The following is a 144,179-nucleotide window of genomic DNA, read 5'->3' on the forward strand; positions in this document are numbered from 1 at the left end:
AATCCCAGTACTCAGGAGCTAGAAGGTCTGTGGATTGGAAGCCAGCCTGGGTTGCATAAAGAGGCTCTGCCCCCAAGAAAAGACAAAACCCAAAGTTAAGCTTCCAAATTGAACTTGGCTCTCACTTTATCCACACAAAGTTACGATAGAATTGGCCTGACACACTTGAGACAATGGTCTGACTTTTGCTAACATGTCCCTGCTCAACCCTGGACACTTTGCTAGGCATGTCCCCAAACGACCTGGGTTCGTCTACAGTCTGGGTTCCCACTTGGACCAAGGCTTAACTCAAGCTCCCCCAGATTCTGATGCTCAGAGGTGCCTTACAAAATCTTGATGCTCCACAGAACTGTGCAGGGACAGGCTAACTAACTTTGATCTTCACATACACTGGCTATACTGCTCCTTCGGACACAGCCAAGCCAAGCGCTAAAATGCAAAATGAACTAAAGCTTTTTTGGCCCTGCGTGCACACGGTGCCCTCTGCTGGTAGAGTGGAGCCATTCCCAGAAAGAGCAGAGAGCTGCCAGCTGAGCATTCACTGTAGCAGATGCTTGCAACAGCAAATATTTTCCTCATAGCGTTTCTCTGTTTGTTTCTTATAAGGGTTACTTGAATTATAGGTAGAAAATGGTATACTTTCATCTACTGTTTAATGATGAAAGTTCCCATGGCAATACGAAATACAGTAATTCCCTTTTGGGCATTTTAATATGTGACGAATAAAGTTCAATCGTTTATAAATTTAACGATAACCACACAATTTTTTTTCAGAAGAATTTTCCTAGTGTGTTGATTATGTAAAGCTCATGATATGCAAGACATTATTATTATTGGGAATGAACCCACGTCATTAAATAAACCTACTATTTTGTGTTCAGCTAAATAGAAGTAAACCAACTCTCAAATGCTTCCCAGATTAGCACCTCTCTCAACTTCCATCAGAGAAGCTTCATTTGAGGTAGACAGTGACTAATACAGAGACGCAAAACTGGTCAGTGTGCGCACAGTAAGAGGCTTCACAGCGCTCAGCCTCCACGAGACAGCTGTATCCCATGCACCTGTCCCAACGCTGAAGGTTCATCCAGGAGGAGGGTGTGAAAAGATTTCAGGAGCCAGAGGCAGTGGCTCTGTCCAAAACAGTGATTTTTGGACACAATGAGGCAGTCATATGTGCAAACTCACATTGGCCGTGACTGCACGCACAAGATCCAGCTAGGTGAAAACACAGCATGGATGGGGGACGTGGTTAGGAAGTCCCAAGCCTCGCCAAGGTGCTATTGGCATCTGACGGCTGTTGTGTGAGGAAGAGAGAGTCCGGTTTCTGCAGAGATGCGGCCTCTGAGGGTTATGCATGCTCCAGCAGATGGCCCTACACCCAAGCATATACAGGCAGCACTAAGTGGACTTAGTGGGTAAAAAACCCAAAAACCAAAACAGAGGAAATTGGGAGGGAATAACAGGAGGGAGGGATAGGGGAGATATTGGAGGGGAGGGCATGAGGGGGAAAGGAGGAATTTGATGAAAACATTAAATGCACTATGAAATTCTCAACGAATAACAGGGTATTTGTAAAAGAGAAGTGTCGTAGAAGGTACGCAAACATGCTCTTATATGTACATAACCTCCCCTGAGTCTTGAACTTGGCTTCTTTTGCCTTGTTCTGTTTTCTTGAAGGTGTGTCATACTCTCTAGCTTTGGCTTTCTGGCCTGGAGCTTGCTCAACAGCTCAAGCTGAACTTCAGTTTATAGTTTTCCTGCCTCAGTCTCCTGGGGGTTAGGGTTATACCACAGCTGGTTTTGACTAAAAATCTGGAATGATATTTGACTATGTAGCTCAGGTTCTTTCTCTCTCTCTCCTTCTTTTCTTTTTTTTGAGATGGAGTTTCTTGAAACTCACACTGTAGACCAGGTTGGCCTCAAACTCAGAGAACTGCCTGCCTCTGCCTCCTGAGTGTGGAAATTAAAGGCATGTACCACCGTGCCTGGCTCAGGGTTTCACTTTACATATTTTATCTGCGTGTCTCTCTGTCTATCTAGCTATTTAGATATCTGCTTATCTATCTTTTTTAAATGACTTATTTTTATTTCATATTCATTGGTGTTTTGTCTGCATTCATGTTTGTGTGATGGTTTCAGGTCCCCTGGTACTGGAGTTACAGACAGTTGTGAGCTGCCATGTGGTTTTGTGGGAATTGAACCCAGGTGCTCTGGAAGAGCAGCCAGTCCTCTTAACCACTGAGACTTCTCTCCAGGCCTTTTATCTGTTTCTGTGGTGCTGAGGAACAAACTCTGGCAATTGCACACACTAGACAGGTCCTTTCCTATTCAGCCACGCCCGCATCCACTCTTATTATTATTTTTAACCACAGGCAGTATTTATTTTAAAATTATTTCCAGTTAAATTTACATTCAACAGATTAAGGTTCAAATCAACCATAAAATACCTGCTATCAAGATCGCATAACCAACCATAACAGAACAAGAGCTTTTTCAAGAGACTGAAAGAAAAAACTTTCCCCCCCCCCTCTCCCATCTTCTCCTCTTTCAGCAGAGTTAGAGTTTATAAAGATGAGAATTTACTCAGATTTAAGCTCAGGTGTTAGAACCAGAAGCATACTGGGAAGGGGTAGGACAGACCTATGTGTGGGTTTTGAAGGAGATTCTGTGTTACCAGTTTTTAAATATAAATTTACTATTCATGTGTATTTTTAGGATGTCCTTGAACCCCATAAGAAGACATATACAAGATAGACGAGAGGGTAAAATTAGTTTTTAGTTGACACATTCAACTTTCGTGTTTGAAGCTTTTCGCTTCTTTGTTTGTTTGTTTGTTTGTTTGTTTCTCGAGAGGGGAGGACTCATGAAGTCCAGGCTGGCCTCTAAGTCACTATGTGGTTGAGGATGTCTTTAAACCTTTTCCTCCTCAGTGCTGTATTATGTATGTGCACTACGAGGCCGTGTTTTCTGCTTGGCTGGGGTTTACACAAGGCCTCCTGTAAATGAAGTATGGAGTCTATCAACTTAGTTTTCTAGCCTCTGAAACAAGCTCTTAATTAGTGAAAATGCAATTACAGGCTTTGTAAATCTCTATGATTGTTCCCTCTGTTTTATTGTATCAGTGAAACTATTTGAATTAAGGCATTTTTTTATTCAATTGTAATAAAACTTAAAAAAAATAGGCCAATTAGCCAACAGCTATTTTTTTGAGAAGGTACCTAATTCAAAAACAAAACAAACCAAAACGGTATATTCTATCAAGAACACAGAAATGCAAGAGCATGAGGAAAGCTGGAAAACCCTGGGAAGTACTTCGAGAGGCAGGTGTCAATTAATGTCAATCAGTGTCAATCAGACTACTGCGAATAACTGGCTACAACTGAGTATCTTTAGTAAGTTATGTCTGAGAGTGAACTCTCTGCTACACTGACGTACCATGATGTCTTTACATTTCTACTGGTGATTACATATTACTGGTTGCTATTTAAAATCAGGGATTTAAAGTGACCTTTGATACCGAAACAACATACTTCCTGATTGATATCACCTTACTTCAAGTGTCACCACAGCTTAGAGAAGCTTAGAGAAGGCCGTGCCATCTTAGTGACTCAGACAGGATTTTCCTTTTTCTCCTTTCAGATTCGCCTGCCTCTGCCTCCTGAGGGCTGGGATTAAAGGTGTGTGCCACCATGCCCCGAAGTAGCTTGCAATTTTTAAACAGCCAGATAATTTATATTTATTTTATTTGTAAATACGACATTGATTGGTGAGCCAACAACTTGTCCTGAGCCTTGACGCAAAATGGACACGTCCTAAATGCTTACTGCTCAGCACATAATCATGGAATTTACAAAAGGCTATCTCCGAAATTCCTCAATGATTTTCTCATTTAAAAAGCACTATATGTGCATTGGGTATTTTGCCAGCACTTATGTCTATGTGTCACTTGCATGTCTAGTGCTGGGGAGGCCAGAAGAATGCACCCTATCCTCTGGAACTGAAATGATTGACAGTTGTGAGCCACGATGGGGCTGCTGGGAATCAAACCTGCATCCTCTCCAAGAGCAGGCTGCGCTCTTCACTGATGAGTCATCTCTCCGGGCCCAGAATTCTCCATGTTTTAAAGAACATGTGGCTGTGACTTCACCTACTACTTATAAAATGAGTCCTGTTTCTTCAAGGAGAATTTTACACCAACCTTCTTCCACATCCTTCTATCATGTGTTAAAGTGGACCCATAAATTCATTGTGCACATACTTTAAGCATTTAAGGTATCTCACATTTGTAACCTTGTTTCTAAAGCAGCATCTTCACACCTTCAAAAAGAGTTCAGGGATACTGCCGGGAAGCAGAAATGGCCGATGCCATGAGCCCCTCCTCTACTGCTCTGTGCAGAGCAAATGCGTTGAGTGAGTCTGTTGCAAGGATCAGAACTTTCAAGAGCATCTCTTCCTGTTTCCTCTCTTTTTGAATTGATGATTCTTTAAAACACATAGCATTTCCATGGATATAAGCATGATTAGGATTCATCTCAGTATAACTGAAATGTTTCTTACCGAGGCTAGAGGGAGGGTTCAGTTGACAGAATGCTCACAAATCCTCAAGTTGATCCCCATCAGCTCATAACACTGACTATGGTAGCACCTGCCTAGAGGCAGGAGGATCAGAAGTCCATGGTACCCTCCCCACCCAAAGTTATTTCCTGTTGAAAAACAGTAGCTCCTGGGAAGATTTCTGGGTAGCCAAGCTATTTATTCACGTCAAATGTCTTCACGGGTTTAAAAGCTGACTCTTATAATGGTCTTTTAGATGTAATAGTCTGAAGGGTTTGTGCTAAGTGGTAGCTTGAAAAAAATCTGCAGTCACCTGGGAGATGGCCTCCGGGCATGCCTTTGGGGGATTATTTAGACATATAATATAGGATAATCACACTAAAATCTGTACACCTAAGGAAGCCAATCAAGAAGGAGGACCCTGGGTAAGATGCTCAATCTTCACTTAGAAAGGCAAATGAGACAGACATTGGAAGAGGGAGAAAACAGTGAACAGGACAGGCGCCTATCACAGCGGGCCTTTGAAAGACTCTACTCAGCAATGTATAAAAACACATGCTGAGACTCATAGCCAAATTTTGGGCAGAGGGCAGGGAATCTTATGAAAGAAGGGGGAGATAGAAAGACCTAGAAGGAACAGGAGCTCCACAAGGAGAGCAATAGAACCAAAAAATCTGGGAAGAAGGATCTTTTCTGAGACTGATACTCCAGCCAAGGACCATGCATGGAGATAACCTAGAACCCGTGCACAGACATAGCCTATGACAGTTCAGTGTCTAAGAGGGTTCCCCAGTAATAGGAACAAGGGTTGTCTCTGACATGAACTCATGGGCTGGCTCTTTGATCACCTCCCTCTGAGGGGGTGAATCCTTACCAGTCCACAGAGGAAGACAATGAAGCCAGTTGTGATGAGACCTGATAGTGTAGGGTCAGATGGAAGGGGAGGAGGAACTCCCCCATCATTGGACTGGGGGAGGGGCACAGGAGAAGAAAAGGGAGGGAGGATGGGATTGCGAAGGGTTGGGAGAGGGGGCTGCAGCTGGGATACAAAATGAATACACTGTAATTAATATAAAAAATAAAAATGAGAAAAAAAGAAAGAAAAAATTCTAGGCCAAAAGCCTAAACCTCACACACAGTGAAAGACCTAGAATTCAGGTTGAGTTTCAAACATTTGAAACCGGGGCACAGGGCCCTCATTCACAACCCCTTTGTGCCCCTGCCAACTTCTTTAAAACACTATATTGACTTTCCTTGGAGCAAGGGAAAACAAAAGCCTTTTATATTGCTCTGTATTTTTTAACCCAATAGTTTTCTTTGCATAGTTCTATTTATTGCATAATTAAGATGAAAGACTATTCATGTTGAGAGGAAATTTTCTTTTTAAAATGTTGAAAACCTTGTTAAGCACAAATATCATGACTATTTTATCTTTCCATAGGGAAGAATAATTTTAAAATGATTAAAGCTTGGTGTATGTAATAATAATGTTAGGACAAATGTTCTATGCAGAAATCAATGTTTTAAATTTCCGTAGAATAAAAAAAATACTCATACTTTAAAATTCATTCATGTTTCTTACAAAAGAATTGGCATTGTTGCTCATAGAACAGATAGAAAATAAGAACATATGTTTAAAAAGAGATCTTTCATAAAACTATGATGATCTGATACACTGATAGCTTGCTCTGCTGTTACCAAGGGGTTCAAGCCAATTATGTACCGTGTGTATCAAAATAAATATTGTAAGAGAAAAAATCTGAAAGTATTAACTAGATTTGCTTTATACCAAAGTCCAACTAAGTTTCCATCGAGGCAGCTTGCCTCAATGAATTAAAAGGAGAGAAATCAAGAAAAACTCCTGATATCAACTCTCGGTCTTTATATGCACACCTACACACGCGTGTGTGCTCACCTATGTGTGAACATGCATATGCACACATGCACACCACACTCACATCCACATACAACACAAAGATGGAACATGAAGAAGTAAGACTTTTAAGACACTGACAATTACAGTGAATAATGAATAAATGAATAAAAATAAAAATCAAGGCACTGGTAGATTGCACAGTGGTTAAGAGCAGTTATTACTCTATTTTTAACCCTCTAAACTAATTTGGATTCTCTCCCCTCCCCCCCCCCCCCAGCGTATACCCCAGAGATACTTGCACTTTGTGGCTTTCCTTTCTGAGCTCTCCTAGACATCTGCCCATAGTTCAGTCCTCTCCTTCCTCCTCTAACTCCTCCACTCCTGGCTGGCAGGAAGTCCAACTCTGTTCTCTCTCCTGCTCTTCAGTAGGCTGTCAGCTGTTTCATTAGAATATCAGGGGACAATTGAGGAGCAGTGTTTACACAGCACTGAGACCGGAAATTCTTAGAACAAGGATTGCAGCCAGATATGGTAAATAAATCAGCGTTTCAATTACACAATAACCTCATGCCTACATTTTTCTCTTTATTTTTAATAATCGCATACATATGTATAATGAAATCTGAACATGTCTAATCTCCATTTCCCATCTCCATCTTTCCCTATGTACTCCTTAACATGGTCTCTCCCAATTTCATGTCTTAAAAAAATTACCCAGTTAAGTCCAGTCAGTGCTGCTCATACGTCCATGGGTATGGGACCATGCACTGCATCATGAGATGCCTACCAGTGGTGCCATCCTCAGAAGAACGAGTCTTCTTTTCCCCAGCAACGATCCACTGTTAACAGCTCTTGAGTGAAGGGTGGAGACTGGATTTCATCCATGCTCTCATTTTGGCTGGCTTGGATCCTGAGCAGGTAAGCACAGCTGCTATGAATTCATGATTGCCTTAGCGTGTCACATTCAAAAGATACCACCTCACAGGTCTTCTCCATACCCTCTGGCCTTTACATTCTTTCTGTCTTTAATCCAATTCTCAGTTAGTTCATTCTTAGACACAGAAAGCAACACTCCCCTAAGGGTTGTGTATCATTTCAATCTAAGGCTCACTTAGTATGAAGTATCATCACTAAGTATGAAATGCTCATGTACCATGTATAAAATGCTTCCATATATTGAAATCATTACATGTATGAAATGTACATGTACCATGTATAAAAGGTTTTCATATTGAAATGTTATGGAATATTTGTTCATGAAATATATTTGAGTCTCAGAAAAACCTTACACTGGAAGAACAAATTCTGTCTTGTCTCACAAAGTTTAGAGAGAACTTGACACATCTGAGGACACAAAACTCATCAGTGGTAGAGCAAGATTTGAAGTCCAAGTGTTTGTAACTCTGAATTTCAAATGCCTTTTTACATACTCTTGCTGCTATGATAATGTCCCAACTCTCACAACACACTTTTACTTGTTCTACACAGTGGCCTTCCCGAGTCATTAGGAAATATTGGGAATAAAGACCCCTGCAAATTCTGTATATCAGGAAATACAGGAAAGATAGAAAATGATGGAAACTACTTAATAGATAAGTGCTTCTCAACCTTCCTAATATCGTGACCCTTTAATACTATTCCTCATTTAGTGGTGACTCCCAATTGTAAAATTATTTTTGTTGTTATTTCATAACCGTGATTTTGCTACTGTTATAATTGTGATGTAAACATATAATTTGCAGGGTATCTGATATGTGACCCCTGTGAAAGGGTTATTTGAACCCCAAAGGAGTCTCAACTCACAGGTTGGGAACTGGTGTCCTAGATCATAAAGTAGCAAATTCCTTTCTGCATCTTAAGGAAATACAGTAAAGACAAGCCAATCAAACTCTTGATACTCACTAGTTTCTTCAGAGACAGCTTAATACCATCACAGTTCTGCCTCAAAGAAATAAATCTCTAGCAAAATGCATTAGGGCCGTCTGTTACTCACCTCTTTCCCATCATTTTATCACCACAGCAACCCGCATGCCAACTCAGCAAGCTTTTATCACGAAACTTTACTGGAAAGCACCGGTAAAACTCAGCCTCCATGCCCAGCTCCAAGGTTCTCACCAAGGTTTCAGCTGGCAGTCAGCTTTCCTGTTTCCTGGCATGTTGTTTCATTCTAGAGAGACCCATGTGCTTTCAACATGTGTCACCTGGGTTTTTACATGGCTTTCCCATTACCACATCCTCATAGGTAAGAACAATGCCCACAATGAATAAATGCTTTTTCTCAGAAGGGAGGGAACAGATTTCTGTTCATTTTAGATTTGTTTTACTTTATTTTACGTGTGTGAGTGTTTCTTCTGTGCATAGGTCTGTGCGCCCCATGTGTGCCTGGTGCCTGTGGGGTCAGAAGAGGTTGTTGGATTTCCTGGAACTCTAGCTAAGGATAGTTGTAAATCACCTTGTAGGGGCTGGGAACCAAATCCAGGCCCTCTCCAAGTGCGATTAACCTCTGAGCTCTGGATTTCTGTTTCTAGAAGATAATAGAGTGTTTTCAAAATGAATTATCCATTACCACTGAATTTATAATAGTAGTAATGAAAACATTTATTAGGCATCTAACTTATGCCTGTGTATGGAGTGATTCAATCACTGTATCATTTAAACTTAATAGGAAGAAGTCACAAGCTTTGATGGGTTACACCATCATTTTTTCACATCATTGGTCAAAGTGAAAACAAACTGTTATGCAAAGAAACTGACGAAAAGCACACAACCAAAATGCCTTACTTTTTGATCATACACGTTTTAGCAATGAGCAATACTGAGATTCCTTGCTGAGGATGTAGTTTATCAGTACAGTTCTTGATCTGAACGCCTGAAATAAATCCACGGGCCATCCCACAAACAAAGCCTTATTCCTTTTCTTCTCTCTACCTATGTCTATGGGTAGAGATAACTATGGGCAGACATAACTATCAGTGAAAGAGTTCATTCATAGAAATATCTAAAAGTGAACTCCACGTGGTGGCACACATCTGTAATCCAGTCCCTGGAAGGGCAAGCAGAAGGATTGCTTTGAAGTCAAGGTTAGACAGGGCTATATAGCAAGACCCCATGTCAAACCAACAAACCAACAAAGGGCTGGGGATGTAGCTTAGTTGGTAGAGTGCTTACCTACTGCCCTAGTTACTTTTTATTGCCATGATAAGACACCATAACCAAGGCAACTTACAGACTAGTTTATTGGGGTTTACAGTTCAGGCAGTGAGTCTCAGACCATCATGGCAGGGAGCAAGACATGGAGGCGTGGCACTGGAGCAGCAGCTGAGAGCTTACACATTTTGCCACAAGTGTGAGGCAGAAAGAACTAAAACCTCCATCTCCACCACCAGTAACACATCTCTTTCAACAAGGCCACACCTCTCAATCCTTCCCTAACAGTTCCACCAACTGGAGACCAAGAGTCTATGGGAGCCAGTCTCATTAAAACCACACACCTACCATGCACAAAAACATGGGTTGATCTTCAACACAACATAAACTTACACCTATAATCCTAGCATTCAGAAGGGAGAGGCAGCTGGATCAAGACTTTGGATCCTGTTGAAAGTATTTGAATTGATACTGGTTTTAAAATACTTTGACTTGGGGAAGGTTACCACTATTCTCTGATAAGGGTGCCACAGGCCACCTAAAAAACATGGCTTATGTTGAACATCTGATTTCCTCCTGAGAGTCTGCACTTGGGGTTTGTGTGGCTAGTTCCCCAATGAAAATGCTGGCACTGAGACTGTAGTAAGCTTAAAAGATAGAAGACATCTCAAATATGGTGTTACCACTCCTTGCCCATACTTATCTTGTGGGAGAGTACTCTTGGAAGCCTGCCTGACTACCTCTGGTTTTCAGCCATGGAACCTTTTTCTTTGCTGATTTTTCTTCAAATCTGTTCACTGAAATAAGTCACAGCTGTGATTATCACTATGCTAAGAACACTCTTAGCAAATCATCACACCTGGGAATGGCCTGGTAGGTTTCGTTTCTTTTCTTTTCTTTTCTTTTCTTTTCTTTTCTTTTCTTTTCTTTTCTTTTCTTTTCTTTTCTTTTCTTTTCTTTTCTTTTCTTTTCTTTTTTTCTTTCCTTTTCTTTCCTTTCCTTCCTTCCTTTCTTTCTTTCTTTTTTTTTTTTTCAAGACAGGGGTTCTCTGTGTAGCCTTGACTCTCCTGGACTCACTCTGTATACCAAGCTGGCCTGGAACTCAAAGAGATCCATCTGCCTCTGCCTCCCAAGTGCTGGGATTACAGGTGTGTGCCACTTCACCTGGCTTTATTGGGATTTTCTAAGTAATTATAGTTTGAATTATGTTATGGTAATAAATAACAATAAAACAAATATAGCAGTCTCACTTATGTTGTAATAACGTGATAAATTGGAGTTACTTGCTAAAAGTCTGAACATAAAAATAGCATTACACTGATACTGCGATGATGATAAAGATGCTGATGCTGTGATCAGTTTAGGTCATATGATAAAACATAGGAGGCAGAAAAACAGTATTATCTAACCTTGAACTTTTCTGAACATTTTTCCAACATGAATACCCTTAGTAGGTATAAGATGGCCTGGAACCCCTGCACGGAGGTAGCCTATGGCAGTTCAGTACCAAAGTGTCCTCCATAGTAGTGGGGACAGGGACTGTCTCTGACATGAACTGATTGGCCTCCTCTTTAATCACCTCCTCCTGAGGGGGAAGCAGCCTTAGCAGGCCACAGAAGAAGACAGTGCAGCCACTCCTGATGAGACTTGATAAACTAGGGTCAGAGGGAAGGGGAGGAGGACCTCCCTTTACAGTGGACTGGGAGAAGGACACGGTGGGGAAGAGGAAGATGGGTTTGGGAAGGGAGGAAGGAGGGAGGTATAGGGGGGATACAAAGTGAATAAACTGTAATTAATAAAAATAATAAAAAATGAAAAACAAACAAGCAAACAAACACAAACAACAAAAAGAATCAATAAAACAAAACCAAAAAAAGATTTTATATACAATAGAAGAGTTAGGATAGAATATGAATGCTCAGACCCTTCTTCTGCTCAGTTTGCATCAATGAAAACCTTATGCAACTAGTCAGATATATTCTCAGATAGCTTCTGAGTGTGGAGAGGGTGGAGCACTGTGCTGTTCTTAGCCTTTGAGAAAAGAGACTTCAGCTACTTCCTGTGTTTAAAGATATGCAATGTATTAATATCCTCAAGAGCTCATTTGAAGGCAAGGCAGGAGGACAGCAGAATGTATTTCCCTCTTGTCAAGGTTAAGTGCTCTTTCCTGGCTGATCAACTAGAAAGTCTGTTTTTTTGTGAACAGAAAAAAAAAAAAGTGGTCCAAGTTGGTTTTGAGGGGGTTATTTCATCTTCTTGCTTACCTAGGCCAAAGCTGTACGTATCTATCAGACTGTTCTAACAGGGCCCTTCAGTTTTCAGTCACTTTCACTCCTGCCTTCATATAAAATAGATAATGTAATGTAACATAAAGCCTTGTGAATATTTTGGTGAGGTTAAAGGCTCACATGTGTGGGGAGTCAAGTGCAGAGAAAGCCTCTGTACTATGTCTAGCTCTTGTTACTCGGTGCGTGTGTTCCTGCAGATGCTGTTGGTGGCATCAGTGGTGAGGTGGCCTATGGATTTTGTGATGTCCTAAGGATATTAGAGTGCTTCAGAGCCCTGGGAGTTGTCAGGAAGGACACTTTATCTCTAATGGAGAATCACACCTTAAAAAAAAAAAAGACTCCTTCTGTGATTCAGACTCCGACAGAGACAGAGAACCCTGTCGATGTTTTTCAAACTGTGAAACTTTTTGTTCTGAGCTAAAGCTTATTGACAAAAATCATGAAATAAGAGGAACACAGTAGTAATTTGCCAGAAATGAAGGTGACACGTGCAGGCTTGAGCATTAGGAGGACCAGAGATTCAAGGGAACATTGCATCAGTAATCCTCCCCAACTTGTGCATGCTCTTGGCTGCAAAGGAATTCTGCATGACCAATTGGAAGGAGGGAAAAAGCCTTGCCTCTGTAGGTGAGGGTGAGCTGGAAATAAATGGTAGTTTGTCTGTGAAGCATCCAGAGGTGGTTGAGGGAGGCTGGCCAAGGAAAAGCCTCCCGGGCGGTAAGACTTTTAGTCGTGCACCTGGGCATCCATTTTGTGTGGAAACACAAGTAGTTTGAGGTTAAAATACACATAAATCCATGGGCAAATGTCTTGATGAGTTAGCCAGGAGCCTGGAAAGAAAAATGTTTTGTGGCTTAGAGTGGAGGCAAGTGGGTAGAAATGTTAAGCTATACCAGAGAACACATGGCATGGAAAAGGCATGGGAAGCCCACAAGGCAAAATTACCTAGATAATTGGCTGGCAGCTAGCCTGTGTCATATTCTACTGCTGGCATGAAGAATGTGTGAATCTAGTGGCCAGGGTAGTAGAAATAAAGAGGGAGAATGTGAGGAAGAATCTTTGTGAGTTTGAACCTATTAGGAGTGTCTATCTGCCAGCAGCAGAGAGCGTTGGACTCCATTTTTCTTGAAGAGTAGCTGTTTTTGTCAGCAATAGATAAGTGTGCTGAGAATGGGTTTTCCTTTTCCTGAATTCTGGGCCTCTAAAAGGACTCCTTTCTAAGAATTTGAGAAGGGCTTCCTGAATTCTGGGCCTCCAGAAGGACTCCTTTCTAAGAACTTGAGAAGGGCTTCCTGAATTCTGGGCCTCCAGAAGGACTCCTTTCTAAGGACTTGAGAAGGGCTTAATTCACTAGCCGGGAGCCTATGTACTAGACAAGGTTATCACAAAAGAGATTTAGGAGTGAAGCCCATCATAGGCCAGCTAGCTTCCACATATTGGGACAGCCCATTGAAGGCTCAGCTCAAAGACCAGATCACAAACAGTACGTGGAAACGTTAGGACTCCACACCGGGGTGGGGGGCAAACTCCACATGGGCCTTTCGAGAAACAACATGGTGGCTTCCATTACAGATTAGACTTGGTCTGCAGTTTTGTTTTTCTTCTTTGGGCCCCATTCAAAGCTGGGAGCTTTTGGGGACACTAAATGTATGGGCCCCAATTATGCTTGTAGGCATTGAATATTTTACCTTTGGGGACTGGCCCAGGAGGCATTGTGTTTCCTTGCACTGGGAGAGATGCAAAATGCAGTCATTAACCCTTACCTTGGAAACATACTCCAGCATCCACCTTACTCTTGGGATCTTTGAAATTTTATGACTTTAAAAGTCCTGACTTTATCTGTTATGGTAAACTTTAGCATCCTAGCCCCTTCTCACTCACACAATGCCACCAACATGTTTTGTGAGATATTTAGATGGATCTCACTGGACTGTGTTACAGCAAAGGGTTACAAGTCCATATAACCCTGAGGTGAAAGTGTAATGGTATATCATTATCTACCACACATTTAAATTCCAACAGTTTCTGGTTCTTGTTTTCTAACCAGGGTAGAAAAGAACACGTTTGCAAAATCAGCAGTTGCCTAACATTTGTCTGAAACCATGTTACTATTTGCTGTCAAAGATATCAGAGTCAGCATAGCTGCTCTCAGCCTACTGAAGGGTTAGGCTTGCCTGTCTGCTTCCTGGCACAGGACCTCACCATTGCTCTCTCTTCTTTACTGTTTTTCTTTTGGGCACATATTATACTATGGCATTATGTCACATAACATTTGTTTATTGTTCCACTCCTTTACTTCAGTGAGAATGTAGGTTCCACATGGCAGGCACTTTGTCTGTGTTGTTCTTTGTCATGTCTTCAGCTCTTGGAACAAGGCTTGGCATACACTGGAAATTCAATATAGACTTGTTACTAAATGAATACAGTTTTCTTTGTTTGTTTGTAAGGGATCATGAACTCCTGTCCTTCATTCATTGCTTGGAACTATGGTGAATTATTTATTCTGAAAGGCATTGTTTTACCTCAAAATATCAACCAGAAAAGTATACTGGCTTCTAACGTCTTTCTTCTAATTTTTGTTTTGCTTGAAGAAGAGTTTCACTCTGTAGCTAAGGCTGGCCAGGAACTTAAAATCTTCATGCCTTAGCCTCCCAGTTGCTGAGATTACAGATTATACCAAACTGCTTAACTCCTTTCTCTCTACAGTGTCTAGTTACCTCAGCTAAATTAAATTTGCCAGAACCTTTGCTGGAACAGAATACAAAGGTACGGTCTCAAAATTTTCCCTGGCTAATTCTGCCTCTCAGTACCAGCACCAGTCACCTCTTGCTATGGTTTAATCCAATTACATTCTTTATTCTTCTTTGATACATTACATCACAACCATGCCCTCTCCTCCCTCCACTTCTTTCAGTGCCCTCCCCTCCTCCCCTCTCCCCAGATCCACTCCTCCTCTATATCCCTTCAAAAAAAAGCAGGCCTCCTTCCAGGGATATCAACCAAACATGACAGAACAGGTTACAGGAAGACTAGGCACAAACCCTTATATCAAGGCCAGATAAGGTAAGCGAAAGGGTCTCAAGAGCAGGCAAAGCAGTCAAGGACACCCGTATTCCCACTGTTAGGAGTCCCACAAGACCACCGCCCTACACAACCATGACATATATGCAGAGGACCTAGCCCGGGCCCACAGAGGTTCCATGATTGTCGCTTCAGGGTTTGTGAGCCACTGTGACTCCTGCTTAGTTGATTCTGTGTAATCCAGACTTTCTTAATCTGGAGCTGGTGAACCTCAGTGGCATCTATGGGTAGGTTTGGAAAGTTATTTTAGAACTACGCCAGAATAAAGTGCTTTTTTTTTTAAAAAAAAAAAAAAGTTCATTTTATTTTGAAGGAACGGATTGTAGATTTCTGTAGATTTTTTTAAAGGAGGCCCACCACTTTCCAAAGAGATAACAGATTCTTCAAATGGCAAGGCCTGGTGGTACCTGTATGTGGGAGGGAGAGACAGGTGGAGCTCTGTGAGTTCCAAGTCAGCCTGGTCTAATATGGAGTTCTAAACCATCTAGAGCAAAGTAATCAGACTCTGTCCTAAAACAATTAATTCCTTAGTTGTATGGTAGTGATGAACACCTTTAATCCCAGCACTCAAGAGGCAGAGGCAGGCAGATCTCTGAGTTCAAGACCAGCCAGGTCTACAGAGAGAGTTCCAGGACAGCTAGGGCTACACAGAGAAACGTTGGTCTTGGAAAAAAAAAAATCCTTAAATGGTTGGTTGCCACCAGTTTCTAGTTTTCTGTCTACTCTTTTAGGCCCCAAAGGTGAATTCAGGACACAGGATAATTGATTAGACAAAAGTTCAGGACATGTAGAACCCTGATGTTTCCTGGATCTCCCCACAAGGGCCTTAACAACTCTGAAGAAATGTGTTTTCTATGAATGCTGCCTTGAATATTAAAACATAAAAAGTTGGGTTTTTGTTTTTTTTTTTAGTCATCTATTATGCACCTTCCATCCACCTCCAATCCTTTGGACTGTAATCCACCATACCTGTTACATAGATTTAAGCACATCTATGCAGCCATTTATCCACCTACCATCCATTTTTCTGTTCCTCTTCACATCAGCTCTCCTCAGTACAAACCACAATCCATGCAAAGAAAACCTTTCTCAAATGATGGAGGTCCATTCTGCTTATCTTCCTATTCCCATGCCTTTTAGGTAACACCATTTTTTGTTTGTTTTGCTTTGTTGTGTTTTTTATTATTTAAAACAATTTCTAACTTTAAATATATTTTGTTATAGTCTTCCCCTCCTCCAAGTCCTTCTGTATACTCTCCAATTCCCTACGCACCCAACTTTAAGTTCTTTGTCAATGAACAAACAAAAGTATATGACAACAAACCCTTAAAACCAAGAAACAAAATAAAACACCACACACACACACACCAACAACAACAAACGGTAATAAAAGTATGTACACGCACACACAGAAAACAACTGCCTGGAGTGGTTGATATATCCAGTGTCATTGTTTTTGGAAAAACTGATTTTCCTTCTCCAAGCAAGTATAAATGATAATTTGATTGTTAACCTTTATTCTAGTGGCTAGGTTTTCATTCATTCATTTGTATAAAAAAATAACAAAATAAAATACAACATGAAGCAAAAACTATCACATTGAAGTTGGACAAGACAAACCAAGAGAAGAAAAAGAGCTCAAGAGAAGGCACAAGGATTAGAATTCCATGTGTTCACACACTGGGGAATCCCATAAAAACAGTAAACTGGAAGCCATCTACACGGAGGACCTGGTGCAGACCTGTGCAGGCCCTGTGCGTGTTAGCTCATTCTCTGTGAGTTCACAGGAGCTTTGCTCTGTTGACTAGCCGGCCTTGTTTTCTTGTTGCTGGCTCTTATATTCTTTCTGCCTCTTCTTTTATGAGGTTCCCTGAGAGCTGAGGGGAGGGATTTTATGGCAACATTCCGTTGTAGGCTGAGTGTTTCAAGGTCTCTCACCCTCTGCGCAATGCCTGGCTCTGGGTCTCTACATGTGCCCCCATAAGCTGCAGGTGGAAGCATCTCTGATGATGTCTGAACCATGATTAAATTCTCCGTTGATCTGTTGACCTCACTTTCTTTTTCTTTTTCTTTTTCCTGATTTTTCTTTGTTTTTCAAGACAGTGTTTCTCTGTGTAGCCTTGACTGTCCTGGACTGGCTTTGTAGACCAGGCTGTCCTCAAACTCACAGAGACCCTCCTGCCTCTGCTTCCCTGAATGCTGGGACATGCGCCAGACTGAGCTCACTTTCTTCCATATTGTTTATGCAGTGCTGGCCCACACTGGGTGTTGAGAAGAGTGCTTCCAGCAACAGCTTCAAACATTGTTTCACATGCTTTTGATGTTGATTGATATTCACTGGGGGAAGCAAAAAGAAAACAGTTTGTGTTTTCTATTAAAATTTCCTGTTTAGTGAAATAATATTGATACAATAATCCTGCGGCTCAGAAGCTGGAAACAACCCAGATGCCCCTCAACTGAGGAATGGATACAGAAATTTGTGGTACGTCTACACAATGGAATATTACTCCGAAATAAAAAACAAGGAAATCATGACATTTGCAGGTAAATGGTGGGAACTGGAAAAGATCATCCTGAGTGAAGTATCCCAGAAGCAGAAAGACACACAGGATATATGCTCACTCAGAAGTATATATCAGACATACAATATAGGATAAACCTTCTAAAATCTGTATACCTAAAGAAACTAATCAAGAAGGAGGACTCTGGCTAAAATGCTTTATCCCCATTCAGAAAAGCAAAGAGGATGGACATCAGAAGGAGAAAACATAGAACAGGATAAGAGCCTGCCACAGAGAGCCTCTGAAAGGCTCTACCCTGCAGGGTATCAAAGTTGATACTGAGACTTATGGGCAACCTTTGGGCAGAGTGCGGGGACTCTTATGAAAGAAGTGGGAAATAGTAAGACCTGGAGAGGACAGGAGTTCCATCAAGGAGAGCAGCAGAGCCAAAAAATCTGGGCACAGAGGTCTTTTCTGAGACCTCTGTGATACTTCAACCAAGGACCATTGATGGAGATAACCTAGAACCCGTGCACAGATATAGCCCATGGCAGTTCAGTGTCTAAGAGGGTTCCCTAGTAATAGGAACAAGGGCTGTCTCTGACATGAACTCATGGGCTGGCTCTTTGATCACCTCCCCCTGTGGGGGGAGCAGCCTTACCAGGCCACAGAGGAAGACAATGCAGCCAGTCCTGATGAGACATGACAGACTAGGATCAGAAGGAAGGAGAGGAAGACCTCCCCTATCAGTGGATCAGTGGACTTGGGGAAAGGCATGTGTGGAGAAGGGAAAGGGAGGGTAGGATTGGGAGGGAAGGAGGGAGGGGCTTATGGAGGGATACAAAGTGAATAAAGATAATTAATAAAAATGAAAATAAAAAATATTCAAAAAAGAAAAAAATTGGAGGCTGTAAAACAATTGATGAAACAGATGAATAAATCTAAACTTTAAATTTACCAAAAGAAAAAAGAAAAAAATCCTGAGGCTCCATGTGCAAGCATTTAAAAAAAACCAAGGAGACTCAAGAGATGGGCTACATAGGAAGTTCCATGCCTGTCCAAGCTACTTACTGTCCCTAAACAAAACAAAACTGTAAAATAGGGGAAAAAATAAGCAGCAACAACTCCAACTCAACAAAACAAAACCCAAACAAACAAAACCAAACCCCTCCATATTTCCCATTTTCATTGTACTAAGATTAAACATTCAGTCAGTGGTTGCATGTGTAGCTCAGTGTGAAATACTTGCCTGGCATTTTGAAGGCCTTAGTTTCCATCTTAGTCACACACACACACACACACACACACACACACACACACGTCAGTGCAAATCAATTCTAGTTTTGCCTAGAGGTAATCATTAGTGACATTTGGGTGTATTTATCTCGAAACTCTACTCTACACCCACACACAACCATCTGCACTTGATTTTCTAAAAATGAGATTTTATTGTGCATGCTGTTTTAGAATCTGACTTTCTACTTAATATCTCTTGGGTGTCTCACTAAATGTGCATTTACCCCGCGAGTCAATGACAACAGAAAAATCTGTATGGAGGTTGGGAGGTCTTCTCAACTCCAAAAAGTGCTGAGAGAGCTGCTTTGAAGACATATCCATGAGGACTCTTTTGATATTGTCTAGATATAGGTCTGGCTTCCTGAAACAAACCAAACAAACAACAAACCAGAAAGCCAACAGATGAGTGGGGTAATCTCTAAGTTTCCCTCTGTCTAAGAATCTAATTATGGTAGATATCCCTAAGTTATAACATGGTTTTCTTGCTTTTGCATAAATATATCTTGCACAGATTAGATAAAAAATACTCATAACTTCAAGGTTCAAAATAACTGGAATGAACAGAAGTGAGGCTCAAACCTTTAGAAATCTGTAAAGATTCATTTGATAGCATGTTTTAATACTAAGTTATTTTAGCTGTTATATTTTACCTAGCTTAAAGCTAATACTGTCAGAAAAAATTTATTCAATTAATATTTTCCATTAGCAAAGCTTATCTGAACCCTCTTGAGAATAATGCTTCTCATGAACAATTTGCAGGTTTAACAATTCATTTTATCTTTGTTAAAAAAATGAAACAATGAGAGCTGTTCTTACAGAAAAATCTTGATAATAAACAGTCATTTGCTTTTCTGCCCATACTAAGGGACATTATTCAAAACAATGCCTGTGCTATATAAAACTCATGTCAGGGAAGACAGAGAAGTCCTGACAAGCTAGTCTAGACTAAAAGGAATGAAGGGACATGACAAATGTCACACACAACTCTTGGTTGGATCCTGAGTTCTGGAGTGGGGCATGGCTGAGGCCATTGATGAAGTCTGAATGTGGATTTGTGTGCTGAATTTGGTACTGTGTTAGGCTGTGTCATAAAGTCCCTGTTCCCAGGAGATGTACACTAAGGTATTTAGGTACTAAAGGGAATGGCATCTGTCATTTATTTTACCGTGATTCAGGCAAAATGTATCTAAATCTATAAAAAAAAGAAAAAAAGTAAAACATACAAAAATGTGGCAAAGCATTGACAGTTGATGCATGGGTAAAGGGTTGTTAACTCTATTCTTAGAATACCTGTAGGCTTAAAATGATGCCAAAGTGAAAAAGGAAATCTTTGTCTAATGGCACAGGCCTCTAATGGCTGCTGACTACTCCCTGGAAACTGAGGCACAAGTCCCAGCCTCAAGGCCATCCTGGGCAACTTAATGAAACTCTCTCACAATTGAAGTGACTATGACTAAATAAAGAGCCTGGGGATACAGATGAGAGATAGCTCAGTGATCTCAGGCATAGAGTGCTTGTCTTGTACTCACTCCAATAGTGCAAAAAAAAAAAAAAATGAGACACACAGAGAAAGAGAGGGAGAGAGAAAGAGAGAGAGAACAAAGAAAGGAATGAAAATGAAAAAAGGTCTTAGTAATTTTTTTCAAGTGGTACATGATGGTACTATATCAAAGATACACCTCTAAAATGTCAATCAAATATGACCTCAGGCCTAGTCTTCGAATTATGTCTCTTGTATATCAAATTTTCTTCAAAAGAGAATGAAGCAAAAGATAAAAATGCAAAATAAAAAAGAATGTTCAAGAGAAAAAGAAGTAACTTGTAACAGCTTTAAATGTGGAAAATTTAACATATAGAAAGATACATATAGTGAATGCTAGTATCAAGGCTCATCCATTCACAACCTGGAGTCAGCAAATGTCAGCGAACTGCTACAGATGTTTCCTTTATTGTTTTGTGCTGATGTTCTTTACAATAAGGCCACCAGGACACCCTTAATTATTGTACCATGGCAAAGCCTGACTAGGTTAACAGTGATCCCCTACTGGCACCTAATTCTTGGTCCAGGTTCAACTATTCTCACTTGATCCCAAATGTGTCATTCATTGAGGGGTTGGAATCAGGAAGCAAAGAGCACTTTTCGTTTTTATTCTTTCTCATTATTCCTGCAGCCCCTTCCGCTCTCTTCCCTCCTTCTTGCTCTTAACGGAGGATAATCTGGAGTGGGTTGAGACAGTTAACAAGAAATAAGTCTTTGCCATATAGGTTAATTATACCAAAATACACTTAATTAAAAAACTAAGGATGGTTTTCTCCTCAGGAATAAGCTGAATGAAGTTTTGGATAGTGTTACTGATAAATGTGCTTGATGTGGTGATATGAGCTCTTTCAAGGCACGTTAAAGTGTATAAATGCAGGTTTGTTGGCTGCCATTCAGGGGGAGGGGCAGAGAGAGAGAAGGAAGAGAGAAGGGAACCAAAATGTCTGGCTTATATAGTGAAAAGTCTCCGGGGAAGGAGAAGCCCCGCCCCTGGGTTGGGGAGTACAGGGTTTGCCAGCCACACCCTGAAGCTCTTAGCGACTGAGGGATGCTGGGAGAACCTGCAGGTCAGGTCCACCTTGGCTGAATAGGCACTTCAGCAGCCTGTCTGGGACTGAAGCCCAATAGTTAGCTATCACCAGGGTCCTCATTGCTCTCACCGTGCGACAGTATGGATGGTCCTTCCATAAATTCCACAAAGTGCCTGGCTTGTGTGGGCATTCTTTTTACTAACACAAACACACAGTTACGCGGGCGCTTAAATTAGCACTATTATTTTTTGTTTGGCAGAAGGAATGACCGAACTTGAGAGTTAGCACAAGATATTACATCTAAATAATCCTAAAAGTAAGAGAGCAAGCATCCTGTTGAGAGCCGCTTCACTCTTGTCTTCCTGTTCCCTCCTTAAAATTCAAGCATCAAATGGAAACTAGTTCTAAAACTTTAAAAACCTGAGCTCGGGGAAGGAGGGGGGACTAGAGAGATGGTTCAGCCGTTAAAGGCTAGGCTCACAACTAAAAAAGCCAAGATAAGCAGAGAGAGTCAATCCTCTGAGCTGTGTGTGCTGCTGCCCACTGTGGAACGGGGGCACGGAACAGGCCCTCAGCAGGCAACCTCTTGGCGCAAAGAACCCAGTCTCCAACCTCTAATCCCCACCTCTGTGCGTCAGCAGCCCTGCAGCGCTCACAGTGAGCAACTGTGTTGATGACAGAGTAATTTCCTGTGTAAATGAAAGTACGTCAGGGTCCCACGTCACACGACGACCCCAAGAGGCCCCAGTCCGTGGCTCTGTCTGAGCAGCATGGTCTAGGAGAAATGACCGTTCGGCAGGATTCCCCTCCTCAGCATAAGGTCCAGCTTTTTGTTTTGTACGGTCTGTCAGTCTTGAATCTCTCAGCTGCCCACACCTCACTGAGACCTCTGTGCTTCCCGGAAAGGAAATCAAGGTCAGAGACACCAACATCGGCCTCACAACAGTCAAATGTCCTTTGCACTGGAGATCGTGTGCAGTTTGTTTGTTTGCTGGGTTTTTGAATTTTGTTGTGTTTTCTCTTGTTGTGCAGGAAGTGGTGAACAGGCAAGACTCCCTGGGTTCATGTTGCTGACTGTACACTCTTCCAGACATAAAACAGCTCTTTTGTCTTAGTTCTCTCAGTGACACCTACTTCCTAAGGATGGTGTGCGAACCAACAGACTCTGTATCTACTGTGAGACACACACACACACACACATACACACACACACAGAGAGAGAGAGAGAGAGGGAGAGGGAGAGAACGAACAGTGCCTGGCTTGTAGTGGCAACATGTGTGCCACTATTTATTTTCAGGTTTTGTGCTCAGCGGGAGTGTGAGGCCCCAAGACAACAAGGGCAAGCAATCACCTCTTGAGGTGAAGAGTCTCTAGCTCCTGAAGTGAGGCATTTAATCTTTGTTCAACTCCAGGTGTCACATGTGGCTTTTGCTATTGTGTGATTGGGAGAGGGAGCAGAGTGTGGTACCAGGACTACACTGGGTAGCTTGGTAGGGTATCTATCTATCTATCTATCTATCTATCTATCTATCTATCTATCTATCATCTATGTATATATCTATGTATTTATGTATCTATCATCTTTGTATCTATGTATCTATGTATCTATCATCTATCTGACTATGCCTATCTGTCTGTGTCTGTCTGTCTGTCTATCTGCATGTAGATGCCTTGGGGAATGATTTGCTTTCATTCTATTGATTTACGTATGCCAAAACTGAAGCATGAAGGAATTGTTAACTTTATCTAAACTGAAGGAATGAGTTAATAGATGCCTCGCGATTTGAACTTGAACTTCTTAGGCTTCATTCCTTTGTTCAATAGACAACCAGAGATGGTACCTGTGTCATCAGTGGTGCAGATCTGTAGAAAACATAGCAAGTAAATGACACAGAACCAAGTTTTGCATCCCTTTGTCTCCTAGTTTGTGTCACTTCTGCAATCAGCTGCAGAAATCAAGGTTGATAACTGGTAGTTGCAATGACTCTTCATATACTTGAAGATCCTTTTCCAGCTGCTAGTGTGATGAAGCCTTCTCACAATCCTGGCTATCCTTGCAAAGACAGTTGTTTCTTTAACATTGCGGACAACCTAAAGTTGATGAGGAAAATGAGTCTTACTTTCTCTGCGTTTCAGTTTATCTGTGAAATGAGGATAGGTACCCCCAACAGGTGATTAAGAATTTAGATATCATGCTATTTGTTAGAGACAGAGTAGTCATGGTATGTCTTTTAGTGTGCATAAATATATTAGCTAGCTTTAACTGGTAACTTCTCTTTGTCATGTTGATTACCAATTTTCTGCTCTGTGGGCTGAGAGTCATTATTTGCGTTTTCCAGAGATTAGTTTGGAGACATGCAAGAGGTTGAGCAGCTCCTCCAGGGTCACATAGCTAGTCCTCAGTGGAGTCAATACGGGACCTGAGCCATGGGATGGATGGTGGCTATTTTTCTATTAAAGTGGGGCTGAAAAAGAGAGAGGAGTCACACGGGCCAGAAAGTTAAGGGTACTCAGGAGACTAAACTTGAGTATGACCTTTGCCAAGTCTCACTATGCTTTTAAGTAGTTACTTGCATTTTGAAATCTAATTTCCCAGCTCCTCAGCGAGCCTGACCTCACAGGGGCTTCCTTGTGGCCTCTTTGCTGGACACAATCCATCAGCCCCTACTCACATGAGCTGGCTCTTTGCACCTCACTCTATAGTTCTTGGCAGCAAAAATGAGTCTTTTCTTCTCCAACACATCCACTGTTGGTTTCTTCCCTGGGTTCAAGTTACAGCATGCAAACATATTTTTTCACTTATGTGTACTTTTGTTGGTATAGTTTAGTTTCTAGCTATTCATCACTTTAAGTCAGTGTGCTAAACAGGCAAAGCATAGTTTCAACTCAAATAAAAAACAAAGGAACACATCTAAAGCTTTAGCAAATCAACATGAAGGGACAACAATATAGCTGAGTGACTGTGTTTGCCTGGGTTCAATCCTCAACACCGCGTGAAACAAAACAAAACAAAAAACCCGAAAAGAATAGCCACAGAGAAAGAGAGCAAGGGGATATGGACAGAGAGTAAGCATAAGGGAACTACAGCTGACTTGTGGGAAAATACACTCAACCACTCTACTAAAAAGCTGTGTCTTGAGAGTACGATATCGATTGCTTCCATTGAAACATAGAAATATACTCTATACTTACTGATATATTTTTGTGTGTCTGATGAAGGGATGGAACATAGGATTTTTATTTAATTCCCTTGGTAAAATACACTGGCATGGCATCTGTGAGGGACTGTGTGACAATGGCCTTTTCAAAAACCATAAGGAATTGCTTTGTTTAGGTCAGAGTTTCTTAACATAGATATTACTGGAAGTTTGTCATAAGTGGCATTTTTCTTGTCTTTCCTTTCCTTTTCTTTCTTTCTTCTTTTGGAATAGGGAACATTTGACAGTTTTGTTAGTTTGTTGATATTATTTAAGTAATTTGTTACTTAAATAATTTTATTATTTAAAATTTATTTGGATTTATTGAGGCATAACTGAAATATAAAAATAGTGTATATTGAAAACACATATGAGACGGATTGATACACATGGACCTCAAGTGAGTGCTACCATCAGCACATCCTTTAACACAAATAGTAGACTAGTGACCTTGACTGTCTTTTAAAACAGTTTCATGTTATTTTTTTTTTTCAGAGAAAAATGCAGAAAAGTAATTTAAAGTTGTGGAATTTAATAGAATGGTAACTTATAATTTTTTGTTAACTGTGATTTTTCAAGTCAAGGTGAGTTTACAATTCCTGGAGAACTCTTTTCCCTCCCAAAGGGCTTGGTCAGGTTGAGGGAATCCAATATGACTTTTGCATTTAAATTGGTTTTCGGTAATAACTTTGGGAAACATGGAGAACCTTTGTGTAATACATTTTGAGGTAATTTTGATAGTGACACATTACTGGAAATTACATGTTTCCCTTCTAATTATGCAGGATTCTTAACCTTTCTAGGCAGAGTGGATTTATTATTTTATTTATTTATTTATTTATTTTTCTGGGTGCCTGGAAGGAAGGAAGAAATAAAATGATAACACATGATTCAGGTTATTGGCTTTATTCCAGGTTGAGATTTATGGGCTGGGTTACTTTTCTTTTGGTTGCTAACTCCTGGGGTTACTGGTAAAGAAAGGGAGTCACAGTTTTGGAAGCTGCTGAAGGGCTTGGTGGAGGAGGCAACATAAGGCAGGAACTCTTGCTGGGGGTCACAGGATGAGACAGGAAACCCCAGACTTGGAGGCACTAGTCTTAGTTCCTAACCTTTATAAAGACCCGTTCCCTAGAGGAGCTAACCTCAGTCTGGATGGGAAAGAACTACATTAAATAAACTAATTTAGATTCTCCACTGCTACTATAGCATATGTGTGAGTATATATATACATATATATATATATACACATATATATGTAGATGTGTGTATATACATACACACGTTTCTCTATATACAAATATGTATGTACATATAACTCAATTCTTACACAAATTCATTGTTTTATTAGAAATTTCTCAGTATATTGTATATATATATATATATATATATATATATGAGAGCATATTAAAGAGATGCCATAGTTCTTAGGTCTTTTTTTCTCTTTACAGATATCATTAAATTACATAGCAAACGGGAATGATGAAGTTGTATGCATTTTAGGTATCTCTGGTGGAAAAGCTCAATCCAAATTAAGCTACAGAAGCAACTTCATTCAGGTGGAGTGACCTGAAACAACCCATAACCATCCTCAAGGGCAGTCCTCAACTGTGAAATGAGGGTCAGTGAGAGATGTCCTTTTCCGATGCTTAGGTCTGTGTGCCAGCAGCAAAGAATAACACTCCCCTAAAAGTGACCGTGTAAGTCATGCAAGAGAAAAGAAACTAGAGAAAAGAAAGGAAAATCTAGTCATTTGAAAAGGTTTTATGGGGGTTGGAGACATACTTGCTGCACAGCCGGAGGACCTGCCTTCTGATCCCCAGCACTCAGGTCAGGAACCAGGTGCGGTTGTGTGGCTCTAACACCAGTGCTGGGAGGCGGAGACTCGAGGAACACAGGGGCTTGCTGGCCGGCCAGTCTAGCCAATCAGCGAGCTCCAGGTTCAGTGAGAGATCCAGAGATCCCTTCTGGACTCCAAGTGTGCACATTTGCATACACCCAGATCCATTTGATACAGCATGCCCTCTCTGACTACCACAACCACAGCAAAATATTTTGTGTGCCGTGTTTTTACATGCTGTGTGAGGTTGAGTTTTCCTCAGAGTAGGAAATCCTGTTTGTTTGCCTGCTTTTTGTCTTTTTTTTTTTTTATGGTAAATAGATTTAATTTAATTCCTATTCGTCAAATAGAATTTGGAGGTTTGAAATGAATACATACATGTTTTTCCTTTTTGTGGAAAGACTGTGTCAGAGTTTTAATCACTCTAGAGATTTCTTACATCATAAGTTAGGGCAAATGGCCAGCAAGCTCGACAGGAAGCAAGCAGCCTTCATGAGGAGCCAATAAACTGTGAGAATGTAGTTGGCTGGACACAAGGAAATACCTAAAGAAAAGATGGTCTGTAGGCACACAGTTGGGCCATGGTGGGGAAAGGTCACACTAACATTCTGTAATGTTATTGCATGCAGTAAATGGGGAGGGGGGATGCTTCTAAAACTTTTAATTAAGGTGTGGATGGGAAATGGCCTATCAACACCTTTCTTATGAGTCATTTCCACACCCATGTACTGGCGGTAACAGGAACAAGGATGACCAGGACAACACAACTTTAGAACGCTCATTCTGACCTTCATGGTGAAAGTTGTTCGAAGGAACTAAGTTCTAACAGGCTGGAGGAAAGGTGCAAAAGGGTGGATGAAAGTGAAGTGGTGGTCTGTCTTCAAGGTTTAAAGCTGGGAACTGCAAGATGGTGGCAGTGATAGACATGCCGAACACAGGTGCCCAAATATGCTCCCTGTCTCGACATAAGGTACCCTCCTTTCTTTCAGGGGCAACTCCATTTTCAACCACCTGGCAGGCAGCATCACTCGTTGAGCTCTGTAATCGGAGGCTGTAGAAATGAATAAAGGTCAGTCATGATTCTTGGAGGCTTTAGGTGTCCAGCCCACCAACTGTGGGCAGTGGGCAGGATGGGACCATTTGGGTTGAGACTTATGAGGCATCAAAGCAGGAAGATAAGGGCCATAGGAAGCATGTGAGCGAGTCATTGGCACTGAGGGGAAGCCAAAGCTAACCCTTGTATGGTTCACCTTAAGAAGGTGACATTTGCTAGTCATCAGGAGAAGAAATGGCAACTGTGGTAGTGATCAGGGCTATCGAGTTATGGAAGATGAGGGTTGCTATTTCAGAGAGCTAAGGGAAGAGTTACACACACACACACACACACACACACACAGAGAGAGAGAGAGAGAGAGAGAGAGAGAGAGAGAGAGAGAGGCCAGAAACTTGAGAAATGAAGCATGTTTAGAGAGTGGGTGCCACTTCTTAATATTAGAATACTCTAACTTCATGTGGGCAGTGTTTTTTATTTATCTGTGCCCTTCAGGTATGGCCTGGGTTCCAAGAGCAGCCGGTTTTCTGTACCCCATCCCTAAAAAGTCACAGTGAAAGTGATCTGATTTAATATTCCAGTTTAGCCTAATCATGGGGAGCCAAAGAAGAGAAAATCATAGATACCAGTAGCAGAAATTGATGGGACTTTATGAGTGACATAGTTACGCTGTTTACAGTATCACCGTGTTTAGTTCTTACAATGACTCTGCCAGCTAGGTACCATTACTGTTATAAATGCAAATATGCAACCCACAGAGGTTGGGCCTCTTGTCCAGAGTTATAGTAGTGAGCTGTGGGCATTGATTCTAACCCAGGCAATCTGAATAGAGAATCTTAACTCTCAGACAACGGTCTTTCCTGCCTGAAGATGGTGAAGGCATAGTCATGACAGCTATGGGAGTAGGGACATGCTCTGAGCATCTCTTCCCGATGCTTTGAACATAGCAGGGAGGACATCAAATATCAGAATGGGCCAGGTCCAACGGCTGTTCCAGAAGAGTGTCCAAACTCCTGCCTATTTAGACCCAGTCATTTTGCTGGGCCATGCTAGCCAGGAAGCTTCCAATGGTGTTTGTGGTGGGCATGGGGAGCTCCTCCTTTCCCACATGCTTCTGGGCCCCTCCAACTACAGGTGCCTCCTGGTGGACAGGCCTAAAGGACATCCCGCCACTCTGTCTCACAGCCTCCTTCCCTAGGAACCACTACTGACATTGCTGCTGTGTGCTCCCACTCTGTTTCCTTTGTAGCTTCTTTCTTATCAGTTTCTTTTGGTTTTCCATGTTCCAGATGAACATCTAAAGCAAAGTATATAAAATTCTCAAAGGTAGCCGATGGGGGAAAAAAAGTCCAAACACCCCTTGTTAATAGACTTTAGTTTTTAAGTGTAGTTTTATTTTCACATGAAAACTGAGAGGAGTTCCGTCTCCCTAGCCTCCTCCACTCTTAGCATCCATTTCCCTCTGTTGGCAAGGAATACAGATGGAGGAAGAGCTCTATATGATGAAAACCTCTATTAAAATAGTTTATGTGGATTCGTGTTGACTATTTTTAGCTGCGGAGTAGTTGGCTGGCTTAATTCTACTACACTTCTGCACAAGCTATTTAAAAATTCCGGGTTCACCATCACATCTCTAAAACTGGCGCAATAACTTTCAGGAGGATTTATATAACATTATCTGACCTCCAAGTAAAGTGCCTGGTGATTAATAAGGATTCAGAAGAGAGTCATTTTGTATGAATTTGGCACAAGTCAGGATGCAGGGTGCATCAGAGCTGCATTGCCACAAACTGGTAGAGCAGAACAACAAATGGAGTCCTCTAGTTCTAGAGATCTGACATTCGAACTCAATTTCACTGATTTAGTCAGCTTCTAGTGAGATTTCTTCCTGGACCCTTCCTAGACACCATTTCCACACCCAGTAGGTTCCAGGATTAGAATCTTGAAACAGAGGGGTCCTTACATGTGTGGGATATGTTGGGGTGGCCTGCCTCTCCTCTTTTTTAAAACTTATTTTTATTATTTTATGTGCATGGGTACTTTGCCTGCATGTATGACTGCGTACCTACCACTGAGGTCAGAGGAGGGCATTGATGCCCTGGAAGTGAAGTGAGAGACAGTTAGGAGCTGCCTTGTAGATTGCTGGGAATCTGGATTCTGTGGAAGAGGAGCGAAGGGGTGGGGGGGGGGGCAGGAGAGGGCGGATGGCTGTGATATCTCAGAGGTAGGTAGGGGCTGGGTCTTTCCAAAGTTTTAGTTAACTGTGGATTCGTTCTCGGAGCGTTTCCAGAATCTGCATTTTTCAGACACCCCTGACTCAGTTCATAGAGCTTTGTTGGGTGGGGGTGGGGAGGGAGTGGAATCCAAGTTTTTCAGGATTCTTATCTGTCCCAGTCTGGAAACACTGACTCAGTTCTTCTACAAAGTCCTGAACCAGACCTTGGAAATAGGGTATTCCTCTTCCCGTCTGCTGGTGTGTCATGGTCCCATGGTTGAATTGTTACTGGAAGGGGGAGGAAACAAACAAACAAAAAAAAAAGCGACCCTGAAAAAATGAAAAATCCTTTCTGTAGAGTATTCACTGAGACAGTTCCCCAGAGGGGACACTGCCAACTCTGAATTAAATGGGTGATGACTGTCCGGGTTTGGCAATCTTGCAGCTGTTACTAGCTCCGGACCTCGTGGGTCTGACGATCAGGCTAGGTCGTGCCCTTTGCTGCAGGCAAGGCTTTTTCCTCGGGGAGAGCAACCTCCTAGAGCGGCCCGGCACCCTGCCAGTGTATTTTGGTGTAGGGTGGGCTGAGGATTGGCTTTCAGGATTGCGTCCCCGCCCCCTGAAAGCTTCAGGCACTCTAGAGTAGCGTGGGCAGAAGGCGTGGCCAGACCTAGGTATATTTATTCTGGCCCAGAATACATTTGTTCTGGCTGCTCCAAGCTCCCAACGGAACAGTCTGAAGGCAAGAGCACGCTCGCTGTCTCAGCGGGGAAGGGCTATGAACCCAGCTGACCAGGTGGGGGCAGTCGAGGAGCCGCGACCCGAGGGACAGAAGTTTGGGGTGGGAGGCAGTGCGAGTTATTATTGGGGGTTGATGCGGTACCGAGTCAGCTTCATTCGGGAGCGACGAAAGATAATCTCTAACTCAGCTATTGGGTGAGGAGGGAAGAGAATAGAGCTCACTCCTGGGGCTGGGGCGGGGGTGGTAATGGGGGTTCAACACCTTGGCCAGATCGGAGAAGATGCAGGCTCAGTTTTGAGTGATGGGGGCCCGCAGGCTCAAGTCGTCCTCGTCAAGAGTTGACAGGAAAGCAGTATCAGACTCAGCTAGGGGTGATGAGGGCAGAAGATCCCGTTTAACCATGCTGGTGATGGGTGCCCAGCAGCGCGGTCAGATGGCTACTGGCGATGGGCCCGCAGGCTCAGGTCTGTGGGAGACCACAGGGCGCCGATTCAGGCTCAGCTAGGGTTCCTGAGGAGCACTTAGGCTCAGCCCAGCCCGGTCCCGCGACTCCCAGGTAGTCTTCAGCAGCCGAAGCCTGGGGCGCCTCTTGGGAGCCGCGGCAGAGTTGGCGGGCGCGCTTCGCGCTGAAGGCTGCTGGAGGCGCTGAGCCCTCATCAGCAGCTCGCGGTGGGAGGAGCCTCCGCGGTTCCCGGCCCTCCGACGACAAGCCCCGCCCACCACCGTGGTCCCGCCCCCGAGCCCGCCCCCTTAGCTCGAGGCCGCCTGCCCAATCGCCAACACTCTCGGCCCAGCCGAGCCGGCGCTTGTGTGGCCGGTGGCTGCCGAGGGAGACCCCAGCGAGCCGCGGCGCCCTGGGATCGGGGACCTGTGCGGCTCGGGAACGCGCCCTGTCGCTATTGTGTCGGCGGCCGCACGGGCTCGCGCCGTCCAGACGGCGATTCCCCTCCTCTTCCTCCGGGAGGGAAGGCTCCTACAGTGCCGAGCTGGGCTGGCTGGAGGAGGTGTCCGCTGAGGCGGAGGGAGGAGCGTTACTCCCCGGCAGCTCTGCTTCTCCTCCGGCGGTGGTTGCGGCTGCCTTGGGTTCAGAGCAGCATCGGGACGCGGGTTTCTGGCCATGGAGAGGAGATCTGCTCGCGGGGACGCCAGGAGCTCCGCTCCCGCTCCTCGGGCCACCGCGTAGACACCTGAGTGTCTACCGACGCCAGGAGGGGGAGGGGAAGGTAAGGTTCCCCTGGTTGCGGGTCCCGAACCCCGCCTCCTTGGCGGTCCTGGGAGCCGGGAAGGCGCGGACCCGGCTTGCGCACCTTGGCGTCCTGGAGGCCCGGCCGTCCCCGCGCTGGCGTTGTTGCCGGGAAGCACAACATCCTGTGGGTCGCAGCGTCCGCCTTCGCCGGGGTTCCCCTAGCGCGCTCTGAGACTCAGCCTTCTTCCACGTAAAAGGATCCTTGGGAATAAGGGTTTGGCCCCCAATTCGACCACTTTGCGTTCCCGGGGAGGGTAACAATGGACCTTTTAAAGTCGGTGTGAACAGCCCTAAACTTTCTGGAAAGGCTGCGTGGGGGACGCGGACCGCAGTGAAAGATTGATGGAATGTGCATTGTGGAGCCTTGGCGTCTGCGAGCGCGCGCTTGGGTAAAGTTTTGTGGGGGGTGCAAATCTTTGTCTCCCTGAGTCAGTGTGAACCTGGTCCCTGTGGTAAGGCTTCAGAAGCTGGGCATCTTTAAAGCTGGGGACCCTATACCCAGCGTTTCCCCCGCAGAGTTGGGAGGTCTTGGCAAAGAATGGGGTTCTCACTGCGAGTGCCCTGAGGTGCTGCACTCAATACTGCTTATTACCCTCCAGCAATAAAACCAAGGTCCTGACTTGCCTGCGGACCCTCTGCTGAGGGTTGATGTTTGTCACCAGACCTCTCTCTGTCTCTCAGGGGCGGAAACACCTCACTTAAATCCTCCGCTGAAGGTTAGGAAAACAGACTTTGATATACGTCTCCTTTCATCAGCAGTTGGGGTTAAAGACCGAGTGCCTAGCGATTTAGGAATTGCTGGCTCCTGAACCTCGCACTGTCTCGGACTCCCTTGTGCTCGTGACTTACTGTGATGCTGCACGGTTGCACAGGCTGAAGGTGTGCAGAAGTTCTGAGAGCCCTTGCCAGAAAAAAAGAGAATTTAAAGGAGGAGGGGGCGGGAGAAGCCCAGGAAAGCCCGAGTTCCCTCTGCAACCAGGCCTATCTATCTGTTGGAAATGTCCGCTAAACCCAAATACATACACATTTTATACATCCCTAAAGATTAAGAAGGCCTGAACCTTTAGCCCTGGTCTGGGAGTCCTACTTTGGTGTATCCCTCATCATCTGTGAAAGGATCCTTTTGAGTTAGCATTTCTGGGCAGAGCAGGATGTGCACCAGGCATGTTCATTTAGTAAACTTAGGACAGCTCATGATGGGGTCTTCTGTCTTTGAATGACTCTCCTTATTTATGGGTAGGATGGTGGGTTGGAGCTGAAAATATATCTTCTGACTTTAAATTCACTCTATCCCATACTGTTTATCTACCTTTTGTCCTTACAGGACAGAAACTTAAGGTTAGAAGTGAATTCTGAGCCATCACCTGCCCTTTGTCAGCCTGTGGATGAGAGTAAGCTGAGAAGTGGTGAGTGTGTGTACCTGTGTGTGTTAGTGTGCAGACAACACGTTGGGATCTAAAGACTCCCTCGGGCCCCTGTGAAGTTCTGTGGAATTGCAGTAGCAGTTCCATGACTAATTGTTTGAGGACGGGCTCGTCTCTCTTCATCTAGCCTGTAGCCAGTGGATTTCCCGAAGTGTTAAATCATGGGAGAGCCGAGTGTGGCAGCGACCCAGTTATGCTCTAGGGGACACGGTGAAGCCTGCGCTCACAGTTACCAAGAATATGGGCAAAGAAGACTGGGCTTGTCAGCCGCTATGAAATCAAAAGGTTTCCACTTACTAGCTGTGTGCCTCTGAGCAAGCTTCTGAAATTGAGATAGATGAGCCGCATTTCAGAAAGAGAGGGCCATAGTCACTACTGAATGTACAGCCCGAGTCCCACATTTGTAAATGTCTATGCGTTACAAAGTGCCCTGAAATATTTATTAGCAATGCACCCATCAATCCGTCTGCCGTGGGTCCATTCACGGAATACTTGTAAATCACTCAGCATGTGCCAGGCATTCTGGAAGGACTCAGCACTCTCGGAGACACTTTGTGTTAGTGGGAGAGGGAAGTGAAGGAGTGGCTGCAGATAGGGAAGCCAGAGGGCGGGATATCCCTGTGTAAGTTTTCCATCGACAAAGATGAGTAAGGCTGCAGCTAAGGAAATGAGTGTTGCGGGGGTCTCAAGCAAACTAACAATACCAATCTTATCAGTGTATGAATGAGAGATCCATTGTGCCTTTGCTTCTTTAGGAGGGCAGCCTCACTGGAGGTTGGGCAGTCGAACAGTTTCTGATACTATTTGTTAAATCAGACAAAATAGTAGAGACTGAAATGTGGCATAAGAAGTATCACTCTATCTATCTATCTATCTATCTATCTATCTATCTATCTATCTATCTATCTATCTATCTTTGGAGACAGGTCTCCCTGTGTAGGCTAGGCTGGCCTCGTATTGCTACAACCACCATGACTGTTGGGGTTACTGGCCTGCTACTTCACCCAGCAAAACTGAAGGTGGGAAGTCAGGCATGGATTTGAAAGAAGGTTTTGGCAGTTGAAAAGGGTTTATTTACTACTGGACAAATCACTAAATCTTTTCATCTGTGAGATAGGTTTTAAAATGCTGGTTGAATATACTGAGGTCAATTAAGTTTGCTACGGATATGCAGCTTATTGAATTGACACTGGCAATCCAAAGGTATTTTATACTGTAGTTTAAAACAAGCTATAAATAGGTAAAAATGATAGCTTAATCAGACTGCCGTCAGCCATAGATTTGCGTTTGTTGGCCTTTTTCAGAAGGAAAGCAGGTGTTCTGGACTGCAGCCTGGTCAATGCGTGTGATATATCTCCCTTGTCAGGGCATCTACCCTTTCCACTGGTTTTGGCCTGTGAGCATTGACTAGAGGGATGGGCTGTCTGGTACAGGGCATCACTCAGGAGGGCGGTGTCTGGGTTTGTCTCCAAAGCCCAACAAAGTCAGCATAAGGATAGGGTGGGGGCGGAGCAGCTGCACAGCTGAGACTATGTAAAATCACTCATCTTCTCCATTTGTGAAGAAGTATATTTCCAATGAGACTGTTAATGCGCTCTCACAACGGCAGCTGTTGTAGGGGTGAAACGTGAACCTGTAAGCACCACTTGCAGTGGACACGGGGTCAGCTGACATTTTACAAATTGCCTTTGAGGGAAATCCAGACTCGGATATTTAAAGCTATAAAGTTAACTCTGGCTCTTGTGGGTAAGGTGAATGTGAGTCAGGGTGTTGGGCACCGCTTACATGTCCTGGCCTGTAGCTCCAAGGGATCCTAAAAATACTGATAAAGCGAGGAAGTGGAGACCTGGAGAGGCTCACTAATTAGCTAAGGTCATGTAGTAAATTAATGGCTGAGCAGGGACAAGAACCTCTTTGTCCTTATTTCCAGACGGTAATTACCCCCTCCTTCCCTATTTATTCTTTTATTCCACTTTGCTTTCGTTGGCAGTTATTTAAGTGTTTAAATAGTTTTCACTTGAGCTTAGAAGCCTACTGTACTGAATTTTATTAGGGAGACTTCTGTCTTTTCATCTCCCATATTCATTTGTCCAAGATATGGTGTGCTCAGTAGTATTTGTGATAAATTTCTGCCAAATAAGGAACTCTGGGTAAAAAAATGTTAGCTTTACTTGCATTTTCTTCAAACAGGATGCAGATTTGCAATATTGTAGAAGTGCACTTTTTTTTTTTTTTTTTTCCCTAAGAAGCAAGTTCCTGGAAACATTCAGACTTTTTTTGTGAATCATAGGATAAAAGCATGGTAAGGATTTCTTGTGTGTTCTTTTGTTCCCTTTGAGAAACTTTTAATGCTGTTTGTCAAGAACTATGTTCAGCAAATGTTTTATTGCATTTTTAAACAAGATAAGGCACACGGCATCAGATAGATAAATGAGGCTTTAGTAAAAAGTAAAACAGACCCAGAAAATGTAATTACTATCTCCTTACAAACCAGTCCTTTGATCTGTGAGACAAATTTGTTTAGAAATTATTAGTAGATTCCCTCTGTAGTAGATTTGTAACAAGACATTCTCGTCACAAGGAGGAAAATGGTGAACTTTTACACGAGACATACCGGGACTGCATCTTAGTTCAGATAGAAGTTAAATTGTGTTCAATAAGGACTTTAGTTGTTTGCTTGTCTGCCATGGTGTTCCGTGTAGCTCAGACTGGGCTTGAACTTGTTATATGGGATATTGTTGCTGGAAAGAATTGCAATGTAAGACAATTCATATTGAGTCACTGAGAAAGGAATTGTCAGTTTGATGAAGTATCTTAAAACACACAACTTACTGCACCGCAAACCAGATGTCTTCTTGGTCAGGTCTGGACACTGTGTTTTGAGTGAGCCAGTTACTGATTTGGAAGTTTTTTCCTAGTTACTGGCTTTCCTTCTGCATTATAATGGTTTCTGTTATGGGTGCGAATACCCTTTCCTGAAGAATGAGTAGTTTGGCAAGTTTGAGTAAGTAGCAGAAAAACATGCCTGTGTCCCAATTGAGAAGAAATTAGGAAAGTTCATTATGTTTTTGGTTTTTTTTTCCCTTTTGAAAAAGCCATTATTATACTTTGTTGACTACAATGTCTCCATATGAAGCTTAAAGGATTGCACTTCTGAAGTTAAAGGTGTGGCCTTAATTGCTCAATGGGAAATGCATTGAAAGCTACTCACTATTGATAATCAAATATAAATAAGTGCTATTGGTGTTGAGTTAGCATCTTGAGAGGTAATAGGATGTATTTGAAGGTGGTCTAGGTCACAAGGCCAAATGAAGGATGCGAAGTCTTTTCTGAAAGGGTCACAGCATCTTTTTACTTAGGAACGACAACTGCTGATTTCACAAGCCCCTGGTGCTTAATTGTTCATGACCTGACCTACAGTCATTTTGACCAGGGTCAGCCAGTTGCGAACTTCCTAGCTGCCCAGTGAGCACATTTTCTTCTCCTGACCTGGAACCTTCTAGTCTTTTCTTTCTTTCTTGTTGCCACTGTTATGGAGTCTGGGATATTTGGACTGACTATGCTTCTCAGGTTGTCAATCCTTTCTGGGTTAACTACACAAAGTCCGGCCACCATCATAGTGCTGGTAACGGCTTGCTCACAGGCGGAACTGTCTCTCAACTCCAGGACCCTGTGGTCTTGGTGCCCATCAGGGCAACTGCTGACAAGGTGTAAGACAGCCACTTTGCCTGGCTGAGGTTCCACATGCTTTGAGAGAAGGTGGTATATGCCTTATCGTGCCCTGGGTCTGTTTCCCCCACCACCTCGGTTGTGGGCAGTGCACTGCCATTCAGTGTCAGAGCTCGGAGGTGGGTGTTAGCACACACCTCAAGCTGAGGGAATTGGTTGGAGTGGTCCCATAGTCTACGTTTGGGTGAGCCAGTTTGATAGGGCTTTTAAGAAATGCAAAGTGTAGGGAGGGACTGGGAGAGAATGAGGGATCGGGACACGGCTGGGATACAGAGTTAATAAAATGTAACTGATAAAAAAATAAAAAAAAATCACAAAAAAATTTAGAAAATAAAAAAAAAAGAAATGCAAAGTGTGTTATATTCGTGGAAATTGAATGATGGCATAAATTCAGATCCACCAATCCAGTTTCTTTGTCCTATCATGTGCTACAGTTCCTTGTTGACTCATGTTTTTTCTCCACTGCCCTTAGCTTAGCACTGAACTTAGAGCTTCTTGTTTGGAGGGCCATCTATGCATGTGTGTGTGTGTGTGTGTGTGTGTGTGTGTGTGTGTGTGTGTATGCATGTGCATGTATGTGAGTGTTAACCACCACATCTCTATTGTGAGGCAGAACCCTGTGCCGAGAGATGGTGGCATATACCTTTAATGCCAGGAGAGAGGCAGGATCTCTTAGTTTGAAGCCACCTGATCTACATAGTGAGTTCCAGGATAACCAACCTGTATAGAGAAACAAACACAGACAAACTAGGTCTGGTTGTGTTCTCTAATGGGAAGCTTTTTTTAGTGCAAGGGTGGTAGTATACCTGGGTCCTGGTCCTGTAATTGAGTAGCCTGAATCATTTCTGTTTGGGCATCGTTGATAAACTTCCGTGGTTTGAAAAACAGGCCAGAACATAGTCTTTAGTCTGTGAGTCACAGCAACTCAGTGTTAGTGTATCGATAGATCATGGCCTTGTGATGCAGCTGCACTTGTTAGTCAAATACTGCTTTTTTTTTTTTTTTTAAATATTTACTTCTAAGTTTTTTTTTATTTATTACAATTTATTCACTTTGTATCCCAGCTGTACCCCCCTCCCTTGTCTCCACCCAATCCCACCTTCCCTCCCTCTTCTCCTCCCATGCCCCTCCCCCAGTCCACTGATAGGGGAGGCCCTCCTCCCCTTCCATCTGATCCTAGCCTACCAGGTCCCATCAGGTCTGGCTGCAATGTCTTCCTCTGTGGCCTGGTAAGGCTGCCCTGACCCTCTCCCCTAACCCCAGGGGAAGGTGATCAAAGAGCCAGCCACTGAGTTCATGTTAGAGACAGCCCCTGTTCCCATTACTAGGGTACCCACTTGGAGACTGAGCTGCCATGGGGCATATCTCAGTAGGGGTTCTAGGGGTTCTCTATACATGGTCCTTGGTTGGAATATCAGTCTCAGAAAAGACCCCTGGGCCCAGATTTTTTGGTTCTGTTGTTCTCCTTGCGGAGCTACTGTCTCCTCCAGGTCTTTCTATCTCCCTCTTCTTTCATAAGGTTCCTTGCCTTCTGCCCAAAGTTTGGCTATAATCTAGCATCTGCTTTGATACACTGCTGGGCAGAACCTTTCAGAGGCCCTCTGTGGTAGGCTCCTGTCTTGTTCCTTGTTTTCACCCTCTTCTGATGTTCATCCCATTTGCTTTTCTGTTTTAGCCTTTTTCCTGTCTTTGGGCTCTCCCAACATAATTTCCTGGCACTTTCTTCTTGAACAACATTTTAAAGGGTTGTCCCGGGCAGTCTCCAGAGAATGCAGCCGACCAATGCAGGCCGCCAGCAGCCCTGTCCTTTGCTGTGTTAATTAAATCAACTTCCTTTGGGTCAGACCCTGGCTTTGGGTCTTTATTTCGAAGGTCAGCTGCAAGGGTATGATTTGCAGGAGCCTCCATTGTGAGCCTCTGCACAGCCATCTGTCACTGTCAGCAGGTTGGAAGCCTCTCTTGTGTCTTTCTAGCCAATAGGGAACAAGGGTGAAGTGTGTGTGTGTGTGTGTGTGTGTGTGTGTGTGTGTGTGTGTGTAGGTGGGTGGGGGGTTGGGCTAAGGAGCCTTGGAAGGGGTTGGGGGAGGAGAATTTTAAGAGAGTGAACAAGGGGAGAGGGTAGGAATCTGAGGAAGAGTAACAGAATAAAAAGAAACTGGGCCTAGATGCAAATGGCTCCTTCCGCTTTGTCTAATTCTTCAGATTGAAGAACCTTTGAGATCTATCAGAAGTAAGAAGCACACAGAATACAGCTGTGGATCTGCTTGGCTTTTCTTTGGGATCCTTGAATGGGGGCAGCTCTAAGTGCAGAAAGTCAGTAGCAGGGCAGTGGGCTTTGTAAGATAGGAACAAGGAAACTGGACAGTCTGTTTCTGTGTGCGGCAGCAGAAGGCTCTTCCAACAGGGGCTCAGAGAGACTGCAACCCCCTGTATTCATTGGAAAGTTTTGTTTTCATATCTTTCTCTTTGTTTTACTTACAATTTTATTTTGTGGCATTGAGCACGAGTGACCAAGCCTGGTTTGGTTTGGTCTGGTCTACTTCAGGAGCTCATTCTAGAAGAAAGCCATTCATAATTGGCAGTTCAACAGACCCACCTGGAGGCCTGCGTGCTCTGCTCCCTTTTGCTTTTATTTCTGCTTGGGCAAGTGCTATGAGCTCTATTCGTTGCTGCCTCGGCTCCTCAGTCTGTAGATAGGCAGTGCCTTTCGTAACACTGGTATGATGTACACCTCACAGTTGGCTTCTCTTAGCTGTTGAGGGCTTAGTGTGGTCAGCCTCTGCTTCTCGTGGTTAGTGACATAAGTATTAATTAAAATGCTCAAAAGTCAGCTTACTTTACAGTTAGGAAGTATTCACTGATGTTTGGTATTAGATGTTTTAAAATATCCCTTAATATCTTTTAAGGATTTATTTATTTTGTGTTATGAGTGTTTTGTTTACATGTGTTCTCTGTGCCCATATGCATGCCTGGCTCCCCAGGGTGGTCAGAAGAGGGAGTGGTCATATCCCTGGAACTTGTAGGTGGTTTTGAGCTACCATGTGGGTGCTGGGAATTGAACCTGGGTCCTCTGCAGGAACAATAAATGCTCTTATTTGCTGAGCCACCTCTCCAGCCCTAAGTATCTTTTCCTTGAGAGGTCTGTCTGACAGAAGATTATAGGGTAAATTGCTAATTTCACTAGAACACTTACTGACTTAAGCATAAGTACTTGTTTTATTATCTTCAGGGTAGCCTCTCATTATTTCTAATTTTTGTTTTCCAGTGTTTATTATATCTTGACTGTACCTTTCTAGGACAATATAACTTAATTAAAAAGTGATTTTTGGAGTAGGAAAACTAATTTTAAGTAAAAAATACTTATTCCAATGTAAATGATTAGTGGCAGTGATTTTCTTTTTTTAATGCAGTTAGTCTTTTTAGGGTTGGATATTTGAAAACTTCCTTATAATTTCCCTGTAATTTTATCTTAATAGATAAGCATATCTTAGAGGAGGGTTTGTGTCTGTGTGTGTGTGTGTGTGTGTGTGTGTGTGTGTGTGTGTGTGTAAGATAATGTGAATAGTATTTAGTACTTAATTTTGCTGCTATTCACCCTGTGTGTTTACGTTGACCAAGTGGAGAAAGCAGATCGGGGAATAAACAATAATTCATTTCATAATCCCTTATCCTTTCATTTCATGGGGGGGTTTGTAATTAGGGCTTATCTGGTCCTCTTGCACCCGGGAACCTGGCTTGGGTACACAGTGCTTCCTGAAAGTGAAACAGGATCAGTAAAAGTAAACTAGTTACAGTGGAAGTCAGCTAGTGTGGCAAGGACTGTGCCATACCCGGATGCTGAGACTGGGAGGAAAAAGTTAGAGATGAAGAGGTACAGTGTTCTGGCGGAGGGGGATCCTGTAGCAACAGAGCATATGGGCGGTAGGGCCTTCAGTGCTCTGGGGGGCACGCTCATTCGCTCATTTGAATCTCAGGTCTTGGAAGAAAGTGCTTATCAATTTCTCAAGCTGCTGTTTTCTCCCATAGCCATTGTATGCATAGCTATATGATTCATGCTGAATTCCTCACAGTAGTTACTTTAGGAAAACCTTTTAAACTATATGCTTTGGGAATACAATGTGTAATATATTTCCTTAAACCACCCACAAATATGCGCACACACACACACACACACACACACACACACACACACACACCTTCCTGACCTCCCTTTGTTCCACAGAAATCTACATGTGTTTACACAATTTTCTTGACACTGATCCCATTTAAGTATTTACTTGAAAGTTTGAAAATTAAAGGGCCTAAAAAGTGCCCTTTCTTATTGAGCAGTTTACTGTGTTCAAGCCCATGCTCGTTGTTTATCGGCACACACAGCCACTATGTAAAGAAAAACTAAATGGGACACCTAACGTCATCTCTTCAAACCAAACTGAACTACAAACCTTGAAGTCACTTTGGTGTTATTCTCTGTTGTGTCTCTATCTAAAACAGGAAGTTGAATATAGAATCTTGATGGAAAATTCAAAGCAGCTAGGAACTAACAGTTTGAGTCGAAAGGTCAGATAATTTTAGTAAAATGTATTATTTGTTTTCATAATTTGTGTATACCTCTTTTCTGGAATATTTTACTTTTTTGTAAGGCTTTACTTTTTAGACACAATAATGACCACATTGTAAAGATTTTCTAAGATCTTAACAAAAGAGAAGTTAGTCTAGCCACATTTTTACCAGTTGCACAGAAATTCTTGAAGCAAAGATTTCTGACTAACTATTCAGTTGGTTGTTTCAAAAATTACTACCTTGCTCAAGAAATCCTTGAGTAGATTATGCTGATATCTTGGCTCTTTCTACAAACCTGCATTTTCCATTTAAAAATAGATTCTCATAAAAACCATTAGGAGGAAATTGTCAGAGTGTAAATGAGGCAAAAGGAGTGGACTCTTATTCGGTGCTCAGTTAAGATTTGGAGGTGTGCGAGTCTGATGGAAGACAGTGGGAGCCCCTACAATGGGTTGTAGAGTTGGGCCATTTGGAAGACTGATGATACAGAATGGGGGCAGGTGTCCTCCATCACTCGGTAAGTCATGAGCACCTGTGGCGTGCATCTGGCGTCTCCATAAACAGAGGACTTTCCTTTTTATCCATCTCAGCAATATGAAGCGGAGGGGAAGGTTTTCCATCTTTCCCTTGTCTACCGCAATTCATGCTGTGTGATTGAAACCGTTACAGCACCTTATGAAAGGATGAAGTTAACCAGCTCGATTGCCACTCTCTCTGTAGAAGTCCTGCTCACAGATATGTGTGTGTGAATCAACCAGATCAAGATCACAGGCTACAACTGTATTTTGTAACAGTTAAACAAGAACTACCTTTTTGGTTAAGTTTCTCAGAGTCTCAAGAATATTGAAGGGTTGAATGAAAAATTCCCGTGGTGAGGAGGGGAAAAAAAGGCGGGGAGAAGAGTAACTTAAAGAGAAAGAGGAGAGACAAGAGAGACAAATGGAGAAATTTATATGGTCTAAGTACAGCAACCACTTATTGAGAACCTACTGTGTGTGCAGTTCTGTGAACACACTGAGGTGACACAGATGCATAAGTTCATAAATTAACTAAAACATGAGGCTCAAACAGAATGGGAACTTAGAGACTCTCCAGACAGCCTCCTAGACAGGACAGTGTGGTGTTTGAAAACCGTCAGTTATTTATAAACCAAAACTAGTCCTCTCAAAGCCCCACCCCTTCTTGTAGGTTAAAACCCGTGATGTCCTTTAATGTTATCATAATTAAAATAATTGCAGTTTCTGTAATAACTGGCTGTACTTATACCACATAAGTTAATTTGTGCCTCTTTATCAGCCATCCATCCTCCTCCAGCCTTGCTATTATTTGGGGCAGGCGTATTCCTGTTTCCCAAGAAAAATGTTTTATTTCAAATAACAGTGAGGTTTTAGGGTTATTTTGGGGGTGGGTTGGGGAGGGAATGAGAATTAGAAAAAATATTACGTATTACATATTTCTTTGAATGCTTACTTTTCCTAACATTTATCAGCATTTGTAAGCCAGGTTTTTATAGCCTTAGACATTTCTTTTACCTGCCTTAAATATTTACTTGTATTACTTGTGTAAAAATTTTAAATTATTTGATTTATAATCAAGTTTTTTGAGCTAACCTTTTTAAGGCCTCAGGTATATACTCATAAGTATTTTAAGGACTTTTGAAAATTATACTTTAAAAACTGTGGGATGCTCTTCTGATCTCTACATGAATGCCTTGGGCATTCGTATTGGATGGCTTGTTTATGTCAGGGGCTGCGCCGTGCCATAGTAGCCTTTAAAATGTAGAATGAAGTATGGATGAGCGCATTCTTTGTAACCTGATTTTCACTACAAGGGCAACCTGTAAAAAGGGACTGGTAATGCCAGCTCACACCATTAAAGTGAAACATGAAGCCCCAGTGAAACCCAGCCTGTGCCTGATGCTTGCACTGAAGCTGGAACTGGAGGAAACGCCAGTGCTCCCTGGCTACAGGATTTTCAGGATTAAACAGCCATTGTTGAGAGCTTGGGAGGATGAACAACATTTCCCAAGTATTTCCTGGGTGAATTTTACCTTTTCTTCCAAACAAGTGGCTTAAACTGAATTTGGGAGCTGGATATCTTGAGGAGGCGGCCAAGCTTTTGTCTGACTCTCATGGTTTCTGCCGCCGCCCTCTGAAGATGTGGGAGCACTGTGGCTTACTGAGTTAGTGACACATCTTTTTCATGAATAATTTAGATCTCTGAGTGACAATCGATTTGTTTTTTTAAGTAATGTACTCATACTACCATCTCTAAAGTAAATCCATCAGTGTGAAATGAAACCTGAAAGAGGTGTGTTTCTGTTTTACAATTTTAATGATTTTTATGAATTGAAGATAAGGTGGTTTTTCTTTTTTTCTCTTTTTTTTTTTACATTGTTTATTTTAAAATATTGTGGAAGTACTATTTTACTTTTGAGAACAAGAATGGTAGCTTATTTGTAGTTTTCAGCCAGTAGGCTAATCGATTCAGAAGGGTTCATTTATGGCAGCTGCCGTCCAAATTTTCATGTTAAGTTGTCATTTTGTGACATCGAGGACATGTTATTCGGTTATTTCCAGTGGATCGGTGACTCCCTGGAGCCTCTCGTGGCTTTTTTTTTTTTTTTTTTTTTTTTTTTGTGGCTACATCTGGTGTGACACATTATCTCCCAAAAAGGCCCTTCAGCCTGATAAATAACACCAGCCCTTCTCACCCTGAGACAATGAAGCAGAAGGATTGCAGCTCAGGGGGCATCAATCCCACCCCTGTCACAGCAGATCCTGACAGTTGTGTCCCCTCCCAGTGAGCCTGGCACTCAGGATCCTCTCTACCCCTCTCTTTGTTAATGGACAGCTGTTCTTTGTCTCCCTCTGCTTGGCTGTGTTCATTGTTTGGGTCTGCTGCCTGGTGCATACAGCAGTCTCAGTAGCACCTTGGGTGCTGGTGTTCTTTCTTTGTCTGAAGTGTAAGCCTTATTCAAATGATGGCTTTACATTTCATCTAAACAACAGACACACTGACTCTGAGAATGGTCTTTGCCTCCTGGGAACTCATGCTCAATTCCTGGCTAGCCTTCCTTTGTGTTCTCTATTAATTTCCATGTCATTTGGGTCCTGGAAATACTTATTTGTGGAGCATTTTGTGTTTAATGGGTTTTCTGATTGTTTAGAGCAATTTGGAGGCCCCTGTACAACTAGATTCCTGTTCTTTATTTGGCAGTAGACAAAGGGAATTTATTGTGAGGGTACTGGATAAAGTCAGGTGGCTTGGGACACTCTGGTTATTAAGGAAGGGATCTAATAGATGAGGATGGATGTTCTGAAGCTGTTGAACGCATCATAGTTATCAACAGCAACCCTCGTAGTAAGACATTAAGGTAGAGCTAGCCGGCTCCTCCCCCCCCCGCCCCCCCTCCCCGTGTTCACCTCTCCTTCTCTTCTTTATTTTTCCCCTCTCCCTACTAAATTAACAGTTTTATTACAAACTTGTTCTTAGTGCCAACTATATGAACATAAAGAGGGGGGCGTGTGTATGTGAGAGTTTTTCTTAGCGAATACAGAATCATGCATTGATAGTCGGGTGAATTCATTCATGGAAGATTCATGTTGTTTGAGGACAGTTAGGTTCTGATTATGCCCTTGAAACTGTTAGGAGCCTGATCCTTAGAGTCAGGGTCCTGGGCTGAAGTGTGGATCTCATTCTAGGGCTCAGCTTTTTCATGAACAAAATGGGAATAACAGTGCCTGCATATAGACTGGTTGGGTTAAATGCATTTTGTCTTTAAGAAAGCATTGGAACCATGATGTCAATTTGAATGTTCTGGGGTGTGGCCCTAGGCGGCTATAGGTAGTGATTATGTAGTAGTCTGCACTGGAGTAGAGAGGCAGTGGTTTTGTGGTGGTGTAATGGCGGTCCATACTTACTGCATCGGGGATGTAACTGATTTGGTATTCTCAGTCAGTGGACTGGTACCTGGCTGGAGTGAAGATGGGGAAGTGTGCTAATGGTGTGGAGTTGCTGATCAGGGCATTGAAGAATTACTGAAAAAGGACGGTGCTAATGGTCACGCAACTTTATCAATATATTTAATGTCACTGGATAAAAAAATAAAACAACAGATTGATGCTTGCCTTAGCACCTTACATGTCTTATGGCTGGGGGGTGTGGTTTAATGGAACAGTGCTTGCCTCACATATACAAACTATGGGGTTTGATCCCCAGCACTGAAAATATTTTTCCCTAAGCTGGGCTCATGCCCCTGGTGCGAGGATTTAGGAGGCTGAGGCGGGGCATTGTCTTGAGTTTGAGACTAGCTTGAGTTACATAATAAGTTCTAGCCCAGCCTGGTCTACAGGACCCTGCCTCAAAACAAAGTTTTAAAGCCGTTATACTGTACATGCTCAAAACCTTTTACTCTTCACAGTGACGGGGTATCATGTATGCCACTGGTTCCAGGGGACACTCCCCTGCTTTCCTGCAACCTCAGAACGGAAACGGCCATCGCTCGCCCGGTTACGTCCCTGGGAAGGTGGTTCCCTTACGTCCTGCCCCTCCGCCAAAGAACCACACCTCAGCCAAACTGACCTCCAGGAGCCGGGAAGCCCCAGCAACTTTTGCTTTCTCCTCGGAGGAGCAGCGAACGCCGCCGAGGGAGAACCGAAAGCAGAAGACACACAAGAACACCTTCATCTGCTTTGCCGTCACCAGCTTTTCCTTTTTTGTGGCACTTGCAGCCATTTTGGGAATGTCCTCAAAATATGCCCCAGATGGTATGTGCTGCGTGTGTGTGCGGATGTGTGTGCACAGATACAGAGAGAAAAAAAATCTTCTGTTGCTTAGGCTGTTTCTAGCCACCCCGTGCACAGGTAGGATGAGGCATAGCTTCTTTGGAATGACAAGTTGTTGGAGGAATCTGTGGGAAATTGTAAATGGAAAGGCTTGGCTTTCTTCTTCCTTGCCTCCCCGCCCCCTTTTTCCCCTCTCACTGTGTTTCAGGGCCCAAGTTGTTCTTGGAGCATCTCTTAATGCTCTCCATAGTTTTGACTAATTCCCATGGGAGTGCAGGATCGTACTTTGTGGGAGCTGTGAATTTTGGGTCAGAGAAAAGTTTGTTTGGTCATACATGCAGTGATTAAAGTTAATGTAATTTAAAAACAAACAAGTGACTGAAAAAAGAACTGTTTTGTGCTTTGAGACAGGCTTGATACACAGTGCAAAAAAAGTTTTAAATACTTTATTGAGTTATGGAGTGTTCCTTTCAGAAACTTCTGTCCAGGTGTATAACTTGATTCATTTCTCCAGTCCCACCCACTCTGTTCATAGTTGTGTAGGGAGCTTTAATTTCTCAAATGATATTTGCCAATCGAGAAGCCAGCTCAGAAACTTAATGATCAGCGCTGAGGAGATAATTCAGTTGGTGAGAAACGGAGTTTAGTTCCCACCACCTGTGTGGGGCAGGAATTGCCGCCCGGAACACTAGGGGCTCCAATGGCCTCTTTTGCTCTCCTTGGACACCAGCCATACTTTCACAAACAAACACATGCAAGGAAAAGTTAAAAACAAAAAGACCTTAGAAGACAAAGCAAAAACAAAACTGGGTTTGGTCATCCCGTGCTTGTGATCCCCGTGCTGGGAAGGTGGGAACAGGAGGATTCCGGAGTCTGAATGGGGCCAGCCTGGCAAGACTGAGGAGTAACTGTCAGGGTTACTCTCTTGCCTCTGTATGCTTTTATTACTCACTCCCCACACAGACACGCACACACGCACACACGGACACGGAGAAAAAATTTAAAGGTAGTAAATTTACTTTGATTAGTTTTGGAGAAAGATGTTGTTTGCACCCTCAATATATTTTCAGCAAACAGTAGCTTTATAGATGGGCCCATGGACCGGTCTAAAACTCAGAGGCCCTGGGGCTGTGACGTAGAAGACTAGACCATTACCACCTGGGTTGAACATGCTTTTATCATTTGTTATTTTTTGAACAAAGTATACGGATTTTTGTCTGAGTAGATACCTCCCTAACTGGATATAACAGCATAGCAGTTGAGGTCCTTTGGCCTTATAACTCATAAATATTATTTTAAATTGGTTTTCAGGGTACTTTAGGGATTTTGTAAATTTTAAGGTCCTGGAAGAAAGTGGTTACCAGCATCCCTAAGAGAATACCCGGAGAGTAAGGGAGATGAGCCTGTCCACATCTTTGTTGACTGAGCCAGTTGGCCACACCATGAATTTATTTGATTTCCCTTGCAAGTAGTGTTGACTTTCTATTCCCAGTTCCAAACACAATAACCAAGTTCTGATTCACATTTTCCACATAAGCTTCAGGAAGGGAAAGGCAGGCTAGTGGGAAATCAGAACTGAAATCTGTGGCTTTCCCTGGTGTTTTCTTGGTCCGTCTGAAACACTAGGCTGCAGATCTGGTTCCTTGAGTCGTTGTTCTTTGGTTTCTCATGTTGGCAGTGCAAGTGCAGATGATCGCTGGAAACATCCAGTGCCCTGAAATGTTTTATGGGCGGCCTCATTGTGGTTTTGGCTGTTACAAAAGTGCTTACTCCACAAGTGGGCTAGCCTGGGAGATGGGGCTGGCTGAACTGATTTTTAATGATTTCTGCACATCACACATTTTCTCACTGAAGTACATTTTACTGGAAGGAACCACTCAGGATCTTTTGTGTGTGTGTGTGATGGTTCTAATGAAGTGTGCTCTCTAGGAATTGATTACAAGCAATTAAGAGGAATTGCATAACTATTACAAGAGGCTCCAGGTCTCTACAGAATGGAATTCCTTCTCTGTAGCTTGTGACACGGGGCACACAACTGCTTCTTCTCCAACACTATGGAGAAATCCAGCTGTATGTTTTATGAGGAAATAGGCTGAAGAGAAGTCATTTTATATCTCGTAGTGCTGGGGATCGAACCCTGGGCTTTGTCAGTGCTAAGCAAGTTAGTCCCAGTGAGCCACACCACTAGCCCTGAAGATTGCCTTTAGCATAATGATAATGATAACTGAATAATGTGAGAAGTTAAATATTAATTACGAATCTGGTAGCAGAAAAATCAACCCATCAAAGAATTTCCAAGGCCTTAGCGAGACTAATTTAATTCTGGTTGCTCTCACTTCAAAGTGGCAGCATAGGCTACTTAAGTGCTTAGAAATAGGCAGGTGACCTATTTGGTATGCAGGTTCAAAATGGAAACTTAGAAGGCTTTTCTTCTTTATCAGAAGTCTCTGCTTTCACACAGGAGCCTTCAAGCTCAACACAGTCTATCTTCTTCTTATCCCCAAGCACATGCCATTCATTCCTAGCTTTGCCTAATTTAAATACAGGTGCTTAATTTAAATATAGGTGACTTGAGTAACAAATGGATTAGGATGGTGGGGGAGATGTATATTTCTTCTATTCTTTTAAAAGTAGGTTTATTTTTATTGTTTTTATTAATGTATATGTGTCTGTCTGTCTGTGTGAGTGAATGACACATGTGTGGGTTGATCACAGAGGCCAGTGGGATGTTGGGTCCCTTTCAGTGAGTTTTGTACCACACTCAGGTCATTTGTTAAAGCAGTACCTGCTCTTATGCATTGATCATTGTTTTCTCTCCCAGCCCCAATATTTCTTATTTCCTTCTCTTCATCTTCCTCTTATTTAAATACTGTCCATCCTTTGATGTCTGAATCTATGAAGCTACCTCAGTAACTACAGCTTTTTTTTTCTTTGTCTGAGAACACTTGTACCTAAATTAAGGACCACATTATTTATCTCTTAATGATTTTATACATGATGACTTCCCCCCCCAGCCTAGTATATAGACTTGAAGGAATATTCCCCTCCCATTTATATTTTACAAAATACATGGTATCTTTTACAGGGTAGACAAATGATCTTTGACAGATCTTGAGTTATTTGTTGATCAAAAGTGAAGCTGTGATTTCTCTTTCTCCAATAAATATTTCATACACAGACAGCTGTCATTTTATCATCAACTATTTAAGAGGCAAGTTACAGTTCTATTAAAGGAAGATTACAAGTAACAGACCCTATTTCTTCAGGCGGAACTTCCACGTCACTCAAATTGCTAACTGATCATTGTGTGTTGGCTTCTGTAAGAAATTACTCCATAATTTCTTCATCTCCGAAAATGAGAAGTCATGGTTTTGGCCACTTGCAGTCTGTAGTTTTGTTGGGAAAGTGTGTGTGTAGGGAAAGAGGTGCTGTTACTGACAGCTTTCTGATTCACTGTGCTTATGAAGGAACCGGTGGATATCTAACATGCGTGTTAGAAATTTCTATAATTCATGTTGCCATTAGTTAAGGTGTTTTGTGAGAGAGAAAGAGAGGGAGTGAGAGAAAATTGTGTGTGTGTGTGTATGTGTGAAAGATGATGGGAATCAAATTTAGAATCTCAGGCATGGTAAGCTAGTACTATACCAATGAGCTTCCTTGCCAGCCTGTTATTTTCCTTTTTAAAACATCTTTACAGTGTGGTTCCAAGAGAAATTCATTACTTACTGCTCTGCTGTTTATTTCCAAAATGAGTAGTTGGGGAACTTCATTTTTATCTTGTGAAGTATGACCTGAAGTGGGGACTCATGACTTAACTTTGTGCTAACTTTTTTGTTGTTGTTGTTGTTTAATATATTGAAGTAAAGAATTGATACCTCTCCTGTTTGGGAAGGGGTGGGACTCTCATTCCAGTGGCAGGAGATCAGTGCCTCTGTACCTTTTATGCAGGTCTGTGTTTAGTGACAGTAATTCTTGGGCTTAGCTGGTCTTCTGGTTTTCCTGCACTTTGTTAGACTGGATTCTATCTCAGGGTTGTGTTGTTTTGTAGAGAATTGTCCAGATCAAAACCCTCGTCTCAGGAACTGGGATCCAGGACAAGATTCTTCAAAGCACGTCATTATCAAGGACGGAGATATGTTCCGCCTGACCTCAGATGCTACAGTGAACTCTATAGTCATTCAGGATGGAGGTAGGTACTGGTCCCTCTGCGAGCCACATGGCTGCTCTGTAAGGTAGAGGACATTTGTTGTTCCCATATAGCGTATCTGTGGTAGACTTTATTCAAAAAATAAGACAGTGGGATGCCCAATTATTTTCTTATTGCTGGGATTAAGAGCTTTACTGAGTGGCTTAAGAGAGGAATTTATTTTGAGGGTGCAGTCCCCAATGGCAGGACAGGCATGGACTCTGGTGTGTCTTCCTCTGAGGAGCTTGCAGCTCGTCACATCATGGTAGCATCCAGGAAGCATCTGAGATTGGAATGGGGTGGGGGTTGTCATCCTTGTGGGCCACCCCAAGGGACCAACATCTACTAGCTAGAACACAGTTCCAAAGGTTTAAGCAGTATTGTTCCTTTTAGGACTGCTTGTGTTTGGGGATGACAAAGATGGATCCAGAAACATAACCTTGAGGACTCGATACATCCTGATCCAGGATGGTGGGGCGCTTCATATTGGAGCAGAAAAATGCCGCTATAGATCCAAAGCGACAATTACCTTGTATGGCAAGTCAGATGAGGGTGAAAGTATGCCAACATTTGGCAAAAAGTTTATTGGCGTGGAGGCTGGTGGGACACTGGAGTTACACGGGGCATGGAGGACATCATGGACGATGCTGGCGAGGACTCTGCATTCCTCAGGCTTGCTTTTTGGCTCCTATGTCTTTGAAAAGGACTTTTCCCGGGGCCTTAATGTGAGGGTCATTGACCAAGACACAGCCAGAGTTTTGGAATATGAGAAGTTTGATACCCATGAGTACCACAATGAAAGCAGGAGACTTCAGGAATTTTTGAGAGCTCAGGATCCCGGGCGGATTGTTGCTATTGCTGTTGGAGATTCAGCAGTGAAGAGCCTGTTACAGGGAACGATCCAGATGATCCAGGACCGGTTGGGAAGTAAGCTGATTCAAGGGCTGGGCTACAGGTAGGTAGACTTGTTCTTCTCTTCCCAGCTCTGTGTTAGAGTCTATTTCGTGTGAAAGCAGAGAACCACAGGCAGCTGTGGCTAATTTAGCTGGCTGCATGGCTGCTCTATTAAAGGCCTTTTTTTTTTTTTTTTTTTTACATTTATCCATTAGCTTGCCTCTTGTTTGAACTGTGGATTTAACTACTAGATGTACACAGAAGGGTCTTGGCTTGATTTATGAAGCCCTTTGTGGATTGTTCCTATGGCCAGTGGAAAGCACAGAGATGCGGTTCTGTAAAACAATGGGCAGTGTGAAGATAACTTGTCTTTGAAGAGACTTCCTCTTACCATTATCTTCTGAGCATAATGAAATGAAGAGACTAAAGCCTTGGCTTAATGGAGACAGCCAAGGAGCTTGAAAAGTTAGGGCACAGTTCCATGGAAAGCCTGCCATAAAAGCCCTAAGGGGTAGGCATGCTTAGGTTTCTTTTTCTTCCTCTTTTGGAATCTTTTGTATGCTAATTTTATTGGAATCCTTCACATGCTAGTTTGAGTCCACTTGCTTCTTTGGCTCAGGTCTGTCCAATTCTGGCACAGGAGAGGCAGCCAAAAGTTGAGCTAGGCTCATCATTCTTGTAGAAGTAATTTCTGCTCTTAGTTTCTGTACTAATCAACCTTGGTTTCCTAATTCTGTCTGGAGGCAGAGGGAAGTAACTGGCTCACCATGTAATTTAAAAAAAAGTAAAGAAAACAGAAACCCGACTTTGTAATCCTGCTGAATTTTCTTAGGATCATTGGGAAATGTCTGCAGTGACAGAAAAAAGAAGACCTTACTTCCTACTGAACTGACATTTAGACTTTTCTATGAGGCGCAATGTTATCTGTAGAAATTCTTGAAGATAATATTAGTGAAGGAAAGGGATCTGTTATGATCTTGGATTGCTACTTATTCACTTTTTCTTGTGAGATGTCGAAACACAAGAAGGAAAACCAACAGCCAAAAACTGGCATGGGGAACAATAAGTAGGTGTTTCAGAGGTAGGAGGCCTGCAGGAACTTGAGGGGTGTGCTGTAGAGGTAGCCATGAGTGATGTCTCGACAAAAGATGACACGAGCAAAGCCTCAGAGAGTTTGCGCTGATAATACACAAATGGGAGAGGGCTAAAATAGGAAGGCAAAGCTTAAAGATAGATTACAAGGTGACTGCTATGTAGCCACCACCCAGGACTGGAAACAAAACATTGTCCCTACCATTACCTCCCACCACCCATGCACTAATCAGTCCTTCCATCTCCAAAGACAAAGCCTTCTCCTGAATTACAGACCACACTAAGGTTTGGGCCAGTCCCTTTTTGAGCTTCATATAAATGATAACAGACTAAATAGTTTCTGGCTGGCGATTTTGCTCACATTATTGGACATACTACCACACATAGGGACAGGGTCTCACTGTGTAGCTCTGGCTGTCCTGGAACTCACTATGTAAACGGGGCTGGCCTTAAACACACAGACCCACCTGCCTCTGCCTCCAGAGTGCTGGGATTGAAGGTGTGCCCCACTGCTCCTGGCTTCTGCCATCGTTTGTTTTCTGTCAAGTGAATAAACTACAGTTTCTGCATATATCAGAATGGCTTTCCAGCCTGGACCTATTTTAAGATGTGATTCTATAACTGTGCCTTTACTCATTTACTGATATGCTGTGCATGTATTCCTATGATGGAAACATAGGAAAAAACGCCAAGGAGTGGAAACATGTTCTTGGCAAAGTTAGATGCCCTTTCAGTAACTGTGCAGGAAAGATTTACTTTTGGTTGAGAGTGGGAGAGATTTCTGTCCACGGTCACTTGGTCCCGTGGCTTTAGGCCTGTGGCAAGGTAGAGAACATCACAGTCATGATAGTGGGTAAAGCTGCTTACCCTGTGGTGCCTAGGATGCAGAGCAAGAAGAGGAGTCCTGGGGGCCATTAGCCCTGTCAGAGTATACCACCTCTGGCTCAGCTTCTTTCTGCTAAGCCTAAGCTCTTAAACATACATCAGTGAGTATGCCCATAGAGGCCGGAAGGGGTCATAGGTCCCATGCAGCTAGGTTGTGAGCCACCTCACATGGGTGCAGGGTACTGAGGACTGGTCATCTGGAAGAGCAGCCAATGCCATTAGCTTCTATTCAGCCTTTAGCTGGCTGCCCCCGCCTCCCTCCCACCTCTTAAAGGTTCTAGTACTTTTCTTAGCCCTGTAGGCTGGGAAACAAGCCTTCCATACATGGGCCTTTGTGGGAACATTTAAGATCCAAACTGGAGCGCCTCCTTTGTTTCCTCATGCAGCGGTGGCAGCTTCTGTTCTTCCATGTCATCATTGCTTCTGTTATGTCACCATTGGCCTTAACTGTTTCCACTTTGCTTCTTCCCTCTGCTGAACTGCTCTCTAAATTCCCTTTCAAGTATCACTACTTATTTAATGGAAGAGTTAGACTGGTATTCACCAGCCTTCCATTGTATTGACATTATCTCGTGTTCATAATTAGTCACTCCTTTGAAGACTGTTCTAGTGTACTGAAATTTCCCACACATGGAGGAGGGAAGTGGGAGTATGCTTGAGATAATGTTCATAGAACAGAACATTGTTTGCGTGTTGCTGAGGCAGTTCTGGGCAGTAAAGGGAGTGTCCAGGATTCTTCCTCTTCTCTCTACTGGGAGATAATAGCAGAGACACTCTGTTTGATCCTTTCTGCTGTATCAAGGAATATAAACAGCTCTGACTGGATTTCAGCCCCTAATCCTCACAGAAGCAGCTGTGGGACTTGGAAAGCTGAAGGCTTGCTTTACTGAACTTTTATCTCTGAGTATCTAGCCATCTGTCTGGCACAGATTACATTTAGTTTTTTTTTTTTTTTTTCAAAAGTAGGAAGTTCACATTTTTCTTTTCATGTTTTCAAGCAGCAGGCTTAAGACAAATTTCCTGGCCATTTTGTTGTTGTTGTTGTTGTTGTTGCTATATTTTTTTTCTTTGACCAACTTTGGACACAAGCTTGGACAAGTCCATCCGATATTTGTTATTGTCCAGGTCATATGGCATTTTAAAACACATTGCTTTCTACAGGTGATCCTTTATAAAACTGAAAACCTGTTGGAAAGCAATTCTGTGACTTTAAGGATGTTTAGAAACTTCCAACTCAGTGATTCTCAACCTTCCCTAAATACACAGACATTAAAAACTGTTAATGTCTAGGGTGTCCCAGATTAGGTTTTCAAAAGGTAGGACCCCAGTCATAGAGTGATGATTGCTGTTGTAATCTGCGATTTCTAGATTAGGTGTGTGTGTGTGTGTGTGTGTGTGTGTGTGTTTGTGTGTACCTACCCTTGGACAACCTTTAGTGTGTTTCTCAATTGCTCTCTACCTCATTCCTTGAGACAGGAACTTCCACTGAACCTGGAACTCATGGATTTGGCTTGGCTAGCTAGCCAGTAAGTTATAGCCATCTGTCCATGTCTGCCTCTGGACACTAGAATCACAGATGTGTGCCACTGGCCCCTCCCTTTTATGAGGTGCTGGGAAACTGAGGTCTTTATGCTTTTCCAGGAGGTTCTCCACTGACTGAGCCCTCTCCCTAGACTCTAAGGGTTCTTCTTAGAGTATGCGTAATAGCATCATTTAGCATCACTGGGGAATATGTGGATTCTTTGATCCTCTGAATCTTAGGCTGTGCTGGTAGGGAAGTGTGCCAGAGAGCCGACTTAACAGTTCTTCCCTCAAGGGTTGGGAGCCACTATTTAACTCAGTGTTGAGTTGATCTACCTATACATTCAGGTGCCCTCCTTGATCCCCAGCCCTAACTTTCAAGGTTTTCAGGCCATGTGTTCTATTGCTAGTAATATAATGAAAGCAGCCTAACAAAAATAAAACAAAGTGAGAAGCTAGGTATGACGGCAGTCCCAGCACTGTGACTGTGGAGGCCAGAGGGTCAGGAATTTAAGATCATACTCTTCACTACATCATACATTCAGAGCTAGCTTTGAGGACCCAGTCTCAAAAACAAAAAGAACTACCAAACACTACAAGAGAGCAGAGGACAGTCATTTTAGGAGACATGAGGGATTTATGGTTAGAGTGACACATGATCATGTATGTGATGTGTCCAGGAAGTCCGTGATTAACTAGAGCTAGTCATCATTCTTTCGCCTGTGAGAGAGCTGGAGAAGCAAGTTTTTGAAAATCAGGTGCATTTGCTTCCTTGCGGTCAGCTACTTTTAACAAAAGCCTAGAACTGCAGCCTCATGGGAAAAGTGAAAAATGAAATACAGATGTTGAACACCAGCCTACCACCATATCCGTGTCTGAGATCTGGGTCATGCCTATGACAAATAACCAGATATGCTTGCTGTTTTTCCCTTATAGGCAAGCTTGGGCTTTAGTTGGTGTCATCGATGGTGGAAGTTCTTCCTGCAATGAGTCTGTGAGAAACTATGAGAACCATAGTACTGGCGGGAAGGCCCTGGCTCAAGGAGAATTTTATACCTTGGATGGTCAGAAGTTCTCTGTCACAGCCTACAGTGAATGGATTGAAGGTAGGTAGGCCAAGGTGGTTTCAACTCTATGACAGATGGCTGTAGGGCATTACTGTGTCCAAACGTCAGTCTTTCTTGGTGGATTTGTTGGCTGGTTGAATTTGAAAATGATTTCCCTACTAAACTTGTCCTGTTGACTTAGGAAATCTAGAGTAGCTACTGATCTATTTTAGTTTGGGCAACATGCCTTGGACTGTGTTCTTGATGCTGAGTCATAACGTCTGATTAAGTAGTGTGCCGGTCAGCCTTGCTTGTCAGCTTCATGAGTTCTACTCAGGCATGTGGGTGGATGAGGAATTGTCTTGCAAGGTTTATTAACGTGAGACCTTCCCACTGTGGGTGGCACCTTCCCTGTCCAGTATAAAAAGGAGAAAGTACGCTAAGCCTGGGATTCATCTCTCTCTTTTTTCCTCCGTGCGGGCACCGTGTGACCAGCGGCCTCAGGTTCCTGCTACCTTGTCTTCCTCACCATAGTGGAGTGTACCCGCAAACCATGAGGGAAACCCACCCTCTCCTTACATTGCTCTTGTTGGGGAATTTTATTAGAGCAACAGAAAAGTCATTAAGACAAGTAAAGAAAATGGATTAATTCCTTGGCTTTGACCAGTAGAGCCATGTGTGTGCTTGTGACTCTACGTAATGATGTGCTTAGATTCTTTTAGGCAGATATGCCAGCAAATGCTACCTTTGGCCACAGGCAGAGAAAAAAAACAAAAAACAAAAAAACAAAAAAACCCTCACCTTGTTACTTAGTTGTGTCCCATATTATCATGTTGTCTTGTCCTGATAATCTACATAATTATTTATCTTATGGAAAAATGGGAAATACAGAAGCAACACAAAATAAAAACTAATTTTAACCATGTTTTCAGAGATTTTTTTTTTCCAGCTCACAATATTATAGGATTTTAAAATGTTATCTGTTCCTTGTTTTCTACTTTTTGATCTGTTTTTCCTAAATCAGTTATTTTTAAGAACAAAGGGATTTGATTTGTTTGTTTCTATGTCATGTGTATGTGTGAATGCCTGTGTGTATGTGTGTGCACCAAATAAATACGTGTATGGTGCTTGAGGATGCTAGAGACGTCAGATATCCTGGAACTAGAGTTACACGTGGTTGTGAACTACCATGTAGGTACTGGGAACTGAACTCAGGCATCATACAAATCAACACATGCTGTTAACTGCTGAGCCATCTCTCAAGCTCCTAAGGCAGTTTTATTTAAATTTTTTTATTATATTCATTCATTCATTCATTCATTCATTCTTGTGTGCATGTGTGTGGACAGTGCATATGCAGCATGTGTGTAGAGGTCAGAAGACAGCTGAGAGTTGGTCTTTTTCTTCCACCATCTGGTACCCAGGGATCAGACTCAGGTCATGAGGTTTGATGGCAAGTGCTGTTTTTCCTGCTGAGCCATCTTTCTAGTCTCCCTACTCTTTAAAATTTCTTCAGCATAAGTTTTTATTGTAATCCTTAAAGAAATTTTGCTTTTCTTTAAACAGACTCTCGTTCTGTAGCCCAGACTTGCCTGTAATTCATTGAATAGCCCAGACTCCTTTGATTTGTTTGACCAGTGCTTAGCATTGGGTATTTAGGGGGTGTCTGACTGTGGGGTTTCTTAATTTACCTACTTGCTGCCAGGGCTTTTTTCACGTTAGTTTTGGATTGACTTCTTCCTATCTGTGTTTTTTCTTTTTCAAGCAAGTGTGATACCCAAATTAATGTGTGCTGAGCAAATTAAGTGCGTTACTCTACCTGTTCATCACTGTAGGGAACTAGTTGTTTATTAATTTGGATTGTTGGTGACTGAATACCTGGGATTCTGTCCTGGTTCTTTTACCTTTTGATCATAAATGTGAAGTTGATTCACTTCATAAACCTCAGTCTTCTCCTTTGAAGAATGAGGATAAGAAGAGAAACGCTAGATAGGGATGCCATGTGAAGTTTCTGTCATGTATATATTTCAGCATATGGAATGTAGATGGCATACATATATTCATGCATGTAGGTACTGAATATATGCCAGCGCTGCTGCAAACATGACTTGGGTTATAATAAAATCTTTTGTATGATTGTGATTAAACACTATGTTCTGCTTTAAAACCAATAGTTGGTGGGTGGGAGAGTGGGAGCCCTCGCTCAGTGATTAAAAGCTCTGATGCTCTTCCATAGCACCTGAAGGTTCAGTCATCAGCACCCACATGGCAATGTGCAATTGTCTATAACTCCACTTCCAGAGGCTCTGGTGTTCTCTTCTTGCCTGTTTAGTCATTGCACGCACAGTGTCCAGATGTACATGCAGACAGAACAACCATATATGTAAAATAAAAATAAATAAAATATTAAAAAAACAAATAAATGGAATCATTGAGATGTTTCAAGGATATTTCATGTGTTACTCCTAAGCAGTGTGGGTTTAGGAGAGGAAGTGGTGGCTATGGTGGATAGATGACCAAGCCCTGTTTCCGGCCTCCACAGTTGTCTCAGGCACAGGTGCTAAGTAGGAGTCCTGGCTAGAGTTTGGTCCTGCGTGTGTTCAATGGTCCTCTCCTCAGGAAAGTTCCAGGCAGGAGGCGACTACAGCTGGACATTGAGTCAGCCTTTCCTGTGTGAGGGCCTTCATTTCCCCGTCGCGCTGGCTGCTCATTTCTGGAAAAGGGAACTCTTGCTGTCTGACATGGGCTTCCTGCTTTCTGGAAGGGGCGGAAATTCTCTGTCGGAAGCAAGAGACAGAGCTTACTTCCTTTCAAACTTGAGTGAGGAGTGCTGGGAAGAGATTATCGTTGAGGAATTATTAAACACTAACGTGTTTTCAAGTCTTTTCTGACTTTTATTTTTTTTTAAGAGAAATAAGTTCTAATGACCTTTTAAATCAAAATGTGTTTATTTAGTAGCATACCTTGAAAAAGAAAGTATTGAAATTCAATGTGAAATAATTGAATATTTCCTCATTGTTCCCTTCTATGGGGTTTTATTTTAATAAAACCTCAAATTTGGGGTAATGATTTGTTGTTCTAAGGATTTGTTTGTTCTTAAAATGCCTATTTTTAATTTTGGAAGGTAGTTTACAATTTCATTGTGAATGATGAAAATATGTTACAAACAAAAATATATTATAATTGCTGGAGTTTCAGTAATATGAGTCCAAGAAAACATACTGAGAATATACTCATTTTTCTAGGTACATGTATATGTGTTTGTGTTTTGCACATAATGGGTACACATACATTCTTTATAGAAAATACACAGGGTGGGGCAGATTAGTCTCCAGTAACAGACTCCAGGGCTTGGTCAGGTTAGGTGTTATCTGAGCAGTTGACTATGACTGTGAAACCATCCATGTTATTCCTGTTCCTTGCCCACGTTTCTTTTTCTTTTCTTTCTTTCTTTTTTTTTTTTTGTTCTTTTGTCTTTTTACTTATTTTCATTTGTCTTATTTATTTTTGTCTTTTTATTTATTCTTCTGTCTTTTTATCCTCCCAACTCAAGTACATATATTCTTCAGATCATTCAAGTCAGCATCATCTTACTCGTAGGGCTAATGCTGGAGAAGCATTCATTCAGCACAGATCTTTAAAGTGGATGATTTTCCTTATCTATTGAACCTTGTAAAGTAGCTGTCTTCTATCTATTTACATTTCCCTGAGATCAGCTGTTTGCTCATGACATTTTTTTTAAACCACAAATATTGTAGGAACAATGACTGCTTCAACACTGCATTGAATGCAACAAACAAATGAAAGTGTAAGCTAGAGAGAAGCTGGATTAGCTCTTTATTGATTAGGAACCTGATTAAGCACCGGCTTTGACTTTTAAAGACAATATTTGGAGAGAATACCTGTCTTAGTCATTTTCTAATTGTTACAAATAACAGTTAACTGTGGCCAAGGAAAATTATAAAAGTAAAGCCATCACTCTGGGGCTCACGGTTTCAGAGTTCTGGTCTATGACCATGATGGTGAGGCGCATGGAAGCAACCAGGCAGCCAGGCTCGAGCAGTAGCTAAGAGCTTACAGCTTGAGACAACCCTGAGGCAGAGCGAGCTACCTGGTAACTGCACAGGCTTTTGAAACCTCTACGTCCATGACACATCTCCCCCTAATTGTTCCCAAACAGTTCCACCAACTAGGATATGTGAGCACACAGGGGCCCTTCTCACTCAAATCTCCTTACCACCTATTAGTAGTCAGAGCTTTTCATAGTTTACGTCATCCTCATCCTCCAAAGGAGCTAAGGTAGGCAGGTCACAGTCATGTACTCGGAGGACACAGGGCGGTATCAGACCAGCTCTAATTACGCCCTTGGCAGACACCTGTGACCTGCAGTGTGCAGAAGAGAAAGAGTAGTGAGTAGATGAGGGGTCCTACCCTGCTGCCTTCACTGACGCTCCTTGCACGGATGAGGAAGGTATAGATAGCACCAGTGCTTGCTCAGCCCACAGCAGAGGTTACTTACTTCCGGCAAGGATGTTGCAGACATCTTTAAAGACTTCTAGTGACCTCAGATTGAGGTGCTGGGCGACCAGATCCAGGCATTGGCGTGTGCTAGGCTTGTGTCCTACTCACTGAGCTTCTTCCCCAGCAACTCCCTAACATCTTATGAACAGGTAGATAGTAATTTGTTTGGTGAACAAGAGTGGACATGCATCCCAGGCAACGAGTGCGGAGTATGTTTTGCCCTTCTACTATATAGAGCCAAGAGAGGCGATGGCATCCATGTGAAGGTCTTTGCTGTTGCCTTGACCTTGGACCTTCCCGTCTCCAGAACTCTGAAAAATAGATTTCCATTGCTTGTAAATTTAAAAAAGAAATAAAGCATGCACAAAGCACAGCAATGAGGCCTGTTTTGCAGTATACTCTCATTCCTAACACAAAGATGATCTGTGCACTAACGTTCTTTTGCGTCTGGTGATGTGGACCACATCAAGCCACTGGGCGTTTATTTCACACCTCTTCTTTGTCTGGCCACTTCTGTTCAAGTGTGATATGTTCCTGATACATACGAATTTTGGAGGCAGGGCACAGTTTTTGTACTGAGATGACGTGAGTAAAGGATGTCAGTGTGTGAGAATCTACAGAATTTTAAAGAATACTTCATTGATGCAACGACTTGTATCATGCCTACTGTGCATGGGCTCTCTCTCTGTGTGGGGCCCAGAATCCCTATTTTGTTTTCATCATTCAGAAACAAATGACTAGCACATCATTAGCAGTAAGAAGAAATCACCGAACTGTGTTTATTTTAGTTTTTTATTTGCAAATCACGGGATGTGTATTCATTTATTTAAGAAAAAACTTTTGTTCATGCCTGTTTGTTTGTTTGTTTGTTTAGGAATCTCCCTTTCAGGTTTTCGGGTGGAGATTGCAGATGGTGTGAAGCTTCACCTGTTAGATGACGTCAGCAGTTGGGAAGCTGGAGACCAAATTGTGGTTGCAAGCACAGACTACTCCATGTACCAAGCAGAGGAGTTTACCCTCCTCCCCTGCCCTGAGTGCAGCCGTTTCCAGGTCAAGGTTAAAGGTATCGCACTCCTCACTCTTCTTCAGAAACACACTCTCTTTCTTGGCATTCGATCCCTGCAGTCTTTTCCCCAGATCCCTCCCTTATCAGCGTGGACACAGCTGAGGGTCTGAGTGGGGAGAGCACTGGACGCTAGATTCCGGAGGGTTGTGCACAGAGAGCTATCCTCCCAGGCAGTGGTCCTGCTCCTAGTGAGCCCTGACAGGTGGTTAGTGCTCCTCTGTCTCTGTTTCCTTGTTAAAGGAAAAGGTGAGGACCAGGCAAACTGGTTTTCTAAAATCCACCCTAGTTTCTTACTAATTTTTTAGTGTCAGATAATAGTAAACTTGCCTAACAACTAATAGTTTTTTTTTTTTTTTTAATCTTATTCTCTTATAAGTAAAGAAAGTATTTTTTCAGTTCCTACATGCGTGGCTAATGAAAGAGATCTTTAGTCATATTTAAAATAGAACCGAATAAGGTGTTTTCATTAGACTTTATCTTCTCCTGTATTGATGAGGTGTGCAGGTTTTGGAACAGAGCAGCTCCTAGAGCCTCTTACTATGAGCTGTGACAGGAGAGAGTGGCTGCCATCTGCCAGGTACTCATGTCTGCCTCCAGCTCTGCTCACTGGTCCTGCCCAAAGCCCCTACACCATTTCATTCACCTTGCTTTCTTGTTCTTGTGCTCCGATCATACTGTACTGCCAAGAATGAAGAGCTATACTCTTCCAGAAGTAGTTGCTTTTTTTTGAGTAAAGAATGTTGAAGCTTAAATTTTTTGTGCTTTAGTAGAATGTTAAGTAGAACACTTAGCTTAGAGTTGATATTTTCCCCCTTTATTCAGTTTTCTACTTTTCTTTCTTTTGCCAATAGCAGGCATATGCAAAAATAAGTAAATAACAAACAAAAAGGAAAATCCCAAGTTACGATCCATCATTACTATCGGTGGAAAGTCCCACTCTCCTTCCTTCCTGAGTTTAACAGAAAAACATCCAAGGGAGAAAATAAACTGCTTTTAAGCTGCTTGTAAACTTCCAGGAAAGGTGGACATTTAAAAGAGAGTAAGCAGTAGCTGGGGGTGGTGATGCACGCCTTCAATCTCAGCACTGGCAGGCAGAGGCAGACAGATCTCTGTGAACTTGAGGCCAGCCTGGGTACAAAGTGTGTTTCAGGACATCCAGGGCTCCACAGAGAAACCCTGTCTCAAAAAACAAAACCCAAACCAACCAAACAACGACAAAAGGACAGTAATCGGGAAGGAAAGGATGAAATTTCCACTGGTTATTGTGTAGATGTTGATCACTTACTTTGAAACAGAAGCCCAATGTGACACACCATAACAAGAGCTGAAAATGCATTTGTTTCTAAGACTTTCTGGCATTTGGTTCTTCGTGTGTCTGTGGGGTGGCTGCAGAATGAGGACAAGAACAAGCGAGAAAATGTTAGGCGACTCCCAAATGTTTAGAGTCAACTATGGAAGGACGCTAAGGAGGGTGTTTCAAGCTCTCTGACCCTTTGACCCTGCCTGGGGATGAGATCAGCAGCAGGAGGTGAGGCTTTGGGTGGACAGTTAGAATACACAGTCCTTAAGATCCCTGCTTCTGGGAGTCTGTTATTCTGAGGTGTTAGATGATGCCATGAGATTGGTCAGTGAGGAAGAATGCCCTTATGGATGGTTTCATACTTTCTTCTCTTTGTTCTCACATTATCCTTTCTTTATCCATATTACCAGAGACCCCCCAGTACCTGCATGTCGGTGAGATCATAGACGGGATAGACATGAGAGCTGAGATTGGAATTCTCACCCGGAACATTGTGATCCAAGGAGAAATGGAGGACTCATGCTATGCTGAAAATCAATGCCAGTTCTTCGATTATGACACTTTCGGGGGACATGTCATGGTGGGCAAAAGGATTTGATGATTTCTTTGAAATCTAGTTTGTGATTTTTAAGTTGCTAAGGAACTTTTTAGTGGTAGAATTAGGTGTGTGTGTATGTATGTTATCTGTATTTATATGGATATTGAAAAGAAGACATAGTATTTTTTTTTAAATATAAAAAATGTATTTAAAAAAAACAACCTAAAAGAGAGCAAGGTGTGATGGTATACACCTATAATCCCAGAACTCTGGAGGTTGAATTATCAGCATCAAGGATTTCAAGGCTAGCTTTGATCACTATATTGGGCTGGGTTGTGTGTGGCCCTGTCTCACACACACAAATAAGAAGAAAGTTGTGCTTTTAGGTAGCTTGGATTGTAGTTCATCCATTTAAGAATTATTCTGTGATAAATTTTTAACTCGATACACCAGGAAGAACCTAGTCACACAGAGAGCACCACGATGACTTTGATATCCATGCTTGCAGTTTCTTAGGATCTCGTGGCTCCTGCAGAACCCAATAGTACTAAAGGGTAGACAGTACTGATATGCACAATCCAAATCTGATTCGATAAAAATTACTGTGTCTAGAATTTTATCCTGGACAGTAAGGAGCAGTTACCGTATGGTTGGGGTATTCTCTGTACCCAGTTATTGGGTCTGATCCACAGAATGTTTGAGATCTCTTTCTGTGCTGGATGGCCTTTGGTTGTTAGCTATGCTTCAGAAATGCTGGTGTGGCATTCCTGCTTTATTTTCAGTTATGTCACTGAAAATCCAGTGCTTGAAGAGAGTGTTCCGACTTTGTATCACAGGGATTTCCTCCCTCCTCCCCCCATAGGAGAATTTTTAAAGAGCACTTTCACAGAGTAAACACTGGTAAGAAATTAGAAATAAGTAGCTATCCAGCTGTAGTGGAGGGCATAGAAATGAAAGACTCTGAATTACCAAAATGTAGACAGCCTCTGACCTGATTTAATAATTATCTTGGCTTCATTATGTGCAGAAGTAGTGTGCACCATATTAGCAAAGTTAGAATTTTGGTCTTTTTTACTGTGGAGGATGGTCTGTGGTTATGGTGCATCTTCGGATTCTGATATTTTTAGTTTAGCAGTAATTTTATGATGCTGTAGCCTTATTTACATTGTTGAATCTTATCCGTATTTGAACAAAACATAGCCAGGTGTAGGGGTGCACACCTGTCCTCCCAGGATGACAGGCTGAGGTAGGTGGATTCCTATCAGGATGACAAGGAGGCCGGCTTGAGCTACATACTGAGGACCAGGCCAGCCAGGGCTGCATAGCAAGGCCCTGTCTGACAAACAAAACGAAACAAACCCTGTCCTCCCCCTTAACTCCCTGTCCTCCCCCTACCCTGTTCTCCCATCCCCAAAATCCAGTTTGTGGTTTTCCTTGTTTCATATTTATTTATGATTAGAAGTTAGTGTCCTGGCTCTTTGAAACATGCGTCTATATAAAGAAGCATTTACTATTGTTTCCCCCTATTTTGCAGTGCTGGGAATCAAACTGGGTGGCCTCACACAAGCCAATCAAACACTATTAGTGAGCTACAGCTCTAACCCCCAAAGTGCTGAATTATTAAGTGAGGCTCTGCTAAAACACAAAAAAGAAATGTTCTTATTTTATTGGTATGTTTGTGTGTGGGTGCAGGTACATGTGTGTGTGTGTGTATGTGTGTGTGTGTGTGTGTGTGTGTGCATGTTGCATGTATGTGGAGGTCAGAAGTCATCCCTGAGGGTTGTCCCTCAGGAGTTGTCCACTTTGACTTTGAGACAGGGTCTCATTGGGACCTAAGACTGACCAGTTAGGCTAGACTGGCTGTATCTGCCTCAGGAATCTGCCTGTATCTGCCTCTTCAGTAGTGGGATCACAGACATGTACTTCCCTCCCTCAGCTCTTCACGTGGGGCTGTAGATTGGGGTCTAGTCCTTATGTTCGCACAGCAGACATTTCATCAATCCATCCATCTCCCCCACTCCCACAATGCTGTCACATGTTTTTCCCGCAGATACCTTCTGTTTAGGTAACATAGTCACTTCTCTCCTGTCCTGTAGATAGAGAAGAACTTTACTTCAGTCCATCTTTCCTATGTGGAACTGAAGCACATGGGCCAGCAGCAGCTGGGACGCTATCCTGTGCATTTTCACTTGTGTGGAGACGTGGACTCTAAAGGAGGCTACAGACAGCCGGCGTCTGTGGATGGCCTGTCTATCCATCACAGCTTCTCACGGTGCATCACCGTGCATGGGACCAATGGCTTGCTAGTAAGTAGCGCCACACTGTGCTGACCTGCAGCAGATGTCACGGAGATGTTTGCTCTCCTTCATTCTCGTGACTCCTCCATGTTGCACTGTTTGATCACATGCTGTGCTTAACCTGCTCTTACTGAAGATTCCAGTCTTCTGTCTGTGGAAACCTAGTCTTTTTTTTAATCATCTAAATTATCTTAGGATCACTTCTCACAGAAACCTCAAGCAGCCTTGTGTCCCGTGACATTATGCTCTTACATTTCTGCAGATCAAAGACACCATTGGGTTCGACACGCTAGGGCATTGCTTCTTTCTGGAAGACGGTATTGAACAGAGAAATGTCTTGTTCCATAACCTGGGGCTTCTGACCAAACCAGGCACTCTGCTCCCCACGGACAGGAACAGCTCCATGTGCACCATGATGCGTGATGGGGTGTTTGGAAACTACGTCCCTGTGCCCACAGCAGACTGTATGTGAGTAACTAGTGGACATGGGGAGCTGTGTGGTGGTCAAGGCTTTTGACTTTTTGGAAACCATGGGACTAACTTCTAATGAGAAATAAATATGAAACAAAGAAAATCACAGACTGGATTTCGGGGGCAGAAGAACAGGGTAGAGTAGGGAGTTAAAGGGGAGGACTGGGTTTGTTTCGTTTTGTTTCTCAGACAAGGCCTTGTTGTACAGCCCTGGCTGGCCTGGTCCACAGTGTGTAGCTCAAGCCAGCCCCATTGTCATCCTGATAGGGATCCACCTACTTCAGCCTTGCAGGTCCTGGGAGGACAGGTGTGCACCCCTACACCTGGCTGTGTTTAAAAGGTTGACAGGTTTTTGTTTGTTTGTGTGTGTGTGTGTGTGTGTGTGTGTGTGTATGTGTGTGAAGAATGATCTAAGTCACCTTCAACACTGCCTTGCAGGGCCGTTTCCACTTTCTGGATTGCCCACCCCAACAACCATCTGATCAACAATGCAGCTGCAGGCTCACAGGTAAACCACACTTTTTTGGGTATCCTCACGCTCGTGACGACTCTGGCTTATATGGGTGTGATGTCATGCGTGCCCTGAAGCCTAAGCATGCTACTGTTTTCTGGCACTGCTTGCCTCATTGAGAGCAGGAGGTAGCAGAGATAGATGGTTCTGGTAAAGCCTTGCCAGTTAAGTGCCGTGAGTGTAGACAGACAGCAAATGATGGAGCAGAGGTGAGCCGTCTCTAGGATAATGCTGTCATCAGGATGGATTATTAGTGTGTGCTATATTACCTTTCTGGCTTCTCATGTTTATATCTTTGGATAAGCAATACATCAATTCCATCTCTCATGCTGAAGAACGAGGAAAGGCTTTCCATGTCTTTATGGGAATGAGTCAGCGTGTAGAATACTGTGTCATTCTGGCCAAGTACCACATCTTTTTTTTTTTTTTTTTTTTTTTAAGAGCAGGGATTCTTACATTTAGGGACACCTTGTTAAAGCAGCTAAAACCTCAGTTAACATTCAATGAACTTTTATTATACTTTATACTATGTTATTAAAATTCTGATGTTCTTCTGTTATCACTGGTATGTATAGGAGGAAACATAGTACAACTAAAATTTGGCACACAGGAAGTTTGAAGCACCCATGATACCCTCTGTGAGTAAAGAGAGAGTTTGCAAAATGCCTCTCACCTAACATATAGAGACACAAATCATCACTGTGTTACATACCCTCTCCAGATGAAGTCTGTGGCAGTCAGTCCAGCTCTGTAGAGCTGCCAACATGTCTTTTTAATTTTAATTTAATTTTTATTTTTTTACAATTTATTTTATACCTAGGTTGTAGCCTCCTCCCTCATCTCTTCTTGGTCCCACCTTCCCTCCCTCTTCCTGCCTAGCCCCTTCCCCTATTCCATTGAGAGGGGGAGTCCTCCTCCCCTGCCATCTGACCCTAGCTTATCAAGTCTCATCAGGATTACCTGGATCCTCTTTTTCTGTTTAAGACAGGCAAATAGGCATATAAACACGCAGGAGAACAATTTCTAAGAGAAACAAACAGATTATTTTTAAGTGATAGAAATTGTCTTATGGATAAACATGGGATAATTTTTTCTTACGGTTGAGCATAGTTCAAAATTATTGATTTATATATATGAATTTTTAATGATCCTATCAAGAGTGTAACTGTGTTGAAAATTACAGTGCAGGTCTGTGAACACACAGTAATCTGAATAGCTGTATGTATGCATCTCAGTTGTTCAAAGGTCAGAGATGTGGAACATGATTTCTGAGAAATATGTAAGAGGAGACCTGAAGAGAGCATTTCCTTGAGGAAACCAAAACACAGGCACCCTTGGGTAACCACTGAATCTAAACCTGTGATTGTCCTTAAAACATGAAAAAGCTTGAAGGACTCTGACATTTGAAGATTGCCGTTTGACTGGGCAGACAATGGACATGGGATGATTTAGATTTCTATTCATTTGTTCTCCCTTGAGTATCTAAGGAGCTTGTGTGGCTTTATTTTCACCATTTCTTATGGAAAGTTAGGACAGAGAGGCAAGCCAGGAGTCAGAACACTGCTTCCCCTTTGCTTTGCCAGAAGCTCAGACTGCAGAGAACAGACGCTAATGGTCCCTAAACGGTTAGGGCAGTGTTATGAGATGCCCTTCCAGTTTTGAGCAAGAATACTGAATGTTTCTCATGCACGGTCTTCTGGTCATTCTTGAAGTTTCTCTCTTCTCTCTAGAAAACCTGCTTCAGTCAAGCTAGCATTTGTTAGGACAGAGAGGCAAGCCTGCAACACTGCTTGCTGCTGCTGCTGCTACTTCCCAGAGTAGGCAAAGCCGTTTTCATTGCACCGAGGCATTGCCATTTACGATGCTGCCCTGACCTGTTTAGACGTGACAGCGCCTGACAGCGGACAGCTGCTGTGTGCCCGTGCGCCCCATCCTCCATCATCGTGGCATCTTGGGAGGGCTGGCTCTGCCCTCTGCTTGCAGGGGTGTGGTGTCAAGCCTTCCCCAGCCCCTTTATGTTTTCTTCTGCTGTCTGAATTGCATCCAAAAGGTTGAGGTGGCCAACGGTTTTTGCAGAATAGTTTGTTTTATGAAGACCCATTTGTAAACTTTGACCACGGAAAAATGCTGACATTACAGTTATTTGGGTGTGTAAGCATGTACACTTTGCACACTCCGTGTCTCCTCCGTGTCCCTAAAGGATTTGAGTAACAACTAACAGGGTGTGTCATATTTTCATTATCTTTTTACCCATTAGATTGTGATTATGTGACAGTAGTCATACTACACAAAGTATGTATCAGGCACTGTATAAACACATGCTGCCTCTGAACCAATTCATATTTTCACACTGCATGTCCCAGTTTCAAAAGGCTGCTTTATCAACATTCCATAGTGTGAAGCTGTCCTTCACACTGAGCTAATTATTAATTCAGTTACAAAATAAAAAATGGGAATGGAGTCAAGGACTTTTACTTCTGTTTTCCTGTCTCGAGTTATGTCAGAAACTTCTAAACTGTTCTGGCCTGTGAGGGCCAGAGTCCTGCAGGCGAACAGACAGGGCCCACACTGAGAGACAGCATCCTGATTCATACATGTGGCGTTCCCACCCCCACCCCCACCCCCAGCACACACACTTTGGCACAAATTTGCCTGAGAACAGGAAGGGCATTGGAGTTGTTTGAAAGAAGCCAGTGAGTTCTGTCTGCCAGCAGACAGTTGTTTAACAGGCATGACTCATCTATTGATCAGGTTTGGAGGTAAACATGAAAAACCGTATTGCTTAAAGACTGTGCTGTCCTGGTCACACAGAAGGCAAGCAGGGCTCTCTGTCTGCGTATCATTTCAGGCTATGTAATGATGGGAAAGCTAGGTTTGTGTATTTGCCAGCTATGTCTTTTGTCCAATCCTGTAAGCGAAATTGTATTTGCTTTGAAAAATAACCAGATGTAATTGCTTGGGGCAATGCTATATAACATGGGCAACTTTTTGCATTCAATTCTGAACTTCAAAACAATGGAAAACATTTGTTGCACAGTGTTTTATGAGTGAGTTTCACATGGTGGCTTCATAAAAACTGAGGCTTTATATACGTGAAAGGTCAATGCTGCATATTTTCTCTCATTCAGAATCTGGATGTAATACAAATATATGTATATACGACATGAAATTAAGAGGGGGCTCCAAGGAGTGGGGAAGAGGGAGTCTATTGTGGGAAGAAGGAAGTGGGGACAAGGAAGGGAAACAGGAAAGACAAATACTACACATTAAAGAATCTGGATTGTACTTATGTATATGTGTGTCTGTGAATATTATCCAAGCAGAGGGTAAATGTTCATGGGGGGGAATGGGGACAAGGAGGAGCTTCGAGGAGGTGGATGGGATAAATATGAGTGAGGCATAATGATATATATGTATGAAAATGTAATAACAAAACCTGTTTTTTGTACATTAAAAAAATTAAGAAAAATAGTGTTTTTAATGGCCTTGTGTTTTCACTTGCAGGATGCTGGAATATGGTATTTATTCCACAAGGAACCAACTGGGGAATCCAGTGGGTTGCAGCTCCTGGAGAAACCAGAACTCACTCCACTGGGAATATTTTATAACAACAGGGTTCATTCCAATTTTAAGGTAGGCTCTGAATGAAGTGCCTATAGATGCACAGGGTGCGTTTGACTATTGTGCCCGTCCTTCATCCTCTTTGTGTTGCTGTGACAGAGGAGTACTTTGTGATGAGCAGATCAGGGTTCTAGTGGCTGGTACCCCTAGTCTAGGGCCAACATCTGGCAAGGGCTGGTCTAGTCACATTATCCCAAGGCACAACAGACACTTGCTTGTGTGTGTATGATCTGTGTAAATCTATCATAGACTTGATGGTCAAGCCTCATCTGTCTTGTTCTTGCTGCCCACCTGCCCACCTGTCTGCCCTCCTTTCCTCTTCCTCGCCCTCCTGTCTTCAGTGTCAGGTTTCTGGGATCATGCATGTTAGAGGATACGTATCTGGGGTTTAGGACTCCTGCTTTACTTCCCTGCTTCTCTCCACAGTGCTGGTCAAATACCCTTTGGCCATTTACTATTACCAAGTATTTAAATGGTGAAATACTGTTTAAGAACATTTCCCTTAATTTAAGTCACCTAAAGGTCATTCAGAAACTCCAGTTTCTGTGGTATTTGTCACTCACCCCGCCCTTCCATCATGATGAATATTTTTGGTTCATTTCCTGCTCACAAGTCTCTTTAATTTTTCTATTGTATATGTAATCATTTGATCTTTTCCTGTGATATGACTCAAATCAGACTCGGGTTAACAGTTCCATGCATGACCATCAAAGGAGCCTTTAAAAACCTAAGTGTTGCGGCTATAGAGATGGTTTAGAAGGCAAGATGCTTGTTATGCAAGCGTGGGGACCTGAGTTAGGATCCACGCACCTGTGCAAGAAGCTGGATGTGGCTGTGTCCTCCTGAAACTCTAGAGCCATTCTTGCAGAGATGGGGCCTGCTGGGGCTTGCTGGCTACTAACCTAGTTCTAGGTTCAGCGAGAGATCCTGCCTCAAAAGAACATGGTGAGGAGTGATAGACAGGACAGCTGATGTGTTCTCCGACCTCCATGCTGTGCATATAGGTTCATACACCCCACACTCAAACATGCAAATCCGAGTGTTAGGAAAGGCTTTGAATCACTTGACGAACTGAGAGGAGAAAAAAACCGTGAATGCCATGAGATGGGTAATCGACTAAGGCTGATATTTGGAAAGCAGCATCTCAAAAGGAAAAAAAATCTTCAATTTTTAAAAATTCTATTTGTGATATAAAAACTATCTTGAATTAAGTTTTGCTGTCATACGATATGACCATATTCATTTATCTCATTAATTATAAGAGTCTTACAAGGTAAAATAAGGTTTTAATTTGTTAAAGTTGGGAATGATTATGCAGAGTATTTTGAACCTAAAGGAAATTGAACCTTTTTTGGGATCACTCGTCACACAAATGCACACTTGACCAACCTCTGCAGCTTTCTTGTTGAGGCTTCCTGAGTCTTCAGCTAGCCCAGGTCAGCCATGTTCAAGTGGCTGCTTACTGAGTTAAACTTCAGTGTTTTATGGAGACATTAAAAACATCCGAAATGAAAATCCTTCCTTTTATGCTTGCCCCATTTTTTCTATTTCTACTTTAGTAGATTAGGCAATTGGTTAATTCCATGTTTTACGTAATCAAACAATCTAAGCTTCTCTTTTGGCCCCAGATATTTTATCAATTATACCTTACCATCACTCTCACCTTGCCAGAACACTGACTCATTTCATTTTGTTTCTGAGTGAATGACAGCATCTCCTACTTCTTGTATTCTGCCTAGTTCAATCCATCTTTAGTGCAGTATTTTTTTCTTGTTTCTAATATTGCTTTGAAGCTTTTTTCAGATCCCCATGTCTTATATCTTCAGCAACCATTTAAAAAATTATATTTATGATATGAAAACTATCTCTAATTAATTCTTGGCATCATATATCATGACAAAACACACTTATCTCATTAGCTGTAAGAAAATTAAATCTGAAAGTATTAATCTGCATGGCCTGACATGTGCTCATCTCTTCTCTACCCCCTCCCTTATTCTTGTTAATCTGTTCAGAACTTGTTCACAAATATTGCATGCGGACTCTTCCCTCTAGACTCTTTTGGTATAGACTCCTCCTGTGAGTACTTTTCTCTGGGATCTTCAGCTGCTTCATGCTCACCCCTAACCCATTCTGCTCTGTCAGTTCCTACCCATTCTGATGATTTTGCCATCACGTAGGAGACATGTCTGGAATCTTTCCCCAGTCCCGAGGAAGCTTCATCTCAGTGCCTTTTTGCCACTGGTGTCTCCTGTTTCCTTGTTCTCATGCTGTGCTTGTTGTATTGGATTATAGCTGTTTAATTGCATGCTTCCCCTTACAGTTTATATCAGTAAGAGCAGGGGATGTATTTTACTTGCTAATTAACATGTAAACCACTAAGCATATAAATAAATAAATGTTTGTTGATGTCCAAATGGATAAGCTACAAATATCCAGGAAAACTGTTGCTTTTCAACGCACCTATGCTTTATGATTCCCCTGCTCCCAGCCCCATTCTCAGCTTTAGGTAAAATGATAAGCTGAAAAGTATTTTCACATCTCGCTATGCATGTGGATGTACATTAGGATCTGTGTTCATGTTATCTCATTGTTGTGTATTTCAGGCTGGTTTATTTGTTGATAAAGGCGTCAAAACAACCAACTCCAGTGCCTCCGACCCAAGGGAGTACCTCTGCTTGGATAACAGTGCAAGGTAAGGCCGCCTCTTGAGTTTACATTCAAGCTTATCTTCCCGGGGCAGAACATTCAGATTCAAGTGCACAGTGTTCTTTTTGATGGCAACACATGCAGAGGAAGTTCTGAAAACTCATATCAGAGTCCTGGGAAATCTCTCTGTTGTCTTAGTCCTGAGCCTAGGCACTTATCTTTCTGAAATGCCAAGCGAGTTGATGCCTTGCTCCTCTTTCACAGTGGAAATTCACATAAGATGGAGCTTGAGGAAAAACAGAAAGAGAAGAGAGGGGTTAACCAAAGATTTTAGATTTGAGAAAAAGACTGACTCATAAAAAACAAGTCAATCCCTCAAACCTAAGCATATAGAGTATGGTGAGTGCTCTAATGTGATATTGCACCGCTTTGTTTCAGGGGAATGATCCCAGAGTTGAGCATCAAGCTGCCTCTGGTTTTCATTTCATTCTCTGGTCGCCTCGGGTTAACCTCTTGGCAGACTGTGTCACTGTCCCATGTAACCACATAATGTGTTTGGGATGTGGGTCGGTGTTGCAGCTCTCTCCTGGGCTAGCCAAAGTAAACAACATGTCTCGTGGAGATAAAGTGTTCTGGGGAATGTGGCAACCTGACGTCATATTCAGTGGAAACTACAGACATACTGTTTTTCTATACTTCATGTTTGCTGACCAGATTATGAGGTTGAATGGGTGATAGCTTGCAAAGGCTTTTGCTAGACATTTGAAAGAAGAATGACTGGCCCGGTTGTTAAGAGAATAGAGCAGGAGCCACACTGGAGCTGGATGAATCTGACTTAATGGCAGGATTCTTGCCATACATTACTAAGATGTGAGGTCAGGAGAAAACTGGGAAAGTCTGCTTGGTGAATCATGTATCAAGATTCCTCAAATGAAACCTTTGAGAACGGTGATCAGGGAAAATTTAAGAAGGCCAATAAGTGACCGCCATGTACATGAAATACAAGGTGCTGTATGTACCTTGCTGGGTGATCATCCCGAAACAGAGATAAAAGAGGAAAGCTTAGGAAAAAGGAGCAGATAGATGAGAATAACATTATGAACCCCAAATATTGGCTGTCCTAGTTTGCTTCCTGTTGCTGTGATAAAAACACTGCGACCAAAACAGCTCGAGAAGGAGATGTAACAGGTTACATCCACACTGAGGGAAGCAGTGGCAGGTACTTAAGGCAGAAGCAGAAGGAAGTGGAGACCCTGGAGAAATGATGTTGCTTACTGGCTGTGCTCTCTCAGCATGCTTTCTTATATAGCCTCTTATAGGTTCGGGCTTACCTGCCTAGGGATAGTCCCACCCACAGTGGGCTGGGCCCTCCTAGATCATTTAGCAATCAAGAAAATGCCCCACAGAGACCAGTCTAACCTAGTAAATTCCTCAGTTCAGGCTACTTCTCAGGTTATTCTGCTTTCTATCAGGTTGACAATAAAACCAACCAGCATACTGGCCTAGTGCCCACCCTCCCAAAATAGCAAAGTTGCTATTGGAAAGTTACCCCTGCTTCTCTGTCTCTCTCTGTGTCTGTGTGTCTGTGTGTTTGTGTGTGTTTGAGACTAGTCTCACTATGGAATTCTGGTGGGTCTAAAACTCACAGGGCCCTCCCTGCCTCTGCATCCCAAGTGTTGGGATTATAGGCAGGTGCCACCAAAGCTGGCCACACCTGCTTTCTTAAAGTCTTTTATGATTGGCAGTTTTAGTGAGATGTGCTTTGTCAACTTGCCAGAAAAATGGTTAAACAATTGGCTCTTTTTTTCTTCCTGTGAAGAATTTCTGTGGGTCTGCAGGGAGATGGCTCACCTGGCTCAGTGCTTGCTTCACAAGTGTGAGATGTCAGTTCAATGACCGACACCCAAAAGCCAGGCTGGGGGAAGGTGGAGATAAGAGGAGTGCTGGGGATTGCTGAACAGTCTAGCTGAACCTTCAAGCAATGCTCCACTGAGAGACCCTGTCTCAAACAATGATTGTGAAGCGTGATTGAAGAAACCAGCTGACAGAAACATCTGGCCTCCACATGCATTTGTTCTTTCACACTTTTGTGCATGTGTGCAGAGGCACATTGTATACTTTATGCGTTTGCAGATATGTCTGTACATGGATGGAGGAGTAGATCTAGTCAAGAAGCTTTTGACATTGTAACTGGACTACCCATTATGGCTTCCGGGGTTCTTTACTAGGTGAACAAGTGCACACTATGAAGATGGTAGCTGTTCTTCATGGGTTCTCTTACCAGTCTTCAAATGCATACATACTGCTAAGGAATTAGACTCTTGTAATTGTAAAGAGCTAATTATAGAAGGAGAATGACAAGACCTTCAGCATCTGTGTATATGTTTCGTTTTATGTGAACTGGTATGTAGACAAGGCCCCCATGTGTTCATACAACCCAGACATGAGTAAAAATGACAAAACACAAATGAGTAATAAATCAGGCTATGAACCAAACACCAGGCTTGTGGAATCCAGCAGATATATTCATTCTATTCCTCCGAGAGGAAGCTGACTCACTAGTGATCAGTGTCCTTCTGTGTCTTCAAGATGTGCAATAATGGGAATTCAAGGATGGGAATTCTTAAGAGAACTTCATTTTAGGGGGGGGAGGGAGGAGGGATTTCCTAAAGAAGTCTTTAAAAGGGGTAGGGTAAGGCATTTTAACCACGTAGTACATTTAAATCACAGGAGGTGACTGTATTAGTTACTTTTGTCAGTTCTATGGCCAAATATTTTACAGGAAGCAACTGAACAGGGGGAAGGTTTATGTCTGTTCACAGTTTAAGAAAGGATATCATGGCCGGGAAGGCGCAGTGGATGGCATAGTGTGGGCAGCTGGCCACACAGAATCCACAGTCATCGCGAAGAGAGAGAAGAATGCTGGCGATCAGCTTGCTCTTTTAGTTCCACCCAGGACCCCAGTCTGTGGAATGGTGACACTGGCATTTAGGATTAACCTAGTCTGAAAACACTCTCACAGACATGCCTGGGCATTTGCTTCTATAGTGATTGTAGATTCCATCAAGTTATCATCAGTATCAGCAAGCAAGAGGCTGGAGAGATGGAGAGATGGCTGAGCAGTCAAGGGTGCTTGCTGCTCTTGCAGAGGTCAGGAGTTTCGTTCCCGGAAACCGTGCTGGGTCGCTCACAACCACCTGGTCCTCCAGCTCCAGGGAATCCATCTGACTTTCTCTTCTGGCCCCCGTGGACACCTACGCTTATGTGTTCATACATACACAGAAACTCACATATACATAAATCAAAATAAAATAAATATTTAAAAAGCTAACCATTGTGGTGATAAAAATTGGTATGATTAATTATTTTCTTATAATTAAAAAGTATTTTATTATATTTTGTGTTTGGATAGTTTGCCCATATGTATGTCTGCGTACCACCTTTGTGTACCAAAAGAGCTTATCAGATCCCATGGGGCTAGAGTTATAGATTAGTTGTGGGCCACTGCTGGAGCCTGAGAATTGAACCGAGGTTCTCTGGAAGACTGGTGTTCTTAACTGCTGAGCCATTGCTGCAGCTCCTAACTGTATTTTCTAAATACCAAATGAAAACGCTGAAATTAGAGACGCCACTTTGGTGCAAATGATCAGTGACTAGACTATATGGAGAAGGTCAGAAGGGATGAGGTGGCTGCCATGGGGAGAGGGGGGGTCACACGTGGCCTTATAATACCGGTGTGTCTTCATTTAGAATAGCAGTCCTCAACCCGTGGGGTCGTGACCCCTTTGGGTGTTTACATTACAGTTGGTAACAGTAGCAAAATTACAGTCATGAAGTAACAAGGAAATGATTTTTTTTATGTGGAGTCACCACAACATGAAGAACTGTATTACAGGGTCGCAGCATTAGGACATTGAGAACCACTGCTGTAGAACATTACATTTCTCACTTCCAAAGATCGCCCAGTTTGATTGTATGTGACAACTTTATGCAAAGCTTTTCAACAGCAAGTGCAATGCCAGCAAAGTTTATATCGGTGTGAAGATTCTTACCACTTCAGTCTGAGGTAGTCAGGGCCCTGGTCTTGGGTAGACATCACGCCCTTCATCCCCGATGCTCCCATTCCAATGTGCACCACCAGCATCTATCAGAAACGCACAAGGAGCCTCTGCATGGTCTTACAGTCCGTTCGCCAATTGTCATCCCAAGATGAGATGTTGGGATTGGTGGGGATCTGATCCCATGGTTTCCTGCTTTCACCGACCTCCCATTGTTTATTGAGTAAAGGGGCACTTGCGTGCCTTGAACCTTTCTGTTTCCCTCCTTCCCACCTCACTTCTCCAGTGGCTTGTGTAGAATGTGGAGCTTCCACATGTCTGAGGCACCCAGGCTGGGTTGTCTTTCCATAAAGGTGCCTCTCTCACTGCCATTGAGAGCACCTGGTATAGGCCGTGAGATACAGTAGCAACATCGTGCAGAGGGCCCTTCCTGCATAGTTGGAAAACTCAGTGCAGTGAGCTTACTTTGAAACTCTTAATTCTCACTTTAAATGTTTTGTTCTTTTATTCTTTCTCCTATCTTTGTAAGGTGATAGGCTTATGGAATTGAGTTATTATATAATCAGCTTTTGACTTTTTCATTAAGGTCTTTGTAAATGTTGTTGAGTAAAGAAAATGAGGAATTCAGTCTTTGTAGTAAGTAATTTAGTTGGTCTTGTAGGCTTAGGCATTTCCAAGCTATTATTGAATTTGGATTTGTCTCTCTAGCTAAAACAATCTAAATGGCATACAATCTAATAACGTAATTCATATAGATTTGCATTGAGATGTATGATTAATTTTTGCACTGAGTTTATATTAGTAACATGTGACTTAAGAATCTTCAGAAACACATTGGAGTACCTGATGTGCTATCCTTCTGTGCGTATTGTTTACAGAGGCCTTCTCTACATTGACTGTTCAAGAATATCCGAAAGCATTTTTTTCTAGGAACATAAATGTAAATAAATGTAATTGTTTTGAGCATTTGAACTACAAATAATTAAATTGAATCTTTTTTTGTGAAATTGATTTTTTTATTATTATTATTAATTACACTTTATTCATTTTGTATCCCCCCATAGCCCCTCCCTCCTCCCCTCCCGATCCTACCCTTCCTCCCCTTTCTGCATGCATGCCCCTCCCCAATTCCACTGATAGGGGAGGTCTTCCTCTCCTTCTTTCTGATCTTAGACTATCAGTTCTCATCAGAAGTGGCTGCATTGTCATCTTCTGTGGCCTGGTAAGGCTTCTCCCCCCTTAGAGGGAGGTGATCAAAGAGCAGGCCAATCAGATTATGTCAGAGACAGTCCCTCTTCCCATTACTATGTAACCCACTTGGACACTGAACTGCCATGGGCTATATCTGTGCAGGGTTTCTAGGTTATCTCCATGAATTGTCCTTGGTTAGAGTATGAGTCTCTGGGAAGTTCCCTGTGTTCAAATTTTCTTGTTCTGTTGCTCTCCTTGTGGAGTTCCTGTCCTCTCCAGCTCTTGCTATTTCCCACTTCTTACATAAGATTCCATTCACTCTGCCCGACAGTTGTTATTTTTTTTATTTGTTTCCTTTGGTCCAATTTAAACCCTACTGCTTGACCCATGGCATACAGGGAACAGTTTCCGTTTCTTTTGCTCGCTTCACTTTTTAACAAAGCACTGTGTTCACCCTCCCAGGTTTCGGCCTCATCAGGATGCAGACCCTGAAAAGCCACGCGTCGCTGCTGTGATCGATAGGCTCATTGCTTTTAAAAACAATGATAATGGTGCCTGGGTCAGGGGAGGAGACATTATCGTTCAGAATTCAGCGTGAGTACATGTGTGCAGAGTATCTGCTGACGTTGTTGAGCATTTTTAATTTTTTTAAGACGGGGTTTCACATACCCCAGGATATGAATTTGTGTAACAAGACCTGAACTCTTGATCTTCTTGTCTCTACCTTCCAACTACTATTAGAAGTGAGTGCCAGCACAGCTGGTTGGGTTTTTTTTGTTTTTTTGTTTTTTTAACAGTTGTAGTTCCTGGAATCATCAGTATTAGTATTAGTATTAGTATTAGTATTAGTATTAGTATTAGTATTAGTATTAGTATTAGACAGGATAGGCTCTGAGGATGACTACTACTGCAGATGTTTGCAAACCCCTCATTTTGGAGCTTTTGTTGGAACTGAACTAGTCTGGTGACATTAGAAGGTTTCCAGTGGGTCGACCAGAAACCTGGAATTTAGCTTTATGTAACAAACACTGTTTGTGTCAGAGAGCTAAATAAGGATTTTTGAAGCCACCTGGGGTTTTTACTTTTTACTGTTGTTCTTCTTGGGATCCCTTTAAATTTTTTTCTGGTTTTTTCTTGCCTTGCCACTCAAAATGAAAGTTGTCTAATTCCATCTTCGTATGCCTGCTGACCATGCCTTCCTGGAGTCAGGAAGTGCCTCACTTGCTTTTTTTTCCCACTTGCATATAGGCCTGGAGCATACTTAGTTAAGTTTTAGTGTTAGACAGTCTAGCAAAAAATTTTTTTTATTTTCTGTTTCCCACCGACTATTAGTTTCTTGGCTTTTCACCATGGCCTCTGACTGTTTTCACCTCCAAATTTAACACTGTATTAAATCTGTAGCAATGGCATAGGTCTCAGACTGAAAATTTTTGAAGCAAATAGTGTAATAGAATTCTTGTTGAAAATAATGATTAAAACCACATTTTAGCTAATACCTTTATACGGTGTTTACTCTTCCAGATAGTATTCAGATACTTGAAATGATTTTCTCAAGAATCCTATGAGAAATGCCATATTATTATTTCGACGTACAGATGAGAAAACTGAGGGGAAGGGGGTTGAGAAACAGGCCACAGTTGGCAATGTCAGGATTTGAACCCGCACCCTCACCTTGGGGTTGATGCTGTGGTGACTAGGAGGTTTAACTTCTGTGTGGTTGGAGAGTGAGCATCAGGACTGTGGGGTTTATGCTCGCACACTGAGGAAATGATCTCTTCCATGTTTTCCGATGACTTAGACATACTCTCATCTTCTTCCTCTTCCAGATTTGCAGATAATGGAAAGGGATTGACCTTTGCCAGGTTTGTAATGATTTTAAAATATTTGATTATTTTAAAGCTATAATATAAAATCACCCTTAGTGTTTTTGTTTGTTTATTTTGGCATAGGGGGTGGGGAGTTAATCCAGGGAAATTTTATAATTTATTAGCATTAAAAAAAGAAAAGAAAAAAAAAAAAGGAAAAATATCACTTTTCCTGGTACCACTAGAGGGCCAAAAACATATACACACACACATACACACACATATGTATGTGTGTATATATATATATATATATATATATATATATATATATATATTTAATAGACTAATTGCAGTCTTGCCAAAGTTGTAGGCTAATTTGTTGAAATTCCACAGAAGGGTAGGGTAGTCATTAACTGTGCTTGGAAAAAAACACTTGAACTTTCAGTAAAACTATTTAAAAACAGGGAATGAAAGAAGAAGACAAACAGAGTGAAGATTAAACATCATAACTTTCCTCTTAGAACTTTCTTTAACTTAGGAATAAGTTTTGAGAACTAAACTTTCCGTGTGTTTGTGTGTGTACATGGGTCTCTGTGTGGGCTTCTGTGTGTTTTTCCACAATGCTGGGGATCAAATCAGTCTACGCTGATGTTTCGTTCTGCAGCTGACCTGCACCTCTTCCCTTTTATGTAACTTTTTTTTTTTTTTAATAGATAAAGAATATTCCACTGGCCTTGTTACCCATACTTGTCACTTAATTGCTGTATTCTGGGAAAATTCATTGTTGTTTGAGGCAAATCAACTGTTTCTAATAAATTAAACTTTATATGTTTATATATAATTTTCAAGTAACTCACTAGTTTACAAACAGAATTTTTATAGTATAAAAGCAATTTCTGAGGATTTCATAATGTATGTTAGGTATTAGCTTAAGTTTCTGTGTTTTAGCTTTCTAAATTGTAGCTTGGCTTTTTTGGGGGGGCAGTTTAAACTTCTGTGAGGATATCTGTAACCACTGTTCTCATTTCACCAGTGATGGGAGTTTCCCAAGTGATGAAGGTTCCAGCCAGGAGGTGTCGGAGTCCCTCTTTGTCGGGGAGAGTAGGAATTACGGCTTTCAGGGTGGCCAAAACAAGTACATGGGTACAGGGGGAATAGACCAGAAACCTCGGACGCTACCCAGGAACAGGTGAGTAGGACTTTGGCAGTGGAGAATTAAACAGTGGAGACACAGCCTTTTCCTGTAACGAGCCTGGAGAGATTGCCTTGCTTTGGCTCTTTTCCTGTCTTATTACCATTGCTCAGGATTACTGTATTACCATTGTCTATTATCCTCATGGGATTTTAGAACCCTAATAATTATACATGTCATAGGTTTTATTATCAGTTTTATGAAGGAGCTGCTCCTGTTTCTTTTCACTTATGTAAGACCTTATATAAGTGGATTTCTTTTTCTCTCTTAATGCTTTTTTTTTTTCTTGGGAGACATAGAAAGTTGCCAAACCATAAACTATGACATTAGGTCAATTTCCCTGCAATTCATGATGCTGGTTTTTCAGAAATAGACACTGGAAAAGGGAAATTACCTCTGAAAAGAGCCCTAGAAAACGAGAGTTAGTTGGATGCCAAAGCCAACTCAGAATCCAGCCGAGGCTGTGTAATTAGGTGTGTTTAAGATGGTGAGGGGATAGGGGCAGAGTGGGGCAGGTTTTCTGTCATCACAGTCACAATTCTTTTTTTTTGTGTGTGTGTGTATGTGTGTGAACTTTTTTTTTTTTTATTTGAAAATAGATTCTTCCTACACCTCCCCTCTCCTCCGATCCATTACCCTTCCATTTGTTCTTTAAAAGGAGCAGGCCTCCAAGAGAAGACAGCCAGGCAGGACAAAACAAGATACAATAAGACAAGGCAAAAAGCCCCCATATCAAGGCTGGACAAGGCAACCCAAAAAGAGGAAGAGTCCCAGGAGAAGGCAAAAGAGTTAGAGATACATCCACTCCCACTGTTAGGAGTCTCACAAGAACACCAAGCGACCAGCCGGCATACACATGCAGAGGACCTGGTGTAGGCCCATGCAGGCCCCGTGCTTGCCATTTCAGTTCTGAGCCCTTTTGAGCCCTGCGCACTTGGACCATGTTCTGGTGTCCTCCATCCCTCTTGACTCCTAAGGTCTTTCCTCCCCCTCTTTGAGGTTTCCTGACCTCCCATCAGAGGGACCTGACAGAGACCTCCGGTTTAGACTCTCCCTCTGTACAAGGCCTGGCTGTGGCTCTCTGCACCCATTCCCATCTGCTGCTGGAGGAGGCCTCTCTAACGATAGCCAGACAAGTCACTGATCTATGAGTATAACGGGATATCATTAGGAATCGTTTCACTGATTCTACCCGTTCCCCTCCACAGTTGTGTTTGGTTTTACCCTAGGTCTCTGGGCTATACAGTCTCCAGTTCCCGGCCAGCCAGGCAGTGGAGAGCATGGGATCCCTCTCATGCACCTTAAATTAACCAAAGACACACAATCTTCCCCCACACACCCTCTTTCTATTCCTTACCCCACCTGATCCTTCCCAATCCTGTTCCCAACCACCCCCAGTCCATCCAAACAAATCTGTTTTATTTCCACTTCCCAGGGAGTTCCTCCTAGACCCTCCTCTTTACCTAAGCTCTGTGGGTCTGTGGATTGTAGCTTGATTATCATTTATTTAACCGCTAATATCCACATATAAGTAAATACATACTGTATTTGTCTTTCTGGGCCTGGCTTTACTTGTCTGCAAATTTCATGATGCCATTTTTTTTTTGTGATGTGCAGTATTTTTTTTATTTTTTTATTGTTAATTACACTTTATTCATTTTGAATCCCCCATAAGCCCCTCCCTCCTCCCCTCCCGATGCCATTTTTTTTTTTAACATCTGAGTAATACTGTATTGTGTAAATGTTCCACATTTTATGATATTCTTCAGTTGAGGGACATCTAGGCTGTTTCCATTTTCTGCCTATTATGGATAAAGCTGCTGTGACCATAGTTGAAAAACTGTCCTTGTGACAGGATGGATCATCCTTTGGGTATATGCCCCAAGAGTGGTATAGCTGAGTCTTTAGGTAGGTAGATTCCCAATTTTCTGAGGAACCACCATATTGACCATTAGAGATCTTAAAGCAGCAGTTGGATTAGAAACCCCTTCAAAGCTCCTTAACCCAGCTCCCAGGCCTAAGGTTTGAAGCTGTCTTCATTACATCTGTGGGAAAACTAAGTAGAGAATAATCTCAGTCATGTTCTTAAGACCTCACTTCTAAGTTGATGTCATCATGCCCCATCAAGGATCAGCCCATTGTAGGAGTGCTCTCCCTGAGTGTGGGTCAGGATGAGTCAGGGAAGTGGGACAGACAAACTGTCAGCTTTCCTGGTATCCTGTGCTAGGCTCTTTTGTCCTTGTGAAGTAGTGAGTATGTCACTCTGTGCAGCTTTTCTGTTGGATCATGAATACCACTAGAAAAGGAACTTCCTGTTTTGCAAGTTGTGCTGAAGACTGAAGCCAAGTCCTCATGTGTTTGAGGAAAGTACTCTCTGTGCCAGAATGTATCCTCAGCCATACTTCAAGAATCTGCAGTAACTCACATTTTCAAATGCTTGCCAAGGCCTGTTCTTGGTAGCTCACCTTCACTTATACCTCACAAAACACAGGCAGGTGTGTGTTGCAGCCTCCCACTTTACAAATGACAGCTTGTTAAAAAGCGGAGGCGAGATTTGAAGCCATTGAGTTTGGCTTCAGCTCTGCATGCATCGTGGTTATACTGTGTGTATTTTACAGAAGCATGGGTTGTTGGCTGTGTGGGTTGTGTGATGGTGCCCAGTTCATTTCTGTTTTTATTTAACACTGACATCTAGTTTTATTTCAAAATGCTTTTTCTGTCTTTGCTAAGGAAGATTAAAGAAACAGCCAAAACCTTCCTGGATTAGTGAACTCAGGTTTTCTTTGACTGTGTTTATAGTCTTGTCTGTGAGGGTGAGTCATGTTGATTTTTGTGTCCAGAGTTTATGCATGAAGTATAGTTTTAATCATAGTTTGGATTTCTAAACATTTTTGTTGTCAAACTCTGCCAAGGTGCAGACCAGCTACTGTAGAAATCCTCTGAAATATCCTCAATAAATACCTTAATAGGAAAACCAAGGAATTAAAAATTTTATAGTCTAAATAAACAAACAAAAAGGTTTTGCCATTTTACCCTTGTTCTGTGGTTAGATAGGAGGCTTTCTCTGCTTACATGGGTGTGTCTTTTGGAACAAAACCACAAAGAGTTAACAAATAAAACATCCTCCTCTTTGTGAGACCGTAATGGCCCAGGATTACAGAGGAAGGGCAGAAGAGACTCTCAACCCTGGGTACCTCTGATGAGGGTGGCAGGAGTGGGTACCTCCGATGAGGATGGCAGGAGTTGGCTCCCTCCTCTTCTCAACCTGGTGCCAGAAAGTTGGCTGCCCACCATCAACCTAATAAGAAATTATTACCTTGACAGTTATCAGATTCCTTGTTTGACTTTATAACCTTCTCCTCCCACCCCCAACTCCATAGCTCCTGAGTACCTGTGCCCTGGTCAATGGTACACAGCCACACAAATCTGCCCCAGACACAAATCTGCCCCAGAGACCTGGCCACCTCCCTAGGGGCATACATACTTCCTTCTTCCCCCAATTAAGCGAGTGGTCTCACTGAAGCTGTCTCCCAAGAAGCTGTTTCTTGTGCACTCAGAGATCTGTATTGTGCCTACCTGCCCTGCCTAAGCTTCTCTCCCTCCAGTCCAGCTGAGTGTGCAACCAGCCTGGGTACCCTGAGGTGAGAAGCAAAACTGGGGTGGCACTTCCTTTCATATCCCTCCTCTCTCTCTCTCTCTCTCTCTCTCTCTCTCTCTCTCTCTCTCTTCCTCTTCCTCCTCATTTTTTGTCATGGTACTCAGGACCTTGGACACGTTACTCAAGCATTCTACACTGAGCTACATGCCCAGCCCTATACAAAGCATCACAGCTGAGTTGATTCAGGGAAATTCAAGGCCCTTGTTTAGAGAGACCTCTGTAATAACCAAAACAAAAGCATGTCTCTCCCCACCAACTCAACTGTATGACCATATCATGTTGTTTCCATGCACTAATTACCTACAATTATTTTTTAATCTGTTCTAGGATATGGTATTTTTCACTCCATTAGGGCTTGTGTCTTGCTTACCACTGTGTCTTAGAATTTTGTTTGGTGCTTACTGGATACCTGAAGTATTCATAAAACATAAATGTTGTGAAAGGTACAGGTCCACGTTTATTAAACATATCTTCTATTTTAATAGGACATTCCCAATTCGAGGCTTTCAAATTTATGATGGACCTATTCATCTCACAAAGAGCACTTTCAAAAAGTATGTGCCAACTCCAGACAGGTACAGCAGTGCAATTGGCTTCCTCATGAAGAATTCTTGGCAGACAACACCCAGGAATAATGTTTCCCTTGTGAAGTTCGGTCCACAGGTAAGTGTGTTCTCATGGGTCCTCCACAGGGACTGTGGTGGGGCTGGTGGGATATTGCTCATTCCAAAAGACAACCTGCAACAACAAAGGATTTATATAGTGAGTTGAATGACAGGAAGAAAATTGTATACGGTAGCAACTCTTAACTCATGACTCAATCCCATTGGGTTCAGGATGAGAACACAAGTCTGATGCCACTCAGGCTATTTTTGACATTAGATGATGTCTTTAATAGGATAATGGCTTAGAGTGATGATGTGGTGAATTTGTCCAGTTTCATAGGAACAAGATGGCATATGATTTTGAGACACTGAGTAGTAAGCTGGACAGTAGGCCCATTGCTACTGAGAAATCTCAGTCCTGCCTGGTGGTGTACTTTTCTCTGACTTGTGTTCCCTTCTGTGAGGGACAAAAAGTTGGTATAAGGAGGCATATTGGAGCAATGTGATAGAAATTGGGGTTGGCCATTAAGAAGACTTAAAATTTGTATTCATGTTGCAGTTGCCCCTAGAATATTTTTCTTAGTTGTTTCACTGTTTTCCACAATCCACAGGACAATCTTCTTAGAACTTCACACCCTTTCCATCTTGCTGGTTCCATGTTTGGAATGCCATGAGCCTCCAGCTCTCTGATCCACACACAGCCAAAACTAAAACAAGGCTCAAGACTCTTTCATCACATCCACATAAAACTTGGAGTGGCGTGGTTTAAAGTAGGGCTTGAGATGGGCTTTCCAAAAGCCATAGCATAAGAGGATTCACAGGGATCATATCAGAGCCTCATCCTCCCTCCCTATGGTGGGGATGTTGTGGGAACAGTTTGTGAATGCAAGAGAAAAGGGTACAGTAACGCAAAGGACCTGAAGCCAGCTGATTCCAAGCAATGCTGTTGTCCATCAAGGTGCTTCTTATTTAGATGTGCTGTTGATACCCAGCATCCTTGGTTGAGGAGTGCACAGAACTGTTTAGAAGTGCTTCTGTGAGCCTTGAAAATGTTAGTGGTTTTCCCCTAGTGGGAAATAGGTAAAAGCTTTAAATGGTGTCACCTACAGCCCACTTTCTAATTGGATGCTATGTGATTACTGAAGGATTTTATTTCATCTTATTTTTTATCTGCTGTGGGGGGAATTCAAAGCAGGACCTTGCTTACATTTGCAAGATTTCCACCAGCTGAGCTACAGCTCCAGCCTCCCAGGAAAGGCTTTAAAGTAACTGGCTGACAGGGGAGTTACTGAGCTGGGCATGTTCTGTGTTCAGAGGAGATATAGCAGCACCCATTCTCCAGCAGACTCTAGTGAGTTCAGCAGATCCTCTCCATCCCCTCTCCGTCTTAAGCCAGCACGGACACTATGAGTCAGTTTCGACCTGTACTGATTTTTTTGCTGGGCAAGAGTGATAGGAATGGATAAGTAACTAAATCATTTGGAGTGAGGTAAAGTAATTATTGATATACTTTGAATAGATTTTTATTTAATTCAGATTTAACTTGCATACAGGGACATGCACACAATCTTTTTTGTTTGTTTGTTTTTGAGACAAGATTTCTTCGTTTAACAGCCCTGGCTGTTGTGGCACTCATTTTGTAGAGCAGTCTGGCCTTGAACTCACAGAGACCTACCTACTTCTGTCCGACAAATGCTGGGAGTAAAGGCATGTGCCACCACACCTGACTACATGTGGAGTTAATAATAGTTTACTAATAGGTATGGCTGGTTCTACTTTTTCCCCCCAGCTTCATCATTTAAGTGAAAATAAAAATGAAGTTGCAGCTTAATGCTTCCCAGTTGAGCTTCATGAGTCTTTAGAGATGTTTTTGCTCAAGCGTGTCATTTTGTAGGACAGAGGTCAAGTGGTTGCCATGGTTGCCACCAGTGACCTGTGAGTTGTAAAACTCCACTGGGGTTCCGTGGCAGGTGCTGTGTGAGCTGACGGGAAGCTCATCCTGTGATACTCTGGTCTTTCCTGCCGCCAGGTGTCTCTAAACGTCTTCTTTGGAAAGCCTGGCCCCTGGTTTGAGGACTGTGAGCTGGATGGTGACAAGAACTCCATTTTCCATGACGTCGATGGCTCTGTGACGGGATACAAGGATGCCTATGTGGGGAGGATGGACAACTACCTGATCCGCCATCCAAGCTGTGTCAGTGTCACTAAGTGGAACGCAGTGGTCTGCAGTGGGACCTATGCCCAGGTGGGTCCAGAAGGTGGTCCAGGCCCGTGGCTGCCTCTGGGCGGAGGATGTTAGCTCTGTAGGGACTGGGGCTTTCCCAAGCACAGTTTTTATGGGGGAGGGGAAGAGAAAGAGAGACTATTTTGCTACATGTGAACTCAGAGAAGGGAGTCTGCCGGGGATGTGATGTTGGTGGGGTGCAGCTGGGACAAGAGAAGCCGTGCTCCTTTTCCTGAGACAAGGTCTTCCCATGCAGCCCAACCTGGCTTGGAATTTGTGGCAGTCCTCCTGGCTCAGTCTCCACTTCCTGTGACTCTGCAAAACCATAACAGATAGTTAGGCCTGAAGTTTCTTGACCCTTAGGCTTTTCTTACTGCATTCTTCTTACTACATTTCTTACTATTTTGATTCCCTTGAGGGAGTTTTATTGTTTGCTTTCAGGGTTCTTATCTCTCTGAGATCTGACTTTGAGAATATCAGTAAGTCACTGAGAAAGCATAGTGTACTAAGGAATGAACTGACGTTTGGAAATCAGTAGACAAGAAGGAATCCAAGGAAATCCTAATTATATTATGATAGGCTGTGGAGATATGGAAGTGATAGCACACATATGTGGGGAAATACCTCTTTGAAATCATTAAGCTAGTATGTTATCTCCGCAGATGAAGGCGTATTTGCAAAGTGTACATAGTTAAGAACACAGACCCTGGCATCAGACTGTCTGGATTTGAATCCTGGATGTTGTTACTTGCTGAAATGTGAGGTGGATAACTCAAGGGGTATTCTGTGGCCCTGCATAATGGGGAGAGTAATGGGACAGGATGTTTTCACGGATCATATTTAGTATGCAGTCTGGCTGCTGTTGAAGTGCCTGCTGCCAGTTGAAGAGCAGGGCTGTAAGTCGCAAAGCTGGCTCTAACAGAGATTTGTAATGTGGAAGAGCTTACAGAGGTGAGGATTCAGTTACCCACATATTAGGAGAAGATTCCTTAAGCCCCATATTTAAGGCAGTAAAAGTGTGGGATTTAATCATAGATTGCTAGACTAGGCGTGGTGGTACACGACTGTGATTCTAGCGTTCAGTAGCCCTAATGCAGATAGATCACTACAGCATGGTTAGCTTGGGCTACATAGTAAGACCATGTCTAAAAAAAAAATCAGAGGAGAGAAAAGAATAAAGAAGAGGCTGATTTGAGCACCAAGAGGGAAGTTGGAGGAAGAACAAGGGACACTCTAAGTCACCCTGGCCTGCGATGGCTGATACCAGATACCTCTCTTTATTGTGTGGTGTCTCCCTGCCACTGACCTTGGCCTAGCGGCCTGCTAAGCACAGTGCATGTGCTTGTGGCTTCCTGCTTGGCGCTTCCCCAAGCACCCCAAGTTTGATGTGGTTTTCATCTCTCAGCCTTTTGTAGTTGGCATGCCTTAGGGTACAGTTCTTCATTATTATTCTGACTTTGAAATGTTATAAAAGAATGTTACTCTTAAAAAAAAATGTCTAGCTTGTTCTCTGTAGACAAGAAAAAAACTTAAGAAGGATGAAGACTAAACAGCACTTCCTGTTTATTTTATTAGCGCCTTTGTTGTGGGAATTCTCATTCCTTTGAATGGGTGAGGGCAAAAGGTAATAGAGGAGCAAGTCCTTCAGGGGATAAGGATTAGATGGAGAGTTAACCACAGCGTAACAAGAAAGAAAAGAAAGTGGGTTAAAATGGGGTTCCCCTATTTCAATTTGTTCTTATTCAGAATTGCCTCTGGCCACATTAAATGTCCCCATCAATACTTAGCCTCTACAGATATTCTAAAATTAAAAGCAAAACAAAAATAAGGAGCCTTTACTCTTTTAGTAGCTGCAGTTTTTATTGGATTTAGTTTTTGCTAACTGTGTGTGTGTGTGTATGTGCATGTGTGTGTTTATACGTGTGCATGACAGACTGACTGAAGATGTTAGATGTCTGTAAAGTATGTGGTATATGGTTATAATAGGTCGTAATTTTTGTAAGTTCCAGTTTTTAACTAAATACTCTATATTATCATTCATTTACTCAGTCAGCCATTTGGCCCTTTGGGTTTGTAATGCTATTTGAGATCTGAGTCGAATCATTCGACCTTAGGCAGCAGGGTAATAGTTTTATTCCTGTTTGTTGAGTCATTTATGTTTCTCAGGAGAGAGTCTAGGAATGGGAGAACCATGGGTCGCAAATTCTTTCCTGGAGATTTGAAATTTGGACAGAAGCCCAAATATATAGCTGTGTGCTTTTATTTAGGAGTATAGTGTGCATTTGTGGCAAGAGGTGGCAGCAACAGGATGTTATGACAGAATTGTCGTTCTTCATTTGTTTTTGGAGACAGGGTTTTTCTGTGTAGCCCTGACTGTCCTGGAACTCACTCTGTAGACCAGGCTGGCTTTGAACTGAGAGATCAGCTTGCCTCTGCCTCCCCAGTGCTAGGATTAAGGACGTGTGCCAACACACCAGGCTTTTCAGAATTGTCATTCTTTAGTTACCTGCAAGTGTTTTTAGGTGTAATTTCCATCTTCACCTGACTGACAGGAAGGATGAGGAGAAGTGCTGACATTGGTAGACCCACAGTTGTGCATACTACGTGATAGATTGTCATTTGGCAGAAGGCAGAGAGTGTGTCTGCTATCTGTTTCTCCTGTATGTGCTAACTATGTATTTAATTGCTGGAGAATAACACAGTAAAGTGGTACAAATTGTATTTCTGATGCTGTAAAGACAGACACAGGTGGATCCCCGGGGCTTGCTGGCCAGCAGCCTATCGCAGTTATGGTTTCTATTGCTGTGAGGAGACACCATGACCATGGCAACTCTTATAAGGAAAGCATTTAATTGGGGCTGGCTTACAGTTCAGAGGTTTAGTCCAGTATCATAGCAGGAAACATGGCAGATGCAGGTAGGCATGGTGCTGTAGAGGTACCTGAGAGTTCTACATTTGGAGCAGCAGGCAGCAGGAAAAGAGAGTGACACTGGGCCTGGCTTGAGCATCTGAAACCTCAATGTCCACCCCCCAGTTACACACTCCTCCAGCAAGGCCACACCTACTCCCACAAGGCCACACTTCCTGTGGGCCCATGCAATTCATTTTTATTCAAACCATCACAGATCCTAACCCTAATTTGTGAGGTCCATGTCAGTAAAGAGGTCCTGTCTTAGAAAACAAGGTAGACAGTGCCTGAGCAGAAATGACATCTCAGGGCATCCTCTTGGCCTCCACAATCTCATGCACACCTGTGCCCACACAGTTGTACACATACATGAATGTATACAAGAGCACACACACACACACACACACATTCCAAAATGTATTTAAAGAAAGAGAATTGCTAGTCTTATGTTTCCTACTTTCATTTTGAATCTTTAAGTGGTGTCAGTAGCAGATTAAAATATTCTATAGAAATGAGTGTTGAGAAGAGATTCTGACTCCAAGAGCATAAAGTGGAGGGCCCACTGTGAACAAGATTGTAAGAGTCCAGGGAACTGCGGGTAAAGTGTCAGTATTCTGCATATGACTTCATTCTCCTGGAGAAAGTGTTGCTGGATATTGATTTGTTTTAGGAAATTGTTCTGAGGCTGTCTTGTGGAAGATGCCCTGGAGGAAGGAGTTAGTTTGGCCTAGAACGTGGTTCAAATGCTACTGGGGAAAAAAAAAATCAGGAATTTCCAATTTATCTAAGCTTAGCATGTTTTTCCAGATGCTGTAGAGAACTTTTTAACTTCTGTTTTCAAATGGGTGAAAAATGACTTCTTGGGCAAATAGAGGTCATGGAAGACTAAAGCCAGAACTCTCAGATATGAATTTTCCATCCCATGGATCAGAGGAAGTCTTAGATCTGCCTGGAGCTTATCAGTTCTCCCCGGTGCTTGCTGATTTGTTTTGGATATGTGCTCTTCAGATGGTGGGTTTCTGTGACAAGCTGTGCAAGCCGCAGAACTTCTCCATTCTGATGAAAAAGCTGGCTTGTGCTGCTGGAGCTGATGATGACATTGGCCAGCAGAACGAGGGTCTGGTTTTAGCCACATCTAGCTTCAGGAGGCTGTATCGTAAACATGGCTCTCCCCTCTTGGCCACTACTTATTTGGTCTGGCACTTTACCACAGAATCTCTCTCTTTAAAGTAGAGACCCTTGATGTATACTGGGTAAGTTCTTGGAACAGTTTAATCTTTTATTCACTCCCTTCCAATTCTTAACTTTTTCTTAAAGGTGTATGTGCAGACATGGAACACTCCGAATCTTAGCATGATCATCACACGAGATGAATACCCATCCTACCCAATGGTGCTTCGGGGTATCAACCAGAGGGCCATCTCTCCACAGTACCAGCCTGTCGTCATGCTGGAAAAGGGCTACACCATCCACTGGAATGGTCCAGCGCCACGTACCACTTTCTTATACCTCGTGAACTTCAACAAGTAATGTTTCTACTTCTGTCCTTGCAAACAGTTGAGCAGGCAGTCACAGCAGAGAAAAGAATAACATACTGTAAAGCCAGTTCATGCACTTTATTGTCGTGGAGAAGCTGTCTAAGCTGTGTGGATGGAAGTATGATGTACAAATTGATTATGCAAATCAGCTTGGATTTTCTCTGTCATCAAGTATTGTGTTCAGAAAGGCTGCCCCACAGTGGGGTCTGCTTTGCTCTGGTTTTGTTTTCTGAGGTAGTTGGGATTGAATCCAGGACCTCAAGTATGTTAGCAAGAGTTCTGCTGTAAGCCATATCATCTGCTCAAAAGATAGGTTTTAATACCATCTGCTGAGCGCTGCAGTTCCTAAGGCTGGTCTCAGTTTTATGTGGTTTTTCTGAGTAAGCATGTGGAAAATTAAATTAAAAGGCTGGCTTTTTTTTCCTCCTCCCCCTCCCCCCCCCCCCCCCCCCCGTGGGGAAGGGGATGACACAGTCTTGCCATATAGTCCGCACTATACTTGAAATTGTGACAGTCTTCTCCCACAGCTTTGCAAGTGCTGGGATTATGGTATAAATCACAGTAGCTGACAAGATTGAAAGAATGTTGATTCTAAGCATAGACTGGACAGAAGAAAGTGACGTGATTAGTTGGCTATGGCCAGTAGGGCAGGAAGAAGGAGTTTGGGGCTTGAATACTAGGTATTTCCCACCCCTGCCATGTGGTATTATTCTGTCCTGTCTTGTGTCAGAGTGAGCACATTAATAATAATCTCTGAGTCCCTAAAATCTGTTGATACTGTGATAAGGGAAAGAAATCAAAGTACTTTTTCCTCTAGTAGGTTTATCAAGCCTACTTGGATTCTCAGTTCTCATCTCTTTGTAGTCTGTCTATTGTATGCTTCTAAATTTGCCTGATTGAATGCTGTCTGTCCCTGTCCCTGTGTCTGCGTCTGTGTCTGTGTCCTTAACCAAGGGCTCCAATTTATTTATTGAACAGCACAGAAAACATCCCACGGGGAAGGAATGAGGGACACTTTACAGAAATCTCAAACAGTTTCACAATGTTTGTAAATAAAGCTTTACTGACGGTCTGAGCCCAATTGTCCCAGATAAAGCAAACTACTGCAAATGCAACTGCAAACAATCTTTATCAACTTGTGCCTATGTTGCTCCCAGCATTTATAGTGAAAAGATTTTATAAGGTTGCTTTCAACCTATTTGCAATTTTCAGCATTTATTGCCATAACATACATACTTGGTGTAAGGGTCATGGAGGAATACATAACTTACAATCGTAGCTATGCCTTAGCTTAGTTGGTGAAAGTTGATTACAACTAGGAAATTCAGGACAAGTAAGGTTGATTGATATGTTGTTCTCTTAAAGGCCGGTAATCAGACAGGCTGAGTACACAGAAGGATAGCAGTCTTAAGTCTCAGGGTGTATCCTTAACCTGGCTGTGAGGTCCAGCAAAAGTTCCAGCCTCCTGTCTGAGAGTCAGGATTCTTGAACCAGAGACAATGGTCCTAATAGGATGGAGCCTAAAGGAATAACTGGAATGAGACTGTGGATAGCTTGGATGACATGAATCTTGCAGAATCCCTTCTCTGTGGTTTTTATGCCTATGGTCTTGAGAAGGCCTCTGCCATTTGGCAGGGAATCATTCTTCATTGTGTCAAGGAGGTATGATGGGAATGCTCAAGCCTAGTCTAGGACGGGGAAAACAGCTACATCTGCCATATCAGTACTTTAGCAGATTGAACTAGAGCTAACGGCCACTCAGAGCTTTGGTTCTGGCATCTGCTCATGAATTGGGCTCAGCAGGTACAAAATATAGTTATACCATTAGGGGACTGCATGGGTGACTCTTGTCTTGCCTGTTTGGGGGCCACCAGTGTGAATGCTTCGGTGCAGAAGCTGCGGATAGAAGCTCCCCAGTATCATTGTGAGCACCCCTGGCCAGGTGTTTGATATGCTTAACTGGAGATACCTGTCCCCCAAACACATCAAGATGTTTGTGCTGGATAAAGCCGATGAAATGTTAAGCTATGGGTTCAAGGACTATATCTGTGATATATTCCAAAAGTTCAACAGTGTCAGGTAGTTCTGCTGTCAACTACAGTGCCTTCTGCTGTCCTCAGAGTTACCAAGAAATTCAACGAGAGACCCCATTCAGGTTTTTGTCAAGAAGGAAGAATTGACCCTGGAGGGCATCTGCCAGTATACATCAGTGTGGACTAGCGGAGTGGATACCCGGTGACTCATGTGAAATACTATCACCGAGGCAGTAACCTTCATCAATTCCAGAAGGAAGGTGGATTGGCTCACTGAGCAGATGCATGCCTGGGATTTCACGGTTTCTGTCACGTATGGCGATACGGACCAAAAGGAATGTGATTTGAGCACTATGGAGTTCTGGTCTGGTTCTAGAAGAGTATTAATTACCATGGACCTGCTGGCCAGAGTCTATTAGTTATGACTGCCTCGCCAACAGGGCGAACTACCCCCACGGAATTGGTCGCGGTGGTTGGTTTGACCGTTTAAGGGTGTGGCTACTAACAGGGTGACAGCAGAAGACAGGGAGACTCTTGAGACACTGAGACTTCCTACAGCACCTCCATTGAAGAGAGGCCCCTCAGTGTTGCAGACTTCATCTGAGGGGCTGTTCTGCTACCTGGCCCTAGCCAGGGCTCGATCCTCAAGCCTGGGGAGCAAAAGAACAGCTGGAGTGAGGAATGAAGGGAGCCAAGGGATGAAGATCTTGTTTTTGCTTTTCTCTCTTTGAATAAATGTCACTTTTTCAAGAAAAGAAAATCCAATCTCTTAGAACCTTAGCACGTAAAAGAGATTTTCATAATAATGTCTCATGACACTGTCCCAACTAACCGGTTGTCTGTCCTCATAGGGTCACATTCCATGCAAGGCTGTATTTTTCACTGGTTTGTTCATTTACTGTGTGCCAGTTGATATAAAGATGAATGAGCTCACATTAGAGGTGGGAGTAAATATTGTTTGCTTCCTCCCCTCCTCCTCATCTTCCAAGTCTACTTTAGTGGACATAGGACAGGAATACCAATTCTGCACTCTGCCCAGGGGAGTAGAGCCAGGACGTGGTGAGGAAGTATTATTCTGTAACTAGTTGTAACAGTGTTGTTCAAAAGTCCAGAGCTGAGAAAGGGCCTGCTCTGCTCGGAATGGTAGATTTGGTGAATAGGAATTTAGAGAACATCAGAGAAAGGATAGAAGTTTAAGCTAGACAGTGGGTATAGCGATAATCATTCCCTGTGTCTTTGGGGAGCTGGTTTTAGGACTCCTTGAAAACACTAAACTCTATACATGTTCACATCCATATATGAAATGCCATGATATTTGCATGTAATCCACATGTATATATCCTTTTGTATTCTTTGATCATATGTAGATGCCTTCTGTGTTAAAGAGTCATAAGCAGTTGTGACACTATTGTTTAAGAAACAACAGCAAGGAAAAAGTGTATGTTTTCAGAACAACTATAGTGTCTTTTTTCTTTTGCATGTTTTCAATTTGCAGTTGGTTAGTTGAGTCTGTTATGTGGAAGCTGCAGGGTGAAATAGTCTGAAATTGTGTGGTGGCCAGCTCAGGGGTTTCCATAGTTGCTCAAACCTATACCTGAAAATTGATTAGCTTGTTTCTCTTTTTGGCCACGAAGCTTTGACTTGTTGGGATTTTCTTAATAAGTAGTTGAAATAAACAGAGGACTGGGTACAAGTAGCTCACTTCCAATGCTGGGTACTCAGGATGGTGGATACCCTTCATGTGAGATTTGTGCATGCTCTGAAAGAACCACTACTTTCTTCTCCAACATTGCTGCTTATCTGTAGCCTACTAAGAGTGCCACGCCCCGATTCCCGGCAGTCACTTCTTATGCTGGCCCTTCCTTTTCCAGCTCATTGCTAGCAAACTCTCATTTCCAGATATTTCCAGGCTCTCCTTCATAGTTTATAGCTGAATTTAGGGCATCAACATCTTTGCCCAGATCCTTGCAGCAACTGCCTGCTCAGTCTCACCATCTTCCATCCCTGGTTCACATTGTGTTCCTGGTAAGATTTCTCCAGGACCAGCCTGATGTTTGTTGCCTGTGAGTTGCAGAGAATCCAGTGAGAAAAGAACAGTAGGTAGGGATGTGGCAGAGTAGCCAATGTTACTGTTCCAGAAAGCTATATTGAGTTGGATCATGGTTTTGAGGTGAGATACGACAGTGAAATGATGGAGAGGTTCTATAAAGTACAATGCAAACTTTTCATACAATTCTGGACAAATGAAAAATTTTTAAAGGGAAAAAGGAATGAGGCCAGAAGTTTTAAAAATCAACACCAGGTTGAAGTAAAGTCATTTTTTCCTTGCCTAATTAGCTAAGAGTTCATAAAATTACATGATGGTTAGAGGCAAGAGGAAGAAATGAATAATTTTTTCTGAATTTCGTATAATTACAAAGAGGTCATAGCTCTACTTCTGAAAATAACAAATTAAACATTTAAATTCTGTAGTTAGTAAACGTAATAAGGAAAATATAGAGAAACTAAAAGAATATGGAGATAATTCTTAACCCTAATTAAAGAAAGGCAGATAAACACAGCTGACCTATTTCCCTTCACCCTCAGGTTTTTCTGAGCTGTTTAAACAAACATGAGCATTGAGGTTTTCTACCCCTTTCTGCTGTTACAAATGATACCTCATTGAACATCTTTGCTTTTAAAGCTTTTTGTCTGCATTCATATTTATTCCTTAGTGAGATTACTTGGCAAAATGTATGAACAGTGTGAAACTCTTGCTACATATGAAGGCTTTTTAGAATGATAGAAAGGTTGTGGTACAGGCAGTGGTAGTGACTGCACATCATTGTGAATAAAAATTAATGCCCTGGACCGTACGTACAAGGAAAAATGCTTAAAATAATAAGTTTTAGAGGGTAGTTATCTTGTCACAATAAAATGTCACAAAAGAAAATACCAAGAAGAAGAAGAAAATATTTTAATTTTTTTGAAGAGACAATTTTGTAGCTAAGGACATTCTGCAAGAACATTATAGTTGGTATGGGTAAATGGCATGTGCCTTCATTTCTCTCAAATGCGCCACTAGAAAAATCACTTAACTTGACCATATATATGGTCATATATATAGTCAAACAGTCTCCCAGATGATTTTACTAGCTGACAAATCCTTTGTCAGGATGTTGGTGGTTTTATGTTAGTGTACCCATATCCAGCATGAACTTTATCCATTTAGAGTATATGTTATCTAATTTTAATTCACAAATAAAGCCAAGTTTTGCTTTTCATGTTTTTGGACAGATCATACTTCTGTTGTATATACATTGATTTACGATATTTGGGAACCGGATAAGTATACCAGGCTCAAGACTCGAAAGGCAGAGAGAAATCATGCTTAAAACTTCCATGTGCTGCAGTATTCAAAAGATAATAGCTCAGTGTGAATAACTCTTTTTTTCTCTCCTTTAAAGGGATGACTGGATCCGAGTTGGCCTCTGTTACCCATCCAACACAAGCTTTCAGGTTACCTTTGGCTTTCTGCAACGACAGAACGGCTCATTATCCAGAATTGAAGAGTACGAGCCTGCGCAGTCAATGGAAGAGCTGCAGAGGAAGCCATCAGAGAGAAAATTCTATTTTGACTCTGGCACAGGGTAATTCATGGAAGCCGTGGCTGAGAACTAATGCTGTTTTTCTTTGATGATGAAATTGCTGGTTCTCTGGCATAGCTAAGGACGGGTGGGATGATGATGGCTGTTTGGCAGAGCAGCTGGCGTGGGCACTTGTGCTCATCACTATTAGGGGTGAGGAGCTGAGCTCAAATGACTTGTAATTACGGTTGGCAGTAGGACTCAAGTAAAGATATTTGCTGTTTACTTATTAAGGCAATTTAGGGAAAGAGATTATCATTGTCAGGAGCCGTCAGTAAGCCCAATTGAAAATGAAAACAGTTTGTTCTTCTGCAACAACTCTGCAATAGTGATTTATATAAGATACTGTTTATATTTCACTGAAAACTCCTTTTTCCCCTTCTAATTTAAGGTTATTTCTCAAGCTGACCATGAGTTCTTAAACATCAGTGTATAACCATGGCATGTTTGCTTCCAACTTTCTCTAGGCTGCGTCTTCCCACTTTTTAATTCTTATCCTGCTCTCCTGGGGTCCTGGTGGCTTTGTCTGCTTTTGTCGTTACAGTCTCAGCCTGTGGGTTATGGTAGGCCTCATCTCCTCTTCTCTCCAGCAAGTAGCATGCTCCTTCCGACTCTATCCTTAGGCTGACGGTCCACCATCTAGGTGTGAAGATTTCAGTATAGATCAGATCCATTTCTGCAGTAAATTCACTGTCACTGAAGCAAGTTATTACAGAGGGAAAAGCTTAAGTGCTGTAAGTCCAACAGCCTGGTATTCCATGTGCACTAGGGACTAACTAACAGGCTTACCTAGAGTAACCAGTGACATCTTGGAAAGGCTACCACACTACCTGATTAATTCATGGGCGCTCAGGAGAAGATAGAAACAGCTGGGTGAGGAGCCTCAGGTAAAAGAAGCAGCACACAGATGCATGGAGGCATGGACTAACACTGGCATGGCATGTTTGGGAAAGACAAAAAGTTCAGAGTTGGGAGAGGTGGGAACAAGGTTGTTTGGGGGAAGAAGGTTGTGGCTCATTTGTTAATTATCTGGTTAACCTCTGTTTATGAAGCAACTCATTTGCCCTCTAGTACTCCCAGCAGCCAGTGTGGTAAGCTTAAGAGTCTCCAATATTCAATCTCTCATTAAATATAAATTGTCTAGGTGGACCTGTATTTTGTTGACAACAGAATTTCCACTTTCTCAGTTGAATTTTCACAAAAATAAATGGAACACCCAAATTTGAAAGGGCATTCCAGTGGCCACAAATTAGTGATTATGCATGTACAAAGATGGGACATTATTTTCTGGCTTGGTTATTTAAAAAAAAAAAATCCAGTTTCTAAAAGTATTTTTTTAATTATATTCATTTTAACAATTTAAATTATAATTAGAAGGCTTTTGTCCATTTAGGCCCCTGTTTAATTCTTTAACTATTTGTGCTAAAATTACTAGATGTTTTCTTACTTTTGAGGGGGCAGGAAGAGACAGGCTCTCATTATGAACTCTGGTTGGCCTCAGACTCTCTCTGTGTAGACCAGGCTGGCTTTGAACTCACAGAGATCCACCCATCCTGCCTCCTGAGTGCTGGAATTAAAGGCATGTGCTGCCATGATTGGCTTTTACCATTTAAAAACAATTTATTTATAATGTTTTTATTTATTCTTTGAGAATTTCATACAATCTATTTTGATTGTATTCTTCCCTTTAAATTATGATTTTTTATTGTCTATTGACTTCATCTTAAAATATGAGCTCTTGACTTCTGGTAATCAATCACATTTTATCAAGCCCTTTGAATCTTGACTTCTTTGGTTTGGAAACATTAGGTTTTTCAGATAGTGCTGCAGCATTTCTTATAACTTGGATTTCCCATTCATCTTGGTAGGGAGAATATAATTCAGAATTGGTAAAACTGTTTTCCTCAGCCTGGTCTTGGCCCAGTTGAGAAGGACGGACCATGGGTCCATGTGTTCCCAGAAAGCATCGCAGGGCTATGATTTTTCTTAGCTCTTGTTAAACAAGCCACAGTCACTGCTTTGTTATTCCTGTTTCCACAGTGATTTATTAGCAATAACTACAAGTGGAAAAGCTGATATTAATGTTCCATATTCTAAACTTAACATAAATATAGTTTTTAAGACAAGCTAAATTCCTTCCCCTCAGATGACCCCTTGAACTAATTTAAACCAGAAATCAACTTTGATGTCCTTCAGGACAACTTAATGAAAGCATCACTGTACTCCCCAAGGCAGTCGTGAACTTGACTCGATATACTAGGGCGTAAGGAGGGAGAGTGAGAGATTTTATTAGCTTTGCAATTTATTTTTCTTTTAAGGAAAAGTTACTTTATTGGAGAAATATCCCCTCGGCCATGAATCAAATGGAGAAGTTTTATGCTTCTGAGAGGAACTAACATCAGTTGGCTTGGCTTCTGTGTTCCAGGTTATTGTTTCTTTATCTCAGAGCCCATAGCCACAGAGATGGTCACAGTTACTGTTCATCTCAGGGATGTGAAAGAGTCAAGATCCAGGCAGCAACAGACTCCAAAGACATCAGTAACTGCATGGCCAAAGCATACCCACAGTATTACAAGAAGCCCTCGGCAGTCAAGCGCATGCCAGCCATGCTCACGGGCCGCTGCCAAGGGTGTGGCACCCAGCAGGTAAGCAGAGAAGACGAGAGGGCCTTTGGGGGGAAGTCAGGGTTCCTTGGTGTGGCAGTAGGGGCACGTGGCTTTGAAACATCTTTCTTGCAACTTTAGAAATACATGCTGACACCTCCTGAATTTTGGTTTATTCTAGAATGGGTTGCTCATAAGAAGCAGAGCAGTCCCCATTTATAGCAAAAGTGTCTTTTTTTCTTGCTTAATTTACCCTGATTATGAGCTTTATAGTTTAAAATTGAAATTTATTGTGTTGATTAAAATTATTAATTTTCTAGGGATAGGGTTCTGTTCCAATAGAACTATTGGGTTTGTATGTCTAAAAGTGTTATAAAGTTGTTTTATTTATGTATGCATGTATTCAGTGGTTTTGGAGACATGGTCTCATCAAGCAAGGGATGGCTAAAACTTAATAGCTTAGGATGGCTTTGAACTCCTGATCATCTGACTCTACCTTTTGAGTGGTGGGTAATAGGCACTTGATAACTTTTCTTTTTGATGTTGTTGTTGTTTGTTTTGTTTTTGATAACTTTTCAAAATGACTTGATCATCACTGGTATCCTGGGCTTTTTTTTTTTTTCTTTCTTTTTTTACCAAACAGCTTCTTCTCCTACCTTTAGTATTCTTAGTTTCTATTTCATAGACATCTAGAAAAACGCATTAAAAAATATTGATGCCAGGCATGGTGATATATACATATTATTGCACGTACTTGAGGCTGAGGCAAGAGGATTTTAAGTTCAAGGTCAGCCTGGTCTACAGTAGATAAAACCCACCCCTTAAGAGTGCAGGGAGTTGTAGAAAAGAGTGGGGGAAATAGAAGGACCCGGAGGAGACAGAAACTCCATAAGAACACCAACAAAGCCAACAAATCTGGACCCAGGGGACCCTGCAGAGACTGATGCACCAACTGAGGACCATGCATGGAGAAGGCCTTGCCCCTGTGCTCAGATGTAGCCCATAGGCAGCTGAGTCTCCATGTGGGTCCCCTAGTGAGGGGAGCATGGGCCGTCTTTGATGTGGGCTCTGTTGCCCTCTCTTTGATCACTTCCCCCTGGTAGGGAGTCCTTACCCAGCCACAGAGGAAGAGGTTGTAGGCAATCCCGATGAGACTTGATGAGACTTGACAGGTTGTGGTCAGATGGTAGGGGAGGAGAGCTATCCCTTCCTGAGGGTTAGGGGAGAGGGCTAAGAGAGAAGGAGAAAGGATGGGACCTTGAGGAGATGAGGGAGGGGCCTATAATCGGGAGGTAAAGTGAATAAATTATAAAAAATAAAAAATAAAAAAAAAGAAGAACAAGAAGGCGGTGCACTGCTGAGTGGCTGTGCAGCTGTAGAGCATTTGAAGCATTTGGAGCATCGTGTTTACTTGGAAGTTTGAGAAAAGTGTTTGTATTCTATCTCAGAGCCAAACACATGTGCATTAGAAGTAATTAGAAAAATTCACAAAACTCCACCCAAACAAAGACTCAAAAGAAATACCCAACTTCCAAATGTTGCCTGGTGTAGTGATGAATATTTGCCTGTGAAATTGTTGACAGTGACTCATAAGAACCGTTTGCTGTTCATACCTGGAAATTTGTGAATGAGACACATTGGTCAAGGAGCTGGGCTTCAGAGACCGAGAATCAATTGGAGGACAGAAAGGGAGAGGAGAAGGTGGGAGGGACAGCATCAGAGAAAGCAAAGAGGCAAGGAAGAATGGGAAGTGCTTGTGGAAAGTGGAGGACCGCCCTGACTCTTGGAGGCGGTAGAACAGAGGGACATGCGGGCCTGCGTGCAGTGACCGGCTCTGTTTATGAAGCACTCTGCGGACACTGAGAGGGGCTGAGGCCTGGCCAGCCGTGTTCAGGACACCAGAAGGTGGTTAACAGTATAGCCCTCCTTATGTAGAGACTGTCCTTGGTCCTAGATTCGATGAACCCCAGTTTAGGGTAATTGATCTGAAAAAGATCTTTTCAAAAGATGTGTCTTGAGGCTGAAGAGATAGTTCAACTGTTAAGAGCACTTTCTTGAAACGGTGATTTCCCCCTCCCCTCAGAAACCAAGAGGTATACACTTTCTGTGTGCCAGGAATGAGACAGAATTCCAGGTCTTGAAGTGGGTGTAAAAGGTTCAGATAAAGGAAATGGCCAGCTGGTATAATGGAGTGTTTTAAGGGACGTGTGGGGCGTGGATACAGTTGCCTTTAAAGATGCAATGTGCTCTTGTCTAGATGGTGTTTAGCAGTGACCCTCACAAGAGCTACCTCCCTGTAAGATTCCAGTCACCTGGTAAAGCAGAAACTCAGCGTGGAGAGCCATCTCTTATTTCCGTAAGTATGGACTGGTGTGGCCTCAGTCTTTTGGGGGCTTCTGTAACAAAATGGCACAGACTAGATAGTTTAGAAGCAACAGAACTTTGTGCTCACTGTTTCAGAGCTGGAAATTCTGAGGTCAGTGTAGTAGCAGAAATGATGTCTAGGAAGGGCTGGTTTGCCAGCTCACAGATTGCACCTTTTCTTTGTGTCTCGACCTGGGTGTATCTCAGAAGGATCATTCACAAGGGCCTCCCTTCATCCCACAAAGGCTCTGTCTACCTTCTAATGCCATCACTTTGGGGATCAGAATCTCAAATAGGAATTTGTAGGAGCACAGATGTGGAGCCACAACATCACTTCTTGGCCACCACATGCTTTGGCTCTGGTCTTTAATCCTAGTGACATATTATTTCTGGCACCAATCATGGGTTTGTCCATCCATTTTACTTCCTGGTAGCAGGAATGTAGCTGAGGTGTAAATGCCTCTTCAGTAGTTGTTATTTCTTTTTCAAGTGGATTGTTTATTAATTACTCTCAAGCTAATGTCAAAAATTTGATTACATTACTTTTTATTTACCATTACACAGGAAAGGCATCTTTAGTTAAGAGAGCAGTTTGCACGTTCATTCAATATGGAGAAAACCACGTTTAATCTCATTTTGGTAGTTAAACTACCAGGTTGTTTAAGATATGGAAAATGATGGCTTCTAAATTGCTTAGGCCTTTTCTTGAAGGTTATCTGTCCCTTTTAAGAATGTAGTTAAAAAAAGGGAGTGGGGAGACAGAGTAGTGTCTTTTCTGAGAGTGTCTGTAAAGGTATAGATGCGAGTCACAGGGTCAGCACTAGAGTTTGGGCTTATAGCCCAGTTAGCAACTAGAAACTAAGACTCAGAAGAGGTCTGTCCAAAGTCAGGGTGGTCTGGGGCCTCTGTGTAAGGAGCTCTTTGCTAACAGGTGTCCAGCCATCCGTCTCACAGTCTCCTGTGGTCTCTGCAGAAGTTGAGTTTGTTAAAGCAATGAGTAAGTTAATCACAAATCCAAGTGTGTGTGGCCAAAAGTAGGCTTATGCCCGCTCCACCTTTTTAGAATAGCAAAATGAAGAGTAACATGAAATTTCCCACATGCCTGGTTTTATGCCCAGTTATGTGAACTGTATGCACAATGGGCTGCTGTCCACCACCACCTAGCTCTGATTCCCAGTGTTCCTCACCAACTCCTCTTGGCATATTTATCTCCAGAACTTTCACATGATGACCTACTTCTGAGGCTTTGACACACTGTTAGACCCTTCTGAAAACTTCTTTCTCCCTCCTTTCATTGACAAGTGTTTTGGTTTTTTGTGTGGTTTTTGTTAGTTTGTTTGTTTCTGGAAGTGCTGCTTTTTGCAAGCACAGTTTGAATTACTGAGAATCATTATAGGTTTTCTTGTCTTACATGAAATGTAAATATTCTGATATTTATAAATTGTGGATTGTGTCTATTTTTTTTTCCACATGTAAGATTCACTTCAGTGGGTAGACAAGATGGCTCAGTGGCTAAAGATGCTTGCCACCAAGCCTAACTACCTTGAGTTCAATCTCTGGGACCCACCTAGTAGAGGGAGGAAACTGACTCCTGGAAGTTGTTCTCTGACTGACTTTCACATTGCATTGGCCATCCAACACATACATAGATAAGATGTAATTAAAAGAGAAAAGTGTACCTCAGGAATTTACAGAACTATTCTCTGGGTTAGAACAATTTAAACATAGCTAAACAAATCATTTTGAGTTCTCATGTGCTAAGTCGTGGGTTAGAAATAACATTTCAAGATAGACAGGCATAGCGAGGAGAGCCTGTCCAGGAGAGCCCTTGCTGGCTCTCAGTGTAGTGTGGTTTACTCTTAATAGACAGAAGCAGTGTGGAGTTCATATGTACTCACTTTTGTTTGTCTTCTCTTCTTCCACTGAGAAATTTAATATTTGGTAATTCTGGCTTTCTTCTTTTGTTGTTACATATTTCATTATCTTTTTTTTTTTTTTTTTTTGAGTCAAGCTATTCAAAAGTAGCCCAGGCTGGCCAGCCTCAGCTTCCTGAGTGCTGGGATGACAGCATGGGCCTTCATGTCCAGTTTGGTATTTCTTTTTCTCAACAAGATCACAGATGGTGATTTAGGGAAACTTTTTAAGTGAAACAGTGTAGCGATCCTGTCAGTGGAAGGGAGATGAAGGTCAACATTGTTCCTGGAGGCCTCAAGGGACTTCTCTTAGCAAAGTTGGATGGTTGACTGCCCCAGAAAAGAATTTCAAGAGCCAAAATTAATGAATTTATTAAGTAGAACGTCTTAGTTACTTTTCTCTTGTTATGAAGAGATACCATGTCCAAAGCAACTTAGAAAAGAATTTATTTGGACCTACAGAACATCAGCCAGACATGGTGGCACTTGCATGTAATCGAAGTACTCAGGGACGCAGAGGCAGGTGGATCTCTGTGAATCCAAGGCCAGCTTCGTCTGCAAAGTGAGTCCAGGATAGCCAAGGCTACACAGAGAAACGCCTATCTTGAAAAGCCAAAAACAAACAAACAAAAAAACCCTATTATTTTGACGTTACAATCATCAGTACCAAGAAGTCTATCTCACAGAAATACCTAGTATAAAATGGCAAAAGGATTTTTAGAGCCATTTTAGAAATTATTAGAATTCTGTCCTAATCCTAGGCCAAAATTTATTTGACGATGCTTTTTAAATGAAACATAAGTCCGTATCTTAAACAAATTTTTAAAAAATCAAGCATTCTAACACAATACCTCCCAAAGATACACCAAGTCTGTGCTTGTATGCAGAGGAACAATGGTAAGTAAATAGTAAAGGCTTTTGTTTTAATTCAACCATCTTTTTCTATGTGAGCAGAAAACTCTGCATTTAGCATAGTGCAGGTAGTAGTATGCAGTATCCTTGGCTCAGCTGAGGTGTTTGAAGCAGCAGTTGCTGGGACTGTGGATGAGAGCACACACAGTATAAAGTACACATGTTTTGTGTTTAGAACCAAGGTTCCATGTATCCGCATGATGCAGCATGGCTAAGCACAGCTACAAACACTCTAGCTGCATTATATGTTTTAGCTTTGATTGGATTTTTGTCTTTTGTGCACCTAGAAACCTTTCAATCATGGGACTCTCCATGGGGTTATGACCTATAGTTGAAGAGGCTGAAATTGAGAGGAATATGGGTACCATTTTAGACATTTCACTGAGACAGTAAACCAAACATGATGCAATCTGAATCCTGGGTTTAGAAGGAGCTTAAGAAAATTCACTTCTCCCAGGGATGTTTCTGATATGGAGATGACAGCATAAGACACTTTTGTATTCTCAGGTCAATGGTACTGACTTTACCTTCCGGAGCACTGGTGTCCTCCTCCTTGTTTTGGATGCCTGCAGCGTTCCCTTCCGGTTGACGGAAAAGCAGATGTTCCTTTCTGCAGACATCAGTCGCATGGAAGAGTTTTTAAAGGCTAGCATCCCTCCAAGGTAGGTAGAGCTTGCCCTGCACCAGAGGAAAGCTATCTTGAGATGTGACTGCTCGCTACCATGGCATGCGCTTACTTCTGAGCTCTGTTTACCGCCTGAGCATTCCAGGCTCTGTGAGGTATTCCTTCCCACCGCAGGCTGATCCCTGGGCCATTGGCAGAGCTTGGATGTAGCTTGTTCAGCTGATGAGAATCCTGCTGGGAAGGGAAAAGCTCATTGTTTGGTGCTTGCCAATGCCGCTCTTAAGAATTAAATTATCTACTTCCCACCAGACTAGCTCAGAAGGCTTGTAATTTTGAAGTAATGTTCTGGCTGTTTTCTTCAGTGGTCTTTTGTTCCACTGATGGACTCTCACAAAGCATTGTACAGTACTGGGTTTCAGGAACTCATCTCCCAGGTCACCTGTATATGGAAAAGAGTAACTGGATTTTTAAGTGGTTGAGTGTCCTAGCTCTCTTTTAAGAGGAGGGTCTGGTTTTTGTTGTTGTTGTTCTGGGTTGACCAGATTATAGGTGAGGACAGGAAGTAAATTCCAGACCCTTGCTGCTCTGTGGTGGATGTTAAGTGCAGCTATTGAGGAAAAGAGCATAAGCTTCCTGTGGATTGAGGCTCCCCTGGCTTTGCATTGTTCTGATGATATATGTAGCCTGCAGAACTACCTCCTAATAAGTCCCATCAAGTCTTTGGATTATTTTGGTATAATTTCTGTATGTGTGTGTTCATGCTGTTTGTGTGTGGGGGGGTGTATTAGGGACGGAGGTGTGGTGTATGTAGAGGCAGTCATCCTTCAGTATCCATAGAAGATTGGTTTGAGGTCCCTCTGCAGAACCCAAATATTCAGATGCCCGTGTCCCTTGTTTAAAATGATGTAATATTTGCATATAACTTTCATAGTCCTTCTGTACACTTTAAATCGTCTTTAATGGCAAGATTTGTGTAAATGCCATTCAAATAGATGTTCTATTGTATTGTTTAGGAAACAGTGATAAGGGAAGAAGTCTGTATACAGAACACGTGCACATCCCCCACCCCCAATTTTTCATTATGTTTGCTTTGTAGGTGATGGGAATGTGGGCTCACGCATGCACACATAGAGATCAGAGAATATCTTGCAGGGTTGTTCTTCTCTTTCTACCCTGTAGGCTCTGGGAATCGAACTCAGGCTACCGGGCTTGCATGGCAATCACCTTTACCCACTGAGCCATCTGGTGTGGTGTTTTTTTCCCCAAACAGTTTTGATGAGTGACTTGTAGAGTTTATGTATGCAGAACCTGTGGATAAGAGGATCAGCTATAGGTCCATCTTGTGGTTCAGGATAATTTTAGAGGATCTTTTTCTGAGGTTTTAGTATTCTGTGTTTAGAAACTCATCACTCACTTTTCCTCAAACAATTCAGGATATAAATCTTACAATAAACATTAGAAAGCATAGTTTTGCAAGAAGACTTAAAAGCAACTGCCTAAGGAGGAACTTCTTCGAATAAGCTACTTCTCCATGTGGCTACTGGTCATATAACTGTTTAGTTTGCAGAAGCTTATGCGTGGGACCTCAGGATTGCTATGTGTGTTTATTGCATTTTAATGCAGTGTTGAGAAGTTACAGGGCAGGGGCCAGGAGTGGTAGAACGTGCTTAAAATGTCAGCATTCTGGAGGTGGAGACAGGGTGATCACTATAAGGTTGAGGCCGATCTATGGTCCAGCCAGCCTCAAAATCAAAGAAATGGAAGTTAGATTGCAACTGACAGTGACTTCTCGAGAGCTTGTTAGTGGATTGGCATGCATGTGTGTTAAGGACTTTTCCAGACTAGCCTGATAATTCCGTCCTAGGGAGAAGTTCAGATCTGCGGCATTGCTGTGGCCAGCTGTCTGCAGTGATTCTGTGTCCACTCCCCATCACTTTAGGAAGACTATAACCAAGAGCCCGCACCATAGTCACAGTCTTGAGCACTTGTCAGATCCCACATTATAGTCTACACTGCTAACAGAGTGCGGCCAGAGGTTGAAGGAGGGATTCTTTCTCTGAATGAAAATCAATACTATAAGATGTGCTAACTAAATTAAATCATAACAGCAGCACATCTGCCATAAGTGGGAATAAACAGCTTGCTGCCCTGTTGTATTTGTCAGCTGGCACTGCAGTCCACTTCCAAGAATGGTAAGAAATTATACCAACACAAAGAGCTTGTTGGTCAGATACTCAAATAAACCAGGAAGAAAAGCAGGAATCCACCAAGCGCTCAGAATATTGTGTTGACCTACTGTACACTGAAGATGAGTTTGTTTTGTTTGTTTTTTAGCTTTACTATTTTATGTGTATTGATGTGCCTGGTGCGTGCAGCAACCAGAGAAGGCATCAGATTTATTAGAACTGTAGTTACCAGTGGTTGTGAGCTGCCATGTAGGTGCTGGGAATCAAACCCTGGTCCTCTGCTTTCATCTGCTGAGCCTTCTCAGCCACCCTAAAGACAGCAATTAAACAAACGAAGAAACAAATGTAAAAACAAACAGAAACAAACCAAAAAGAAACCAACTTTTTACACCATGGAGAACTGCTTATGTTTGTTTTTGTTTGTTGCTGTTATTTGTAGCACTGGGGAATGAGTCTAGGGCCTCCCTATGCTTGACCAACACTGAATCACTGATCTGCACTCCAGCTCTTATCTTTACGTTTCAAGCTTGTGACGCAGAGTACTAGAGTGCCTGAGAGAGACCAAAACCCCCTCTCTGAATAGGCTGATCCATGAAAAGCTGGGTTCCAGTCTGCGCTGGTGTCTACATGACTTTTGGTTTCTACACCTTTGGGTTTCCCTGTGTTACCACTCTCCTAATTAAGAACCTGAGAAGTTCCCTTTGCAGCAAGGAGTTGGCACTTGTGTCAGCAGGGGTGAAAAAGCATCTAGCCTGTTTTCCTTTCTAAATTTGCTTTTATCTAGTATTCCTCCACTGTCCTTAGTGCAGAAATATTCTCAGTAAATGCATGCTGAATGACTGGCATTGCCTCTGATTTTCTAACTTTGACTCACAGGTCAATCGTTCTGTTGAGCACAAGAGGAGAAATAAAGCAAATGAACATCTCGGATTCATTAGTTCTTCTGGGACTGGCCAAACCAGCATACCTTTATAGCAAAGGTTTGTATTTATAGCATCCGGTAATGTACTTATGATGCTCCAGTGAGCATATTTTTTTGGTGGAGTTTGTTTCCTAGACTGTCTCATTAGCTCTGCCCAGAGTGAGGGTCATTGAAATAATTTCTTCATAAAGGACTGTGTTAGAGGAAATGCGTTGGGGTATGGCTTGCCATTTGTGTGGCAAGAATTCATTGCTGGTGTCAGGAAGTGTTGGTGTTTATCTGTCATATCTATCTATCTATCTATCTATCTATCTATCTTATCTATCACATATATATATGGTGTATGTGATGTACATATGTAATGGATGGATATATATATATATGTATATATATATATGATGTGTAATACATTTCTGTCTTTGTTTTGCTCAACTCTGACCCACTTCCATAATTATCTTGCTGGAACTAGTAGCTGTACACTTCAACTTTTCTCTCTCTTTTTATAGGAAGTATTGTATTTTTGGGATTCAGCGGAAACTTTAAACCATCATGGACTAAGCTGTTCACCAGTCCTGCTGAGCAGGGCCTCGGGGTGCTCGAGCAGTACCTCCCTTTGCAGATGGAGGACTATGGGTGCTCCAAGGCCAGCAGTGTCCACAGAAGAGACCTGGAACTGTTACAGCAGGCTTCGAAAGTGCTTTAGAGACATGACTGTAATTTAAGTGCTGGGAAAGAAAAAAAAATGTGAACTAACTTATTTAATTTATGGCATTTTAAGATGACACTGTTAACCCGATGGAACCATTTTTCTGTTTCATACAAAAGGGAGAGAGAGAAAGAACTCAACTCAATTGTTTGAGTGCCAGCTCGTGCACCTTGGCATTGCACAGAGGGTAAAAAGCCCTTTGTCTTCGTGAGGCTGCTTTGTTTGGAGAGCGGTTCTCATGCCCCTTGCATTGATAAGCCCGTCAGCGGTGCTTTGCTTTCTGTATAGTGGGATGCAGGGAGCATTGATAAGCCCGTCCGCCATGCTTTGCTTTCTGTATGGTGGGATGCAGGGAGGCCTTCAGGAACTTCCTCGGGCTCCTGAGAGGACTGGCTGCTGCAGCATTTCGGAAACTTGAAGTCTAATGCGCAGTTATGCAGCCAGCTCCAGTGGCTGACCTGTTCAGTGATACCTGGGGCTCACTTCCGGAAAGCCTCTGAGGGTTTTATGTGATGCCAGATATGGTTTTAAGTGGCGACTCAGGCCCAGCACATGCCCTTTTTTGCCTGGACATGTGCTCTTTTTATTCACTTGTATATTGATTACTTTTGAGGGTTCACCTTTCAAAGAGGGAACCAAATTGGGACAAAAGGGCTTTTGAAATCTTTTTGATCTGTGACTATTGAGAAAAACAAAACAAACAAACAAACAAAACTAGTTACTTTCACCAGGTTTGAAGTTGGTGGGACCCTTTGAAGCTTTAATCCTTATCCTGTCTTGACTGAATATTTGTATTTAAAAGGCAGAGCTGAAGTGAATTACTTTTCTTGAAAAGAAACAAGCCACTTCCCCAAATGTAAACTCTTGTCATTTTAACCTACAAAAGGGAGCCAGGTGTGGTGGCGCATGCCTTTAATCCCAGTACTCCAGAAGCTGATGGATCTCTGTGAATTTGAGGCCAGCCTGATCTACATAGTGAGTTCTAGGCCAGCCACAGCAATGTAGAGAAACCATGTCTCAAAAACTAAACAAACAAAACAAAACGAAAACCACCCCACTGAAACATATTAACTTGCAAAAGGAAACTTGTCCTTGGCTTTGACCCTGTACCTGTGTTTTGTGTTTGTTTTGGTGTGTGTATTTTTTTTTTTAAACTTCTCTGCTCATTTTCCTACCAGAGAATCCTAGAGAGCTTACTGCTTGCTACTCCATAAATTCAAGGGGAAGAAGGAGACACCTTTATAGGCCAGAATCATGGAGGCAACAGACATGAACCTCTTTGTAGCCTTTAAAAGAAGGAGTCTTTGTTAGTGAATGTAGTTGTCAAAGACAAGAAGAAAGGACGCCGTGACGTGACGCCCAGTGCTCCTTCTATTGTGCTTTCCTCCAGCCAGTGGGGACACATGGCAAAGGAGGCTGGCTCTGCAGACAGGAGGGAAGATGCATCCGAGTGTTGGTGGGTGGCTGGAAAGCCAGGCATGTCCAGTCCGACATCAGCAGTGAACACAGACCAGGTCATCTTCCCCTGTGGAGGGCCAGACTGATGCCTGTACTTTGTGTCCAGGAGACATTCTAGAACAGTTCTGTGACCTGTGTCACAGAACATGCTACCTCAGAGTGCTGTGACAAACCATGCCGACTGTGAGTGCTCCCAGGTCGGGCATGTATCTTAATCGAAGTTTGGTTATTTGTTTATTTGGGGTTTTTTTGGATGTGGGTTTTTTTGTTTTTTCTTTCTTAACTATTAAATATATTTAGTGGGTCATGGTTCCTGAAGGTGATTTGAATTGATTGTGCGTGGGTATGTGTATGTGTGTATGTATTAAATGTATTTGATGTGTGCTTTCTTGAGTTCTGGGGTTTTTGTGTTGTTGTTTTATTTTTAATATTTGGAGAGGTATGCAGTGTCAAAGGCACTCAGTTTTTCTGATTATGTACTAATAATTAGGGCCTAAATTAAATAAATAAAAGTATGTGTGCATGTATTTTGTGTATGTGTATTTGTGAATCTCTGTAATTGTTGAGAGCTCAGATTCCAACTTCAAAGAAGTTATTGGCAAAAGTAAAGAATGACCATCCACACAGCAAATTTTGTAAGACTAAGTTAAAAAAGAAGGGAACAAAATTTACCATGAAGAAGAGCCCAGCCTTGGCTGGGTTTTGGAATCACCTGTGAAGCTTCAAAAAATTCAGAAGTCTGAATCCCACTGGCTTACTTCCAGATTGGCGTTAATTGACTTTGGGTGTAGCTGGGGCATGTGAGCTTTTTATTTTTATTTTTTAATTTAATTTTTTAAGCTCCCTGGGTGATTCCAACATGCAGTCATGTTGGAAACACTGTACTTAAACACCCGCTATTCGGCTTTTGTCTATAAAACTCTCTGTAGAACTTCATTTATCTGTATGTTATTTTCAGATCCCTTTGTCACTCACAGGATTCTCAATCCTAAAGAAAGTATTTTACTGTTGTTGCCTTTCTAAAAGCTTTCGTTCAGTCTACTCTTCACTTATTAGACACACATGGGGATGCGGAGGTTTCACTGTGTTCTTTTGTGCTGAGAAATATTATTCCTAGGTGATTTACGACTTGGTGGACATTTTCTATCAGATGAGGGACTTGACTGAGTTCCAGAAATGTGCCTGTCCACAAATCAAATAAGGAGAAACACAGTGGCTTTCAGATGTCAGCTGATGGGTGTTTTATGTCTTTGACAGAAGGTCCTGCCTATGAGGGTCCACCTGAGCCAGCCCTGCATAGATTATGCTGAAAGGTGAAGACTGTGAATCTGAGAAGAAAGACAGGCACATGCCCTCATGGGAGCTCACTCTCCAGCTGCCCCCTGGCTGATGTTTGCACTGTGGGGGTGGAGACAGGCTCAGGGCTCCTCTGATCCTCTACTTCACCACACCCTTCTCATATCTTTATACCATCAAGCAGGTTACTTTGTGTGGAGGAGAGGAGGGCTTAAAAGCAATGGGCAAGGGTTGGGTGCATCTGATAACTGGGTTTTCATTCCTTAGTGGGTGAAGGAATGTTTGGAGCAGCCCAGGGGAAAGGCCTTCCACAGGAAGGTGTGCACTTTACCACAGTACACTTCTCTTCTGGCAGGTAAGTGTTCAAATCCCACTGAGAATACTTACTAGCTCTGTCCTGAAGAATTGGAGTTTATCCTCTACAATTCTTTATATTTATTGTTTTGAGGTGGGCTCTGCCTGTGTAGTTCAGGTTAGCCTCTTGCTCAAGATCTTTCTTCTTCAGCCTCCTGAATACTGGAGTTAACTACTGGTAATTCCAACAACCAGCCTCTTCTACAGCCTTGTACAAGCCAGGCCTCTAGAATTCTGGGTGAGGGTTCAGGTACTTATTTAGCCATGTTTAATAAACCAAGGAATTCTAGAGTGAAGAACTTAATAGGGTAACAGATCGTATCATTACTGTTAGTCTGACGTAATGAGCCATCTCAAGCTGCTGCAAATGGGAGTAGACCACTCTGGGCTGGAGCTAGTCTGTGTTCTTTCTCCTCTCTCTCTCCTCCTACCCTTTTCTTTCTCTCCCTTTTCCTTTCACTCTCTCCATCTCTTCTTTCTCTCTGTGTCTTCTCTTTCTCATTCGCTGTCTTCTGTTTTCCTCTTACCATGTCTTTGCCTCTTTTCCCTCCATACATGAGGTTTAATACAAAGCCTTACACATGCTAGGCAAATGCTCTAACTGCTGATCTAGACCCCAATCCTTCTTAACCATGAAAAAAGTTCTGGAGAGCCCATCCCAGGCTTTTGGTTCACAAGTAACAAGATGTTACTCACAGTTTGCTGGGTGGTTGATTCAAGCCATTTGGAAAAGAAGGCTTTTCACACTGAAGCTGTGTGAAGAAGCTAGCTGATTTAAAGATACTTAGAGCCTGGCACATGCTCTATGGTTCGATGGTATAACTGGAGACAGACTGACTGAACTTTGATTCCTGAATGAGCAACTCTGCCCCAGAGAAGCTCCAAAAACATTAGCCACATGATGAAAATGTTTTAGCTGAAAATACTATGAAGGTTGGGGAGTATTCATGGATGACTTAAAATGTTTCCTTAAATAGACAAAATGGCTGTCTTATTAAAAAAATGACACATTTAAAGATCACCTCCAGAAAGGGTCAAGATTTATGATCACGATTTCATAATCAAAGTTATCAAACTGACCTGGAAGCTCCTCTTTACAATTTTGAGTTAAGAATGGTGAATTTTTGCTTTTTTATATCTAGTGTTTTGACTGTCATAACTGAACAAAAAAAGGTACGTTATGAAGTTTCCAAATAGCGATATATACATTAGATACATGATTTTCTTCGGGTAAAGACCATATCTACCACTTGAAGGTTCATCACTCTTTATGGCGAGTACATTCAAACTCCTCATTACTTTGAGATAGTTAATACGTTATTGTTGATGGAGGAGTGAATTCTGTTGCTCTGTGGCTCTACTGAGAGCTAAGAATGTTTTTTTTTTTTTTTTTTAGTTTTAGGTATGTTAAGAAAAGGAAGACTTATTATGTGAAAATTGTATGCAAATTATGTTTTAATGTCAGTAAATAAGGGCTAAATATTGACTGCTGCTAAATTTATGGTGTCTTGGTAATGCTGAAGGAGGCTTTGCCCATAAGGACTCCAGATTTCTACTACTAAACTCTACTGGAAAAGTTTGCTGACCCTTGATCTAGTAAAGGGTCCATGCTGGTCAGGTTCCTTGTCTTGTTCTTGGAACTTGTCAACATTTAGAGAACTTAAAACTGCTAAGGCTAAAAGAAAACTGTCAGTCATATGAGACACTTGGAAGCCAGGCTCTGCCCTTCCTCCACCCACTGGCATTTCCAGCAGGTGGAGCTGGCCATGAACTTTCATCAGACTCTCCAGGTGTTGCATAGGAAGGCTGCAGTTTGAAAACCCCATAGGACCTAGTAAGCCATCTGCTTCTTCCCCACACACATTACAGTAGGATCACATCCCACTACATTTGGAGTACTGTACATTCTTAGCTTCCTGGATCCATCTTTCTACATCGTCTCCCCCAGAAATTGCTTTGATTGGTTACTGCTGCACAGATTTGATATGCACCAGGCTATATGGCAGTGATTGAGGCAAAGTTTTATATGAAGGCCCTGATCAGGTTTTCCCTTTCCCTTTGAGAGACCAAAAGATTAAAAATTAGCAGCTATTATTAATTAAGGCCTGAACTAGGTAGGTAAAGAAGTACAGTAATGCTCTGAGAGGAAGGGCTGCCTCAGCCTCACTGCATTCTTTCCCCACCCACTAGAGATACAGTTGCTAGGAAACTGGCCCATCCCCCTAGGGAGGGACACCAGATCATTAATGGTTTGGGGACCTTCCTATAGCCAGTCAATTCAAAATGTAGCATTTTGACCAATAGACACTTGCCAGGCAGGAATTGCCCCTGCTGTGGGCATGCTGGGATGGACCAGAATCTTTAAATGACCCAACTAATCTGGGCGCTCGCGCTCGGCTCCCACTGCTTCGGCAGTGGGGGTGTGTGGGCCCAAGCTGCAGCTTGTAATTTACAATAAAAAGAACCTCAGGTATTTACAGCAGAGTCTGTTTATTCCTGGTCTTTTGGGATTCGTGAACTGGGCAGAACACCTTCATGGTGTCTGAACGTCTCACTATTAAAATTCCTCTTTGGCTATGGTTATTCCTACTTAGAAATCTTAGGCATACTTTGAATTTTGCAGTCTTTTTTAGTTTTTATAAGGAGTTAAAAGAAAAAATATGCTAGGATTAGACTGCATAATAATAGCACAGGTGTCTTGGCTTTGAAAATAGAATTATTTTGTATATATCAAAGCTATGTTAAATGCAGATGTGTTGTCTTAAGGTAGACAAATGATCAAATACAAGCATTTTCTTTGTCAGCAAATACCATTTACTATGTGAACTTCATGGATGTTGGCAAAAAGTGATCAATGGACTTGGGAATAAGGAAATTGATACTTGTCGGGGGAAGGGTGAGATCTTGGGTGAACATGCTGTGTTTCTCATCTCCCATTGGCTCATAATTCCTGGAGGAGGTATCCAGGCCAAGAAGGCTTCTGAAGGAGGAGGACAAGTCTCAGAAGGTAAGGTGCATCAGTAACTCCCAGCATGGGAAAGAGAAGAAAGTTCTGATGTAAAAGAAGTCCCACGAGAAGAGAAATTTTGTTGATTCCTTCAAGAAGGAATATGCACACACATATATATGCACACACATATATATTTAGATATATTTTAAATATATACTTTTATATAAAATATATAGGATATGTATATTCATATACACACACATATACATATATATGTTTATGTGTACTTTTGAAGCCAAAGGACAACTCTTAGCAGTTAAGAGCTGGAGGCACTGAATTGCTTGGTAGATCTTTGCTTGGTAGATCTTTGCTTGGTAGATCTTTTGGTGGATGTTTGGATGAGCAACTTGGGTCTGATGCCACTGAAGGCATTTAGTGGTGTTACAGGGAGCAGCTTTCCGCTTCTGATGCTCAGCTTTCTCATCTGTCAAGCAGGACTATAAACACGTTGTGTAATTACAGGAAGTACTAAGTGGGAATGGCCTTGGCTCACAAACAGCTGGCAATCAGAAACACCTGGTAGGTTTCAGGTCCTTGTAAATTCTTTAGTATTTTATAACAGTTAAGACTCAGGAGCTCAGTTTTCAAACACGTTTGCAAGATGGCGGGGACATGCTGAGACTTCCCTGTGCTGAGTGAACCTCTGTCCTTGTCTTATCTGTATCTGGACAGCAGCACCTGGAGTCAGCCAGTACTTGCTTAAGGAACCTGTGTGAACACCCACAGGAGGATTATGTTTATGCTGGTGGTTGTGAGGGAACCACAGATGTTACTGACCAGAGCTCTGATATGTGGAAATGATTCTTCTACAGTGAAATTGTGTGGCTGTACCCACTCCACAGCTGCTCTGTGTAACATTCTGTTTTGCTAGTCTTGTGAGGGGAAGCTTGGGTCCCACTAATAGTTTGTCCCTTGATCCCATGGCAGTGGTTCTCAACCTGTGGGACACGACCCTTTGGGAGCCAAACAACCCTTTTACAGGCGTTTCCTAAAAAACCATTGGAAAATACAGATATTCACACTACAGTTCATAGCAGTAGCAAAATTATAGTTATGAGGTAGCAACAGAAATAGTTTTATGGTTGGGGATCACCACAGCATGAGGCATTAAAAGGTCACAGCATTAGGAAGGTTGAGAACTACAAAACAACTCATGGCTAATCATCTCAGCTTTCCAACTACCCATGTTTTCACTTCCCGCCCAAGAGGAAAAATCACTAGTATACAGCAGAATGGTTTTGAGCTCAATTTTCTTTAATAAGCTGGAGCTGAGTTTCAGACTTGGGAAGGACTGCTGTTGGCAACAAACCTGCCCATGTTTCTGTCCATTTCTTCGTGTCCATTTCATACTATCCCAACACCTCTTACCCTCTGCTCAAGGTGTGTGTGTGTGTGTGTGTGTATGTGCATTACTGGGAAGACTAAATTCTGTGTGTCTCTGTGTGTTATGTGTTAGCAGCAAGACTGAATTCCCAGCTCTCTTTTGTAACTCCTCATCCTGTTCATGAGTTACCTGCTCAACACTCAGGATTTTTAGTCCTTGCTAAACTAATTCAGGATTGGGTTTCATGTCTCAAATTCATTCTCCTTTGGGCAGTAATTCCACTTAAATGTCTGCCACAATCCTACAGTGCTAAAAGGAACGTGTACCTGAAAGTTTTAATTATCTAATCCAGTTGATTTGTAAAGCAATATTGTCCTCCCACAGACTGACCTAAATGCAGAAGTGTGGAGAGAATTGTAAACCTGGAATAGCCACAACTTGGAGAATGAGTCACTGAGAAACTGAGTCAATACCAACGGCAGGATGTGAGCACTTGGCTTTGAAAGGGGTCCTTTCTGTTGATCAGGCCAGGCATGTTGTAGATAATAGCCGATTTTCCTCCAGTGTTAAGTAATGCTCCAGGAACACAGACCAAACAAGAAATACTGCAAGGCTCTGAAGCACTCACTCCTTTTGAATTTGAGCCCAGGGATTTAACCACAGGCAAGCATATTTACCTGGAAATGTTTCTGGAATTCTTCTTTGTAGTGTCTTGCATTTCTGTAAGTCACTTTATTTCAATAACTAAAAGAAAGAGATTTGGTTATTATAACTTTTCCCTGTTTCAGCTCTATATTGGAAACATATGCCAACAAGGCTAGGTAAGGATCCAAGTGGGGAGATGCTACATAAGCAAGATGAGACTGGGCAGGATCAGGGACTTTCTGTGCAGTTTATCCATGAGGAGATCAGTTACAAACATGGAATGGTTCCAGAAGAGGTGTTGCTTTACTGATGATCTGTAATTTCTAGCTCTTGTAAACTCCTTGGAACAAGTTCACTGTATTTCAACTGAAAATGTAATATCTAACATAATTGAATCCCAAGTCTCTGGATAATTATTAGATATATTAGATACTGTTCTAAGTCACCCCTTCAAATACATATGTGTCCTACTAGATGAAAATAACACAGAAATGTTTACTTTTATTTGGTCTCTTTGGGAAACAAAGCTATCCAATTAGAGATTTAAAGAATTATAATGTTGGAACTTCTCTCTCTTTCTTTCATTTGTTTGTTCATTCTTTCTGTCTTCCTTCCTTCCTTCCTTTCTTGCCTTTCTTTCTTTCTTTCTTTCTTTCTTTCTTTCTTTCTTTCTTTCTTGTCTTTCCTTTTCTCAGGGGGCGGGGGGAACTGGGGGAGGTCAGAAGACAGCTTCCATATTGGTCTTGTCCTTTCACCTTGTTTGAGAAAGGACATATTTACTGTTTGAAATATTTGTGTGTACTCCAGGGTAGTTGGCCTGCAAGATTCCAAGGATTATCCTGCTCTCTCCCATCCCATCCTAGAAACACTGAAATTGTAGACGTTAATCCAGCCATGTTAACATGAGTTCTGAGCATCAAAACTCTGGACTCTAGGCTTCCACAGCAAGTGCTTTACCCACAGAGCCATCTCCCAAGTGCAAGAAAAAGATTGGAAGTAAGGAATGGTATGAAAGAACAATGATTGGCTCTAACTTTTGCTGGAGGAGAGGGAGGTTGTTTCAACCTGTCAGGTCCACTTGCCCCCAAAGAAAGCTTAGTGGCTAGAGACATGGCTTGGTGGTTAAGGCCACCTGCTGTGCTTACATAGGGCACAAGTTCAGTTCCCATCACCCATGTGGTGTGTGAAGGTGGGGAGAGGAGGACTCACTTCTTCCTGTAACTCCAGCTGCAGGAATTCCTACACTCACTCCTGTCCTCTGCAGGCACCTGCATTCAGGTACACGTACCCACGTGCATACACATGATTTAAAAAAAAAATACGTTTTTAAAAAGCAAATATAAATAATGGTAAAAAAGTAGGGAAGGATTTAAATCAAGAAAACTGTGATAGGAGCACAAGGTTCAGGGTTTCAGCCCATTGGCAACATGAGCTTTAGGTTTTAGATAGAGGGAAAAAGAGCTGGCATGACTGAGCTTGGTCAGGGTGTGGTCTGGCTGAACACCATCTCAGATTTGAGTTTTGAAAGGTAGCTGGAAGAAATCATTGCTTGTGGGGCACGCTGGTTCGCATGGGATCTTTGCCTGGTCTTCACGGATTTGCTGTTCCCCAAATCCAAGGTGACCGCAGGTTTGGGACAGTGACTAGAGACCATCAGACACCTTCTGGATGCCTGGGACAGGACATTGTAGAAGGGGACAGTAACACGCCTCTATTACTTTCATCTTTGCGCCTTTATCCTGGAAGTAGAGGAGATAGGTAAGGTATCATCCGTTTGGATAGAGACTCCTCGGGTGACTAATGGACCTACATGCAGAGTTAAACATGAATCTGACCCAGTTTTAAGACAAAGGAGAGAGATGTAAAATGAAGATGCCGATGTCACGGTTGTACTGCTTTTAGTCACCAGGGGGCCCAAAATGAGTCAGTGCTTCTTAGCAGAAGCGGTTTCTGAGTACCTGTTATTTTCACTTTTAAACTAGCAATGGACTAATTGCTTAATTTCAGAGTTTGCCGAGTATGACAGGAGACTAAAAAACAAATTCTGCCCCTTGTGGTCACCTTGTGTGTGTGTGTGTGTGTGTGTGTGTGTGTGCGCGCTGTCCGTGTTGATCAGATGTCTGATAATGTATTTGTCGTACTGATGTCATTAGCTTGTTGAGGAGTGCACAGGTAATGTTACACTGTTGTGAGTGGAAGATAGAGTCCTGTTTCAAGGGTAGAGTCAAGTCTGCTGTTAATGACTCTGCTGACGTTAGCTGTTCAGATATACCCACCCACTGGGTGTGAGGTTCTAAGCCTAGCCCGAGGGTGGCTTAGCCTCTCCGGTTAGATTTCTGTGAATCAATTTGTCTTGAAATGAGCTGCTGAATAGGGGCTGTTAAATTGCCAGGTGCCACACAGGAGAGAATGGGCTGGTAGGGAAGGAATGTCTGTATTGTAGAATACTTTCTTCTGGACTCTTAATGCGCTGTGTTTACCAATGGCTGGGACCATGTTTCCTTCATGTGTGTGGTATGTGCGTGAAGGATGTGTGTGCGCACGTGCATACATGTGCTTATATCTGTGGAGTCCAGAGATTGGTATCAGGAGTCTTCCTCTATGGCTCTTCACTGTATGTAGTGAGGGTCTTTCACTTGAATCCAGAGCTCTCTGCTTGAACTTGTCTACCTAGCCAGAGCGAGCTCCAGGGATCTCATCTCTGCATCCTGAGTGCCGCTGTGCCCGCCGCCATTTACACGCGAGCCTCTCCATTGTAATGAATTGCCAGGCTTTCCTTTGGATTATTGCTTTTATTTTTTTTTAATTTATTATGTTTTTTAAACGACTTTGACAGCCTAGGAGACACTTTGTTGTTATTCTGTAGAAGGTTCGTCATTGACATTTGACTGATAATTTTCATGTGTTTACACACCAGGGACTTGAGGAGGGCCAGTCTCGTCGTGTGGCAAAGTGCATGTATTGTTAACATGACATCTTGTTCCTGTCAACCTTTGCCTGCTGGTGGAGGACACCGTGTCAGGTTTCAAAGGCAATGCCACTGTTTTGAAAACCCTCCTCTCTTTCCCATGCTAAAGTCTTTGGACAGAAACCATTGTGTGCCACCCGTACCAATCTCCTTTATGGAAGAGAAATATTAATTTAAAAGAATATTAGTTTGTCCCAGGTCAGAGTTAATCATGGTTCAAGGTAGGGTTTGGACCATACAGCAATAACTTGGCCCCATAATTGTATAATTTTAATCTTAACTTGAAAATAAGTATAGTTTAAATACTTTGATTTCATTTAGTTTTACATATAATTTACTTGTCAAATTAAGGCGATGAATGTACTAAATTTTTAAAAAAAAGTCACTTTTCCTTCTCAACAACCCTTCTATTGTTCAGTCTTGGATTTAGATTTATTGGCTATGATATTTTTAATATTAACATATATACTCACACTTACACAGAGCTGACCTCAGAGTGAGCAAAGGAAAGTTTGTACTTATTGGAATGTAGGACAGAACACCTACTAAGTAGTGACGAGGAGTTGAAGCTCCATGGGAACCAGAAAACTTTACCAAAAGCCTCTCCATAGCATTTGCCATCTGGGTAGAAAGTTTCCAGAGACCTAGGTCTTGGGACTGTAGTAAGAAAAGGTCCATGCCCTGCTGGTATGTCTTCTAGGGATCCTAGATTTATAGATTCCTGGGAGCAGGCACCATGCTTAGATCCTATAACATGCTGGGGATACAAGTCCAAGCGCGTGCCTAGCATCTGCAAAGGCCTGTGGCTTGCTGCTTGTACCACAGATAGGTGATAGGTGGCTGGCTAAGATTACCATTTAAGCGCTGGGTTATAATCACAGACTCTGGATGCTGAGGCCTAAGAATGGCATGTTGCCTCACTATGAGGACTGTTTTTGAAAAGGAATGAAAATGATGGCAGAGTAAAGAAATGAAGTAAAAGAATGGTGAGCAAAAGGAGTAGTAACCATTTATGTTTCAGAGAAACTGGAAACAAAATACTCTGCAATAACAAGGCAGTCAGGAAATAGAAGTGTGGAGGGATTCAGAGCATGCTGAAAGCCCTGCTGTTTTCACTGAAGAAAGGACATGCTGATTAATTTGACTCTGTCAGTTTATTACAAATCTAAAAGTATATGCTAAAAATAAAATCAGTTGCATAATTTTTATATGGGGAAAGGAAAGAAGGTTAAGAAATCAATCTTTCTAGTGCACAATTGCATTAGAAACAAGAAAAGCAGAGCAAAATACTAAGAGGGTAGATGGCGGTTATGAAAATGGATAATACTGGTTACAAACCTCTGATGGTGTTGAGAAGTAACACACTGTTTGTGGTCCCTCTATACACAGTTATGCAGAATAATTCAAAGCAGTCTACTGGCTGTAAATATTGATACAATGTTAAATAACACTAATCAATAGGATTCTTAGAGAATATGAAACACAACCTGACAATAGGAGAATGCGTTAGGCAAAGATACCCTTTGCAGCAATTTCCCCATCGACGGTGTCAGATGAAGGAGCTAGTTACTTTGGTGGCTCTTTAAGAGAGAAAACAGGACTCTCACTTTCCAGTGGCTCAGTCATTAGTTCCTTTGCAGTACATGCCATGTGAGTGCCCATGTTCACATATATCTTCTTAGCACTTAAACTTGTCACCAGCTCTCTCACCTTGATCCTTCATACATGTTTCTCTCTACTCAGCCTCTCTCCTCCACACAATGTGTCAAGGTTGATACTTTGATTTTTTTTTTTCTTCTTGTCTCAGACTTTAGTTTTGCTCTGGATTATACCCTTGTGTAATTGTCACGGTGCCATAGACTCACATAGCACCCCATTTTCCCTGCAGTGGCATTTGAGATCCTGTCTCTTGTCTCTCTCCTCCCTGTGCTTTCCAGGGCTCCTCACTGAAGCATAATGCCAGGCAGTTGGCTTGCTTTGGAGGTAATCCATCCCCGAAGAAATGAGTTACAGAAAAATGCTGGGAGCTCACAGATGGTAGGATTTATACCATGGAGGGAAATGCCTTCAAACAGGAAGTGAGTGACCTTCAAGAAAAAGCTTGGAGAAAAAGGAAGAACAGTGCTTTCCAGGCAGGAGCGTAAGATGGAAGGGCGTGGCATGGCAGGCTAGTTTCTTCTTTCATCTTTTTATTGGTCTGTTGAGAATTTCATGCTTTGATCACTTTACACCTCCCCCAACTCCTCCTACATCCATACCCCTCATTCTCTACCCATCCAATTTTGTATCTTTCTCTTTTTTTTAACCGCATCAAGTAGTTTGTGCGGCTTTTATATTCTGGCATGTGTGGCCTTTTGCTGAAGCATGTTCCACCCACACCCTTAAAGAAACCTGGCTCTCTCTCTGCCAGCAGCTGTCAACTACCGATGGATGACTCTAGCTGGGTAGGGCTTTGTGCCTACTTCCCTTCTCCATGTTGGAATTTTATCTGACTTGAGCTTGTGCAGTTCTTGTGCACACTGTCACAACTGCTCTGAGTTCATAGGTTCAACTGCCCTGCTGAGTCCCTGAGGGTTGAGAGATGCACTACACTGTGGGTTCAATGTTGAATCATGATGGAGCATTTTGCTTAGTCAAATTTAGTGTACCTAGAGTTTATGTGGCAATGAAGAAGGGGGAAAGGAAGCTGAAGATAAAGATTTGGGGTCATTAGATGGGGCATGCCTGGATTGTCACATCCAATGTCCTCACAGAGTGCATTGGAGCTATTCATCCTATATTTTCAGTTTGTTGTGTGTATGTTTTTGAGATCTTCTCTTATGTAGCCTGCACTGGCACAGAACTCACTGTATAGCTAAAGATGACTCTGTACTCTTGATCCTCCTGCTTTGATTATCCAAGTGCTGGGGTTACAGATGTGAACTGCCATTTATCTTTTCCGTTAGGTAAGTGAGCCTGATCAGCGGCAGTCCCTGTTTTCTGGATGCTCTTAGGCTTGCTGGATGCAAGGCAGCATACCATTACTTGTGTTGCTAGCTGAACACATATGGGCTTTGCATACTCCTTTTAGATGGACCATGAAGATGAACTTTCATAAGGTTGTTTATGAATGTGTATGTGTGTTTGTGTATACGGTCAATGGTGGCCTCCTTTGGGTTACAGGCCTAAATTAAATTCTCTTATTTGTATGCCTCAGTTTCAAATTTGGAAGGAAGGGATTAAAGATTCTGTTAGCCATCCCTAACCCCTAACAGACAGTTTTACTAATTTTGTGAACTCCTGGAAAACGAGAGACCATATCATTTTTTGGTGTTATTGTTGTTTTGGTTTCTTGAGACAGATTTTCTCTGTGTAGCCTCGGCTATCCTGGAACTCACTTTGTAGACTAGGCTCTCTTTGACTTCACAGAGATCCACCTGTCTCTACCTTGAATGCTGGGGTTAAAGGTGTGTTTCACCACTGCCTGACTGAGAGGCCATATCTAAAAACAAAAACAAAACAACAACAACAACAAACTATGTGGATGACATCTGAGAAATGATACCTGAGTTTGACCTCTAACCTCCACATGCATGTTTACACACATACACACACATACATGAACACATGTGCTAAGAGTTGAACAGCATAGGGGCGGACCTAACTGGGTGACAGGGAATAAGGTAATGACAGATATATGAAGACACACATACAGAAAAGCTAGGAGCAAGTAGGCCACATGCTCTGATAGAAACACACTATAGCAGCAGCCAGCACATTTGTTTTATACACATCTGAATGGAGGGAGGAGTTGAGTTTGTTAGATATAGCTGTTCGAGGAGGTGGGTTTAGCTAATAATGGTAGGAGCAGTCTATAGGGTATAAACTGGAGAGGAGGAAGCTGCAGCCAATATTTTCTGGACATACTGTCAACATCCTCACACCTCCAGGAAAGGATTTACCATTCCCTTGAGCCTGAGGTGGGGAAGGATTTGCCAAGTGACCTGGGGAATGCTGTGACATTCCCATGGGTCTGATCTACTGGGGTTCTTGGCATGGCCACACCCATGCCAACAAATACATATTCACTTAGGACTTCGCCTGCTCCCCTTACATGTACACATGTACACACACACACATACACACACACATACACACACACACGATCAAAGTAAAGTTAAATAAAATAGACATTTAAAACAAAAATATATGACATGAAGAATTAATACTATTTTTTTTTTTTTGAGACAAGGTCTTGACAGACTTGCCTGGAACTTGTAATCTCTCTGACATAGCACTACCGTACTGCACTGAGAGGTTTTTTGTGTTGTTTGTTTGTTTTTAATAAAATCAACAAGCTGGGTTGGAGGTGTAGCTCACTCATTGGTATTCACAAGGCTCTAGGCCGATCCCTAATATCACATAAGTCAGGCATAGTGACATGTTAATGTTCTTCCAGCACCCTGGAAGGTAGAGACATAGGAACCAGAAGCTAAAGGTCATCCTTGGCTGTATCATGAGTTCATGGCCATCCTAGGTTGTATAAGACCCTGGATCAAAAACAAAACTCAACAAACCCAAAACAAGAAGAACCAAATCTCCAGCAAAATAAACTAAAATAGGCTCAAAATCAGGAATGAAAAAAAATAGTTACAACTGAAACCACAGGAATTACAAATGATTATTAAGATTTATTATATATGCTAACATGTTGGCAAAAGCCTAGAAGGATTGAATATATACAGTATGTCAAAGTTGAGGGAGAAAATTAGAAAATCTTTGCAGAAAGGTGATTAAATAAGCAGTCAGAAGTCTCCCAATAAAGAAAAGCTCAGGAGCAGGTCCCGTGGTGCACTCCTGTAATTGCAGCTCTTGAGGCAGAAGCAGGCAGACTTCTTGAGTTCAAGGCTAGCCTGTTCTCAAAGTGAGTCCAGGATATCCAAGGCTACACAGAAAAACCCTGTTTCAAAAAAATTGAAAAGAAAAAAAATTATAAAAAGAAAAGAAAAGCTCAAGGTCTGGTAGAGTCACTGCTAAATTTTATTTTCAGATATTTTATTTTTATTTATATTTTGGGGGGTGGTTAATATTTTTTTATTTTTTAACTTTTATTAGTTACACTTTATTCACTTTGTATCCCCCCCATAAACCCCTTCCTCCTCCCCTCCTAATCCCACCTTCCCTCCCCCTTCTTCACGAATGCCCCTCCCCAAGTCCACTGATAGGGGAGGTCCCCCCCTCCTTCCATCTGATCTTAGTCTACCAGATCACATCAGGATTGGCTGCATTGTCATCTTCTGTGGCCTGGTAAGGCTGCTCCCCCCTCAGGGGGAGGTGATCAAAGAGCAGGCCAATCAGTTCATGTCAGAAGCAGTCCCTTTTTCCATTACTATGTAATCCACTTGCACATTGCACTGCCATGGGTTACATCTGTGCAGGGGTTCTAGGTTATTTCCATGTATGGTACTTGGTTGGAGTATGAACCTCTGGAAAGACCCCTGTGTTCAAATTTTCTGGTTTTGTTGCTCTCCTTGTGGAGTTCCTGTCCTCTCCAGATCTTACTATTTCCCACTTCCTGACTCAAGTACACAATAAGGACATTTGCTCAACCATGTTTGTAGCAGCTTTATTTGTAATAGCCAGAAGCTGGAAACAACCCAGATGCCCCTCAACTGAAGAATGGATACAGAAATTGTGGTACATCTACACAATGGAATATTACTCAGCAATGAAAAACAAGGAAATCATGAAATTTTCAGGTAAATGATGGGAACTGGAAAGGATTATCCTGAGTGAGCTTTCTCAGAAACAGAAAGACACACATGATATATACTCACTCATATAGACATATAATATAGGATAAACCTACTAGAATCTGTACATCTAAAGAAACTAATCAAGAGGGAGGACTCTGGCTAAAATGTCCAATCCCCATCCACAAAGGCAAAAAGGATGGACATCAGAAGCAGAAGAAAACAGGAAATAAGTTAGGAATGTGCCACAGAGGGCCTCTGAAAAACTCTGCCCTGCAGACTATCAAAGCAGATGCTGAGACTTATGGCCAACTGTTGGGCAGAGTGCATGGGATCTAAAAAAATTTTTTTAAGATGTTGAAAGAACTAAACCTTTAAAAACTAGTCCCAAAAATTAAAAATGAGTGAATTCTTCCAAAATCATTTTACAAGCCTAGCTTTATTCCTGTCCATAAACTAGATAAGAATGTAATAAATGGGGGAAAATGCCAGCTGCTACATACTTGATTAGCATGAAAGCAAAAAAAAAATGTTTAACAGAGTATGAGCACACTGGGTCAGTGAGAAGGCTCAGCAGGTAAGGCATTACTGCCAAGCCTGATGATCTGAGTTTGATTTCCAGAACCCATGTAGTGGGATGAGAGAACTAACCTCCTCAAGCTGCCCTCTCACCTTCACATGCCCTTCATAGCTCCTACAGCCTCCATCCCCAAATAAATTGTAACAGAATTGAAAAAGTGTGAGGGAACTGATCTTGGCGGAAGACTGAAAAATCATTTACCATGTGATCTGGAGCTCATGTAAGATGCAAGGACTTTCAACGTGTGATACATCATATCAGCATGATATAATGAGTATTTAATACATTAACAAAAATATTTCGTAAAATGTAACATCCCTTCATTTAAAGAATTTAACTCGTTAGGTATAGAAGGAATGTACTTCAACATAATAAAAAGTAATGTATGCCGGAACCACACTTAACATCATATTGAACACGACAAACTGCAGCTTTCCTCTGTGATATGAACCAAAACAAGGTGGCCACTTTCACCACTTTCCTGTTAAATAGACTGAAAGTTCCAGCTAGAGTCATTAAGGAAGAACATCAGATATGAAAGTAGGGTGTCAAATTGTCCCTAATTTGTAGATAACATGATCATAGACATAGAAAACTTAGATCATATAAAAAAACACTATTAGGACTAATAAATGGATTCAGTGGGTTGTTGAAAGGTGTACAAAGTCAGCACATAAAAATTGCTTCTTTTAAGCTGGAGAGACAGCCCAGGGGTTAAGAGCACCTGCTGCTCTTGTAGAGGACTGGAGTTCTGTCCGTAGCATCTGCATCAGGCAGCCCACAACTGCCTGTAACTCCAGTTCCAGAGGACGCCTCAGCCCCCCCACCTCTGCTGCCTTCCAGGGTCTTGGGCTTTCTGTATTCACACAGATACTATATATACACATAAATAGAAACAGAAAATATTAGAGATAATTTGTTTGCTATTGTTGTACACAGAAAAGCTACTATCTGAAAAGCAATCGGGAAATTAATCCTATTTAAAATAGGTACAAAAATTCTAACTGAGAAAAATGTAACCAGCGAGGTAGAAGATTACTACAGTGAGGACTATAAAATAGGACTCAGGGTGTAATTCAGTGGTAGGACCCAGGCCTGTGCAAGGTTGTGCTCTCTGTGTCCCTACATAAAACCAAAACCAAACCTACAAAAACACTTGGGAGAGAAATAAAAAGGGGGCATAAGTAAACAAAAAATATTTTTTCCTACACTCATAGATTAGAATAAATATTATTAAACTGTCCATATTGTCCAAAATGATCTACAAACTTTATGTAGTCCCTATTAAATACCAATAATGTTCTGCCCAGAAAGAGAAAAACAATGCTAAAATTTATATGAAACAATAGGCTCCCCCCACTCCCCCAAATAGTAAGCTTGAACAAAAATAACAAAGCTGGGGCAATCATTTTATCTGACTTGAAAATGTACCACAAAGCTTTGTGAGAGCAAACCAGTGTGGCATTGACCCTTACAGACTCAAGGAAGTAAGCATAGCAAATAGGAATCAGTCTATCCACTTATATGTGATGAATTCTCAACAAAGTACAAAGAATTAAACCAGAAGAAAGAACATACTCTTGAACAAATGTTTCCAGGGAAAATTGGATCTTTACTTGTAAAACAAAAGTAAAACAGACCCTAGAAACTGAACTTCCCAGAAAAAAACAAAAGCAATGTCTGTGTTAGAGATTTTACAAGGCCAAAGGAACTCTTTGATTATGGAAATTTACAATGTTGCAGGCCAGAGCTAAATGATCTTGAGCTATTTTAGTCCCCTTAAGAACTATTCATTGCCTACACCCTTAACTGAACTAACATCTTCCTTTGCTAGAAGGCTGAGGAGAGATACGAATAAGAACATCTCATGTAACCCTGTCCACAGTGAAACGTGTTTTCTGGTGTAATCTGAATCCAATTCCTAAGACATTGTTCCTCAAAGAATAAACTGTCGTTATTCTCTTTGAAGCAAGAACTCCATTTTGTGTTGATAAAGTCTACCCCCCTCTTTATATACACATATCATATGTTTGTGTGTAAAATGGACTGAATCTATGTATTTACTTATTTATAAATAAATGAACATATTTCATAGTATAATTTATTTAAAATATATTCACATATAATATATTTACATATATATGTAAATGGCATAAAATTGCATGTAATATTTACAACAATAAAATTAGTAGAAAGTGAAAAATACTTCATGATATGATATCTTTTAGGCAAGAACTCAAAAGCACAGACAACAACAGCAAAAAGTGCATGGATTGGGTTATGGTAAACTAAAAAGCTTTTGCACAATAAAGAATATAATTAACAGAATAAAGATATGACTTACAGAATGGAAGAAAAATATTTACAAACTAAGTCTCTGGAAAGTAATTAATGTCTAGAATATAAGGAGAATAGTAACAAAAATAGGAAATAGTATCACTAAACCACAGGCACAGGACTTGAGTAGACATCCAAGGAAATCATATAGCCAACAAGCACATGTAAAAGGCACCTCATCCATACAAATTTAAATGGCTGTAATGAGAAAACATGTAAGTGTATTCCCTCTTTCTTCCCACCGCACTTACCTTTCTGCTCATTGCCCGTGTCTTCTACTACATACACTGGATTTTCCTTTTCTTCAGGTCATGTTTATCCTACTCTTTCCTGTTTCCGTGATTTTCTCCATTCTTGAAACCTTTTTTTTTTTTTTTTAATGTCAGAGCGTATTGAAATATTTTTCAGAAACACCTAAGGAACAGTTAATGTCAATACCATAAAGCCAGTTTATAAAAACTCCATAGAGATGTTGACTTTCATTGTGACAAGGCAAGATGGTTTAGAGGTTCCTCCATCTTGTATTCTTGCTGAGGCCATTTGGGGTTTAACTAGAAATTGGTCTTCTTGATGTGGAATCCCATGGGAAATGACCTAATTCTATTCTAGAAACCCAAGGTCAGGGTGTCCTAGCTAACTTAGGACTTCTGTTAAAATGCCTGTTTGCACAGAAACTCCAGCTAACTGCTTATCTCACCTTCTGTTGAACTGTTTGCTTCTGTGAAGCTTCTTGCATCTGCCAAGACTGCAGTGTTACTTAAAAAATCCTGTCTTCTGGACACTCAAGGGGTCCACCTAGGTCCATAAACACTTGGGTGTAGTCCTATTTGGCTGGAAAAAAGAGTCTCAATTGACTAAAAATATGTCTAAGTAATTATCACCTAGTGGCATCATATGGTAGCTGTGGCTCAAAATATTCTGCATACACTAGCAGTGGCAGCTTTCTCACCATGTCTTGATGACATAAACTGTAAAATGCAACCCCAGTTGTAAAATGGAGCTCCAAATTCAGAGATGTTCTGAAGAAAAAGACCATGCACATCTTAGTAGTGCTGAAATATGAAACAGAATTTTTATATAAGCATGGTCATTGAAATTTATAAACTTCATTTATAATTTTGATAAGTTCCTACTTTCTATTTAGCAGTTCTAATAGATGCCATATTAGAATTGATGTGAATCTAAACTTTTCTTATATTTTTTCATCTCTCTAAAAGGAAACATGAAATACCCAAGAGCCCAATGTTAGGATATATTTTTAAAATGCTACATACTCAACAGGTCTGAATATGAAGAGATTGATTTGGGGGAGCAGAAGGAGAGAATAGTTAGAGGAAAGGAGAAAGAGGAGCATGGGAGCGGGATTGACCTAAGAGAAAAGCCAGAGAGAAGGGAAGGGGAAAGAAACTAAAGTAGAGACAGAGCAGGTAGGAGTGGCATGTGGGTTATATCTGAAGTACCTGGCCCAGGTGATGACATAGGAAGGACATAGGTGACATTGTCAGGACCTTAAAGTTCTCTAAGGGCAGGCCAGTTGAATTGCCTTTACAACACAACATTCCTCCCTTTTTGATTAATTAAAAAATTGAGGACAAAATAAAAATAAATGAGGAGCTATGGAGGGGTGGTGAGGTGAGAATGAGGACATTGGGCTGCTTCTCAGGCAAGGTAAGTTAAAGTACATAAATGTAGGTTCATTGGAAGCAGCTTTTGGTTGCCATGCAAGGGGGTGAGAGAGAGAGAGAGAGAAAACAGTAAGAGTGCCAAAATGTCTGGATTACATTGTGAGGATGAGGGGAAGTCCCTGTCCTGGAAGGGTCAGGGTAGAAGATGGGGTTTGCCAGCCATCCCTAGCAGCCGATAGGGACTGAGGAATGCTGGGAGAACCTGGAGCTGTTTGTCCGGGGCCTGAAACACACTGTTCCAGCCTTTTGTTGATAATAAATGGATAATGGGTGAAGAATCTTTTCTGGCTACTTCCTGCTGACACTAGGGTGGCAAAAGGGAGGCCAAAAGGCTGAAATGTTGGCCAAGTCCAGGATGAGTAAGTTGTTTTGTCTCTGTCTAGGATCTGTGAGAACATCTGTGGCTGGCAGGGAAAGAGCATGTCCAGCTTGAAGCAGTCTGCGAGGTTAGGCTGAACACCTGCAGGTAGCTGCTTTGGCGCTGTCATGGATGTAGGAAACACCTGGGCCTGGCAGAATCCTGGAATGTATATATGGTCAGAAGACAAAGTTAAGTAGGTTAGGGAGAAAATTCCTTTTAGGTGTACATTTGAGACTTTTTGGGAGAGTGAGTAGAGGGGGAAGGTTTTGGAGTGAAGAGAAGCTTGATCATGGGAACTTCCATTTACCTGGTTGCTGGCAGTAATTTAAAAGACTTCATTTTGGATCTGTCATCTAGGGGATATTGAAACCAAGTTTGTTTGCAGAGGCGGCAAGCTTAAAGTGGGCGCTAAGCGTGGAAATCTGAAATTCTCCAGCAGGTATCCCAGAGGGGAATCTTGAGGAACGGCTGAATGGACTATTTCCATTGAACAGGTAGGAGTCAGTGACCTTCAAGGCATCCCAAGAGTAAGGTTTGACTTGGTAGATTGGTATAATCTGTTCTAGCAGCTCATCAGCACTGGTCAGAGACAGAGTATAACAGTTTCCTGTATAATTTAGTTTATAAAAAGTTAATAGCTTATGAAAGTCTAAGGCTATACTATAGATTAATAATATCATATTCAGAGAATAAGGCAAACATATTTTAATCTTTTTGAGAGTGAAGATATAGCATAGTGACCAAGTTTTAACATTGTATCCCATAGTGTGAGGGTATCTAGGCAAAAACTTTTACCTAGTAACCCCTGAGTTATGAGTTTTAAAATCAACAATACAGTAGAATAGCATGAAATAACTTTAAAATCACATTTGAATTTATTATACCAAATCCATTGGCCAGAAAGCCTAGTGACCAACCCAGATCACAGGAAGCTCGTGGAAGGAGAAGCAGCATTTATTCATTCAGAAACAGGTAAAGACATAGCAGTTAGACACATATTTTAAATCAGCTTGTTAATCTGAATAGACCTTTATAACCTTGAAGTTTCAGCATCATATAACATTTACTTTGAGCCAGGGTTGAATCATATATACAGCAAGTTGTAAAAATATAACTTTGAACTTATATAAAAATCCATACCAATTTAAAATGAGACTTGTTGCTTCCTTAGTCAAAAAGGAGATAAAACAGTTAATTATGATTAAAAGTTTTAAAATTGTTGTTTCATACCCTGTGGTCACTAAGGTTTACACTTAAATCTTAACATTTTTTTTTTTTGAGAGCTGGAAAAGAAATCAGAGAGAATTTTTATTTAATGGGAGAGCAAGCAGAGAGAAACAGTCAGGACTTTGAGAAAAGAGATATAGGGAATCGCTTTTCATTTCACTGATTGCTCTTAGTGTTTCTGAATAATATTAGACATTTAATTAGAAGGGCAAATATAGGCGTAAGAAGCCAGAGGTTTTCCAAGGGGGATAGAATATGAAGAAGCCATTCCTGCAAATGAGAAAGGGAAATGGAGTGAACCCTGTGGATAGTGGTTCATCAACCACAGCGGGTGAGGGGCTTAGCCCTGCTAAGCAGGAGAAATTCGGTGCCTGACGCAAGGGCTTTAGGAGCAGTAAAGCTGAGTTCCTCGTAGAGGGAATCTCAGCCACAGGAAATAGAGGCAGGAAGGGGCACAGAGGAGAGTGCAGTTTTGCAGCTCCAAAACCGGTGGGAAAGAAACATGGCTCTGCCTTCTTTATCCCCAAATCAACATAATGGTTCGCCATGTGTTGTGCGCAGCCACAGTGGCACAGCAGGTCCTGGGGAGATTGCTGGAGGCATGGCGGTCTCTGTTCCTGCGGCAGTTTGAAACCGTCCCTTAGTGGCACAGCTGAGCAGGCGTCTAACTAACAGTGCGAGCAATCGATCATGAAAGGCTGGAGCAGCTCACACTGGCTGCAGGTTGAAGGTGCAGGTCCTGGGCATGTGTGGTTGTTTGAACAGCAGTTATAGTTGGAACAGAAGACAAACTGGTCGCGGGCAGCATGGCTCGGGTGTAAGGGGTCCCCAGCATGGCCAGACCAGACACTACCAGGGGAGGCCTTCTCCCGGCCAATGCACCAATGTTAGGATATATTTTTAAACTGCTACATACTCAACAGATCTGGAAATGAAGAGATTTATCTGGGGGAGGAAAAGGAAAGAGGAGTTAGAGGAAAGGAGAGAAAGCAAGAGGAGCCAAAAGCCCAAAGTCAGAGAAGAGGGAAGGGAAAAGAAACCGAAACAGAGAGTGAAGCAGAAAGAGAGCAGATGGGAGTAGCAGATGGGTAATATCTGAAGCACGTGGCCCAGGTGATGACATGGGATGCAGGTGGTGACACAGGATGTTGTCAGGACCCTAAAGGTCCCTGAGGGCAGGCCAGCTGAATTGCCTTCACAACTTAACAACCAATGCTCTGGGGAAGGGAGAAAAATAAACCCTTTATATTTTATCCCCAATTAACTTTGTACAGGTATGTGCTTCATCTGCAGGCAATGTAGGTGTCATTTTTTCCTACTCAAAACTGAATCTGATTTAATTTCTGCAAATTTAGCTTTTTAATTCATTTTTTTAAAGCATTTATTTATCTTACGTTAAAAATAAATTCTTTTTCTCATACAAGATATCCTGATTATAGTTTACTCTCTCTCTCCCAGTTCCTCCCCACCTTTCTTACTCACTGGATCTACTCCTTTTCTGTTTCTCATTAGAAAAGAACAGACATCTAAGAGATAAAAGCCAAACATAGCAAAAAATAATGAAACGAAGCAAAAACCTTCATGTTGAATTTGGGCATGGCAACCCAACAGGAGGAAAAGAGTCACAAGAGCAGGCAAAAGAGTCAGCTATCCACTCGTTCTCATAGCCCAAAGTCCCACAAAAACACTAATAGCTATAATATATATACAGAGGACCTGGTGTCGTCCCATGTCAGCCCTGTGCTTGCTGCTTCAGTCTCTGTGATCTCATATGCACTTTGATTAGTTGATTCAGAGGGTCATGTTCTCCTGATGTCCTCCTTCCCCTCTGACTCTTACAGTCTTTCTGCTTCCTCTTCCAAGGGAGCTCTGAGGAGAGGGATTTATTAGAGACCTCCAATTTAGACTCTCTCTGCATAATGTCTGGCTCTGGGTCTCTTGATTTGTTCCCATCTGCTGCCAGATGACAAAGCATGATAAGGCATTGATTTGTGAGTATGTCATTAAGAATTACTTATTATTTTCTGTTTGTTTTGTTTCTGCTGTTGTTTTTATGTTTTGTTTTTGATCAGTGGTGTTAAGCTTTATTCTGGGTCTTTAGGCTATTTAGTGTCTTAATTCTTAGGGAAGGGAAGAGAAATGACTTTGTGAAATCCCAATGATCACAATCATTCATAGATCTGTAATGCTGGAAGACCACAAATTGCCTAGTTATAGAATAGCATCCTTATAGATTGGACAACAATTGTATACAATTTCCAATGTGACAAATGAGCTATGCTTCCCCAAGTTATTCTCCGATCTGGAGGGAAAAATCAAGCCCAGGTTAGCAAGCGCACTGGGATTGCTAGTAAATAAACCTTGTGCTTAGACTATGTGGTTATAAATGCCAATCAGGTGTTCCTTACACTGCACGTGCTTGAGAACAAATCTCGTCCTGTCTCCACTCTGCCTTCTATCAGTCATAACTATTTCTCTTCCTGCCAGTTACTTTGCTTTGTTTTTCTCTCTTGTTGTGTCAAGGTTGGTTTGTTCTGTGGAAATAACAAAAGCCTGGATTTCCTGCTTTCCAGAGCTCTGGGGTGAGTTAAATCTACAGATGTTTATTCATGGTGACAATCCCTGTTGGCAGGTTTTGCCAGTGCTTTTGTTTGAGGGCTGGCTTTGCTCATTGGTGCTAGCTGAAAGGGAATCCTAGGAATTTGCTTTCATTTAGATCAGACAGTTGAACCAACTGAAGAATGCTTGCCCACTTCTCTTGGCTCTTATAAGCCTTAGAACCAAATTCTGTTTGTACAATTTGAGAACTTTTTTGTTTGTTTGTTTGTTTTGTTTTGTCTGATCTGCCTGAAGATAGGGAAGCTCTTTGTTCATTGTCTCTGATCTATTTCATAAGAAAATTTCCATAGGAATTCTAGGAAGAGAAACAAATGGCTGAGGCAGAGAGCAACATTTGTGCTATTGAGTGGCTGGTTCTGTGGCTAGCAGGGCAGCCAAGCCTAAGGAATGTTGACAGTCTTTGAATTGGAGCCCTATGTCTGACCACAATGCTTAATAGTTTTACAAGGGAAAGTCGGTATTTGGTGCTAGGGGCCTTCCCTGGCTTCTTTTGTCTGACTCAGGCAAACTACCGGGGCCTGTTTGAAAGGTTGCAGTAAGGAAGGATGGTAGAGCAGAGCTTGAGAAGGTAAACATGACTTGATGTCCCTTTCCTGACAATCACTTTCCCTTCCCACTGCCCTCATCAGATGTTACACAGTGATGGTGACCTATCTGTGGGCTCTCTCATTCCAGAAAGGAAAGGGCATACATCTGAGAAGCAGGTATTAGGAAGCTGTGGTTTAAAGAGCTGGCGTAGGAAGCAGGCATGGAAATGGAAGCTGAGGTGATCTGAACAAAGCAGGTTACAAGAATCAAGAGGACCTGGAGAAAATGCCAAGGCCTGAAGTCTTTGGAAAGTTTTGCAGGATAAAGGCTGGCCAGGTCTCAACAATGCTTTTTCATCAGAGTTTCAAAGAAAAATACTGAAAAACAAAACAAAACAAAACAAAACAAAACAAAAAAAACTACCCTCAAGCAAACATCTTTCTTTCCTTTTTGCTGGCCAGATTTTAAGTTCAGTGAGAGGACTGGTGAGTTGGATATGGAAATGTCATCAGCCTCTAAATAACCAGAGAACCTCCAATCTTGGATCATATCAACAGAGATATGCTGCTTTGACCAAGGCCAATTGCTTTATTAGGCACATTCTCCTAGACCCTTGACCTTTCTGTGAACTATGTAGCCTTGCATATATGTAGAACATTTCTCAAGGGTACTTTTTTAAGGTACAATTTTCCCATGAGTTGCCCCTTCTTATGTTAAGAAGTGTAGAAAATATAAATTGATTGTGAATATTGTTTTGTCAGTTAAATAATTTATATTATTCATGCTTTTTTTTTTTAAAGCTAGTGATAGAGCACCCCTCCCTCCCTTTATACACACAGCTTCTGGCAACCATCAAGGCTGTTGGGGATGTGGCTCCTAATGCTGATCCAAGCTAAAAGCCTCTGGCATTTTGCCTGGTGCCAAGTAGAGCCAGAATGGGTGGGTAAACAGGGTGCTTTTCTTGCCTTCCTCTTTCCACTTTCCACACATTTGCTCCAACACTTGAGGTGTGGGGGGGTGGGTGTGAGGGGGGTGGGTCGATGTGGGGGGTGATGGGTGCATGTGGCAGAGAGTAGCAGCCCGAACTGAGAATGCTCTCAGGTTCTACAGGCTTTCTCTGTGGCTGCTCAGGCTTGACAGCTCACTTGTGATTGGTTCCATTCTGTCTCAGTTGAATATACACATAGCCAGTCAGGGTTCATCCCACTCTACACAAACATAGTGCACACGGGGACTGGCTCCCAAGTCTCCTTCAGGGCTGGTTCTCAGACCCACCTGCCCTCTTCAGGAGGAAGAAGCCTGAAGACAAGATCTAGCAGTCACGTTTCTGGCCAGGGATTTGGCTCCTAGGTGTTCTTGGGAGACGGAAGACATGTCTCCAGATAAACTCAACACACAGGCAAGCTCCCTCTGGACCCACTGCTTCTGTGCTCCAGGCAGGGAATTTGTCCCTGCCTTCTGGGAGGGAGAGCAGGGGTCTCTTTCAGGCTTGCCAGAGATGGAAGATGGTGCTGCTCCTGCTGTTTAGGGGTGACCTACTCTCTACATACTTGCATGGGGATTGTTTGTGATTGGCACCCCCTAACATCAGCGAACAACCTTCTCAGCTGGACACCTGAGCTCTGCTGAGAACCAAGGGTTGTAACAATGCCAACCTGTCTCACTCAGAGTTCTACTCACCACCCATTTAAACTGGCAAATGAAAGTTAACCTTTTTGCCTCTTTGCTGCCTGCCCAACACAGCTTGGAGAGACGCCAAGACAAGGATCTGAGATGGACTTGACAATGTTGAAATGTTGGTTTATAGTGACTAGCTTCAAACTTACTATGTAGTCCTGGCTGGTTTTGAACTCAAACTTCTGCTTTACCTCCCGAAGTGAAAGGATTACAGATGTGTGTTACCATGAGGCCCTCTCATGGAACATGGGGAAGTGTACATCAGGTGTTTATCTCAATCAATCACGGCACATATGCTGTGAGTTCTCTAATACTTCTTTTAATTTTATTCAAAGTACTTTACATTGATCATGTATAGTATGCCAATATTGTATTGGCATTGTATATAAAAGTCCAATATCATAAACAGTGGACTTTCAAGATACTGTTTAGTCTGGGTTATAACACTACAATGCACAGAAAATGACAGTATTTATTTATTTATTTATTTATTTTTATCTTTCATGGCTACTATGTATCTGCTACATATTGAGTCTACAATGTCTCTCACAGGCTTACATGTTTGAACACTCTGTCCCCTGCTAGTGGTGCTGTTGTAGGCATGTGGACCTAGTTGTTAAAACTAGGTCACCAGGGGTGGGCCTGTGAAGGTTTTCTCTGGCTCAGGTTCTGATCAGCTTATTCTGGTTCTTGGCTTGTGCCACATGGGCAGGCAAAGCCTGCTACGGTGAACAGAGATGCTGCTGTTTCTACAAGCTCCCTGCTATAGTTGACTGAAATCCCTCTGAAACTGTGGGCCAAAATAAACATCTCCCCCTATAAGCTATTTCTGTGAGGTATTTGCTTACAGTAGCAAGAAAGATAATTAATATGTCATTCTTCTTCTAATCTCATTAGATGTCTTATTCCCTTTGAAGTTATCTCACAGTTCTTGGATAATCTACCGTAAGTCTTTCGGTCTCTTTTCTCTTTGCCATTCCGAAAGTTTCTTTGACATGTCGCCTAAAAGAATTCTTTCTTTCTGCTACAGGGCTCTTAATTTCTAATGTTTTTCTTTGATTCTCAGATGTTCTGTCTATTTGTTCACATTAGCTATTTGAGCTTTATGAGTTGAAATATTTTTTTTAATGAAAGATCTTTACATATTAGCAATTGGTCATACGTGTGAGCTATCGGTGATTCTGAAGCACGGTAGAGTTTGAGCAGCATTCCTGTAGAATTACTCACTGTCTACCTACATAAACAGAAATCCACTTTACTAGTCAATGAAAAGACCCCATACCACTCTACCCTCTTTGACATCATCTAAAATCTTTTATTGTGTAAGGGGAAGGGGCAGAGAATGTTGTCAATGATGAATTAAACATAACAGAATTTGGGGACTATTAGCTCTTGCATTTGTTGTTTTGCTTCCCAATCCTTACTTATTGTTAATGGTCTTTGTTTATGTTCATTTGAACCCTCATTCCTATAGTCTTGGTATTTGCAGCATCGGTTATCTGGGTTCAGAGCTCAGGATTTGCAGTTACATCCTGTCAGCAGCTTTGCTGTGACTTTGCTGTGCTCTGGCCTCTGGGGCAGCTATGAAGTCTGTTGTTTGTCTAATGAGCACTTGTTAACAGGAATTCCGTCTTCCTCTGTGTGGCTTTGAGAAGTCTTTCCTTTGTGTCTGGTAACCATCTCCTCTTCGGGCACATTGCTCACCATTCTTTCCATTTTTGTTTGTGGACTTTTAAAAGATAAGGATTTGTGAAATCCTTGATTTTTGCTTTTTATGTTGGCTCTGGAGGCTCAAACTTGGGCCTTCACACTTGGTGGTAAGGCATTTACCTGTTAAGCCAGATCCCAGGCTAAATTATCTGTCTGATAAGCAATGCTTGAGCAGAACAGAATATTCTGGCATATTTCAAAGTGGCTCCTATGCAAGCCAACTATTCCTGGAGGAAAAACTCCCAAAAGTGTTTGGTTGTAGCATGGCTGCATCCCTAAAGGAATTTTAACTCCCAGACATGTCTACATCGAAGTGGCCTGCCAGCTACATTTTAGGGTTTCCTACACTTTTCCCTTGGAGGCTGCTGCTCACTGATTTATGTTATTGCAAAGTGTTATTCTCTGTAATTCTCCATCTGTAGCTTCCATTTCAGAGGCAGCGGTTCACTCTCTGACCTCATTTCTCCGGTGGACTTAGGAGGATTTATTTATTTTCATTTTACTTAGTCTGTTGCTCATTAGAATGGGGTAATAACTGCCCGTCTTATTTATATGTGCAACTACAAACTATAAATCAACCCCATTCTTTATAGCTCAGCAGCTTAGAGAACAGACCAAAGGTTTGTGTTAGACTGTGTATGTGTGAGGAAGCATTTGTTCATTGAGAGCCATGGATGAAGCTCATTGCTTGAGGGCCTGTCTGGCATACGCAAGCCTCTAGGTTTGATTCCTAGCACCACATAGTGCTGTGACCTGCATGCTTTTAGAGTTAACCTTACAGGGGTGATGATAGAAGAAGAAATGACAGACACATGTACGGGAAAGCTGGAATTGAGTGGGGGTGTTCATTCTGATGGAAATGTACCAGCAGCTCCAAAGTCAGTTGTCTTGTTGTATACTGCTGAGCATGGAGGTACGATTGTTGCAAATAGATGAACGGGAAAAAGATGGGTTAGCTAATCTGAGTAGGAGGTCTCTATAGGTGGGCAGCTTCAGATTGCAGTCCTGGAGGAGAAAGAAATGGTGATGGTTTGTTTCTGCATATACTAGTTTAAGATGAAGAACAAGCATTCTTAATATCTATACATGGTCCAGAGGAAGGCTTTGCTGTTCTTTTGAGCCTGATGTGGAGAGGGCTTTGCTGTTGTGCACATGGCTGTGCTCAGGTCAATAATGTACATTCACTCTGGACTTTATTTGCTCCTCCATCTTCTCTTTTCTTATTTCTTAACTGCTTCTGATGCATCCTGACTTCTGGTCCGGCAGCAGAAGACTATGTTCTTTGGAACATAGTCTTTGGAACCTGACTGAGTAGAGAAAGAAATAAAACACTGTGGTCTCTGAGTTACTTAGGTCATCCTGCTCAAAAATTAGAAAAAACTAAAAGACCAATACAATTCTTCTTATGTAACTTGCATCTCTCAGTGTTGTTTGTAAGAGCTGGGCCATAAGGTCTGGGCACAATCCTATTGTGACCTGGTGAATCTCAGTGACACGATCACTCTTTGTTTGTTTGTTTGTTTATTTATTTACTTATTTTTCCTGTGGTGGGAAATTCTCTTCATGTCTTTAAGACTTGTTTGTAAGATTGCAGAGAATAATTTGTTACTAGCCTCCTTATAATCCACAGGGCATGACCTATGAAGCCAGACTCCCACGGGATCCAATTTGACACCTGGGCTTTGGTGAGGAAATGGCCAAGGGTCTAAAGAATTATGTATAATACTTCATAAAAACAGGAATAAATTCAGGTTTCTTACCTCTGTATATATTTCTCAATTCTTCTCTTGTTTCTCCCGAAGCAGCAAAACCATTGTCCCTTCCTCTGGAGGCCAAGAACACACCTCCCAAACATAGTCTAAAAGGTAATGAAGCTGCAAAGTTACCAATCCACCTCTATGGTTCCTCAAAATCTTCCTGAAAGTACCAACATATAATTATCTATCTTCATATTCTTATCCCACGTTTTATACCCATCAGAAAGAAATTTGCCCCTTCTTAGCTTAAACTGGTGCTCCCGACAGAAGCATTAAAATGCACAGTGCTCTAGACCAACTCAAACAGCCAAAGAAGACAAAAAGAGTGTTTAGAACCACTAAGTTAGAATTTACCAAAAGGCAAGAGAAGAGAAAAAAGATGAAAAGAAGCAAACATGGGAAAGTACAAAGGAGAGAAGACAAGTTGCAGACACCCAGATGCATTCATCAGGATGCTCAGATGAAAGCAAACGAAACAGATGAAGGCAATGTTCACCAAAAAATAGCAACCAAAACTTTTCAGAGTTTAAAAAATTCATAAATGTGCACATTTAAAAGGACACAAAAGTTAAAAGGCTAGGTAGATACAAATGTACATCTAGAAGAGATGGTAAACTCTCTCAAAGAGGAAGACAGAATTCCTGTTAACAAGTGCTCATTAGAAACAACAGACTTCATTGCTGCCCTAGAGGCCAGAGCACAACAAAGTTATAGCTTCAAGCTGCTTACAGGAAGTAACTGCAAACCCTGAGCTCTGAACACAGATAATGATGTTGCAAACATCAAGACTATAGGAATGAGGGTTCAAATGAACATAAGGAAAAAATCACTCCTTTTAATGAAAGAACCATTAATGATAAGCAAGGACTGGAAAGCAAAACAGCAAAAACCAAGAGCCCAGTGGTCCCCAAATGCTGTTTTGTTTAATTCAACATTGACAACATTCTCTGCCCCTTCCTCTTACACATAATAAAAAAATTCCAGATGATGATATCAAAGAAAGTAGAGTGCTGTGGGGCCTTTTCATTGGCTAGGAAAGAGGGCTTTTGTTTATGTAGGCAGACATTGAGTCATTCTACAGGAACGCTGCTCAAATTCTACCACGCTTCAGAGTCACTGAGATGATATGGGTATGGACTCACCCTAAGAATGTTTGAGTCACTAGGTTTGGAAAAGCCGTGAAGTATCCAAATTTTGACAGTTCCCAGGGAGGCCAGTACTGCTACTCTGCAGCCTACACTCAGAGGTCCAACCTGCTCTCTCTGTTAGGAAAACTATGCAGCTGAGCATCAGATCAGAGAACTGTGACTGTGCATTAAGGAATAAAACTCCAAATGAAGAGATGGCTCAGCAGTCAAGAGTACCGCCTGTTCTTCCACAGGACCTGGGCTCAATTTTTATTACTCACATTGTTTGTAACTCTAGTTCCAGGGGGAAATGACGTCCTCTTCTGTTCTCTGTAGGCACCAGATGCACATATGGTATACATACATACATTCAGAGCAACACATACATAAAAAATGAATATTTTAAAATATTTAAAGATATTATAAAAATATTTTAATGTATCTTATAAGCCAAAGAGGAAAAGGATGTATGGATATAAATTGTACCAAAGACAAGAGAAAATAAGTGTGAATGGAATATGAGGAGATGTGATAGAAATCTCAAACAGAAGCAGCAAGGAGCTCCTGTGAGAAATATTCAACAATCTCTAGTAAAGATAGGGTATTGTACCATATAATAATAAAAGCACCTATTTTCTTTATTCAGCATCTCAAACCCACTTAGGTGTGTTTGTAAATGTCCACAGCATTGCTTATGATTAGGAAAAACTTCAATAAACTGACCCTACAACCAAGCAGTAGGTTCAATCTGCTGTGCCCAAATCGCGATACCCCAAAAGACCACCACCAGGAGCCGAGTCCGTTGCAAACCGCATGAGGATCTTTTTATTACAGATTACAAGCTGCAGCTCGGGCTCACCCCCCCCCCCCCCCCCCCCCCGCCGAAGCGTCGAGAGCCGAGAGCCCTGTGCTCAGGTTAGTTGAGGGATTTAAAGATTCTGGTCCCTCCCAGCGTGCCCAAAGCAGGGGTGATTCCTGCCTGGCAAGCACCTATTGGTCAAAATGCTACATTTTGAAATGATTGGCTATAGGAAGGTCCCCAAACCATTAATGATCTGGTGTCCCTCCTTAGGGGGATGGGCCAGTTTCCTAGCAACTGTATCTCTAGTGGGTGGGAAAAGAATGCAGTATGGTAGGTTCTTCCCCTCAGGGCATTACAGGACCTCACAAAGCTAGTTTAGGCCTTAAACTTTAATAACGGCTGATTTTCAATCTTTTGGTCTCTCAAATCCAGGGATTTCACTCAAAACACTAGAAATTGAAATGAAAGTTCTATGTGACTAGAGTCTATGTATAGTTTCTTTAACGTTCTGTATCATATAAAATTATTCACTCCACATAGTTTATTTTGTAAAATAAAAAAAAATATTGTGTGTGTGTATGGTTGAAGGAGTCAGTTTTTTTCCTCCAATAAGTGAGTGCCTGGGGTGGAGCTAAGGTAATCGGGCTTAGGTTGTTTGTCTTTACTTAATGAAGACTTTTACAGACCTGACTCCAAATACATCGAATCATTTAGTGAGATTTTTGGCTTCTCTAAAAAACACACAGACATATTATGGGAGTATGTTTTTGTTTTAATCTAAGGTGAGGGGATATGGGGATACTACTCAAAAGCTGACTATGATTTGCCTCATGCTCTGGCAGGGGCATGATTTTGTCAGCCTTAAATAGTTTCTGTGGGCATGTGACATTTGGGATTCTGGGAACTTTTCAGAGAATATATAAATGCTAGAGCCCCAAAAGGTGGGTTGCTGCTGGTTGCAGTTTGTTACGTAGTCATGTGCAAAGAAGAAACGAGAGGAAATTAGCTATCCTGATGGCAAAGATCAAACTTGCCCTAAGGAACTCGAAGCCCCTAATCAGCAGGAAGTAGCCCAATGGTAACAGTGCCCCTTTCCCCTTCTATCCTTTATTCTTTCCTAACTAGTGGTAGGGCGTTAAAAGAGTGGAGTAGGGTGGAAGAAAAAAGAACCCACAAAGTAGCAAATACCAGCCACAGAATCAGCTTAGTTAAA

General features: G+C 42.1%; 1 protein-coding gene and 1 pseudogene across 5 annotated transcripts; both read left to right on the plus strand.

Annotated features, from left to right (window-relative positions):
- The first annotated feature begins 30,323 nt into the window (after positions 1–30,323).
- On the plus strand, positions 30,324–111,754 carry Cemip2 (cell migration inducing hyaluronidase 2). Of its 5 annotated transcripts, none has more exons than XM_060387436.1 (25): positions 31,128–31,579; positions 32,927–33,008; positions 45,739–46,084; positions 50,151–50,291; positions 50,682–51,243; positions 55,617–55,786; positions 61,122–61,310; positions 63,024–63,193; positions 65,248–65,457; positions 65,711–65,916; positions 66,358–66,427; positions 69,935–70,063; positions 72,658–72,746; positions 78,412–78,543; positions 79,776–79,811; positions 80,788–80,943; positions 85,090–85,267; positions 87,239–87,454; positions 91,659–91,867; positions 97,359–97,541; positions 99,964–100,183; positions 102,399–102,497; positions 105,838–105,992; positions 109,018–109,121; positions 109,570–111,754. In XM_060387436.1, the coding sequence occupies exons 3-25, from the start codon at positions 45,751–45,753 to the stop codon at positions 109,764–109,766; spliced, it is 4,155 nt and encodes a 1,384-aa protein (XP_060243419.1). In that variant the 5' UTR covers positions 31,128–31,579; positions 32,927–33,008; positions 45,739–45,750; the 3' UTR covers positions 109,767–111,754. The 5 variants fall into 5 exon arrangements, with proteins under 5 accessions (XP_060243430.1, XP_060243419.1, XP_060243413.1 ...); XM_060387444.1 differs by lacking the exon at positions 31,128–31,579 and adding an exon at positions 32,443–32,481; XM_060387447.1 differs by lacking the exons at positions 31,128–31,579; positions 32,927–33,008 and adding an exon at positions 30,324–30,410.
- LOC110562250 (eukaryotic initiation factor 4A-I-like) lies at positions 92,443–94,786 on the plus strand (annotated as a pseudogene).
- Positions 111,755–144,179: the final 32,425 nt, after the last annotated feature.

The sequence above is a fragment of the Meriones unguiculatus genome, chromosome 1, assembly GCF_030254825.1.
Source record: "Meriones unguiculatus strain TT.TT164.6M chromosome 1, Bangor_MerUng_6.1, whole genome shotgun sequence".
Taxonomy (NCBI): Eukaryota; Metazoa; Chordata; class Mammalia; order Rodentia; family Muridae; genus Meriones; species Meriones unguiculatus.

Excerpts from the sequence above, each read along its gene's own strand:
- Cemip2 (XM_060387447.1), top strand. The coding sequence starts at position 45,751 with ATGTATGCCACTGGTTCCAGGGGACACTCCCCTGCTTTCCTGCAACCT. Across the intron at positions 61,311-63,023 it reads TTTCCAGGTCAAGGTTAAAG|AGACCCCCCAGTACCTGCAT; the intron begins GTATCGCACTCC and ends CCATATTACCAG. Across the intron at positions 65,917-66,357 it reads GTGCCCACAGCAGACTGTAT|GGCCGTTTCCACTTTCTGGA; the intron begins GTGAGTAACTAG and ends ACTGCCTTGCAG.